Source organism: Pleurodeles waltl, chromosome 6, assembly GCF_031143425.1.
Source record: "Pleurodeles waltl isolate 20211129_DDA chromosome 6, aPleWal1.hap1.20221129, whole genome shotgun sequence".
Classification (NCBI taxonomy): Eukaryota; Metazoa; Chordata; class Amphibia; order Caudata; family Salamandridae; genus Pleurodeles; species Pleurodeles waltl.
In genome coordinates, this window is record NC_090445.1 from 1,444,134,221 (window position 1) to 1,444,278,399 (window position 144,179).

Genomic DNA, 144,179 nt, shown 5'->3' on the forward strand with positions numbered 1-144,179 from the left:
GGTCTGCACGTGTTTCTCTTTCAGTGGCAGTGATAGCCTGTCTCATTTGTTTCGGCCTCCGGCCATGTGATGGGCCTGTTCCATTGTCAGCACCCTCCCGGTTTCCATTTGGATGGCTTGAGAGGTAGTCCTGGCCTCAGAGCTTGCCATGGTCAGTATCTTCTCCAGAGTGTATATTTCTTTCAGCACCTTAACCAGTTTGCACAGCCACGTTGCAAAATTGTCAAGGGATTCATCAGCTTGCTGGCAGGCTGTGGTGAAGGTGTAACACCCAAAGTCCACGTTTTCATTGTGGGTCGAACTTGTCTGTGAAGCATTTTACTAGGCCTTTGTTTGTTGCAATGGACTCCAGTTGAAAAGTGATGAGCAGGTCTTCCACATCATCCCCAGCAAGGTTGAGGAATAAGTCCCTTGCCTGATTGTCCATGTGACCTTTTTAAGTTGCACTTAGATATCGTTCAAAACGCTGATACATTTTTTCCCCATCGAGCATCTCTCGTATGGGAGTCAGTGAGGTTGAATGGCAGCGGGCGCCAGCAGATTGTGTTGGGAACTGCGCATTCATTGTTAACCTCCGTCATTATCGCAGGTGCATAGGGTAGATAGGAGGTATGCCGCACGTGGCAGAGGCAGCTGGGCTTGACAGAGCATTCGGCAGCATATTGACAGTGTAATTCTGATTCCACTAGGTATTAAGTAGTTCCAAAGGCTGTAAGTCTGTAGTGCCCGACCCCAAAACGGCCTTCCTTACAAACTATGGGGTGTCTTGCCTGACTCCAATATGACCGCGTGTCTGACCCCCTGAAGGCCGCTGTGGCTTCCTGGCAGCCGACTGGACCGGAATGCATGACTTCAAGATGGCCACCCTGTGAGGTCACCCAGTCCCCAAGTCTTGCGCGATCTCACTGTGTGCTAAGATCCATGCAGGGAGAACAAACGCTGGGCACAACGGTGCCTACCGCAAGACTGCAGCACTGACAGGATCTTCATGCGGGGGCCCAAGCAGCAATGGCTCTGCAGGCACAGGAGGCAGCAGCAGTGAGTGTGCACCAGCCAGTGTGCCAGCAGCTGGGAGGGCTTCACTTCAAGAGGGCGGCGGCCGGGGCAGCAAGCAGGGGTGCGTTGTGGTTGGCGATGTCGTCCGATATCCCACCTTTGTCGCCAGTTGTAGTGTTGTCATGCCCCGCCTGAAGAAAGCACACGGAGACCAGGTAGTGGGGGCAACGTCCTTTATTCTCTTCCTCCTGCGTCTTTTTCTGGGTGCGCTTCCCGCCTCCCCACCTATATATACTGCCCCTTGCTGACCGAAAGTGGTGTCCAGTTCCTGGTCTGGTCAGCGGGTGGCAGATGTGTTGTCCTAGTGCCACGTTCCGACAACAGTTTTCGGCGCATTCTCAGCAGTTTAAGCATTTACCAGAACATTGTTAAAATACATCCTTATCCTGCATTCATACTTCTCACTCCACGTAAGCCTGGAATCCACTGTAACTACCCAAAGTGGTTTGCCTGTTGTCACTTACCCAGACAACGTCTGTTCTTCTAATCAATAAACATCATGAGATTTCATAGTTCTTAGAGTTTTAAATGCACTAATGCGGTCTGGTCCGAACAGCAAGTCAAGTGATTGGCGGTTGTCCACCCCAGTCCTGGAGAACCTTTTCCTATGTTTAGCACCTCGGGTCGTGTTGAGTTTATTCCAGCTCAAGCTCCGACTTCAGCTGAACCTAGACGTCCCCAGTTGAAACATTAAACTGTGGAAGAAATCCGTTCACACGTCCACAAGAAGTCTGAAGATCTTTATTGACAAAAAAGATAAATCAATCTGTGATTAACTGAAGCGAGTGACAGGAGGATCCCTTTAGCTCCCGGGGAGTACAATGTCAAAATATACAAATGCACAAGATAAATTTATAGATTTTCATACGCAAAGCTTCAATGGGGAGCAGGTGGTCGAAACTGAAAAAAGAGGGTGTTTGCTGGTACAGAGACAGAACGTAGGATAGTACACGTTTGACCTTCGAAATATTACAAAAAATGTAAACTTTTGGAGCCGAGCAAGCGACTTGAGATTTTATCTCTTACAATACCAGACTTGAGGGTGAGGCTACACACGTCAGAAACTGCGCAGTCTGATACCATGGTTAGCATTAGCAAGAAAATGGCGAAGGCAACTAGAATTGGGTTGAGGTAAATCATAAAAACGTTACACTCTCTTCCTCCAGTCTTTTCTATCCAGTCTCCAGGGGTTTTGTGAAAGCGACCTGTCAGTATGTTGACTTAGTTATTTTTTGTGGGTTGTGAGTTTTTGGTAGGTGAAACCAGAGAGTTGCACCAACATGGTCATTGACTGATCCTGGCTGTTTTGTCTTTTACCTCCAGATCCTGTGAGGAGCAATCTCACTGCAACTTGCTGCCACCTTTGCCGCCCTTTCCCTTTCCACAGCAGGACGCATGGGTGTTCTGTGGCTTCTTGTTTCACTCGCGTTCTTCCTTCCACCGCGTGACATTAACTGCACAGGCCTCACACACGCGGAATGCGTGCCAGATCTTTCCAGGAAACTGATCTTCGTGCTGAGACGTTATGAGAACCATAAACCGGCCGCGACACTAGCCGTCAGTGAAGCTTTTATACAGCGAGTGAGGGGTTCGGTGGGGTGCAGGGCGTAACATGCTGCCCCGGACATGCGTAGTACCTGTAAGCAAACATGTAATTGGTGGGCCTTCACTTATGTCATGATTTAATTATTGAAAACTCACTTTGTTGAGATAAGGGCCTGGGCGTCAATTCACCAAAATGCCAGGGGGAGCAGAAGTGACATCGCACACCATTTACTCTCTACTTAGGAACACACCCATATGCTTGTGCATATAGACAGTCACTCACATAAACAGACTCTCACCGGCAAGCAAGAATACAACATACATTTAAAAACATGTTTTACTTACCTGAGCTGCCAGATAGCGTCATATTCCAGCTAATTGTGTTCTATTTTTTATTACACTACTAGTGAATATTATTCACTATTTGTGCAATAAGAAATTGACAGTCAGTAAGTGGAGCACCAGCCAACATCCACTAGTAGGAGCTGCATCCGAGTTCCAGGCACTGATCTTGCCACCTCTGGGGCCAGAGGTCACAAATGTAGTGGGGAGTCGCAATGACGTCCTTGGTTAAGGGTGTGGCGTTAATTAACGTGTCATTCCATTACGCTTTTGAGTGAATAATGGCATGTTATTAAGATCATAGTCCTTAAGATTAAATTAATCATTAATAAATATGTGTCAGACAGTAATTAGATGAAATAGATGAACAGATAATATGCATGGGTGACTGAATAGGTGGGTGGATTTTAAATACACATGGAGGAGTCGATCGACGGATGGATAAAAGACGAAAATTGAGAAAATAGCAAAAGGAAATCCCAATACCATGCCACCCCTGAAACACACGCGCACAGTCTCTTCACCTTAAGGGTTTTGCCTCAACGTTCCTGTTAATTACTATATGGCATTCGACTATCACTTTTCTTAAAACTTCGGGGCATATTTATACTCCGTTTGCGCCGGAATTGCGTCGTTTTTTTTAAGCAATTTCGACGCAAAACTAACTCCATATTTATACTTTGGCGTTAGACGCGTCTAGCGCCAAAGTCCATGGAGTTTGCGTCATTTTTTTGCGTGGACACCTACTTTGCGTTAATTATATGCAAGATAGGCGTTCCCGTCTAAAAAATCGACTCCGAGGCATGTGCGTCGGATTTATACTCCCGGGCAAAAATCACGCCCGGGAGTGGGCGGGTCAAAAAAAATGACATACGGCCGCTTTTGCGCCGTTTTTTAGCGCCTGCAAAAGGCAGGCGTTAAGGGACCTGTGGGCTCTGAAGGAGCCCAGAGTTGCCCTCCCATGCCCCCAGGGACACCCCCTGTCACCCTTGCCCACCCCAGGAGGACACCCAAGGCTGGAGGGACCCATCCCAGGGACATTAAGGTAAGTTCAGGTAAGTATTTTTTTTTTATTTTTTGGTGGCATAGGGGGGCCTGATTTGTGCCCCCCTACATGCCACTATGCCCAATGACCATGCCCAGGGGACAGAAGTCCCCTGGGCATGGCCATTAGGCAAGGGGGCATGACTCCTGTCTTTGCTAAGACGGGAGTCATTTCTATGGGGGTTGGGAGTCGTAAAAAATGGCGCAAATCGGGTTGAGGCGAAAAAATTGCCTCAACCTGACTTGCCCCATTTCTTGACGCCCAAGCCCCATATCCCCCTACGCCGGCGCTGCCTGGTGTACGTCGTTTTTTTTAACGCACACCAGACGGTGCCGGCGGCTAACGCCGGCTAACGCCATTCAATAAATACGGCGCCCGCATGGCGCTTCAGAATGGCGTTAGCCGGCGCTAATTTTTTTGACGCAAAACTGCGTTGGCGCAGTTTTGCGTCAAAAAGTATAAATATGGGCCTTCTTCTTTTCTAGTACTGGTCTGCAGGTGCCTGTTGGCTGTGAGCGAGGCTAACACAGAAATAAAATGATGGATAGTTGTTTAGTTCCAGCCTGGCGGGTTAATGTGCAGGTGACTAAGAAAGGGGGCATTGGACACAGAATGAGGGCTTCGTCTGCCCAAGATTTATATCTGCAGATCCCTCCGGCCTGCATCTGCTGCCCATGAATCTCTCTTCTTAAACACGAGCCCAGTAGCCGTTGTGATGAGCGCTCACTTTCTGTTTCCAACAGGTAGTTTGTAAATAACCGTTAAAAGCAGAAAATCTGTTGTCTCATCAGAACGAGAGGCCGTGTTTTCCGTGAATTATTTATTGCGCAGATCAAATAAGTGCTTGTTTTTTTCGGCACACCTTGAAGTTGGTTCTTACTCGGGCTATGGGGCGGAGGTCGGTTCTCGGGGGCGAGCCTCGGGCACGCGCACGCCTGGTGCTCAGCCGTAGTAGGGGATCCCTCATTAATGCGCTGATCCGGAGAGGTCCATTAAAAGGGAGCGGCGCGCAGTCACCTTGGCCCCCGGAGCCCGCCGGGGCGACCAGGCGGCACGAATGGGAGTCGCTAATTACAAGAAACCATTTATGGCGACGAGGCTGAGGGTGGAGGAGCCTCGGCTGGGAGGGGCTGCGAGGGGTGGGGGCTCGGAGTTTTACAGGACAGGGGAAGGGGAAGACCCGAAGAAGTGATGGGGCCTATGGCGGGAAGTGAGGAGGGGAGCCCCAAAAAGTGATGCGTTTGCTGGGGGAGTGGGCGGGGAGTCGAGGGCAGCCCAAAAAGTCAATAAACTGGAGTTAGTACGTATGATGGCTGGAGGTGGGGGTGAAGAGGGGAAGACCCCAGTTAATCGTGAAGTTGCGGGGTGCGGTGAGTAGAAGGGGCTGCGGGGGGCCCTGAGAAGTGAGAGGCTGCAAGGAGCGAGTGATAGGGCTAGGAGTGGAGTGGTCTTTGAGGAAGGATCATGGAGGGGGCTGCAAGTTGTGCGAACAGGAGAGCTGAGCCTACATGTCGGGGGTGGGTGTCACGGAGGCGAAGGTGGATGGGCTACGGGTGGAGGAGGCGCAAACGAAGAGGGACTGCGGGTGTTACGAGAGTTGTGGGAGGACGATGGGGTGTTGACCCTGAAAAGTGGCGCGGAAGTGGGGTGTAGGGCCTGCTGTTGGGGCGTGTGTGGGGGCAAGAGAGACAGGACGAGGCAGCAGAAGATTTTGAGAAGAAAATTGAAGCTCCAGGCGGACTCGTAAAATATAGGGTGGGGGCTGGGGCTCGTCGTAGAGAGACGCCCAAGGACCTAAAGGACATTCGGCCAGGAAGTGGCGAGAGCCCGCCCACCGCGAGGCACCTCTTCCAACTGCAGGGCGCCTTAGAAATGAAAGACCCATACTTTCAATAAATATATAAACACGTGCTAGAGGAGAGGTCAGGCTAGGAGCCACCCCAAAGGATATTATGAACAGTAGGTGGACTATCCACCCCCATTCCACCCTCTCACCCCACCGCCCCTTTCCACCCGTAGCAAGGCAGAATTCGGGTGCCCACTGGCGCTCATGATGGGCACAGTAGATTTCAAGGAGTCACATTTCTTCTGGGCCACCCGGGAATGATACAAAGAACGAGTTCCGAACTCACTCGATGAATTCACCTGAAAGCAGATACATTGAAGATTGTACCCAGCAGGCGGCAGCGCGCGCAGACGCACTCTCTACTGGGGCATTCGGTGGCACTGCTTTTAATAAACAAATCCTTTTTGGGGAAAGTCTATACATAATAGATAACCTGTATTCTTTCCAATAATGCCATCTCCGGGTTCTGGAGACATTTACAAACACATACATTTAGAGACGCGCAGGTACGCACTCGCTCTGAAAAGAGGGTTTCTATTTGTAAAGTAATTAGCTAAATGTGTGCACTAAAAGCCCCTTCACACAGGCGAGTTATCTTTTAAATATACCAGAGACCTGATTTGGAGGAGAACTGTAGTGCATGAAACACAAGAAAAGTGCATTGTGGCTCACAGGCGCCCTTCTAAATGTCTTCTGGTTGACAGGCAGGCGCGAAGTTACCTGCGAAGTAAGGGAAGTGGGAAACAAGAGAGGGAATGGTAGAATGAAGATTGAAGGGAGGGAAAGAGAGAAGGGCTCAGGGAAGAATAAAAAGGGAAGCCATGAAAGAAGAGAGATGAGCAAAGGGGTGAAAAAATGAGAACAGAGCAAAAGGTAGGGTGATCCAATTTCGAGAAGCAAAAATTGTGCTAGACCAGACATAAAAGTAGGACTAAAGCCTTTAGTGTTACTTTCATATCTGGCCTGTCCCGTTTTATTGTAGTTTTATAAATGTGCATGCGTCTATGTGTGTTTGTGTGTGTATATAGATATAGATACACAGACACACACACGCGCGTGCGCGCTGTGGGAGGAACTCCGCTGTGAGCCCTCCTTCCTACTTTGTCTCCCCTCTTCTGGGGGGCATGCAGCCGAACTCTTCCTGGCCTGCCTGAAAGAAACAAATATTTATTTACATTACGTCTGACTTTGAAGGCAGGTGGAAACAAGAACATAGTTTAAATTCTGCTTTCTTCTAAATTGATCCGTAGAAGTGCACTCCCAATACTGGTGCTCCCTTAGAGGTCAGACCACCTCAAAAATCTTTTTAAACCAGAAGAAGCGGGTATCCAAAGTGGGCTATGTAACAGTTTTATTCACTGCACATATGGATACCAAGCCAACGAGTTTCAACTATTCTGTTTTGATAACGGGTGGTATTTGTTGTTACTTTTATACTCTTCCAGACCTTGGTTTTCTGCTGCATTCTGGTAAATGTAGTTGTACATTACATACAAACATTATGACATGAAATCAAATGATTGAGTTGACATAATGTCAGCCCTTTTGCATGTCATTTGCCATCAATTCTAACTCTAAGTGAGGTTAGCAAGACGTTCAACCAGTGAAATGTGTTTTCATGTTACAGTTTGTATATTGTTACAATAGGATAGCAATAATTAATTGTTGAGACGTATTTAGTCATTCAGCGTTCTAACTGAGGTTATCTCTCAATTCTCAGTGTAGTGTTGGGGCAAGACTGTCATGGTCATTTCCATGAGATGGCACTGTCGCTCTCAACGTTATTTCAAATGTACATGTAGTTCTTCATCATAGTTGAGGCCCTTAGGACTTTTTGTTCTGAGGCTTATGATATATTTGGATTCTTTCTGTAGAAGCATGCACACTCTGTCTCCTCCTCTGGGATCTGTATATTTGAAATAACTTTGAGAGGGACTGTGCTATCTCGTGGAAACTGATCATGACTGTAGTGAGAGTTGAGAGAACAATGTAAAAATTGTAACATGAAATCAAGTTTCACAAGTTAGATGTCTAACTTCACTTAGAGTTAGAATTGATGACAGATGATACGGAAAAGTGCTGATGTTATGCCAGCTCAGTCATATGATTTCATGTTGTAATGTTCGTATGTAATGTATAACTACATTAACCAGAATGCAGCAGCAAATCAAGGTCTGCAAGGGTATAAAAGTAAAAACAAGTGTAGGACCACCAGCTGTGATCAAGACTGAATAGCCCAAACGTGTTGGCTTGGGATCCGTGTGTGCAGTGAATAAAACTGTTACAGAACCCGCTCTGGAGTGCCCCTTCTTCTTAATTAAATTCTGCCTTGCAGGATGATTTGACATTTGTCCCAAAAACTTGGACATGTATTGAAAATTATAAAAAATGTTGTGAGACTGAGACAGTCTTCTGAAGAACCATGACTGTCCAGGCAAATTCAGACTTCTGTTCACCCTAGCTAAATGGGTAAATGGAGGAAAAACGGCAAAGGGATTATAACGAGGAACACAGACTAGACATGAAGAAAAGGAGAGATGTCTGGTGAAAATAGGGATGGGGCTGATGGGACAAAATGATCGAGTAGGAAGGAAAAAAGGTATAAAGGAATGACAGGACATTGGAGAGGAAATCCGAGCTACACATATACCACATGAATACAGACCAAGGACCATCCAAGCGCTGCTCTGATTTAGGGAAGAGTTGATACACATCTCTACATGACAATGCAGCAACAGTCCACTTCTGCTCTCAGAACACTGCTGCTACCTGTTCAATTAACTGTGTGACCCTCTACAGTCTTTTGGATATGTGCGTGCTATAGAAAATACCACTTGCATACATACACATATACAAAAGGAGAGGAAAATGGGCATGAGAAAAGAGAGAGAGAGTCAAGGTCAGTCAAGAAAACATGGACACGGGTGGAGAAAATGAAAAGAAGGCATGAGGAGTGGAGAGAGAGTCAGAGAGTAGGGTGAAGAATGGGAGGAGGGTAATAATCCCTGCTCTCTGATATATTGCAGTGAAAAAATTGTTGTCCAGACATTTTCACTTTTGATTTGTGTTTTTGGATCATTAGAGAAATAATTTAGCTTGGGTAGACATTGTTGATCCGGGTCTAATATATTTGAACAGCATTTTTTAAAATGGCGATGATGGAATGTTTCAGGAAGCATGAGACGTGTATACTTCATTTCGGTGTCAAAACAAAGGTTTTGGGGGTCACGTAGTCTTCCAGAGACAGAAAATAACTCCTCAGAGCAACGCTTCTGCTATTTTTCAAAATAGCAGTTACAATTGAGAAAGATCAAACAATAATGCTTTTAATCCTTTTATGTATACACCAAACAATGTTTATGATATGAATATGAAAAAATAATGTTTATCACTCCTGTTTTAGACACAGTTTCATAGTTCACTTTATTTATTTGTTTCGGCAATCGCTCGTGGTATATTTGCAGAATGTTGAACATTTGAGAACAGCATATCGACAGGGACATCTTTTTGTAGCACAGATTTTGCAAGTACATGTTGGTGTAAGTTCTGTGGGTAGAGGCTTTAGAAATCTTGTAGGTTTTAGCACCTCATCAATATCTTCTCAACCAAATTCACACATATCTTTCTCTACGTATGCATGATCCAAAACATTCAACACATCTTCTGATCAAGTAGAATGCTCTTTTAATGTGTCCTCTCACAGAATATGATGTCAGGTGAAGGACACTTAGCAGGACTTATCTTTTGAACTCACTGTATCAAAGATCGTCAAATGTGTGGCAGTCAGAATTAATGTTCCACACCCTCAAGGTATTTTTCTACATCTTTAAAGTCATGTTCTTCTTTTGTCTCAGCAAATCCTTTTAGAAACTTCACAGGTTCAGCAGTTAAAGCTCAAAATTTTGTTCCAATTTTGCACTTAGGCCCCAATTTATACTTTTTTTGCACCACATCACTGTAATTTTTTTACGCAAAAGCAATTGTATTTTGTGAGTTTGCTCCGCTTTTGCATAAAAAAACAATTGTATTTTGTAAGTTTGTGCCGCATTTGCATAAAAAAATGACGGTAATGTATCGCAAAAATGTATAAATCAGGGCCTTAGTGTCATCACCCGTAAGACTATGGGGGTCATTCTGACCCTGGCGGTCCAAGACCGCCAGGGCCGCGAATGACAGAAGCACCGCCAACAGGCTGGCGGTGCTTCCAAGCCCATTCTGACCGCGGCGGTAAAGCCGCGGTCAAAAAACCGGGACCAGCGGTTTCCCGCCGGTTTTCCCCCGGCTGGGCGAATCCGCCAGGGCAGCGCTGCAAGCAGCGCTGCCCTGGGGATTCTGACCCCCTTCCCGCCAGCCTGTTTCTGGCGGTTTTCACCGCCAGGAAGAGGCTGGCGGGAACGGGTGTCCTGGGGCCCCTGGGGGCCCCTGTACTGCCCATGCAACTGGCATGGGCAGTGCAGGGGCCCCCTAACAGGGCCCCATGAAGCTTTTCACTGTCTGCTTAGCAGACAGTGAAAAGCGCGACGGGTGCAACTGCACCCGTCGCACGCCCGCAACACCGCCGGCTCCATTCGGAGCCGGCTTCTGTGTTGCAGGCCTCCTTCCCGCTGGGCCGGCGGGCGCTAACATGGTTAGCGCCCGCCGGTCCAGCGGGAAGGTTGAAATGCCGGCAGCGGTCTTTTGACTGCATAGCGGCCAAATGGCGGTTCCCGCATGGCGGGTGGTGGAATGACCGCCTATGTGCCTTATTAAGAACACTGGGAATCTCTGAGTCAAGTTTCTTGTACAGAATATGAAACAGGATTAAGTGTCTTTTCTTGCCTGTTCCATAACGTAATCCATAACTCTGACAATCCTTGATTTATGAACATTACAACAAATCTAAGTAGCACAATAATAACACCTATGTCATTTGACAGTACAATGACTCAATTGGTACCATTTCGAACAGCCCACTCAACATGTGTCACAACACGAAGGGCATCTTTCTCTAATTTGCTGTTAAGTTCATTAACAATATGGCCAGTACCTTTTGAATATATCGCTGCAGGCACCAACTCCTCATTGACAACCATTCCAATTGCAATAATTGGAAATTCAATGTTCGCTAAAAGATCACCAATGTTATGGCGAGTTAACATTTCCAAGTTCATCTTGTTCGATGTTGATGACCTGAATTCATGAAGTTGCACAGGTATAGGTGATGGATTTTTGATGCAGGCAAGGTCAATTATTCTACTTGTAGACATTCATCGGATTCTCTCACACCTTTTCGAATTGAAATTCTTCAGGTGAAAGTTTTTTTCGAGCTCTTGTACAAGTTTGTGCTCCACTGGTTTGGTTGCAACATCTCAATGAAATAAAGCCTTTGTTGGAAGAAGATCATGCAACAGAATGTGCTTGATAAATTGAGCTCTTTCTTTTGCTACATACATCTCTATATGCTTGCAAAAGTTGTTTTTTGTAACCTGTTTTGTAGTGGCTGATTGGCCGAAATTCTTACTATGTCAATTAAAGGGTGGAAGTTTAGCTTCAGTGTTTTTGTCAAACAGGGTTTTCTCTTTCAATACAAATCTCTCCTGCTTCAGTTCTGTATATGGTTTCAATTCATGTTCCAGGACATCTAGTAGACATGTCTTTATATCATTATCCACATATGGTTTGGTCACAGATTTGTGTAGTTGCATAGGCTCAGTCATTTCAAAGAGGTTTCCGTGCTGCTGCATGAAATGAAGAAGGCTGTCAACAGGTTTATTAAAATGTTCCCCTCTCTTTCCCACAAGTTTGTGGTGAAGAAAAGTTTCATGATGGTCCATTAATTTTTAATTTGTCATCTTTCTGAAAACATTGCAAATCAAAAGAACTTCATCGTAAACTAGCTGCCACTGAGCAACATATTCACTTTTACGTGTCTGACCCAGGAATGGCTTGCGGGATGGAGAAGGGGCGGGGGGGGGTGTGCGGTACTTGGTGGGTTTTGAGGGGTGTGGGGGGAGTCAAAAAAATACATTTAACTTGAAAAAGGCGCATCTTTTTGTCCTGTGCCGCGCCTCGCTGCAACCATCCGCTCCTACACTGGACTCAGGGACAGGCTCCCAGCCTGCCCTGCGTCCAATCCTAAAACTGCTACTTCAATATCCTAACACTGTTGTTTATTATTGTTTTATAGTAAAAGTTGTGCAGCTGTTGCTGCTGGTGGTGGGGCGATGCTCCTCCGACCTAGTGGAGGAGCCGCCCTTGGTCTGACCAACAATTCCCTCGAAGCTTTTCTGTGATCTCTGGATAGTCTGTTCCTGTGTCATATTTGGAGCCACAGCATTGTCTTGCACCACATTATGTCTTTGGATGAATTTTCTGTAGAGGTATGGGTTTTCCACCTCTAGCTTTTTCACTCTTCCCAAATCCCAAGAGATATATCTCTGGTAGTTTACGCAATTGAATTCATGAAATACAGTAACCAGTGACTCCACAGTTTTCACGTGCAGCTCCCAATTACCTTCCCGATCAGAATGTACCAAGTATTACCCTAGAGCGTAAAATATTTTCCCAGTACTTGCAAAATTTTTATTTTTCTTCACAATCTTTGGCAAACGCTTTGCACTTGGTTTTCCGGTTTTCTGATTTTGAACTGAATGTATTGAACATTGCCTGGCTTTGCATTAAGTCTTTTGAAAAGTGCACTGTGTGCCTTGTTCACTTCTGAGATAAGATACACAAAACTTAATTTATCACTCTTGTTCCAGAAAGCATTCTAACACATTGTTTTTGTAGCGTCAGATATGATGAATATACCTTGTAACGAACATAATGAGTTCTGCTTAATAGTGACTCGACAGTTTTGCTTCCAAAGATTCCAGCCTCAATAAGTGCATTGTCTATGCCACATCCACTGAGATAACTTCCTTCACACCGCAACACAACTTTGGTCATGTGGAATTCACCCATCATTGGTTAAAGATCATCAAATTCTACTAGATTTATCATAAAATGTCAGCTACAATAAGGAAAACACCTTCATTGCAGAAAATTGTCAGGATAGGCTGGTCTTCAAGTTGAGCAAGCATATTGAGGAACTGACATTTCTTCATCCTTCAGTCTGCACCTGGTAAGCAATATGATAAACTTAGTTAAATCAGCTATGCGGACTGCAGCAACAGGTAGAAGAAGATCCATGTCCTCAGCCACTTTGAAACTTTCCAGTAGCTTGGGATGTGTTGATGGCTTGTAATGATTTTGCACATGTTGGCAAGGCAGTTTGGTTATAAGTTTGCATCTTTGTTTGTTTATGCCTACAGCTGACACAGCTTGTTTTCCAGTAGCTACTTCATTGGTACAGTCTTGAAAAAGTATCATGGCAGTATTGGGTATGGTGGATCTTCCAGACAGAGAAGAGCTGTCTTCAAAAATCAAAATTATCAAGAGAAGCACTTGTAAATCCTTTCTTGGTAAAGTGAATTGGAAGTGATATGCTGTGTGATTCACAAGATTTCACAGCTTAAACTGCTAACAAGTTCCTCCTCTGTACTATATAATTATAATTTCTTTATAAACAATCCTATTAATTGAAGTGATTAGCCCTCTACTTTTGCACACCATAGATTGTGTGGCCAGTCATCATGTGTAGCAGAGGTTTATTTTTGCTGTGTTGTAATTCATACTCCATGATTTGGAAAAGATTTACACAGAGCCTGTCAATTTATGGAATTGTCTTCCATTTCGTCGCTTATATCATCAAAGCCATCATTAATGTTGTTGGCTTCTTTAGGCCCAAATTTAAGGGGGCCCAGTGCCAATCCAATGACACATTAGTGTCATTTTATTACGCTAATGTGGCGTTAGATGGTCAAAAACGATGCGCAATATTTACAAAGTGGTGCAATGCATGCGTTGCGACACTTTGTAACCCTTTGCGCTACATTATGTCTATGCCTGGCATAGTGTATGCCATGGGGGCGCTCCCCTGTTAGGGAGGCCAAAAAAATGGCACAAAGAAATTCAAGAGATTTGCTTTGCATCATTTTTTTCTGCACTTTTAACAAACCCCCAAACTAGCGTAAAAAATTCTGACACTAGTTCCCTAATGTGGCCCACACATGGTGGCATTGGGGGGCACCAAGGGGTGCAAGAAAAGTGGTGTTGCACTAGGTGCAGCACCACTTTTCATACAAATGTCCCTTAGTTTGTAACAGTTTTGCTTTGCTGAAATTAAACAATGAGGAAAAAATGTTACGACAAAATCAGGCATTCTTGTTGACTCCCATGATTTGCAGAGCTGTGGGAAATCACAAAATCTTGTCATTAAGTCCAAAATCTAAATCTTTCAGAACCTTTCTTAAAATAATTACCAATAATTTTACTGCATCCTGTGATCTTATTTCGGCAGCAAGAACTTTAAGAGTCAAATCAGCTGAGAACTCTATAAGTAGCTCATTCTTTTTGTTAGACTGACAAAAAATAATTCTTTCATTGTACAGTCTCACCAGAAAAATCTTAATTTCATTATTATGTATTAATGCAGTTTCATCAATGTTTACCATTATTTCTCGGATCTCACCGAGTGTGAACCCATAGTCAGCACTCAAGAGTGGCTTTAAAACTTTATTTGCTTTTTCAAAGAGTGCAAACTTACCTGAGGCTGGGGGTTCTGTTGCTGCTGGAGCTCATTGTACGTTCATATTTTTTAATGTATGCACGCATACAGTTCGGGTGGGCATACAAATCCACTGAAAATACATTCACAATGCAATTTAGATCAGCTACTCGGCTGAAAACTTCTTGGAAGAAACTAGCTGCAGATAAAAACTTGTTTGCCATTTGAGACTCACATACTCTTTCTTTCATCAATCCCTTTGGCTCTTGTTCTGACTAAATCACAGATAACACATTGAAGAACCTCTGCTTTCTGATCAGTTTTGGGAGGTGGGTGAGGGGTAGCCATTGATCTTCTAATAGGATGGGCATTGGGTTTGGTTTTTGTCTCTTTCTCAGGAGACTCTGACTCTTGTTGTGATTCACTTGTTTTTTCTATTTTTTCCAGGCCTTTTTCCATTGTATATGACTTGTAACACTTGTTGTTACAATGATAAAATATTTTATCCTCTTCACCATCAGTTTCAATCTTTTCTCTCCAGCCACAGTTAATGTTAGCCTTTTTTTCAGATTAGTTTTGCATGTGATACATTTTCTGTGTTGAAGGAGTCCTTAGATTTTGTAGTTAGCAACACTGTCAGGAGGTAAAGATACTCTGCTACCACCTGCTTCGTGCATGTTTACAAATTTGAATCAACGCAAAACCTGAAACAAAAACAATATTAAAATAAATTACCAATTTGATGGCTAAAACACATCATTATAGAGCTGCCATTTTGGAAAATGGCAGAAGGTTTGTTCTGAGGAGTTATTTTCTGTCTTCATAAGACTGATTGACCCCCAAAACCTACGTTTTTACACCAAAATGAAGTATATAGGTCTTATGGCTCCTAAAATATCACATTCATCACTACAACACATCCTCCATTTTAAAAATGTCGTCCAGAACAAATTGGACCAGATTAGCAATGTCTACCCAAGCTCAATTACTTCTCTAATGATACAAAACATAAATCAAAAATAAAAACCTCTGGACAACTATTTTTCACAGAGGTATATCAATGGGAAGGACTATAAGGTGTGAAGGGTGGTGATGGAATGAAAAGTGCTGATATGAGAGGATAAAAGTGCGTAGGAAACAATTCTTGTTTTGCATTATTTTAGCTTTAGTGATAATATACATATTAGTATTTTACTAAAAATTAGCCTCCAGTGCTAATCAAAAATAGATTGTGAAAGGTCATGATCCACAGATGAAAGTTTTTTTTTTAAGTGCTAGAGCCTGCTTTTGGTCCCAACCTTGGTAGTTGCTTGTAGCAAAGACATTTTAATGCATGAGCTCTGGCCGTGGGCCCCAGCCTTTCAGAGGGGGCCTGATAGAATTAGCTCTGTTCTGCAGAGAGGCTTGTCCCATGACCTTGAAGACTTCTTAAACAGATTGTTTTGAATACTGTTTTCCTTTTATTTGTTTTTAATGTGGGTGATGTGTAAGAGTATGATACAAACATTTTGCACAGAAATATTGTGCTTTTGTTTCATGCAGCACCCATAAAAAATGTTTATTTTAAATCAAAATAGGACTACGCCTGGGTGAAGTTCAAGGAGTCCGACTCCACTGAATTCTGCAGAGTTGAAAAAAAGTCACTGGAATTCTGCAGAGGCAGAGTTCCATGACCTGCAGAGTCCTGAATGTTCCAGTCAGGCCCGACCCTGCTTAGCACTTCTAAGATCAGGTGCATTTAGGAGAGGGCCTTGGCAGTGAAAGCTGCCGTTTCAGGCTTCTTGTGCACCAGCCTGTTCCATATGCAGTGCACAAGGGACAGGCCGGTGCACAAGTGGCCAGAAACGACAGCTTTCATTCACTGCCCATGGCCCTGGCCAGAATGCAGGCCAGGGCCGTTTCACTCCTTGTTTATGCACCACTGTGCACAAACAACGATAAAAAAGATACGAGGACTTACCTGGGTCTTCCCGGAGGTCCTCCTCTCCTCGTTGCCCGATGACGACGAGTCTTGTGTGGCTGCCACCCTCTGGGCTGCTCCGGTGCACGCTGCAGCCCAGTTATGGGATACATAGGGCAAGAACAGACTGTCTGCGCTTGTGCAGTGCAGTCCATACTGGGCTGCAGCATGCACCAGGTGAGCTCCGGTGGACTTGCAGGGCTAGAAGAGTTTTTGGACTTATTCCATGCTCCAACCGGAGCGCGGTGTTTCAAAAACTCAGTTAGCTCTGCCAGCAGAGCAGGGCTCCCCACATGCCCCTAAATAGGACCTCGCATATGAGAAATGAGAGGAGGTCACAGTGAAAATTTGCACTACTATTAGTTGCTCTGCCATGGATATTTCTGATACTCAAGTGACTTGCTGGCCTTTGGTTCCTCTCCTTGAGAGGGAGCAGACGACTTCACTAGTAAAGATTATCTGTTGGGGTGGGGGAGAGGGTGGAGGAAGTTGCTAGCACTCAGGCTTCAAGTAATTTAACTGGTGCTCTACGGGCCAGCAGGATGGCCAAACACGGCTTCATCAGTGCTGGTTAGGTGATTCTAATGTATAGCAGTTCTCCAACTCTTTTCCATCTAAATGTGCCTGTTTGTCCTGGTCTTGGGAGCATGCCTGCTCTGCTCTTGGAGTTCTTGCCTGCTCTGGTCCCACGTACTGGGTACTCTGTTCCCGGCTCTGGGCTCCCTTCTTGCTGTGCTCCTGGAGCCCTGCCTGCTCTTCTCTGAGGGTGCCTGTTTGTCCTGGTCTTGGGAGCATGCCTGCTCTGCTCTTGGAGTTCTTGCCTGCTCTGGTCCCACGTCCTGGGTACTCTGTTCCCGGCTCTGGGGTCCCTTCTTGCTGTGCTCCTGGAGCCCTGCCTGCTCTTCTCTGAGGGTGCCTGTTTGTCCTGGTCTTCGGAGCATGCCTGCTCTGCTCTTGGAGTTCTTGCCTGCTCTGGTCCTAGGCCCTGAGTACTCTGTTCCAGGGTCTCGGGTCCCTTCTTGATCTGCTCCTGGAGCCTATGCCGCTTCTGAGGCCTTCCCTTTCGACTCCCCCGCCCCTTGTGCCCCCTAGCAGGCAGCGTCTGCCTGTGCTATGAGGAGAGATCTATGCCAGACCGGGGCAGACTGTGGCCCAGGGCAGGTCCTGGATGCGTGCACACAGAGCCATCAGACCGACTTTATTTTCAGTGGTGCATAAATTAATTACTCGCATTTAATAACTAAAATATCATTAGATTTCCCTTGTAATATCCTAGCGGCAGCCCGCCAGGGAAGCACTCAGAGGGGCCCGGGGCCATTACCGCCCGCGAGGCTATTAGCGCGCCAATTAGCTGCCATTACCTCGACTGCCTGCACTTGTGTTTAGATTCTGTCTTCACTTTATGTTCCCGAGCTTCGCCCTTCGCTCCGCGCGGGCAGGAATCTGTACCCTGCACCCCGACAACTCCCCTTCCCCCAATAATAACATAGAATAGCCCCTTCCTTCCCAGTTTCCCCCCTCTGCTTCTGGAGTCAATTTAAACCAAAATCTCCAGCATTCTCCGCGCACAATTTATAGAGTGAGAACTGCCCCCGCCCCCACTCCTCGACCCCACACGTGCACACACTCCACACCCCCAGGGCACAAAATCAAAGCCCCCCTCTCTTCTTCATGGGAAGACATGCTCTGGGCGGGACCGCCCTCCCGTGGCAGGGCCCCGGGCTTAGCCGGTGCCAGCTGCCAACCTGGGGGTGCTCCTCCTGTCAGGGAAGGGTCAGGACTCAGGAGGGGGGCGAGGTGCATCGAATAAGCGGGCAGGGGTGATTGAACTGCAGGAAACGGAGGCAGGGTTACATATCTGTAAGAGCAGCAGGTCTGGCCTGGCAGGGGCGTAGCTACTAGTGGTGCAGCAGGTGCAGTGACACCAGAGCCCTGAGGGACCCACTGAACACTAATTCCTGTATTTTACTACCCCAACAGCAGTCAAAGACGGCACTGTCCTTGCTTGCAGCAGGGCACGTGCATCCTTGCCACGCAGCTGGGACTGTGTAACTGCAGGAGGGGCAGGCAGGGTTGGGTGGACTAATAGAAGTGCACGATGGGCTAGAACGTATCTCCAAAAGGAGCAGGCATGCGCCAGACACGTGCATCAAGAGCAGGCGTAACTTGGGGGGAGGCACATTTATGATGTGCATGCAGAGGCTGGGGGCGAAAGGAGGAACAGGCGTGGGTTATAGGACAGCAAGAGGGCCAGGCAGAAGTGGACAAAGGGTGACGCGGGCAGGCACCTCCAAGAGAAGAAGGCGTGCACCAGAATCCTACATGATCAGGCAGACCTTGGGGCTAACATGGGTAGCAGGCAAGGCCTGAAGATCTGCGAGAAGAGGCCGGTGGGGGGTGAGGTAGACACTTGCAAGAGGCGCAGCAGGGATTGGCACCTGCATGAGTGACAGGCAGTGGTTTGGTGGCTCAGAGGAGGGTGACACAACTCGCCGGCAAGAGGAGCAGGCAGGGACTAGTATGTGGCTTGAAAACGAAGATGTAAGGGGCAAAGACCGTTGGAGAGCAGGCGGGAGTGTGACTGCTGGAGCAGTATAGACGGTGAAAAGGCATGTTAGGGCAGTGGCATGCATGGACGGAGTAAAACGCCCTGCATGGGCGTGCAGGGACGAAGAACAGGCAGGAAGGTATCTAAGGCTCCGCAGAAAGCGCAGAGGTGAAGCAGGGGCTCATAGAAGGAGTACACATGGGGCGAAGACATCCCGGAAGAGCAAGCAGCGCCCCGCAGGAGGACGGGGCCTGAATGAGGGTCAGAGAGGGACAACTGTCAGCCATGGGGAGCAGGCACCGTCTCCCGACCAGCAGAAGTACGAGGCACCGACTGCGGAGTTACAGAGGACAACACAGAGGAGGGGCCAAGGGGGCAGGTGAGGGCATCATGCGCCTGGCCCTGCAGGAGCAGCGGGTCTGCAAGAGGGGGACGCGTGACTAGGGGGGTCTCCGGAGCCAGGTGGCGAGGCCTGGGGACAGGTGACCTCAGCGTCATGTGATCACAGACTGGACATCTCACGGAGAAGCAGTGACGTAGCTAGGGTAGGGTCTAATGCAAGCAAGAGGTTTGATAGTCAGAAAAACCGTCTATATTTTGGGTATAGTGAGCCCATAAAAGTCCTGGGTCCCGGTGTCACTGTACCTGGCACACCATTGACAACTACGCGTTGGAAGGGCCTCATAAACAAGGCCCGGAGCCTGTAGCGGAGCGGGTAAAGCCAGTGGCACCTTCTGGGCTGTGAGGGGTCCTGGCACGACATACGTTAAATCACACTGGCACGGACACCTGCCCCTTCACCGTTGGAGACACAACTAAAGTTGACGGGTGATATTACCGTTCGGGCGGAGATCAGTCACACTCCCTGTTCTCATTATCATCATCAGCATTAAAATACTTTATTCGGTATTTTCCAACCATAAGAGTAAAGCGATAACAACATAAATATTGACACAACATAAAAATACGATGTAAAAAGTTCACAAAGTAAATCACATTGACAGCAACAGGACAAATCCACATCACCAAATAGTACGAGGCCAACAAATGCACATCTTATGTTATCTACAAGTCACATTCGTTTCCGTCGCATTATTTCATACTGGATTGCTTTCTGATTGATTTTCACCTGTTATGATGCAGTCAAAACCTTGAATACGTGATTGACGAATCACGTGTAGCTGCCTATGATTTGTAATCAATTCTCGATCAAAATGTATGGAAATTGGTGAATGTAAGGAAGGGATAAAGACACTTACATGTTTGCTACTCTAAGGTCTGTCTATTGCACTTGTTATAGTTTGGATTACAGTGAGAGTGTACTTCGGTATTATTAGTGAGTACAGAATTATACATTAAACTTTAGAAACTGGGCCGCTGAAAAATAACTGAAATGTGGTTTGACCAGAACCACAAAAATCCGAAGTGCAGGGGAAGCAGGAAAGATGCAAGAGGCCTGCAAGAGATGCAGGGTGGGCGAGCAGAAAGCAGGGTAGAGACTGGCGCCCCTCAGAAGCAGAGTGCAGATGAGATGGCGTGGGCCCGTGCGAGGACCAGGCATCCCTGCAAGGGTGGGATGCAGGACTGCAGGAGGCCGCGAAGGAAGTTCAGGTCTGTAGCATGGAGCGGCATGCACGGGGCTGGGCCCGCAGGAGGAGCAGGGAGATGTGTGGGCTAGGGGGTGCATCCAAACGCAAGAGAACTAGCAGTGACGCAGCTATGAATGGTACAGCAGGTGCAGCGGCACCAGGGCCCAGGAATCTAAGAAGCTCATAGTATTCAGGTTCTATTTCCTAACAACTACCCCAAGGGCCCATTTCTGGCCTGCACCGGGGCCCGTGGCACCCTAGCTGCGCCGGTGACGGGGAGCAGGTGGAGGGTAGGAAGACGCAGGAGGGGCAGCCTGAGGGAAGCCGAGAGAGGGTAAAAAACACTGGAGTTTTGCTGAGAAATGACGTTTCTCGTCAGGCGGAGCCTGAGTGGGGCCTGAAGACCTATCCAGGAGCAGAGAGGAGAGGGCCGCCAATAATCCGATTAAAACCAATTACAGCGAGATTATAAAGGCAAGTGCTGGGCAGTGGGGAGAAGAGAGCAGGGCCCGGGGAGAGGGAGGCTGAGAGCAGAGGGAGGGGAGACGGACAGCAGAGACAGAGCTGCGCTGAGAGCAGAGACAGGGCAGGCCGGGGGAAGGGACAGAGAGAGACAGAACAGGGACAGAAGGAAAGTGAGAGTGAACAACAACAAAGGGAGAGGGGAGCGGGTGAGGAGTGAGAGCAGAGATCGCGAGAGGGGGAGAGCAGAGAGCAGGTGCACAGAGAGACATAGAAACAGCGGGTCCAGGGACGCACATACCGTGAGACTGGGAGAATGGACAGAGGGGAGTGAAAATACGGGTCTGGGAGAGGCGGCCCGATAGGAAAGTTCACAGATAAGCCGGGAATGGTAGAGTGACAAAACAGAAGAGAAAAGGAAACAGAGCAGGAGCGAGGAGGAAAGAGATCAGAAGACAAGAGACGGGGCGAGGGGGCGTGGAGCCCGCACTCGACACACAGGACCATCGGAGCATTCCCCGCCCGAGGGCACCGGAGCAACCCAAGGTAGGCAGCCTGGCACCCGCGGGCAGCACGGGGCGTGGGGTGAGGGCGCAGGGGCACAGGGGGCTGGCACACTGGGGGCAGGATAGGCACGGAGACTGAAGCACAGGGAACAGAGGCGCACACGGGACAGGAGCCCAGGACAGCAGAGAGAGAGGCACGTGGCCCTGCGGACCAGGGGCAGGCGGACGTAGGCACAGGACACAGAGGCACCTGGCCGGGGGCACGAGGGACTGGCACTCTAGAGACAGGGGCACGGGACGGGCACAAAGGGGAACGGGGCAAGGGGGGAGGGGGGCGCAATAACACCGAGGAACGCAAGGGACTGAGGCGCAGGGGGCACGGAGACTTCTACCTGAGGGGGAAACGGCAGAAAGAGGCTACGAGTGAGAGGATATTAATAATAATAATAATAATAATAACTATAATAATAATAATAGTAACAATACTACTACCACTACTCATAATAAATATAACACCAATGATATAAAATCAAGCGCCTCTTCGGGGAGAGGTGACACCTTCTTCCCTGGAGGTATTGTCGGGGGGCAGCAGATGCTGATGGGGAAAGCCTCCGGCTGCTGTGGGCTGCGGCTCGGAGTCCCCGGGAGAAGCCGGGGTAGCGCTCACTGGGCGATGGATTTAGCGACGGGACAGGCTGAAGGTAAAGTTTGTGACTGTTACTTTTATTTCTGAAGCTTGCCCCTTGAAAGTAACCTTGAGCATAACAATTCTGCTACGACTGATCACCATTATGATTAGTAGCAGTAGTGTAGGAGTATCATTACCGGTGTTATTATCAATGATAATACTGTAATAATGACAATACTTCTACTATTACATCATCATAAACACTACGGCTGCGGCTCCCTGGGGCACGTGGCCTCATTTCCAGACTTTGAATTAGCGACCTTGATGCCAGGATGGCCGTGTTTTATTTCGATCACACTGTTTGCCCGCATTGTGTGATCCTGGTCAGGTTACTTCCTCGTGCCCCACTTACCGAATATGCCAAAAAAGGAAGCGCTTGGAAACGGCCAGGAGGCGCGTTTAAGGACATGGACTCAGTGGTGCGACCTGGTGCACAGGGAGTGACAACAACACAGGACACGAGACCTCGGACTTGAGGGGGCAATCTTTTTGGGACTGTGCCTCACTTTTCATTAACAAACTTTTTGTCCCGGATAAACAGAGACAATGACAACAGGGGAATAGGTGAAAGCAAAACAGTGAAAGGGGGTTAATGCTGATAAAAAGAACCCTGCAAGATTGAGGAGAAAAGACGGGGGGGGAGGGTGGTGTGAGTAAGTGGGGTGGGGGGGGGGGGTTAAATAAGGACTGGGGATTGTCGTCCCGCATTCAGGACTCCAGTCCCCCACCCCATCCTGCCCTCACAGCGCGTTCACCTCTCCTACAGGTGTAACATTTGATTTCCCGAAATCCACTAACTTTTCGCGCCCTTTAAGAACTGTTGCAAGAAGAGGCCGCTGCTACTTAATTAGTTTATCATTTAATGAACCAATCAATAGTTCCTGGTTCACAAATAGATGTAAAGGACACGCGAGCGTGCGTTTGGGACCAGGAGCAGAGTTCACAGTAAATCTGAGATCTGCCTTTCTTCTCACACGGGGCAAGTTATTCATCAGCAGCGAGAGTTCGCAGAGCTCGCGACCGTCCATAGATCGCCGACATAATCATGCGGCATCAAGCCTTCGTACAAGCCTCGCGCGGACCTTACACTTGGGATTTTTGGGGGGAGAGGGGGTGTTACATGCCGCCCGACCTTATATGGGAACGTTGTTCTGCACTGCAGCAGTAGCACTTCTATGTTTCCGTTTCTTTTATGACGGAAGCATCTCTGGCACGACGGATTTTATGCGGCATGACCAGTTGTTCTAGGACACGGAGAGTTATTTGGCTTGTACACATTTTCTTTGGCATGGAAAGGTCCACTATGGTGAGGCAGTTCTTAGAAGACGGACAGGTGATACAGGGGAGTTTCTGTGTTTCGAACCGTGCTTAAAGTGTGGTCCGATTTCAAATGTTTGGAGTAGTTTTGTATGCGGGACAGCTCATGGATGCGGAGTCTGTCCTTGAAAGGAAGGGGTTCTTAATATAGGCCGGACAGAGCTCTATATTGTAGAGATATATATTTATGTAATATTGACGGATTGTACGGACAGTTCGTACACTGTGGTGACAGTTCTTATGTGGTTGCTAAAATATGTTTATATGGCAAGCACAATTGATATGCGGTGAGACATTTCTTAAGGCATTACCAGTTGATACATGGAGGGAAGATTTCATATAAGGCTGAAAAAGTCCTTATACTGCCTAGATTTTTCTTAAGTACCATACCTGGCTTTAGAGTTCTTATGTGACATACAGAGGGAGTGTATGTATAGGCAGTGCTTATATGACATGGAGGATGCTTCAATGTATAAGACGTTCTAACTATATGGAGAATACAGGTATGTATTAGGAGTGGTTATGTGGCAAAGGGAATGCCTGCACGCAGAGGTAATTCTTATATGGCAAGAAAAGTGCTTGCATGTATAGAAAGTTATCGTAGGGGAAGAACAATGCTTATATTTGTAGGTAGTTCTCATGTGGCATGGATAATGCCGTATCTATGGGGAAGTGTTATATGGCAAGGAGACTGCTTGTGTGATTCAGTAGGGAGTTGTTATGCTGTACACTGAGGACGTGTATGGTATGAAGAAGTCTCATATGCGAGCGCTCTTGTGCGGCACCGACTCTTATAATGAGGGCAAACTGTGTTTACATGGCATGGATACTTGTGCGGTAAAGAAACTTTTTATATGGTGCAGACATGGCTGGCGGGGCGTTGCTATATAGCGGGAACAGCACTTATACATCTTGAGCAGTTCTTATAAAAGGCGAGCTCTGATCTAGCTGAGACAGTTCGTTTATGGCATGGCCTTTTCGTATATCACAAGAACTTTTCGTTTTTGGCAACACCACTGCGGAAATTATACGGAGAGTTCTTATAGGATATAAAGTGTCCTTGCATGGTACCGACAGTTCGTGTATGGTATGCCCAGTGTTCATATAATGTGAACAGTTCGCATGTGGCATGGTCAGTGTTTATGTAATGTGAATAATTCGTTTGAGGCATGGTCAGGTCTTCTCGGGTGTGAACTTTTTATATGCGGCACCGCCTCTTCTATATGCTACGGCAGTTCACATATCACAATTGAGTTCTTATATGATTTTGAAAGTTCGTACACGCGAGTAAGATGTCTCTGAAAGTTGAAACCTAAGCCCTGCAATGATCTCAAGCTCACCGGGTAGAACACCGACACCGTAGACTCAGGGGCCCATCCTTCTAGGGTCGGTAATACCATTACATTGGGAAATAGTAACTTTTTTATATTTTCAGTGTCACTACTTAAATGGTATGGACGGTTCACTTATGGCATGATCGTTTTTTATATGGCACGGTCAGGTCTTATATGGCCAGCGCGCACATGGCATTGCAAGCTCTTGTAGGCTACAGATACTTGGCAGATGGCACGGGCAGTTCTCGCCTGAGGGAGAGTTCCAATATTCTGGGTGGCCGGGGTGGGGCCGGTACTTCATACGCACTTGGGAGGCAGCTACGAGGTAGCGGGCCGTGTTTCGTGTACCGGAGGCGTCTCGTTTATTTCGATCCTTTGCAGACAACAGTTCTGATGTTATCTTCTCTCGCGCCGAGTGTCAGCGCCGAGGCCTTCCTTCAATTCTGAGCCTCGGGCTCAGGGCCTCGCCCTGCTGGAGGTCCGGCCGAGGTGACCACGGCCGGACCTTGGACAGCGCTGGACAGCCGCCTCCATCGTGGGTCCACAGTCTTCTCCTGCCTCGCGCAATCTCCGATCGGAGTCTACATGGTGCGTCTATTTTTCTTTACGAGGATTGTTTTACAGCGCCTTGTTTCTCCTATAGGTTACTTCAAAGCACTGGCAGCGGGAAAAGAAATACAAGTTATTTCTTGTGAGCACATTCCTTCCAAGCACTTGGCCTTTTTATACCCAGGCACTCTGGGCGTCTCCTCCTCCTGTTGTCAGCAGGTACATGTCCAGACGTCCCGGATTTCCCCGGACAGTCCTGGTTTTTAGAGCACTGTCCCGGTGTCCCAACACTTCTCTTAATTTTAAATAAATGTCGCGGTTTTTGGGACAAAGGCCAGATCATTAAATAAATGTCCTGGTTTTTGGGACAAAGGTCAGATCATCTAGGGAAGCATAAGTTAAAGGTATGCTCTCCTTTAAAAGACGCATACAGAGTATGACATAATTAAAGTAATTTATCTGTAACTGTCAGGCAACAAAGTCCCCTGTCTGCTACCAGCAGAGAGATGAGTGGGGAGCAGAGAGAGGTGGGTGTGGGTGGGTTGGGGGTGCAGGGTGGGAGGTCAAGCCATAGCTTATTTTAAATATGTAGTCTTGTAAATCTATGTATCTATCTCTCTCTCTCTATATATATATATATACATGTATATACACACACACACACACGTATGGGCATACATTCACAAAGCTACTCAAATAGCCAAGATATAAAAGTGAGAGTAAAGTCTTTAGGGCCATATTTATACTCTGGTTGCGCCGAATTTGCGTCGTTTTTTTCGACGCAAATTCGACGCTAAACTAACGCCAACTAACGCCATATTTATACTATGGCGTTAGAGGCGAATAGCGCCAAAGTTCCCGGAATGTGCGTAATTTTTTAGCGTGAACCCCTTCCTTGCGTTAATGATATGCAAGGGAGGCGTTCCCGTCTAAAAAATGACTCCCAGGCCTTTACGTGGTATTTATACTCCCGGGCAAAAGAGACGCCCGGGAGTGGGCGTGGCTAAAAACGGCGCATTTGCGCCGCTTTTTAACGCCTGGGTCAGGCATGGCGTTAAGGGACAAGTGGGCTCAAAATGAGCCCAGAGTGCCCTCCCCTGCCCCCAGGGACCCCCCCTGCCACCCTTGCCCACCCCAGGAGGACACCCAAGGACGGAGGGACCCACCCCAGGGACATTCAGGTAAGTATTTTTTTATTTTTTTTAAATAATTTTTTGTGGCATAGGGGGGCCTGATTTGTGCCCCCCTACATGCCACTATGCCCAATGACCATGCCCAGGGGACAGAAGTCCCCTGGGCATGGCCATTGGGCAAGGGGGCATGACTCCTATCTTTACAATGATAGGAGTCATGTTGATGGGGGATGGGCGTCGAAAATAAATGGCGCAAGTCGGGTTACGACGATTTTTTCGACGTAACCTGACTTGCCCCATTTTAAGACGCCCATGCGCCATTTTCCCCCTACGCCGGCGCTGCCTGGTGTACGTGGTTTTTCTCGCGCACACCAGGCAGCGCCGGTCTGCTTGCGCCGGCTAACGCCATTCAATAAATACGGCGCCCGCATGGCGCTTCAGAATGGCGTTAGCCGGCGCAAAACTTTTTGACGCTAAACTGCGTTAGCGCAGTTTAGCGTCAAAAAGTATAAATATGGGCCTTAGTTCTTTATGTATGTCTGGCCTCTCCTGGTTTTTGCTCCTCAAAATCTGGTCGCCCTAGACAGGGGCCTACTCTCACGTGTAGGGAGCAGATAGTATCGCTCCTCCCTGGTGCGCCCCTCATTGTGGTGCACAGGTGACAGTCACAGAGTCCGAACAAGGCACAGTATGTGTGCTGGGTGAAGTGCCGGTTTCACACACTGGTGCAGTGACTGGTTTGCAGCAAGAATGCGGGGTGGTGATTGGTGGTTGTGTTAGTGTGGGTTCGGGTCCAGGAGGGTGAGTGGTTGCCCCCGGGCCGGGCTCAGAGCTTCTCACACAAGTTCACAGTGAAAGGGGGGGGGGGCACCCGGGGTGATGTCTGTGATGTGTGTGCTTTAGGGAGTACCACCGACTGAGCACACACCTGCTACTCCAGGGATTTATCCGATACCCCTCAGTACCGCTTTGCCTCCAGCCCGTGCACGCCGTGGGGTTCCGTACTGCACGTGCACCTTAAAGCCCTACCTCTTGTGCGCGTGGCCACAGGGACCAGGTCCCCCTTGATAAGGGTACGTTAGTCTGTGTGAAATGTGCGACAAGACAGCCGTCTCATGGTCCAGACGCATCCCGCTGCCCTCTCCCCAGCCCCAGTGAGCAGTCATCTCCGCTTTCAATGCAAGTTTCTCTCCTTTCCCATCTCTGTGTCTAGGTATGTGTCCGTCTGTCTGTCTGGGTCTGTATTCTGTGTACTCGGCTCTGTCCGTCTCCGCGTCTCTCCACTCGCCCCTCTAGTTCTCTCTCTCCCTGTCTCTCTGTGAATTTCATTCACTCTGCTCACTTGAATATTTCTCTTACTGCACCCTGTCTGCCCCTGTCTGCCACTCTATCTGGCTGTCCCTCTGTTTGTTTTTAGTCTCTCTGTCTCAATCTGTCTCCTTGTCTTTGCATATGATTCTGAGTTTATGTCTCAGTCCTTCTAGCCGCCTGTCTCTCTGTCTTCCAGTCATGAACTGTGTTTCCATCTGTCTATTACTCAGTTCCTGCCTAGATCGGCCCTTTCCTCAATACGTTTGTAATTTTCTTTGTTTTAATCTCTGCCTCGTCTTGTATTTCATTTTATTCCAAGGTCTGTAAGCCCTTCAAACCCCTTTCCCTCGCCCATGAAGTCCTCGGGTGGAAAGGGTTCGATTTTTAGCTGTTGATTTTTTCCTCCTTGTCTGTCACCTCTGGTTGTAGTTCGTCCCCTGCCTGTCTCCCGCCTCTGGTCCCAGGCCGCAGCAAGAATGCCCCTGTAATGTACAGCTCTTACCCGTACCTGACTCCCCCTGGCCGGCCGAGCCTCGCACAGTTCAAATCTACCGCCCCCGCCCTCCTCTCGCATCCTCGAATGCGTATTTGCTACTCCCACTCCGTATGCATGGGGCCAAAGTACACGTTTCCTGCATTAAAAGACGTGTTAACAAGACATACTTTAAAGCGCCTATAAATATATACGAAGGCGTCGTGACGACGGTTCGCAAAGGTGGTGTTTGTCTGCGTCAGTCGGTCTTAACAGTCTGTTTGGTCGCCATAGTGTGTGCTGTAAATGCCCACCAGACACACACACGATGACTTAAAGGTAGAGTTTTGCTATTACAAATAACGCCACTTACCAAAATTAGAATTAGGTGCACTTTCTTCTATCGAAGGACAGCCATTTTGGATCAAGTATGCTCCCTTCTTCCTCAATTCTTCACCAGTGCTTAATTTGTAAACGAATAAAGGCCGGGGCCCAAATTTTGTCTCAGGACTGTCCAGCGACCTTCGGAATGCCAGGATTGGCAAATACGAAGTTGGTTTTGCTTGGATTCACCTCTGCGTTGTTATTCCACCAATGTGCCCGCTTACCTCACTCTTGCAGGTTCATTTTCCTCCTTGCTTCCTCAGTTTCGCAGTTTTTCTGTATTTCTCTTCGACCTTTCCTTTTCTCCTTCAGTTTCAAAGACTGCTGATTGACAATGAGTCCCATAGCCCAAAACAGAATGCCGGTGGGCCCGACCTGCAACCAACAGGTCAAATTGAGCAGTGCCTTTCAGTCAGTGATGCCATAATGTGGGCGCTTTTTAATTGTATTTTGGGTTTGGGGAGCTGTACTGTGGAAGTAGTGGACTGGTCATTCAGCCACCTGCTTGTTCCCCAGCTGAATGCAGGCTCCTGGCAGCTTTCAGAGCCGGCCTGGCCCACGCCTTCCTACCCCCGTTTAGTTGCTGCCGACCTCAGTGTGGGGCTGCCCTCAGCACCGTTGCCTGGCCGTTTTCAGTTTCTAGTTTAGCCCTCTGTTCTCTGTGTGCAAAGGAGGGGCAGAAGTAAGTGAAAAGAGGAAAGTAACAATCTTCTTCTAGTGCCATTCTGCACACTATCTTCACATTTTCAGTGTAGTGACCAGCTTTGCCCTCCTGCCTCCCCCTTCACTCTGCCAACCGTCTTCAACCAAACGCTGAGGAGCAGAATCACTTCTTTGCCAGGTAGAGAGAGGTGACTGAGCATTCCCTCCCTCCTCATTGCAGAACAAACCCCTTTCAATGAATTAATCTGTATCTTGGTGGTGATTATTAGGGGGATACAAACCCAGGCAAGCTACTCACGCCCAAGGGGCAGAGAAAAATCGCTGGTTGAGGTTCCGTTTGAGCCTGCACCCCAAAAAGAGACAATTTACCAAGAGCTACTGAGGTTAGTATGGTTTCCACTTATGTACATACCCGGATTTAAGACTTTGCACAATAAAAGTTATGTCACTAGAAGAGTCTATCGTGCACAATACCCCAGTACCATCTGCTGATGATGGATTAACCACTGTGTACTAAACTTTATTACACTGTGCTAGAGAGGGAATAGTAATATCATACAATACCCTATTACACTCTGCTAATGAGGTAATAACCATAGCTCACAATACCTTACCACACTCTCCTAGAGAAGGAGTAGCCATAACATACAATACCCTATTACACTCTGCTAGAGAGGGAATAGCCTTAACATAAATAACCTATTACGCTCACCTAGTGAATGATTAGCCGTAGCACTCAAAATTCTACCTCACTCGCCTAGAGAAGGAATAGCGTTATCATACAACACACTCCGCTAGTCAATGAATAGCCCTAGCACTTGATACCATTATACACTCTCCTAGAGAAAGAATAACCATAACATACAATAACCTATTACACTCACCTAGTGAATGATTAGCCGTAGCACTCAGTGCTCTACTAAACTCTCCTAGAGAAGGAATAGCCTTGGCATACATTACAATTCACTAGTGAATGAATAGCCGTAGCACTTAAGAGCATATTACGCTCTCCGAGAAAGGAAAAAGCAATAGCAAACAATGCTCTACTACATTCTGCTAGAGAGGGAATAGCCGTATCACACAATACTCTAACACAAACTCTTACTGGGGGAATAGCCAAAGAGTACAATATACAGTCACACTCTGCTAGTGAATGAATAGCTGGAGCACACAGTCGCATATTAGACTCTTCTGGAGAGGGAATAACAGTAGCATAAAATACCACAAAATACCACACTACACTCTCCTAGGGAGGGACTAGCCGTAAATATTGTCCTAGAGAGGGAACATCTGTAGCATACAATATCCTATTTCACTCTGCTAGTGTATTAATAGTCGTACCACACAATATCATACCACACTCTCCCAGCAAGGAAATAGCTTTAGCATACAAAACATCATTATGTGTGCTAGTGAGGAGATAGCTTTAGCATACAGTACCCTCATGTCTTTTGCTAGAAATGGAATACACTAGATGTACAATTCCCTGATGCACTCTTTGAGCAGTGTAACAATTGCTCAAAAAATTCACTCTGCTTGGGAGGTGGTAGGCACTGAGAACCCGTTACTGTAACAGGTTACAAAGCGGTAATCAACATTGTGCCACATAATTCGACCCAGTCACTATTTTTTTTTTTAAACTTCGATTTTAACTAATTTTGTCGCCCAGCTTTTCTTTTCATCAACAGAGAAAACAAGGTAAATAAGAAAAAAAGACGATTTTACACCTTATACCCGCCTCCAAAGTTTGCACACTTTCTTTAGTGCTTAATTCGCTTTGAAGACCAAAAGGAAAACTACATTTCCTTTGCTGTACAACCACTGCATTTTCATTTTTTATATTTAGGCTTAAAACCGGGGTTAAAATATAATTTAAATTGGCGAATTCTTACAAAATTTGTTATGCTAATATGTTGAGCTCAGCTGCTGATACATATTTCACATATTTGAGAGTCTTCAGTGCCCAACTGTACAGATAAAAGACAGGCAAACACATTTTACACTATTGTAACTATTAATCCGAGGTTCTTTTATGTCCTCACTGACTGGCTCTCCATAGTCCAGAATTATTAAATTAACAACCTGTATGCAGTTTAAAGCAACATTTAATATCGGGCTTCATTTGTGAATACTGTGCGATCTGTAAGAAGTTCTTCAAGAGTCCCGTGGTGGTTGTAAGTCATGGCGTGGCCTTTTATAAAAATCCTAAATAGACAAATGAGGTCTATCTGCCCCGTGATGCACACATGGTAAGATCTGTATATAGGAAAATGTCCATGTAAGATTCAGGCACTGAGAGGCAGTACTTGACTCCGAACCAATGTCTCTACTTGGGAGCTCAGGCACTCGTATAGAGGAGGCTGGCACGGGCAGTGTGGGGGGAGGGGGGCAAGAAAAACTTAGGGACAAATGGGAAATAACCAGCCTCACCGTGAACACAACCACTTAAATTAAAGGGGAGCGCGAAATGCAAGTGCTGTTTTTATTTTAACTTAATTTATTGCATTTGCCCTTGTTTTTTAATAGTGATGAATGGAAATAGTTGAAAACTTTTTTTTCGGTTACGACAGTGACCTTAAAAGTACATCAAGAAAAGTTACAAAGTACACAATATATGTACAAATAAGAAAAGAGTATACTCGCAAACATTCCAATAAAATGCAATTCACTAAATTTTTCAGAAAATGTTAAAAATAAAATACGATTGATACAAGTTTAAACAGCTTTAGCAAATAAGCACCACTAAAAAGGCATCTACCTTCTTCTCTTAATCGAACCTCTTAGAAGAGAGTATACAGTTAAATATGCAGCACCACATTTGCCTAATATTTTGGTGTAGATTTGCTAAAACAGTGCAGTGCAGTGCTGCAGCCAAAGTTGCTGTGCTGTCTTGCGCTAGAAGTCAAGAGCAGCGCAGAACCATATCTACTACGATACAGCACCGCTGCTCTCTTCCACAGCGCAGGCGCGCAAACAGTCGCCCAGTGGCACACACACACCTTAGCACAATTGTGCACAGGGGTGGGTGTGATGTCTACCTCACGTTTAGTATTAGGAGGGTGCACTTCCAGTGCAAAATACTATGCCTAGACAAACTTTTAAAATGTTCACATACTGGATGTGTGCTGTATAGTGCAGCACAAAAAATCAGGAGAAAAGAAAATATTTCTCCTACTTAGTGTCTGTCTAAAGGATTCATTATTTTTTGGTGCCATGTCCTGATTTACAGTTGTATTAGATAGGGTGTTGCTTTGAAAACCATAAGTGGTGTTATGGGAACACCCAGGGACCACCCACGGGATGCCCCTTGTCCTAAAATAGCGCAGAGCTTTATTGGCGTTACTTTGAGGGCTAGCTTCCAGCGCAATTAAAAAAAAAAAGGTTTGCATTGTATAGTAAATACTTCGTCAAAAATGTGCACATCTTTGCATGATTTTTCATGTCTTTGTGCTGCCTTTAATAAATCAGCCCCCATTCCTCCTTCTGAAAATATATAATGGGGGTGTTCTGCAGCACGGACTGCTCTTTCACTGACCCAGTATAAGAGGCATGAGATCTTCTTTCTTCGTTCCTGGCAACCTTTGACATACTTTGTTCAGGACATGAAGGAAGACTTGAACTGCCTAAAGTATATTCTCTGGTCTCAATTTAATGTTCTCCGAATTGTGGAAGCAGCAATGCATGGTATCAGAATAGAGCACGAGCCAGACCTACAGGCAATAAACAGCATGCGCCATATCCCAGCTATCATGCTTGCTCAGAGATCCCTCTATATGTGGCATGATGGGCACTAGCATAAAGCTTTTCAACTTAATGATTATTTGTGGCACTGTCCTGGGGGCAATTTTGCTTCCTCCTCTGTAGGACAGTTTATTGGCACCAGTGAGAGGGAACATTTCTGAATTGATCTGGCCATTTATTTTGTTGACATTATTATTTAATTCGGTCATTATTCACTATTTGTAATAGCACTCAATCAGAATTGGTATGATGTGGTAACTACATCAATAGCAATAATACATTTTAGGCCATAATTACAAGTAGTCTAGTCATCTTCCCGGTAACTTTGAATTCCAAGAGTTAATTATTCTGGGAGGTAGAAGTAAGCTCAGGGGGGCAAAGTTACAGTCATTTACAAGTTGGAACCTCGTGGTCCATTTAGAAATGATACTTTTCTGGGGGAAATCAGTAATTTTGGGTCCGATTTCTGTGTAATTCTTTATTTTTGTCTAGAGCTTCACTTGGAGAGTTTGACTGCCTGCTGCTGCCAAAATCTCCAGGTGAAACAAAACAGATTAACAATGTTCCTGTATATTTCATTATTTTGAGGGGATCAGTAGCTATTGTTACTAAGCCCATCAGATTTTTCTGGCACCCCTAGATGAGGGTCTTAGTGTAGAACTTACATTACACAGTAATAGTACCAACACCATGAACATACAGTTTTTTGTTAGAAATGATGAACTGCATTCTAGGACTTCAACTAAATATTGCAGTAAGATCACTGCTATATTTCAAGAGTGTTCCAGCAAGTAAGCATGGGTGAATGTGCGAACATAAACTGCACATAAATAATTTTCAACAACAGAGGGATTTCTTTACTAAGAATTTGCACGTGTGCTCTCTGGCGCAAAGAGAACCAAAGTGCCAAATTATTCATCATTGTAAAAGCCAGTGGGCACAACCCACAGTTGTACAGCGCGCAGCAAGCACCCCTTGGACTTCAAAACAGAGACTGTAATCTGATTTACATTTTATCTCTCTGCAGAAATTTCGACCAGTGACGAATTAATCAATTTGGAAAACAAAACACTTCCCACATGGTTTATGATTGTGCTCATTTAATATTCTAATTTAAGCAGCACATTTGAGTTCTAGAGCTGGCGAGTAGATTTAGGTAGTCTGGTGGACATTTTTTAGGTCGATATTTGGGTTAGGTAGACATTTTTGTATTCTACATCTAAAGGATTTATGCTTTTGCGAAATATGTTTTCTCAGTCTATATTTTCACATGCAGCTGTAAACAGAAATTGAACATTACTTTTGATGAACTCTTCAAAATGAAAAAAGAAGACATTATTTCATTTGTTATTTGAGGTAAAGTCTAATCACAGTGTAAGGATGATTCAGCAGAGAGAGCGCCAGACAGCTAATTGTCCACGTTTTCACAAACAACTGTGAGTGACAAGTGATTTCAATATGTTAAAAAGATGTAACTGACATTTCTGTAGTACAATTTGTTACAAGATTTCTGAAATATAGTGGTTATTGTATTCCTTGTTACAAACACAGGGCCTGATTTAGATATTGGCGGATGGGTTACTCCATCACAACAGTGACGGATATCCTGTCCACCAAAATCTAAATCCCATAGGACAGAATGGGATTTAGATTTCGGCGGATAGAATATCCATCACCATTGTGACAGAGTAACCCCTCCGCCAATATCTAAATGAGGCTCATACTGTTGGTTTCTCAATTTGGACAATGAATTGAATGACCTTTTTGATGATTACGCAAACATTTGTATTGCACATGCTAACATTTTTAAAAGCCTAGTCAGGCCTGCTGTTCCTTATGTACAAAAATACGTCACCACGTGCAGTGGCGGCCGGCAGCTTTAGGAGGAAGGGGGGTGGGCGGAAAGCACACACACACTCATTCTTGCACACACACACACATATGCATGCACATCCATTAACATTCAAACATGCACGCACGCATCAAACATTCATTTTAAAAGATCACACACACACTCATTCTTTCACACACACACGCATGCACATCCATTAACAACACTTATAACATTCAAACATGCACGCTCCCACCAAACATTCATTTTAAAAGATCACACCCACACACGTGCATGCATGCACGCACACACATCCATTAACAACACTCATAACATTCAAACATGCACGCACGCACCAAACATTCATTTTAAAAGAACACACACACACTTACCTTCAGCTTCGGAGGTCCCAGGAGGGTTGGGACTGCTGCCTTCCCTCATTGGCTGACCTCAGGTCAGCCAATAAGGCAAGGCAGCAGTCCCAGCCTTCTCACAGGGCTGCTGACCCCACCCAACTCTGTGACGAAGTGTCACTGATTGACGCTTGCCCTGAGCGCTTCAGCGCATAAACCTGAAGAGCCCAGGTCGAAGTCAATGGGTGACGCTTTCCTCGTCACCCAGGGGAGGGCCTCGAGGCACCTTTTCTGAGCCGAGGAGGTCACGCCCATAGAAGCTGTGACCTCCTCAGCCCAGCAAAGTTCAGCTCAGGCAGCCAGGAGTCTGCGCAAATCACACATGTCTCACTTCTCGCTGTCTGGGCTGAAAATGACGAGTGTCTGTCAGGCTGACCTTTGTTCAGCCTGACAGACACTCTTCATGAAGGTCAAAAGGTGGGGGGCGTGGCCCCCCCGCTCTAAAGGACGGGCCGCACCTGACCACGTGTTTGCCTTGTGCACCTTAAGTGCTTAAACACTTAACAAATTCAATAAGAGCCAATTGGGTATCAAAACATAAGGAGATTGAATCAGAATTTAGATCGATCATATGACATACTTCACAAACTGATTTATCAAACAGTATGTTTACATTATTATGAGCCCATGAGAGAAGCTTAGGGGGAAGGGTGAAAAGTATTAAGGAATGCTTTCAGGGACATTTCCACATCACTCTGGACAATGAAATGAGGTGTATCTATAGCTACATAGCATAATGAAGATCACCTGAAGGACGAGTATTTAAAATGAATGCAATCTGCTTTTTAGGAGTTGTGTAGTAGCAAAATTCAGAAAATGCACTTCTGTGTAGATTCCATGTGATTGTTTGCATTGTGCACTATACAGTCTACACTTTAAGATTAAGATTAGTAGTACTTGGAAGCAGGATTTATTTTGATCAAGGACAGGTTACTTGTTTGGTGTTATAAGTCCTTAAATGATGGTGCCCTGCTTTACTAATGTGTTGCGGATATAAAACAGTCCTGTCCCAGGGTTCACAGCGCGCTGTAAACAAAGGGCAGCCTACCATGCTCACTATGCCAGCACCACGAGCATGTGGTGCCCCGCCACAGTTGTGAGTAAACACGTTTCCACTCTAGTTGGGTCGGCTTGTCATAGGTTTTAGGTATTGATTGCACCTAGAAGTGTATTTAAAACAACTGAAACGAATAGCACATTCTCCAAGAATTGTTGGGTGAGTGCAAGTAATAATTGGAAGTAAGACTGAATATGACATTAATATTTTTAAAAAGGTGACCAAACTCTTTCTCACCTTGTAATGAAATCTCGCGTAAAGTTTTTCACTGAGATGAAAGAACAGTAATTCAAATGTTTGAAAACTTGGAGTTATGTGCAACTCTTCTTTTAAAATAATCTCTGTTAAGCCCTCGGACTCTTTGCCACAGCCCAGGTTGCCAGCTGCAGCACCCCTTACTCATCACTCGCCAAAGTTGACATGATGCACCCCTCGGAGAGGAGAGAATCCCATAGCTTATGTCCGCCCTGTAGCACAAGGTAATAGGCAGCTTGTATGGCACTCTGTAGTGTCAGAAAAGCCTGCCTCTACGCTCCCACAGCTGTTTCAGACAGAAGAGGGGAAGGACCAGGACAAGATATTCTTTGTGGTGGACCCTAACCCATCCAGCACTGTATTTTCAACCCATCTGGTGGTCTAGTGCGCTGAAGTGACTGCAAGGTGACACTTAGCACTCTACAGAACAGCAAAAATCAGTAAATGGATGGGCGTGGGAAACCCAACCGCTGCCACAGGCTGGGAAAGAGACAGCACGGACACCACTCTTCCTTCTGAGCCCTCCTCCTCCTTCACCCATTGCTTAATTTGTATGACAATGAATGTTGGGTGCAATATTTTTCTTAGAAGCCTGTGGCTGATGCTACGAAAATTGGGGATGTCGTATGCAAGGGCAGCATAGTTTTGATTCCACCTTACGCTGCTTTCATCTACCACCAGGCACACCATGCCACTTAATTCACTCTAGTAGGTTATTTTTAATCCCAACTTTCTTCCTTTGTCTGTTTTCTCCATCTTTCTCTTTCTCTTCCTTTTTCTGTTTCCCCTGTGTATGTTTTACTCTCTGGCTCTTGGTGAAAGCCTAATGTTGAAAAAACAATTGGCAGTTCCTAAAAATGAGTGCCGATGGGTTCCAACTGCAACCACCGGCTCAACTTAAGCACTGCTTTACTTTCCATCTGTGCCAGATAGTGTGATATCTCCTTTTGTTGTTCCAGTAAGCCATGATACCCTCTCTTGCCAGTAGACCTAGTCCACTTTTTTTCCCACTGGGTGCGACTTCCATCTTCTCAAATCACCTTCCAAATCTGTTGCCTTTCCCTGGTCTCCATATGTCCATTTCCTACCCACCCTACCTTCTCTCTCTCCCTCAGGGCTAAACGCTTTCCCTTTGCCACCCTTCCTTCTGCAGTTACTGCCCTGCACCCCCACATGTACTGGGCTGGTTTGTCGTCAGCTTTACTTTCATCTTTCAGGGCTCGGATAACACACACAGACTCTCAGTAGAACACTTTACAACACTGTACATACTTCCTGTGCACCACACATTTGCCACGTAGTTGGTATTATAGTGCTCGCCTAACTACACATCTCTAATAACACGCCACATGCACCACTTCTAGCAGTGTGCTTTATACCGGATATCCCACACAAAAAACAGCAAAGATAAAAAACAGCATTTTCCATGAGGACACACCATGCGTTATCATACAACAGATAGGCTGAACTTCTAATATTCATACAACAAATAGCAAATATGCAGTTTTTTTAGGATTAAGGCACCAAATAGTACTTGCTGCAGCAATTTTCTTACACATATATATATCCTGAGGCAGTGCATTTGTCCCTTCTTAGAAGATGGGTATGGGTTTCGTATAGCTCTTCGGTCTCAATCTTCAAACAGCAACATTTCCCCACAATTCATTGAAGTTGGCACAGCAACCTGACCTGGGAATACACCGGTCCACACTACTGACGCACATATTCACAAACCGAATCACACTTCAGTCTACAGTGGACATCTCTGAACTGTATGGAAAATGAACCCAATACTACCACAAGCAATGCAATGGGATACCCCTGGCACATTGTCCGCTATGCAAATACGCACAACATAATGTAACACACCATAATCTAACCGTCATACCGTAACATCATATAACTAAAGCGCCAGGTTTTCTGTTTTTACCTATTTTTATAGGTTTAATAGAGATGAAACAATGGGTTCCCTTTCTGCATTTATTGTTAAGAGTAGAAAAACAGAAAAAATGGGCTTCTGGCGGGAGAACTCTTCTTGCTGTCTTTCATTATTTATTTATACTCCAAATACTATATATATATATATGGATAAATAGCAATAAAATCCCCCAAAAATAAACATGGATAAAATATAGATGGAAATGTTAAAAAACATAAACACCATGTAACTGGGAGCCCTAAATATTACACAGAGATGGAATAAACACTGAATACCGTACACTATGTCACTGTGCTAGTGACCGAATGGCTGTCATATACAGTACCCTGATAGCTTGTGCTAGTAGCAGTATTGTCACAACGTGCTACACCCTGCAAGGTTCTAGTTACGTAACCGATGCAATGCACAATCCATTTTTAAGCACCGCTAGCTATGGAATACATACAGCTTACAGACCCCCTCGCCCCTGCACTCGAACAATGAAGGGATGTCTGACCTAAATACGTTTCCAAACTCAACTAGTGAAGCAATGTCCACCTTTACATTAAAATAATGCTGCATGCTGGAGACAGAAATGCTACTGGATGCAATTATCCTATACCTGCTGGTCGTAATGAAATGGCTGCTATGTACAGTAACAATATCTTGATACCTTCTTCTGCAATACTCTGGTACACTCTGATGAAACAGACGTTGTATAGTATATGTTAATGCATTCTGTTAATAGTAGTAACACAATACTCTAATACATGCCGCCAGCTGAGCAATAACTACATGTACAAGCCCCATAGACATTGTGCGAGTGAAGGACTATGGGGGTTATTCTAACTTTGGAGGAGGTGTTAATCCGTCCCAAAAGTGACGGAAAAGTGACGGATTTACCACCAGCCGTATTACGAGTCCATTATATCCTATGGAACTCGTAATACGGCTGGTGGTATATCCGTCACTTTACCGTCACTTTTGGGACGGATTAACACTCCTCCAAAGTTAGAATAACCCCCTATGTGCCTTGCACAATGCTTTTATACTGCTTGTGACAGAATCAGTGTACACAATTCTGATACACTCGATTGACGAAATGCCAGCTGGTTTTTAAAACCATCTTACTTCCCGGTAATAATGCAACAACTTTTGTATACAAGACCCTGATGCACTCTCAAAGTTATCAGACCTGACCTTCACTGGGCTTGAGCCATCCATTAAACTCTTAAGATGTAATTTTTCCCTAGTGGCATACATTTTGATTTGTCTCCAGGTATGACACTGAGACCGGTGTGCAGATGTTGAGATTGTACTTATAGATGCAAGGAGAAGGAACTTATTTCTAGGAGCTTAAATGCCACTGGTTGCAACGTTTTGTTTGAGGCCAGTGCATCCTCTCCTTACAGCTAGCTTTGTTCTGCAGTTGCCTACTAACATGTAATTACAGAACATGTCTCCATGTGTAGGGATCTGACCTGTCTCCAAGCCCGAGGTGTGAACGTATTGAGTGTTCGAGATTAGAGTGGTTCATAGAGTGGACACGGTTACGCAGTCCCATGATTGGACATGCATGGAGTGGCTCTTTCACGGTATGGGGTTACAGTGGTCCTGGGATATGCCTTGAGTAGGCTGAGCTTATGAGTTTACCTGTCTGGTCAGTCCGGGTTGGAGTGGTCGTCAGAGGAGACGGTATGGTGGTCCTTGAATTTGACACAACTCAGGAGGGGTATTAAAGGGACCTGGATGAAGTGGCCTTGTACTAAAATACAGCTGGCCTGGTCACGGCATAGTACATGGATTGGGTGCTCCCTGTGATGGGACCAAGCTCACGCAAGGGAATACTTTAGCTGACTAGGATCATCTCAAATGGACATAGCACAGATGGTCCTGAGATTCACATATTTGTAAATGAAATGACTTAGCCCTTGTACTCGCACCAATATGTATTGCTATGTCGTGGAAATCCCCTTCCGCCTGCATTGTTCTAATCCATTCTCTTCCCAGTGGGTGTGAGCCCCTATTCTCCTATCATTTCCAAACTCTGTTGGCTTTCCTTTTTCTTCGGTTGTCCTTTGTCAACCCACCTTACCAGTTCTAATCCATTGTCTTCCTACGAGTCACCAGGTTGAGCACTGCAGTCCACAGTTAGGTTTTAATAATTATTTTTACATGTATACATTATGGACTCTTACAGTATACTTAATGCTGGCAAAAGCTGCAGTTTGTATATTGACCTCCTGCATATATCCTGACACATTTATACCTTGTTTTCCAGCCACGGAGTCCGGACTCAGCATAACAGGACCCAGGACGGACAGCATGTTTTATTTCCACTGCCCCCCGCAATTGGAGGGTGAGTATGATGTGCACTGAAGTGAATGGAATCACATAACAAACGTGTGTTGTGTGGAGCAGAATGTGGGTGCAGAAAGCTGTCAGTCAGTGTGTCTTGTGGAGGATAATCAACACGTGGTTAGCTCTCCTCTTTGGACACACTGTCATAATTGCTCAGATCTGTGACATGGACAGCACCCAGTCCTACGGCCATTTCTGTAGGTGTCTGAGGCTCACTGCATTAGGGTTGCCAATGCACTTTCGAACAATTATAAGGTAGGCAAACTGTATAACAGTCTTTGAACCTTTACCACATTCTTTGCTGAAAGGCCTTCTATATATATATTTGACTGCAATAAGAACTTCTGAAGGCCCCCACTGCTAGCCCAAGGGTGATCGTGTAGGACACGCAAAATAGGGACAGGATTCTTTGAGCACACATAAGTAGTCATCTGTGCCTTTGTGCGAGTGTTTGCGAAATCACTGGCACTTTGACATCAAGAAGAATGATCCAGTTGCAGACCCTTTAAGACAGCAATAGTGAAAGTCCATCGAGGAAAGCTAAGAAAATGCAAGCGTGATGGGGCATCCAGGACAGAGGACAGGATCTCTTTCTTAGTGACATTAAGCCAGCGCCAGTTCTCGTGTGTACACTTCTGGATGATTACCAGACAATCAGTGGCTTTCTGCCTCTCACAAGGATCGTTAGAAACATTAATGCATATTTGTGTGTCATTGACATAAATATAGTGCTTAATTTGAACTGGTGGGCTCTTGTACTTGGCACAACATCTGAATGCCTACACTGGAGCTTATGACGCTCTGCTACAAGGTGCTGCAGTTAGTCTCATAAAGAGATGAGCACAGCAGCAGTTGTTTATTAATTCAATGCACATTAAAATGACTAATACCTGCTGGCCCAAAACATTCTTATTGCTTTGGGGGCTGGAATAGCCTGAATTGTCGCCTTTGCAGATGTGGGATTGTTAGTAGCTCTGTTGGTTCTGTCACCTGCAGCATTCACGGAGGCAATGGTTGGTGAAAGCTGCAGGGGCCTCCTGATGAGGGCCCTGGCACTTATTTTTATTTATTTATTTAGTTATTTTTTTACAAATTAGGCACTGCATAAATAAAAAAAAGGTGTATATGTTGAATCTAACAAAAATGTTTGCAGTGCCTCCATGTAGACACTAAAGAGGGTTGGGTTAGTGCAGAAAAGCGGGGTGCTACAGGTCTTGTTCATGGACGTGAGCAGCTGTCATATTACCTGGCCACGCAAGAGGTGAACAAGCTAAGTGTAATACCAACAATGCACAGTTAGCGGCAAGCCTGTTGAGGAGTATTGTAGGTTGTGGTGTCAAATGGTGCAACAAGGCCAAGGAGGGTTAGGACACATACCTGCCCTGGTCAAAGTCAGTCGGCAGATTTTCACAAATGTACATGATGAACAGGAGGCACAGTGGAGAGAATTGGTGAGCAAGCTACAACAGAGCATCTTGGAGGCTAGAATGTTCTCTTTCTTTGAAACTTGGTAATGCAGCCATGGGACCCCAGGAAGCCTCCTGTTCATCTGCCATAGGTTACCATAAATATGAATACTTCAGTGTCACCCATGAAATATGAATACTGCTGTGCGGTATTTAGAAGGTCTGGCATTATCTCCACATTCTGATTTCCACACCTCTGAATGGGGATTAATGCTGTAATACTGCCCGTTGTGTGGAAATTTGAACAGTTGTGTTTTCCACCTAAAATGTAAGCAAGTCACCACTGGCGAAATCTGTGCGTTGACGATCAGCTTGGTACAAAATAAGCGCTTCAGTTAGAATCCTGATTCAGTTGTGTAATCCTTATAGCCACAAATTGGAATGAACACAGGAGGGTCTCTTTATATTCTGGCTTGGTGCTCACTTTGACTTGTCAGGGATGCTTACGCAGCAAACAGCAAACAATCAGAGAAAGACACAGTCTGGAAAGCTGCAGTTTGGTTTGTGTTGCCAATGGGATCCGATTGATTTAAACGAGATGGCAATTAAAATTTCCCTGACACTTTTGAAGGGAATTTCAAAGCCAGATAAACCATAGACCTCAAGCACTTGCACTCTAGGACCGGCCATTTTCCGTGATAGAGTGCGTGATTTCAGTGATAACTCCCCGCACATTTTGATACTGGGGTTTGGTTGGAAAACGGACCAAAGCAAACATAACAGCACTTTAACTTTTTTCTGCACTTTCTTGAAAGTATACAAAAATGCAGGAATTGGTCCTCCTAGTGCGACGGTCATCACGAAGATGTTGTTTGCCTGGTTCTGTCAGGGTTTACCAACACTACGAGGAGTAGTCCGAACTTGGTCTGGGAAGCCCCCTCCTACCTGTCAGCTCTGCCCTATTATTGAAGCACGCTAAGAAAACCGTCCCTCCTCTGTATCCCCTGCCCTCCACCTTGCCATGTACCTGGAGTGTGCTCCTAAGTGCTTGGGCCAGGCTGTCAGAACCACTGGCCCTCGCTCCCCTCGCTTTCTTCTCCCGCCATTTGTCCGGGCTCTCAGAGCACCTTTCCTCGCTCCATGCCCCTCGTCACTCTCTTTCTCCTCTCCCCTTCCGCCGCGTGCCTGGCTTTGCAGGGAGAACCCCATTTCTCTCGCTATATTAGCTTTCCCTCCAGTTCTTGTCCAGCTCTGTTCTAGGCTACGTTGGCGGGACTCCCTTCCTTGACGCCTCCTTCCAGCACCTGTTACCCCGGTTCTCTTTTCTCGTCCCCCTTTCCCTCGTGCTGACAGAACTCCTCTCATCTCCGCTCCCCTCGCGCCCCTTTTCCAAGCTCCCGGTCTTTGCCGGGCCTAGGCTGACAGAGCTTCCCCTCCACTCTCTATGGCCCTCTTCTCACCTCCCTCCCTCCCCCGTGCCCTGCGCCCGGGGGCAGGCTCAGGCAGCCCCGGCCCCACCCGCACAGATGTTGGGTGTCATGCCTCTAATTGACACCGTGAAGCAGGCCCGGCCTGTGGCGCATCAATCTTTAATGCTGTTTTACAAACATCCTGGAAAACGATGAAAAGATGTTTTAAAAGCTTTACAGGAGCATCGATGGCAAATCCCACTTTCAGCATCAATAAGCCTCCCCCTCCCCCGGGCCTGCTGGGACTGCTCCAGATGGCGTGCCGGAGCTCAGGAGGACCCCTTCTGCCTCAAATGAACAGACAACAAACCGCGACCCACCAGGCCCGAACTGCATACGTTTCACCATCGTTGTTGGATGTTTCAAAAATAGAATTAAAAAAAAAGTGAGAATTCATTATCTCTTTGTAGTGCGCGTAAAATCAAACTGATACACGCCAAACTTGTGTACATAGCACAAGGATACATGTTTCAATATTGTGGCTGCTAACATTGTTGTCTTACTCAGAGTCATCTTTTTACGTTTCACAATTAAAATGCTAGCAAAGCTGTAATATTTTAAGAATAAGAAAAATCAAATCCAATACCTTGCATATAATTTTAACTAGATTTTACAAAGCAGGGGAGGTTCATATAGAATGTCTTTTTTTTAATACGACACACCGTAAAATTAGGTTCGTTTCATTGTGTACTTGTGTGTAGGTTAATTGTGAGGATCTTATTGGATCGTTAATTGTATGGTATTAAATTATAAGTCTGTGTTTGCGGGTTGGATAATTTCCATTAATGTGTACAAATGTAACTACAGCGCCGCCTTACACTAAAGGGCCAAGGGGGGAGCAGTTGATGAGCCCCAAGGTGTAGGAAAGGAGATTGGGGCCATCAGGAGGTATGGTAAGTGCTAGTTGCAGGAGTGTAGCTTCCATTGGTGTAGTAGGTGTAGTGGCACTGGGGCACAGAGGTTTGAGGGGCCCACTGAACCCTGCTTATTGCTGTATGCACATTTCAAGCAGCAGTCAGAGGGTCCCATTTCCTTCCTTGCCCTAGGGTGCACTTGGGCCCATAATACACTGGTCATGCCATGCCACTGGCTGGTAAGAAAGAGGCTGAAGCAGGCCCGGTTCCAGAAATTTATATCTGGATGGGCCAAGGTTGCGTTTGGGTGGGCCAATGTGTGCCCAACTTTCGACAGTTCTGGAGGTAGCCTACAACCTGGGCTCTGGTGCCACTGCACCTGCTGCAACATTGGCAGGTAAACCTCTGTCTCCTCTTCCCCAGCACCCACCTCCCCAGTGCAGCTTGCCTCAGACGTGAGCTAAGCTCGCCACTGGGCTGTTTTCTTTTTAGGGTCATGCCCAGAGCTTTGTCTCAGACAGTTGAAATATAGAGAAAATCATCTAAAGGCGGTATTTTTTTCCCTATCAGTACACAAGTAAAACAGCTATTCTTAAAAAATTGCACTATAAAATGTATTCTAGAGATTTCTTACCGACCCCCTGACTGATAATTAAAGTGAAACAAAAAATCACTTTTGTGGACATGGAGGGAGCACTTAACAGGTGCTTTCTCTGTGGCCTCTTTTTCTGTTACTGGGAGGGCCAAAGGTCATGTTTGGGTGGGCCTTGCCCACCTGCTAGAACAGGACCTGGGCTGAAGATGTCAGGAGGTGGGCTGAAAAATGAGAACTACAGGAAGGGCACAAGGCCAGAACAGGAGAAGGAGGACTGGCGATGGCGGAGGGAGCCAGGCTGCAGTGAGAAGTAAATCAAACAAGAGGGTAAACAGCTTTACATGCCACAGGGGAAGCAGAAGATGGGGCACTCAAAACTGAGAGTAGAAATGGTAAATTAAGCAAAAGATAGGCTATTGCGAGGTGCAGAGAGTCCTTTGAGAAACAGCATAGAAGAGAGGGCTGGAGATGCATGAATCCAACTAAATCTTTGCTAATTTCGACGTTACAGGCAAAGAACAATTATGTACATATCACACGTTTGGACAAAAGTTACAATCCAGCCGCCCTTTGAACTCCTGCATGAGCAACCTTAGCAGTAGTGAAGTAATAGTGAAATGGGCCATAATTTAAGAAAGGGAAATTAGGCTCCCATCTCTTGGTTTGATAATAAAACACCTATAAATGGGATGCAGTAGGCCCCACAGGCCCCTGGTGCCACTCCACCTGCTGCACTATTGACAGCAAAGCCCCTGACTTTAGGCATGGTTAGCTACACTATGCCTCATCGGTACAGTTGTTGCCCTCCATCCCAGCGAGCTCAGCAACATTATGGCCAAGTTATACCCACGCCACTTAGAGTTGCTCAAAATGGTGGGCAAAACGCTTAAATTAATCTCAACCCCTGCAAACTACTCTGATGGAAATATGTCCTCACCCTGCCCCTTGGAGGACTGCTGTGTCTGCACTGGTGGTATCGATCCCCTCTGAATGGGAACAACAAGTGGAGAGTAGCTGTAAGGAGATGAGACAGGAGGGACTTAGAGGAACAACATCATGGATGAGGGAGTGCATGAACAGGCCCTGACAGCACCTGAAGGAAGAACTGTAGAGCTGATGAGATAAATAGAGTGTATGATGGGAGAAGGAAACTGTCTGAGCTCACAATGACAAGAGCTGCCAAAGTTTAGGAAAAACTTCTCTGCGAATTTATCTAATCACCCTTCTGTTTTTCCCAGTTTTTTAATTATTTTATCTGAAACGCATGGAGCATCTGGATCCTGCATGTTGCAACCATATTCCAGGATTCAAAATAAAATAACCTGTGGTCATGGAGGGAACAGTAACTGATAGCAACATGTCAGTAAGTGTGTTGAGGATGTGTACATAGTCTCCACCATCGGCTTGCTCAGGTTCTAGATGTGCCTGAAGGAATCCAGGCTCAATAGATATATGGCAAGTCTAATTCGTTTTTGTTATGCAGGGAATGATGAGTAACATTTTTAAAACTCCTCATGTCAGTCTACATGAAGGCAGAGTTTGCGTTCTATGGCTTGTAATTTAGCAGGATGGCTTTTGTTAGTCAGAGGTCAGGTGCTGGATGGTAAGAAACCTTTAGCTTCTCCCTCTGGGAGAGCTCTACTTTCTATCTGATGTCAGTCTTCCAAGCCTGAAAACAGAACTGTAAGAAAGTGAACAAAAATCCTAGTTCTCCCTGGGTAACGTAATCAGTGGTCTCCTCAACCCTTTATTTCACTGTTGCGGGGTCTTTGTCATCCCTGCCTTCACCCCTTGTTACTGTTTCTCGGTCCTCCTCCTTCCCCCCTTGCTGTATTTCTCTATCTTGTTCTGTGCCAAAGTCTAATGATTAAAAATCAGAGTCGGGGTCACCAAAAAAGAGCGCTGGTAGGACTCGCTTGCAACCAATGGTTCAAATAAAGCACTGATTCAAGTAGTTAAAATTTGATATCCAGTGACATATGAGCCAACTCCCAAAACATTTTACATTCCAAAGAGTCAATTAATTTTACGAATTTGTGACCGTGGCAGCCAATAAAATATCTGGATTCGTCGGATCAGGACTTCCATACCTTTATGGTTGCAGACAGACTGAACAATCTACCAGGTGTTAAGATCTTAGTCAGATCAGTCGAATCTTACAGTATTATCAAATATCTCCTTTCCATTTACCCCCCCCGCACTGTCAACAAACTATCCCAAAAAGGCAGAAATAATCTTATTCGTCCCAAACAATTTAGTCTTTGCAGGGGACGTAGAACACATTTCTCCACATGGAAAAGTATGTTCAATTGTGCAGAAAACAGCAACATAAGCAAATGCAGGTGTCCCATAAAGCCAAGCCTGTGGGTTGCCTGCCAGCACACAATCTGCAGATGTAGGAATATTGGTAGGAACAATATTTTCCTCCCTTGATGTTCTCAGACATATTTCCTGTAGAATAGAGTAAATGCCAATTTGTTACTTTACATGGAGCGCTCACACCAAATTAACAGAACACATACATACATAAAGTAACAAGTACCTCCCTTGCCCTGTAAGAATTATGAAGACAAGTGCTAGGCATCTAGATATAAGATGCAGAAAGCCACGGAGGGGGCAAAAGAGCATTTGAGCTTGATGGCTTGGACCTCTCAATAAGAACGAATGAATTCCTCTTTCCAAGTCTCATTTGAGTTCTCTGAGCCATGATCCAAACCACGCGCCCCTTCCTCCCCTGATGCCCCTATGTTTTTTCCCTTCTAACTAGACTCTTACTTTTGCCATGACTTTACCTTTCCTCAATATTTCTTTTCCTGCAGATGCTTAACAGAAGTTTGGGTCTTTACTTTAGGTGGTGGGGGTCTACAGCCGTAATGTAAAACCCTACACATTTGCAGAAACCTTAAAGTGTATTTGAAGGCTTCATTCTGTACTGACTGGCTTGTAAGAGTGTGAATAATGTACACAGGAGATGGTGCTCTTAGAAGGAATGATAATGGTATAAGGACCTTCCCTCTATGGAGACAGCATGAGTGGTTCTGGATGCCAAGCCTCCTAAGAGTGGAGGGCTCCTGTCAACTCCTGAGGGGGTGCCTCACTAGTGTGGTTGCAGGCGGTGGGATGCAGTCATTGCTGACCACCAGGGAAGATCTGTGTTGTGCTGAGCAGAGGCCAGCATGACTGACAGTGCCTGCATGTGAATGCCTGAAGAAATAACATCCAGTTTTTAAGATGATTGTGATACATCTCAAAGTGGGTGGATCCACAGTTTTGGGCCTTTATCCTGTGCCCCAACAGTGGCAGGGTATAATTCTTTCTAAAGGATCTTATCCTGAAATGCCCTATCCAAGAGATGGGGTGGGAGCCTCAATTGCGGAAGGAGACTGTGCTTTACTGGCCTGAGGCAGCACCAAGCAGGCTTTTCTCCATGCAGGTTTTCTGGTTCAGAGCCATCTGTAGGATTGGGAGTATGGTTGGAGATGAGTATCTTTGCAAAAGAGCCTCTTATCTTGGCAGTGTGCACGGTACACATGGGGTATCACCACTGTACGGCTACTGCAGCAGATTAATGATTCCTCTAGATTGGCCACCTCAGACCATCACCACTGTAAGGCTACCACCTAGAGTGAATGAGAACGGTTTAGGAGGGACTCTGCTTCTTGGTCCTCCAGGTGGCCACCACCAACTCAGACATTGCACATGGCTGGAACTACGGGACACTTCCTAACAGGAAACAGAAACTCTTCTGAATCTCAATGGATCTTTGTGGCATATGTAAGAATTTTTCCTTGACATCAGTTCCCCTGTCTTTGTATTGCCACCTTCGCTTATCTGTTTGCTCACTAAAGAAGGCAAGACCCCCCCCCCACACCCTCAGATGTGACTGTGAATAGTGCTTGTTCCAAATGGTTGTGGGTATGTACGTGTAAATAAACCTTCTTGCACATGCTTTCGCAGCCCGCCCTGCACACCGAACCCTCCCTTGTGAGCACTTGTCTGTTGTGGTACGAAAGAGTCTTTGCTGAGTGATGCACAACACTAAGCATAACGGCAACAACAGTAAAATGGGTGGTAGGTATGGGGTAAAAGAATCTATACTTATTTTATGCCTGCTGATCGAAAAACCTGTGATGGCTTAATGCACCTGAAAGTTACCAACTGATAACTATTTTTTTGTTGTCTAAGTCCTTCCGACTCGCAAATTGCAACTCGCAAACTGGTATGCAGAAAGGTGTCTCAGACACCTTCTGCGACTCGCTATGGGGTCGCAAAGACCCACCTCATGAATATTTATGAGGTGGGTCACAGTTTGCGACCCCATAGTGAGTCTAGGCACTCACGGGTATGGTGGCCTGCTGGAGACAGCAGACCACCATGTCCGTGACTGCTTTTAAATAAAGAAGTTATTATTTTTTCTCTTTGCAGCCCATTTTCCTTTAAGGAAAATGAACTGCAAAAAGAAAAAATACCGAAACCTTTTTGTTTCGTTTTTTTCAGAGCAGGCAGTGGTCCATAGGACGACTGCCTGCTCTGAAAATATATTTTTGTGAGCATTCACAAAGGGGAAGGGGTCCCATGGGGACCCCTTCCCTTTTGCAAATGAGTTACCATCCACTTCAAGTGGGTGGTAACTGCGAGTTGGTTTGTGACCGCTTTCGCAGTCACAAAGCAACTCTACATCGTGATGCGGTCGCAAATAGGAAGGGAACACCCCTTCCTATTTGCGAGTCGGAATCACATTTTGCGAGTCGGTACCAACTCGCAAAATATGATTCTGCATCGCATTCAGCCTTTTGCGCCTCGCAAACTGCATTTTTAGCAGTTTGCGAGGCGCAAAAGGCTTCCTACACGTGGCCCTAAGTCACTCCCATTAAATAGTGTGAGCATGCCCTTGCTCATAGTGTGAAAAGGATTCAATCTGCACTTCACTGATGAAGCCCAACATGACTGAAATCGATCTTGGATGTTTCCTTTGAGGGAGGACATGGCCTAGTACAGTGGTTCCCAACACGTGGTCCGGGGACCCCTGGGGTCCGAGAACCCTCCTCAGGGGGTCCGGGAATGCTTAGAATATTAAATAACTTTAAAGGATTAGGGGCCATATGTACGAACACATTTTCCCATAGACACAGAATGGATAAAACCCCTTGCTACATCTGGCCCAAGGTCCCCAGCTTTCAGTAATGACTCAGTTGGGGGGGGGTTCCATGGATTCCAATAATGATTCAGTGGTGGTCTCCGGGTTCCAGTAATGATAAAGTGGGGGTCCACAGAAGTCAAAAGGTTGGGAACCACCTGCCAAGTAGTTTGCACTGGACTGTTCTTATTAGGGCAGGACCAAGATTTGTTTGCATATGATGGTTTATTCTGTGACACAGACAGGCTACAAATGATGATATAGATTGGGTCCAGTGCAATTTCAGATTCAAGAACCTCCAACAATCACTTTTTTGGTGACCATTAGATCGCAGAGGGCCAGGGAGGAAGCAACATGAGAAGATTGCTCCTTTTTTCTAACAATCACACATTCAAATCCTTTTCTCTATAAACAAAATCATCCATTAAATACATCTAAGCATTATCGAGTAAGTTGCATTGTGATTTACTATATGTTATTATGAATCTCTAATTGCTTCAGGAAAAATACGATGTGGGATAACAATTGGTATCAGTTTTAGTAATAACAAAAGCATCAGCAATTTTAATTATAACATAAATATGTTAATCACATGACATCAAAATCGCGGCTAGTAAACAAGACAGGCAATTGTTTATAGCACCAAAAGATAGGACGATAATACATTTTTATAAAGTTTCCGAATCAGTGTAAACCAAATCCTGTTAATAATATCATTTATAAAAATGTTCATGGAAAGATATGTTGTCAAAGACTCATTTGTCATCTTGCTATAAAAACGCTTGTGTATTGATGAAGTTGACATGATCCATGCGGTCAATGTGCACTTAGTACCAAGACATATAAAGGGCAAGAACATTTCGACACGTTTACTCTGTTTTTGTATTTAAAAATGCTAAGAAAATTCACAACAAGCGAACCATCACCAGCATGAGGGCTTCCAGCTAATAAGGGTGACCTACAGGGCAAGAATTAAGAGAGTTCCCATTTTTTCAATTAAAATGATATTATTGTGTTTTAAATTGCACATCGAAGGGCGAAAGCCGGCAGATAGTGTAAGACACCGGATAATTTATAAAGATACAGGAGAAAACAGAGAACCAGAAAAAACTGTATTACATCCCAGCCTGTGGCAGGATGACCCTTCTATTAATTAAAAGGAGCTCAGCCATAATATAAAGTAGATCCTAAACTTGGCCTCATAAAGGAGGGCATCGAGCGCACCAGTGACGAAGTAATTAGCATTTTTATGAGGCAGATCTAGAAACTGGCATTAATATTGAGGGTACCCCTAGCCTGGCACTGCTATGGAAGGAAAGGGAGTTGAAGTAAAAAAGACCCAGGGTTCACCACTAATATGAACAGGAGGCAACCCTTAGAATTACATGAAAAGTGGTTTCAATGCATAAGATAGCTGTTCCCTCTCCTTCTAATGATTTGTAGGGGTAGGCGGAATTACAAAATATTTTCCTCCAGTTATATGCATAATTGTCATGAAAATGGCACAATACGCATATGAAGTAAAATGTACTGGCCGGTATCTGAAGTGAAAATTGTTCGGGCGGAAAGGCATACCTGGAATGCAAGTCACTTAAGATATTTGCGAGTGACTGGTTCGAGCAGAAAATGTCTCTTGGTGATTTTATATTTCCCATAAAACACTTTCTACTCACACCAGTCTCCCTCAAGAGAAACTTATTTGAAAAAGGTACACAGAAAAAAGGAAATACACAAAACTCTACCCTATGACCTTGAATTCACGAAGGTACACTAGTATAGCACAAACTACTCCCCGGCCTTATGAGTTTTAATGGAAAGAATTGGCAGCCAGCATCCACCATCACTATGGAGAGCATCCAAACCTGATATCGTTGTGCACAACCAGAACATGGGATTAATATGGATAAAACCAGCATACAACTCTATTATGGAGAACCCAAAGCATCCAGCATTGTAACGAAGGATACAAAAGCACCTTGTGTTTGTATAACTGGGGCCACCCTTAAACTGAGGAAAGCTGGCATTAATGCGGAGAAGCCTCAACAGTGGATGTTAATGTAGAACTGAATAAGCACTGTGCATTTACATTGGAAGGAATTGGGACTAGAAGTTACAGGATTCGCTAATAATGTAGAGTGGACAAGGTATCAATGAGGATCCCAGTACTCTGCATTCATTTAGAAATACTAATTTGGAAATTTAGAATAATGGGTACAGCGGTTCATAAAGCTAATCCTTTATTAATAAAGAATAATAAAGATTGTCCTTTATGAGTCAAGGTTTTGCTACTCAATTCTGAATCCAAGATGGGCAAAACAAACTCAACCGACTGGTCCTTCCATGTTTAAATTGCTTCCATCCTTTGCCGTGCATTGAATAATGCAACATCATCTGGTACTACAATGTTGGATACCGAGGCCCGGTTTTATTATGTACACATTTAGGGCCATATTTATACTTTGTGACGCAAAACTGCGCTAACGCAGTTTAGCGCCAAAAAAATTAGCGCCGGCTAACGCCATTCTGAAGCGCCATGCGGGCGCCGTATTTATTGAATGGCGTTAGCCGACCGGCGCTGCCTGGTGTGCGTGAAAAAAAAACACGTACACCAGGCAGCGCCGGCGTAGGGAAAAATGGCGTTTGGCCGTCCAAAAATGGGGCAAGTCAGGCTGAGGCAAAAAAATCGTCTTAACCCGATTTGCGCCATTTTTTTACGACGCCCATCCCCCATTGCAATGACTCCTGTCTTAGCAAAGACAGGAGTCATGCCCCCTTGCCCAATGGCCATGCCCAGGGGACTTCTGTCCCCTGGGCATGGTCATTGGGCATAGTGGCATGTAGGGGGGCACAAATCAGGCCCCCCTATGCCAAAAAAATAATTAAAAAAAATACTTACCACAACTTACCTTTTCTTCCCTGGGGTGGGTCCCTCCATCCTTGGGTGTCCTCCTGGGGTGGGCAAGGGTGGCAGGAGGTGTCCCTGGGGGCTTGGGAGGGCACCTCTGGGCTCATTCTGAGCCCACAGGTCCCTTAACGCCTGCCCTGACCCAGGCGCTAAAATCCGGCGCAAATGCGGGTTTTTTAGTCCCGCCCACTCCCGGGCGTCATTTTTGCCCGAGAGTATAAATCCGACGCTATAGCATCGGAGTCATTTTTTAAGACGGGAACGCCTACCTTGCATATCATTAACGCAAGGAAGGTGTTCACGCAAAAAAATGACGCTAATTCCATGAACTTTGGCGCTAGACGCGTCTAACGCCAAAGTATAAATATGGAGTTAGTTTTGCGTCGAATTTGCGTCGAAAAAAACGACGCAAATTCGGCGCAAACGGAGTATAAATATGCCCCTTAATAAGTGTTAATAAGACTGGGATTCACTCCAGTAAGGGACGAGGAGAAAATCTGCTACTAAAATTAAGGAGACCACATGTTGACGTGAGGGAGACTCCTGAACCAAAAACCTGAACTAGGGTCCTCCACTCCCTCCCAGTGTGAGTGCTTTGCTCTGGTTGTTAGATAATTAGGCTGTGTCCTTGAACGTGCTACAGGGACAAACTCACTGCCTTAAACTTTTCTGTAAACATCCACCACACTCTTCCCAGCTCAACTCTTCACAGCGTGGCACTCTTTGCAGAGCGTAATAGGAGCAGTGTATTTGTTCACACCTGGCATTTATGTTGAGTCGTTAATATGAGTTTTTATTACACCTTAAATATTTGCCACTGAAATAGTGCATTGGCTATCTGCACTTTTTTTGAGATTTCCATGAAAAGATTCAAATGCACAACAACTCTATCAGCATTTTGACTCCTTAGTTAGTGCCAGGGAGACCTGTGGCTCGACGCTAACATGGTGCGGTTCTATCATTAATATGAAGAGGATCCGGCATCACCATTATTTTGAGGAAGCATGACATTGATAAGAAGAGAGGTTGGCATTTGATATCAATATGCAGAGTATCCTAAAGGCATGAGGTATGGTTTGGCGGACAAGGTACTCCACCACAAACTAACGTTCATCCTGCTCTTCTTAGATTCAGTTAGACCATCATCTGCCTGCCAGCAGGGCCCCACTGGGTCTATCAGTGGAACCCTTACACAGATAGCCCGATAGGCTTGGAGCCATCTGTGTGAGTACATCAGACTGCCTGCCCTATTTAAAGTGGAGCATCTGATGAACTTTTTTCTCTTTGTGACTGCCAGGAAAAGCCTGATGTCAGCGAATAAAAGATTAAGTGCCAGTGCCCAAAGTTTTGTTCAGAAGCTGATGGCCGGCACTGTGGATAGTCGGGGTGCCGAATTGCAAGCCTGCATCGTTTTGAGTGTACCTCATGACTTTTTGGCCCATCAGTCGGGACTCCCTATCTCTTTAGCTCACTCTTGCAGGTTATTTTTCATCCCCACTTTCTCTCTTTTAAATAGTTTTCCACATTCTTTCCCATTTTATGTTTTTTAATCTCTTGCTCGCAAGTTTGTTGAGTTAAAATAAGTACTGGCCTCCAAAAATGAGTGCGGGTGGGCCCCACCTGCAGTCAGTCGCTCAAATTATGCACTGAATAGAGGACCCACAGTGTAAAAAGGAAACTAGCACCCACACCCTGACAGGGAATTTTTCTTTTTTTTACAGAGCCAAACTTCCACTTCTTTGGGAGCATATATCTTTTTCAAAAACACAAGTTCTCTGTCTGATTGGAGTTTATTTTTTACAAAAAAACTAGTTTTTCTGAGCTGCTGGAAGAAACATGTTGGCCACTTAGCAACCATTCAGTACTTTCAGAGGAGCCCCACAACAATGGCTGAACTGAAGGGACGGAGCTCTCAACCAGGGTTGTGGTGATCTGGTGGGAGTTGGTCCATCAAGGCAGCGGAGGTTATTACTTCCACCACCCTGGCAGACAGTATGTCAATCACAATCTTTACATTAATTAACTGCATGAGATTGCTGTTTTCATGTCTTTATTTTCTGCCTGTGTTTCTGCATTTCCATTTATGTCTTAATCTCCCTGTCTTTTAGCTTCCTTTCACTCTCCCTTCCTCCAGTTATCACTGCTTTTCCCTTTTTATCCGTTTTTTTTTTTACCTCCTTAAATTCTTTTTCTCACTCTACATAGCTAGAACTGTTATCCATTTCTTCATCTCTTTGTCTCCTCAATTTTTTGCCACCCTCCCAACACTCTGACCCTCATTACGACTTTGATGGCCTTTTACAGAGACCGCCGAAGCCGCAGGCGCTAAAAGAGCGCCAGTACTGGTGGTCTTTCAACTGCCATATCACAAGTACTGAGGGATTTCCGCCACAATTTGGGCGGAAATCCACCAGTAGTCAGGCTGACGGTCGGAGGTGCAGGGGTGGTTCCACCACCGGCCCGCCCCGCCAAAATGTAATACGGCCTGGCGGTGTCCTGATGGCGGGGCACTGCCAGCAGTGGAAGCGCCCGCTCCCTGCCGGACGACCTCCTTGCCGAACAAGGTAAGTCGATCGTACGACAGGGGAAAGCAGTGGGATGGTGCGGAGTGTTGTATGTGCATGTGTGTATGCGTGTGTGTATGGGTGTTTGTATGCATGTTTGTAAGCATGTTTGAATGCGTGTGTGCATGCGTGTGTGTATGCATGTGTATGGGTATATGAATGCATGTATGATTGTTGAATTGAGTGCGTGTTAGAATGTCTGAGTGAATGCGTGTATGGATGCTTGCAAGTGAATGCGTGTATGGATGCTTGTAAATGAATGCATGTATGGATGCTTGTAAATGAATGCGTGTATGGGTGCTTGTAAGTGAATGCGTGTATGGATGCTTGTAAGTGAATGCATGTATGGATCCTTGTGAGTGAATGCGTGTATGTAAGTGTTGGTGAATGAGTGTATGCGGGGTGCAGGTGGGTGTCTGTGTGTGTATGTGGGTAGGGAGGGCTGTCCTGGTAGGGTGGCGCTTTACTGGTAGGGGGCGCTGTTCTGGTAGGGGGGTTCTGGTATGGGAGGGTGGGTGAGGAGGTATTGGACTTGCATGGGAGGGTGGGAGAGTCGTCTGCCGGTGACAGGAAAGAAATTTCCTGTCACCGGTAGCCTTTCCGCCAGGGTTTTTGTGGGGTTGCTACCGCCGCGGAAACCCTGGTGGAACGCTGATTTCTAATACCATTGGCAGTCTTCATTGGACCACCGGGCCGGAGTTGCTAATCTCTGGCCCTGCAGGTCCAACAGCCCTGACAGTACAGGCGGTGATGTGGCGGGTTGGCAGAGGCCAACCCGCCACACTCATAATGAGGCGGTCGTCACAGTCGGCCCGTCGGCGGGGAGAACGCCACTGTGGCCCTGGCGTCAGTAGACCACCAGGGTCATAATGAGAGCCTCTGTCTCTTTGTAGCTCGTTGCACATATCATCTCTGTTGCTGCTCTTGTTTCCACATATGCACACTGTGACTGGCCTGCCAGCTGCTCTTTTGGCAGTTTCAATGAGCACTATAGTGTTCTCTGTCCTGCTAATGATTTGTTTTGGGGGGTGGAGGTGGTGGTGGGGAGTGGGGGTGGAATTACAAAATATGTACCTCACATAATATGCATAACTTTCATGAAAATTATACAATATTACCCATATTAAGTGAAATGCACTTGGCCGGTATCTGGAGAGAAAATTGCATACCTGAATACAGAAGTCACATAAGATGCTTGGCGGCTACTTGCTTGAACAGAAAACGTCACATTGGTTTTATATTTTCAGTAGACCTTTTTCTACTCAAACCAGTCTCCCTTGAGAGAATCTTATTAGAAAAGTGTTAGTAAATAGTGAAATACACAAAACCCTATCTTATAACCTGTAATTCATGAGGTTACACTTGTATAGCACAAATGGTGAGCCCTCCGCATTCTCGACATTCAGCACAAGCTACACCCAGACCTTATGATCTTTCATCACTGCTCCTGCTTATGTGAACTTTATCTTTTTGATGATTTGGTCGGAGTAGGGTTTCAGGTAAAGGGTTGTGCTCAGTGTTAGAGTGAATATAACATAAGTAGCACAAGTGAACACAATTAAGAAAATCAAGGAAGGCCAAGCAATCAACCTAAAAAGATGTTTTGTATTAAACTTAGCTTGGAAATTGATTAAGGCCACTCGTATTAAACAGTTGACCATACACATTATTAAATTTGTATATTAATTATTATGTCAGAATCCAATTCACAAAATAAGAAACTCCTAAATACAAGAGGTAGATGCAATGTTGCCTCTGGCCTGTGCACAGCCCTTCACTCAAATCTGATCTATCGGACAGAAAGAGTAGAGGATACAGAAAGGAGTATGATATGTCCTTTGTAAAGCTTTCCTGTCTGAGCAGAAGGTCCACTCCCATACCAGATAATGTGGCAGCAAAGGGTCAGGATCCCACTTATTGATTTCTCACAGCAAGCTTCCCAACCAACGATGAGCCGTGATGGCTATTTTCCACACTGAGTACCCAGGTCCCCCACCACCATATATTTATGCTGTCAAGACAATGGAAAATATATTTAAGAGTTGGTCTATATCTATTATTCAGATGGCAACATGCCTGGTTGTATGATACCAACTAGGCTGCAAGCATCAAATCTAAACTGAGTTGCCAGACCACATTACAATTATACAGCAGTAGAGTGGAGTATAACCAAATACCTATTGTGCTTCCACCAACATCACACAGAATGTGTAATGGCATGCTACGATTAGAAAATGGCACTCTGATCTGCGACCACAGCCATAATGCTGTGGTGATATGAAAGCCACATCCATGTTGTTGTAGCATGTGGTTATTCTCCATGGATAGTCAATAAACAAAAGCTGTATCTCATTGATAACTATGGCCCCAGTATTTATGTAACCAGGTGGTCAGTTAACTTTCTCAATCATAAAAAGTAAAGAACATCATGGATAGATAGGGCATATGGATGCATTCACAAAAGGAACAGACTGTTATTCGAAATTGCTACTGTTCTGTCACTGTGGGTTGTTATTGGATGCTTCTATTGCTGATTGTCATTGGTTGTTTCATTATTATGAACCTGCAATCCTTGTAGCGTTCACTTGTGTCAGACATAAGGGGAGGGATTTGTTGCTTTGTCTCCTCAAATAAATGTGCAATGTTCTGTCATTGTTCTGGATTTTTTTGTGTTTAACCATAAGTACAGTGGCCAGGCGTTCTGGAATTGACCATAATGGTTCAACCTCCCTTACTCACCACTACTGTCACTAAAAATAACCCTCCCCTAAGAAAAATATTGGGCTTCGACCTCTTAGCACATGAACTACCTCTTAATATATCTGGATATGATTCCTCTAAACCCTAAATAACAATCCCTCAAACTAAGAAGACATCTGCCAAAGCTTTTACACTTTGGCCTAATACCTGATGACTCCTTTCTTTATTGTAATAGGTGCTCCTTCATGTCAGGACAAATTCTACGCAACCCCAGAAAATATCTCACGCAATTCAACAAGACATCGTTATAACACTGGGACAATCTTACCCATCACCAGGAAACATCTTTCTTTGTCCTTGGTGGAATCACTGTTGTATCAGGATTCTATTTACCCTAAACTAAAGATAAATCTTATCTTACTTTAGGAGACTGTCTTCAACCAGAGTAAACATCTCTGCCACTATAGCATTACCTTTTTCCTAACCCAAGGACCAATGGAAATATTTTCCACATTCACAAGTGATAGCTTCTTCTATCCTCAAAAATTACAGGAGAAATCTTTGCTATACACAGGAAACTATGACTTTGACATGACGCGACAACTTCCACAACATAGTAAGAGGCATATCCACAGGAGGCATTTTTGCGTGTATGGGACACCTGTTAGACAGGGTCTGAAAACAAATTCCACTATCCCAATGCTCTCCAACCCCAGAAAAAACTTAATCCAGTCCTAGGAAAATTCCTCCCCAACCTCTAGAAACACCAGAGACAATCCACTAGAGAAATGTTACTCAAACTTTAGAGACATCGTCCCAATCTGTAAAGAAAATCATTGAAAGGACCAGAAGGCTCCTAAGCCAACTGTAAGGAGGAATCTTCCACACCCTCAAGGAAATTACTTGCTAAATCTTAGACCATCTCTACCCTAGTCTTATGAAACACTTTACTCAACCACATCAGACACTTTCCATAAACGTCTTAGGCTGCCCCTCCACTAGTTCTTATAGATAGGACCTTAAATGCCAGCTAATCTGTTGTGAAAAACCATATCAAAGGAAAATAACTTCATACTCTGAGATGTGAGCAAACAACTACAGGTATTAATGGGATAAACACCGGCACAACTTTTTCAAAACTGCCTCAGGTTGTGTATGCCCATGCATATCACCTCATAATTCTCTCCAAGCCTCACCCCTGTTTCTTTTTTCCATAATGCTTTTTTGGTTTGTGCCTCTGTGTCTTATACACTGCAGCTCTCACACCACTTTTGTGCCTTGTAATGTTTTTCTACTTATGTGCGCCTTTCCCCTAATTTCACTGTTGGGTCCTTCTCTATTCATATGTCTCCTTTTCACTTGTCCTTACCAGGACTCTCCTTTTGACCTGTGCTAGGTTCCCCCACTGCGTCTTTGTGAATTGTGATCCACACATTATGTCTCTTGGATTTGCGGGTTTAGTGAACTTTGGCAGCTCTTCTACCTAGTCTTGGACCATCTGCCTCACTTTCAGTTTGTGTCTATTCTGGTGCCTCACAGCTTGTCTCTGTGTCTGTGTGTCTCACTACCCTCTCTTCTCTTATTCAGGCTCAGCTCCCTTCGGTAGTCACTCTACAGCAGATTTTGATGATGGGTTTTTGCGCAGGAAACAACGGAGGAACAGGACAACTTTCACCCTTCAGCAGGTGAGAACTCATGTTTTAACGGTGCGTAGATGCGGAGTTACGAATAGTAAATCTATGCTTACCTATATTTACTTTGAATATATATAGTGGTTATCCAGCTGTCAATATTGTTGCACAATGATATTTTGTAACTCAACATTGTAACATATATGTGGTGGGATCAGCCAATGAAAAGGGTAACTACCTTTCTAATGCTCATCCTTGAACAATTGAGATGCTCTGAAGACTGTTCAGATGGTTAAGACCATCTGTACGAATACATGTTTGTCTACTCGACAATCATGCATTATATGTAGACCCCCTCTCTGAACTTTACTATTTATGGCATGTTTATTATGAAGATGCTTTATAGGAAATACACAATTAAGGTTCCATTGTGTTTTAGGTCAGGCATTTGAGACAGTGCTATACATACGCAGAGGTGCCTTTGTTCAGAAGACTGCATACATTCATTTGTTAAATTGCCATTCATATTAAGCTTCTGGACACCACAGGATTACCACATGTGGTATTTGATCAGCCCACTTTACACACTGGCTTCTTTCCCTTTCAGTGGCTGCACAAAGCCTGTGCACAGTGTCCACAACTGCCAAACAATAGTTTTGTTTCCTTAATTGGCAAATTGTATTTATTGTTTTATATATATATATATTTTTTTTAAACTTTATTTTTGCATTTCTAAAGAACAGAACAGCCCCACAGCACGTGCCTGGACATGTCATAGACATATAGATACATTTTTGTATGCAATCCGTAATAAGCCAGATATTATAGACCATACAGAGACCTCGAAAGGAATTATAGAGTAGTCACCAGTATTTCAAAGGGTTCTTGCTCAGTGCAAGCAACCCCCTCTGGTCTAAGGGAGGGGGGTCAAATCCCCAGGTAGAGATCCCCTGTACCAGAGTTTTATTCTGTATCCTCATGTGCGTTAAAACTGTCCAACTTTGCACCCCATGCCAGCAGGTCTCCCTCCACCTTATCATCTGTTCGAGAGAGTCACAAGTGTTGTTCTTCCGCGACCCCACATTTTTTTGTTTATATTTTAATTATCGGATATTTATTTTGCTTGCTTTTCGTTGTCTCGTTGCTCAGTTAGATTGGGATTTAGTTTCCTTTTTATATAAGTCGCTGTTATAAAGTGATTAGGTGACACTGTAACATTGTAGCTGACGGTGATTTGAGTGCTTGGTTTTCGTATAGTTTATTCTTGTCTCTTTCATAAACAATAATAATGAAATATATGTGGCACAACTGAAAAGCTTGTTATTTATTCTAATCATTAAGATAACAGTCACATCACAGATTTTTTTATTTAAAATTTTTACTGCAAGCTTTTGATGACCCTGTTACTGTGACACCATATTTTCTTATTTCCCCTTTTCTTTTTGCGACATATGCTTGCAATAAAAATCAAACATTGCACCAGCTTGTCAAGGTCAGACCTATTGGCTTTGCCAGTGCTTGTTCATGTTATGTCTCATATTTAGTGACCTGTAACTTTGCCCTTTCTGCCCAATCAATGCAAACGTTCAGTGGCTTATACTTAATGCCACTTTGGGTGCATTTATGCGTGTATGTAAAAAGTGTAAAAAAATATCAGAGGTAGAGTGGTCACATAATTGTTTTCGGTTTGAATTAATGTTGGTGTTGTATGAAGACTAAACGAGTGAAAAGAAAATTTCTGATGCATTTAGTCTGCATAAGGTGGTGTGCAAGGTGGCAATTTGCATTTTGCCAGACCTTGGTAAGCCCTCTATAAATAACTATATCCAAGATTGCAGTTTTTGAAAAATTAGAGTATAATTTTTGTATGAAGAAAGTTAATTTTCACAGTTCTGCCTGTGAACATTTTACAAGTTATTTTTAGGAAGAATGGTTTTGTGGCCAGAGCCACAGACCAGTTGATAGTGTACACTGGACCAGTTTGGGTTCATGCTCCTTCGTGGATTCCTCCAAGCAAGGTCAAAGGGACGTTTCTTTAAGGATTTTAGGAAGCTGGAGCTAACGCAGAGGTGTACTTGGCCTGTGCCGTGTACCTCAGAGGTACAAATCTATAGGCCTACAGACCCACAGACCTTCTTCTGCTCCTCTTAAGAGATCTTTATACAACTGTCCTCTTAATGGTCTCAACCATAGATCTTCGCTCAGAGCCTGGTCGCTTATTTTCACTACTGATACCTCATCCAAGTTGTCCAAGTTGAATGGCCTGGATGTTGTCAGGCTGTTTAAACGAGAGTCGGGTAATTCTGTCTAGGTACACCTTGTCTTTGCAAGTAGGAGAATTTTGTGACTCAAATGCAGCTATATTGAGACTAAGAACATATTGGAAACTCTGCCAGTGGTTCCTGTACAGCCTATAGGAAAAGCTGCACAAGCAGCTTGTATATTGAAATTCTTCGCCCAGACAGACACCAAGTTCTGAGCCAGGACTGAGGAGAGTAAAGAAAAAGTGTTGATGTGCCCAAAGCCAAATGCACTAGCTGAGCCATATCATCTCCGCCCTCAAACCACACACAATGCAAGGACAACTACGATCTCTCAACACACTATCAGCACTCTTCTCAGCAAATAAACACCTGCCAAATACACATCCAGCTTCTGTGGAGTTCCTGAGACCCAAGTAGTCTTTTCATGCCAATGGGAGAAATACGGTCATATAGCCTTGAGATTTGGGATTGTCCTTGCAATTTCTTTGTTCATCTAAACACAAAATAGGTTGCCATCCTCCTAGGTGAAAACACGGGAGGGATCTCACAGGAAAAGTTAAGATCCAAACATGCAGTCCACAGGTTATATAGAGCTATTCTTATCAGGAAAGAATACAATGCGGTTATCACCTTGAGGCTGCCAGGTGGGTGGATTGACCACACACCCACTATGACATTTGTAGATGTACAGTATTATCCCCATCAACTGCACCTGCACTGTCCAATCCCATTGTGATATTCAATATAAAATCCACAGTCAATTGCACACTATACACCCTTAGTGACGCTCAAATAGGGGCATATTTATACTCCGTTTGCGGCGAATTAGCGTCGTTTTTTTCGACGCAAATTCGGCGCAAAACTAACGCCATATTTATACTTTGGCGCTAGACGCGTCTAGCGCCAAAGTATGAGTAAAGAGCGTCGTTTTTTAGCGTGAACGCCTTCCTTGCGTTAATGAGATGCAAGGTAGGCGTTCCCGTCCCAAAAAATGACTGCGACGCAAATGCGTCGTATTTATACTCCCGGGCAAAAATTACGCCCGGGAGTTGGCGGGGCAGAAAACCCCGCATTTGCGCCACTTTTTAACGCCTGGGTCAGGGCAGGCGTTAAGGGACCTGTGGGCTCAAAATGAGCCCACAGCTGCCCTCCCATGCCCCCAGGGACCCCCCCTGCCACCCTTGCCCACCCCAGGAGGACACCCAAGGATGGAGGGACCCACCCCAGGGACATTCAGGTAAGTTCAGGTAAGTATAAATATTTTTTTTTTTTATATTTTTTTGTGGCATAGGGGGGCCTGATTTGTGCCCCCCTACATGCCTCAATGCCCAATGACCATGCCCAGGGGACATAAGTCCCCTGGGCATGGCCATTGGGCAAGGGGGCATGACTCCTGTCTTTACTAAGACAGGAGTCATGTAAATGGCGTCTGGGCGTCGTTAAAAATGGCGCAAATCGGGTGGAGGCGATTTTTTGCGTCAACCTGACTTGCACCATTTTTAAGACGCCCTAGCGCCATTTTTCCCTACGCCGGCGCTGCCTGGTGTACGTGGTTTTTTTCCACGCACACCAGTCAGCGCCGGTCTGCTTGCGCCGGCTAACGCCATTCAATAAATACGGCGCCCGCATGGCGCTTCAGAATGGCGTTAGCCGGCGCAAAATTTTTTGCCGCTAAACTGCGTTAGCGCAGTTTAGCGTCAAAAAGTATAAATACGGGCCATAATTCCCATCCAACTATAGTCGTCACATGGCACAGTTATAAATTTGAGTATAAATGCATTGTACTGCACCATGAGTATTGACACACAGTGCCTATTCAACTTCACCCACTATACCCAGGACCACTAGAATTATGTGAGTCTGTGGTTGCGGCATTTTCCACATAATTAGGTACTTGGCAAACGTGCAACATAATCCTTCATATTTCACCTAATTTGCAGTCTTAATAAAATTAGTTTGTAGCTGAACTGAATCAAAATGTACGAAAAATTATGCCACACATGTTGTCGCTAACTGTCAGGCCCTTTACCAGGGAGGGTTGGACCACCTTTCAGTTGCTGATTTCTGTATTTGGACATCAAAACAGATACTAATGAAATGAAAACGTTGACATAAAGTGCTGCAGTGGCGCAGAGTAGATTAGAGTGTCATACAGTGGTGCATTACGCCACATAATTTGCCTTTTCTTGATACGAAATTTAATCAACCCTGACACATAATTTGGTCCTCTTCTGCCACATAATTGCAGAGGCTCTGACTATACCACTTGTGTACACTTAAAGACATAAATTCTCCATCCTGCTTTATCCCCTCTACACACACTGTTTGCCACAGGCATAAAATCCCAACCAACATTCAACAACTGAACAACACTATACATATGCAGAAGTGAACAAAATATAACCCATTTGGCTCAGCTACATTCACTGTTTCCCATCATAGCCTCTACAAACATAACGCCAAATCGAACACCATCCAATTTGCATTACGATACCCACAGATGTATCATAATGTATTCCACCCTGGCACTCTAACACCAACTCCAAACAAGCAGTGGCAAAGCCAATAGGTCTTGTCTATGCAAGAGCTATTCGCTTTGCCAAGGTGTTTTAGCCATGTTGAACACCAGCATGCTACTGTTCAGCATGGCTGAAAGTCAGTGTTGTAGAGAACAGTTGTGTGCAGTGTCATAGAGTGGAATGGCGAAGAGTGGAATAGAGTGTTGTAAACTGGAGTGGCAGTGTGTGTTTAGAGTGGCATTGTGCGGAGTTGCGTAGAGTGGCATTCACTGGAGTGGCATGGAATAGAGTGCACTGGTTTAGAGTGTTACAGAGTACAGTGACATAGAGTGAAGTGGCTCTGAATTCAGTGGCATACAATGCAGCATTGTACAGTGCTGTGGCATAGATTAGAGTGGTGCATAGTAGAGTGAAGTGGTGCAAAGTGGAGTGGCACAGAGTGGAGTGGCACAGAGTGGAGTGGCGTAGAGTGGCACAGAGTGGTACAGAGTGGAGTAGAGCTGAGCATTACAGAGGGCAGTGACGCAGAGTAGAGTCAAGCGGCATAGAGAACATAGTAGACATGAGCTGCATAGAGTGCAGTGGCGTAGAGTCGTGCAGTGTAGACTAGCATAGCGTGGTGCAGAGTAGAGTATAATGCCGTAGAGTGCAGTGGCATAGAGTGCAATGGCGTAAGGTGGAGTAGTGCAGAGTAGAGTATCATAGAGTTCAGTGGTGGAGAGTGCAGTGTTTCAGAATAGAGTGTAGAGTGCAGTGCAGTAGAGAGCTGTGGCATATAGCACAGTGATACATATAGAGTGCAGTGGCATAAAGTGTAGTGACAGAGTGCAGTTATATAGAGTGTATTGGAGTTGAGTGCAATGGTTAAGAGTACAGCAGCGTAGAAAGCATAGGCATAGAGTGCAGTGGCACAGAGTAGAGTACTGTTTGGTAGAGTGCAGTGGAGTAGAGTAGATTGTTTCAGAGTAGAGTGAGGTGGCATAGAGTGGAGTGGTGCAGGGCAGAGTGCAACTGTGTAGAGTGCCATAGAGTGTAATGGCATAGAGTAAATGAGGTAGAATGCAGTGGCATAGAGTGCAGTAGTGTAGAGTAGATTAGAGTGTCATACAGTGGAACGGTGCACTAGCATATAGTGTACTGGCATAGAGTGTAGTGACATAGAGTGCAATGTTGCAGAGTGGTGTAGAGTACATTGGTGAAGAGTGGTGTTGTGCAGAGTAGATTGGTGAGGCCTAGACTGGAGTGGTGTAGAGTGCAGTTGCAAAGGGTGCAGTGATGTAGAGTAGAGTGGCAAAGAGTGCATTGGCACAGAGTAGAGTGGTACAGGATAGAGTAGAGACACCTAGGCCCGTATTTATACTTTTTGACGCTAAACTGCGCTAACGCAGTTTAGCGTCAAAAAGTTTAGCGCCGGCTAACACCATTCTGAAGCGCCATGCGGGCGCCGTATTTATTGAATGGCGTTAGCCGGCGCTAGCAGACCGGCGCTGCCTGGTGTGCGTGGAAAAAAACCACGTACACCAGGCAGCGCCGGCGTAGGGAAAAATGGCGTTAGGGCGTCTTAAAATGGTGCAAGTCAGGTTGACGCCAAAAAATCGCCTCCACCCGATTTGCGCCATTTTTTACGACGCCCAGACGCCATTTACATGACTCCTGTCTTAGTAAAGACAGGAGTCATGCCCCCTTGCCCAATGGTCATGCCCAGGGGACTTATGTCCCCTGGGCATGGTCATTGGGCATTGTGGCATGTAGGGGGGCACAAATCAGGCCCCCCTATGCCAAAAAAAAAATAAAAAAAAAATATATATATACTTACCTGAACTTACCTGAATGTCCCTGGGATGGGTCCCTCCATCCTTGGGTGTCCTCCTGGGGTGGGCAAGGGTGGCAGGGGGGGTCCCTGGGGGCATGGGAGGGCAGCTGTGGGCTCATTTTGAGCCCACAGGTCCCTTAACGCCTGCCCTGACCCAGGCGTTAAAAAGAGGCGCAAATGCGGGGTTTTTTGCCCCGCCCACTCCCGGGCGTGATTTTTGCCCGGGAGTATAAATACGACGCATTTGTGTCGCAGTCATTTTTTTAGACGGGAACGCCTACCTTGCATCTCATTAACGCAAGGTAGGCGTTCACGTAAAAAAATGACGCTCTTTCCTCATACTTTGGCGCTAGACGCGTCTAACGCCAAAGTATAAATATGGCGTTAGTTTTGCGCCGAATTTGCGTCGAAAAAAACGACGCAAATTTGGCGCAAACGGAGTATAAATATGCCCCCTAGTGTGAAGTGGCTAGAGTACAGTGGCGTAGAGTGGAGTTGTGCAGAGTGCAGTGGCATGGAGTGGTGCAGAGTACAGTGCAGTGGTGTGAAATGGTGCATAATAGAGTGGAGTGGTGCAGAGTAGATTGGAGTGGAGTAGAGAAGGGTATACATGGTATAGTAGCGCGCTTTCATTTCAGACAACACATTTTCCATTTAAATGACTATTACATTTGCACAGACATACAGTTTTACTGATAAAACTACATGGTGCACAAATGAAAATGTGTGGAAATTGCATCACCTGGTGTACTGATTTTTTTAATCATAATAAAGTATCTGTATCCGACACACTTCAGAAGTAACAAAAAATGTTCTTCATTTGTGTTCCTAATTCGATATATTTGGAATACTTACAGTTCCTTTAAATGTTGTCGTGTGCTAGAAAAACTCTTTCTTACCCCCAGTAGCCAGCAAGATTGTCACATAAATCCCCCCACATTCAAGTCAGAGAAAGAAAAGTAAACAAGTGCCCTTGGAAGACAGAGCCGGGCATTTGACCTTGGTCTTTGAATGCACAGCAAATGTGACAAGATAAGAACAAGAATTAAAGGCCTGTTTACAGAAAGGGAGTTTGTGGAAGAATACAGTAAACATGATTTAGGCAACGGAGGGATGAACTGAACCTGGAGAGACTAAAGCAAATAAAGCCAGCAAATAGAAAGCCTGAAAATGTGATTACATTCCACAAACTTAATGGTAGTCAACAGGTGAAATGCATTCCTAGGTCAACTTTCTGAAAGTCCCTAAAATGTCTTTAGCAAAGCAGACAGCTGCAATGTCTGGTAGGCTGAGACCTAATAATATGGTTGATACTGCGAGCCCGCACGCACCACTACAGCCTCATTCTCTGATATCATGTCAACTGATGTTGGTGGTGGACAAATGTGAATACAATAACATAATATTATTGTGGCTTAGGGAGCATTAAAGTTGGTACTCCTGGGCTCAGATGCAAAGCGGCTATCACATCTCCGGGAGTCTTTCATCAACAAATAAAAGTCGGTCTTGGTGACTAACAAAAGACTGACCTAGCGCTTAGGTGCGCACAATAAATGAGTGTTCTGTAAGGCACCTAAGCTAGCTGTGGCTACCTTTGTGAGTAAGAATGTCTATCTGTCCTTACCCTTGTCTGTTTGCATTCATGTCCTTTTCCCTGTACCTGTCACTGCCTGCACGTGATTGTATATAGCTGCGGATGTGGTATCTGTACTTAAGTGTGTGTCCGCCCTTACGTCGGTCTGCTCTTATCTGTGTGTATCTGCTCTCGCGTCTGTGCCTTCATGTCTGTACCCCTGAAAGTATATATGCGTTTATCTGCACGACCAGTGTGTCAGTTCTTCTGTAAACTCAGTTTCTTTACGTTTGCTTTGCCCATGACCGACGGACGGTATTTAAAAAAAAAAAAAAACTGTACTAAATGAACTTTTCAGAGATAATCTACTTAATGGAAACTACTGGTGTGAAAGTGATGTAAAACTATCTCCCCACCTCTCCTTTACCCCTCTCGCCTCTCCGTCGTCTCAAGTTCCCCCTCCTCGGCGCTCCTCACGTCTCCGCCCCGCCTTTCACCCTTAGCAGTTTGCACTTTGTGCACGGATAGTTACCCCCTCCGCACCCCATCCCCTCCCGCTGTCTGCTGCACACTGCTCCCTGGGCTTGGCGGCTGCTGGTGGCTGTTGGTAATGCGAGCCCATGAATATTGGATGTTATTGATATATAAATATTGCTCTGTTCTGCCCACAGCTGGAGGCCCTGGAGGCGGTTTTCGCCCAGACTCACTACCCAGATGTCTTCACGCGAGAGGAGCTGGCGATGAAGATCAGCCTGACGGAGGCCCGCGTGCAGGTACCCCCGGGGCTCTGCACAGTGGAATGGGCTGTGGGGATGGGAGGGGGAGTGGTCCTGAGGTGGGGTGGAACGCACACACATAGTTGCTGAATACCGGTCCCATTCCTATATGCTATCCCCAAAAAGCTTTTCAAGCTGCTGTTATTCGTTGCCATCATCTCACAACAGTGAGGAAAAAAAGTTTATTTTCTGCTGTCATGTAACGCCAGTCAGTCCTGAAGTTGGAGTCTGTCTCCAGCAGCAAAATACAAGGCGATAGAAGGAATGGTTGAATTACTGTCAGGAGACAGAGAGTTGCTTAGGCCCGTAATCCCGACCATCATTTTTCGCCCACTAAGCCACTCTAGACAGAACCCTGCCATATGCAAATCAGTGTCGGCCCTGCTCAAATAGGAACAGCCTAGCTGGGACTATCAGGCCACCCCACCTCCTGGTAGGAATATAGGTATCCTTGCTGGGTTTCAGTCTGTTATGGGCTTGCCCATGAGGACTACTAGCTTTAGTCCTCTGCCACAATATGCAAACACCAAACTTACTCTTGCTTGTACCTGATAGAGCTTCTCTCCTTTAGGCCCCTGCTAATGGTCTCGTAAAATGGGCCCGTAGACCTTAATCTTATCTCAATTAGATTACAGCAACTCTTTGAACTCTGGTGCACCCCAGTTTCTTTGACAAAGGCTGTAGGTGGGACAAAATGCTGCGGTATGCACCATTATAGACTTTCTTACGTATAATTCCGATCATCCTTTGTGAAGACCTTGCACTGGTTATCTCCAGGGAAGAGATCTGTTTGCAGCAATATGTGGTGTTCGCAAAGCCCTGCATAAGGAACCACCTAGATTTATTAAACAAAATATTGCACCGCCTAAGTTCTGCAAACCTGTATAATGTATGTCTCCTTACGATCAGACTAACCAGACAAGGTGGCAGACTTCTTTCCTTCCTAGCAGCTAAACTCTATGACACCCTTCCCCTGAACATTAGAAGTACTGTAAATCACCAACTATTTAGAAAAGAATCAAAACCTGGCAATTTCAGCTAAAACCTTTACACCAGATCTGGTCTTTTCTTTCCTATATGGACCGACAGCACCAAGACACCTAAGGGTATAAGCTTGTTTCACAAATATGAATCCATTCATTTAATTCAGGTGCTGGGGTGACGTCCACAAGGAGAAATCAAGATTATGCATGATGCGTAGGTTGGGATGGAGGAACCAAATGTTCCTAGTTTACCATCAACGTAGAGGAGTGAGATAATAAGGCGCAAATATCGCTTACCTAATCCCACAGAGCATAGTTTAGTGATCACTATTCAGATTTCTCACTAAAGTTTGAATTATATGATGACTTACTCATAATATTTGATCACCCCCAGATTGGGCCCCTGGCAGTTGTGTGAGCTGTGTCTTGGGGTAGAGGCTGAAGGGGGCTACTCTTGAACTCAGGAAAGTAGGGGTACCTAGGAGAGCGATGATTAAGCAATATAGTTTAAATTAAAACCTTAGGTAACGTGGCACTTTTCAAGTAAAAGGCAGGCATTAAGAACTCAGGCTACATAAACTGACCAGAGAGTGAGAGATCATCCCACAATCCCTGACCACTTTAAAGTGTCTTAAGAGCAGTGGGCCCCAACAGGTGACCGGACAAGTGAGTATCCGAGTGAGTTGTGCAACAAAAACAGTATTATTAGGCAGGTAATAATGAAATTCTGTTTGCGTAACCTTCAGTCCCTTCGTCTGTTTTTTACATTGTCCAATCCATGCTCTATTTTTTCTTCCCCTGCTCTGATTTAATTGTGGTGCGCACACCTCCTGCTGCCTCCTTCCCGCAGCTTGCACCATTAGACCCTGCTCCCTTCCAGTCGCACTCACTCCTTCTGGCTCTGCTTTCTTAGTTATGCGCTTCCCATACAGTACCTGCCCTCGCCCCCCATTTCTGCTTGGTAGCAGCTTTGCTGCTAGCACACTGTCTCTTGTTTTCTCTCAGTGCTGCTCCTCCCAGCAGTCCAGGCTCTGCGTCCTCAGTGCCTGCTCTCCACTTAGGTCATGCTCACCACCCCTGTGTGATGCCTGCTCCCATGCTCGTATCCCTGCAAAATCCGTAGCCCAAAGGGTATAATGTAGGCCTGTCCCTCCAGCCCTTTGGTGTAGGAGCAGAGATGGGCAGAGGCGGAAAGGCCCCATACTCAGTCTACGCAGCCCGAGGCCATTTTATATGTGTGGTAGACAAGGCAAAGTACAATTCTAGGGATGCACTGCCACGTTTCCCCGTGAGGGGAGGGGGCGGTGGATCCTTTTGCATTGAGCTTCTGTGCTATCCCCACTCAGCCATGGGGCCCCTGCTGTTCCTTCCCCTCACCCTTCCGAATTCATCCTCATTCCTTGCAGTTCCTGCTTATTATCCCCGTAGTATCGCTCCCTTCTAAGTCATGCTCATCCTGTCCAAGTTGCCCTATTAGTTTCACAGTTGAAAATCTAGTGGATGCCAGTGCCAAGATGCCCCTGGGCATTCACAAGCTCTACAAACAATATCAATATCAACATGTCCTGATCTCACACGTCTTCCCTGGTCCATATCAGCCCTGGTTCAGCAGTCTGCACCGAACTTCCTCCCATACCTGCCCAGCACTGACAGTGCTTAACAGAGCCAGTGGTTTCAAGTGGTGGACACCTGCACTCCCTTTTTGGACTCGAGATTTATTTTTCATTATCAGACTTCAGTCTAGGACAAGATACCAAATGACAGAGAAGGGAGCTACAAAGAGGAAGAGAAAGATGGGAAATCTGGCAAAGGGAGGGGTGAAAATAATTTGAAAGCTTGAGTTAAAGGGACAGGAAGTGTAGGGTGGTTCAAAAAAGAGGCATGAGGTTGAATCAATACTAGGTAGCTTGGGTTTTCAGTAACCCTGCCACTCGGTTGTACTAGTGGCAGCTCCTGAGAAAAATATTGTGCCACTGCACTTTCTTTTTTTTGTATTTTACAAATTATGCACTTTACGACTGATGCCCTTTCTTCCCCTGCTCTTGGCTCAGTACAGCCACTGCCCTCCTTCCTCTGTCTGACTTGCCGCCTCATTCCTGCCCATCCCTGCAGGCTATGCACTCACCTCCACGTACTGCTCCCTAATAGCTCCTGCTTTCATCCCTGTGCCACTTGCTTCCTATCGTACTCTGCTTTGCCCTCTTCTTTACCCCCCTTTGGCTCCCCCCCAATGCTGAGTGCACTCCTGGCTGGAGGAGGCAGAGAGAGATACGATCTGTCACTTTCATGATGCACTTTAATAACATCAACATAATGTGGAATATTAGATTAGGTTGATTAATCGCTCATTCATAATTAACTAGTGATAATGTTCTACACTAATTTGTCCGCGTCTCTAAGGTCCTAAATTACATCAAAGCCAAGCATCAATTTCCAGCACTGGAGGAACAAACCTGAGCCCCCCTCCGCACCCCTCCCCACTCACCCATCCCCACCTCTTTCCACAACACACAAACACAGCAGATCAAAGCCTTGAGGGTTTAGGGCCTGGGAGATTTGGGAAATCTTACATCTAGTGTCTTGGGATCAGAACATCAGAGATTTGTCTGATTTAGTGGTTTGGGTATGATACAGTAAATGGTTTTCGGAAACAGTTTTAAGGTTTTGAGGATAAGGTATTTTTGGAGTTGGAAAATCACATATTTGGGTTTGTGAGAATCATAGATTAAGGTTTAGTGTTCCAGATGTTTTATGGTCTTGGACAAACAGCAATTTAGTAATTTAGGGATTAATGATGTAGGTGTTTCAGCATCATAGATTTGGGAGTATTAGGAAAGAGATTCAGAAATTTGGGAGTCAAAATGTTGAAGGCCATGAATGTGAAGGGATATAGAGCAGGCATTTAGAGGCATAGATGTGGTAATTCAGGGATTCTGTTATGAGAAGCAAACACTTGGAGGTTATGGAATCAAATATATAAAGTTAAAGGAATCAGATATTTAGAGGTCTGTGGATCAGAGATTAAAGTGTTTTCAGGTACATAAGCGTTTGAGAAGAGGTTTAGAGTATTGAGTGACACATAAGCATCTGGTGTATTGGAATTCATTTTTTGTGTTTTGGGCTATTGGAAATAATGATGTTTAGGCCAGAGATGTTGAGCTTCAGTGATCATATTTAGGGAGTTGTAAATATAAGAGTTTGGGTGTGGGTTTGGATGTAACGCTTGGTGGGGGGTAGAGATTTAAAATATTGGAATTAAAAACTCAGAGGGTTGTGAATTTAGATATCAGTAATTTGGAAGGTTTGTGCCTGCCTTTTAGAGGGTTTTGGATCTAGTTCAGGAGGAAATCAAACAAACTTTATGTAGGAACTCAGTAAAGGTTTATGTATGGAGATCAGAAATCGAGATTTGGAATGCATGAGGTAGAAAAGCACACCTTTTCTTTTCAGTACAACTTTATTTATATTATTTTGCTCTTTGAGGTGTGAAGGGCAACATTATTAAAATGTATACCAGTTCTTGCATGCAGAACCAAACTATCAATTGTTGATAAATAACACTTGAATGGAATATGCTAAATGTGTATATTTTTTGTAGGAAACCAGTTTGTTTTCATTAGCAAAAGAAATAATTTTGTATCAATGTGTATTAAAATTATAACCTTGGCATATTATCATTATGTACATTATGCCACATAATGTGGCTTAATTGCATAAAATGCCTTTTTCTGATGCATGATTTACCTCTATTTTGACACACAATGTAATTAATCCTGATGCATAATTTGATCCACTGTCGATGCATAATTTCCATGGCCTATGGTATCTGACAGTATGTTATACTATTAAACTTTATATAGAACCCTGTCTGCCATAAATATGGCTTCACAGTGCTGTTGGACTTCCGGGTTGCTTTCCAAATATTTTTAAGGATTCAAATCACGCTCTCAGCGATTGTTTGTGTTCTGGTGTTTCTCTAGGATACTGCTGTGTATTTTGGGTTGATGCCACTGGGCACTGGATTCTGGTGGTGATCTGTCTCAGGTTAGATAACTGGGTGGCAATGTCATATATTGAGCTCTGGGTAAATGCTTAAGCACACGTGGGGTCCATTGATAAGGCTTTTTGTTTGAAATGTGCGAATCTTGGGATGGATCCCCTTATTTAGCTTTTTGCGGTCTAAAAAGTGCATTGATGAGGGTGGTAGACAAAATTCCTTTGAGGTTTCACTCGAGGTAGGCATGTGTCCAGGTCCCTTTGACCTGATCCTCCTAAGCACACTTTCACAGGTTTGTTACGGACTATTAGAGAGTCATTCTGCTACACTTCCATTTCAAAAAGTTGTATGTTCTGGGAGTGGCACAGTGGCACCCTGGCACCCTGTTATTCAACATTCATATGAATTCATTAGTTTTTTTTCTCACGGAAGTGGGAGATGGTGTCTACGGAGGAATAATAACCATCTGTATGTAGAAATGTTACTTTTTTTTAATGGGCTGAGCACTTAAAAGTCAAAGCGCGGTATACACAGACACATTAAAAAAAGATGAACTGTCAAACATTTTAGGTAAGAAGTTGCAATGGCATTGTTTGCGCTAGAAGAAATACGGTGGTAAAAATGGGTCAAAACGTGTCATCGGTACAATGTAGTCTAGACAAACAACCCAGGACCACCTGGAGCAATGTATGTAATGCAGGCGTTAGTTGCTGGCGAGCAGATTTAAATGAAGAAAGTGGTCAATCTTGCAAATTCTACTCTGCGGTCTCTCTTTGTTTTTCTTTTTTCTGTACTTTGTGAAATCTTTTTCGTCATTTGTTTACACTTTATTTATTCATTTTATTTTATTTACTCTGTCTTTTGTTTCTTTGGTTGGCTTTAATGGCGCGGTCTGGTTTTGATTCTGCTTTCTGTGGAAAAGTCTGATCTGAGTTATGTTTTCAATTGCATGAGTGGTTAGGGCTGTGTTTTAGTACTTTGGTATGCATTATCCCATGGTATGATTGTCCTATGGTACCTTCTTTATTGGGTGGTGATTGTTTTTTAAATGTTTAGTAACTTCTCTTGCCCTCTCCTGTACAGTCTAGCTTGAGTTTTCTTTTCCATGTGACAGTCTGACTTTGTTGCATTTTCTTCAGTATATTACGTTGTGATTTGGGTTATGCTTCCTGTATTACACCTTGATTTGTTATGTGCTTCTTATGTTCAGTCTTATTGATGTTATATTTTTTGTGTACGTTTTACAGCACACTCCACTGTTGCTTTTCGTCTGTAAGGCACACTCTGCTGTGAAATGTGTTTTCTATGGTACTTTATGGACCGTATTGCATTTTCCATCCTTCTGTCTGATTTGGGTTGCATTTTCTATGGCTCGCCCTTAGTTTTGATTGTGCTTTCTATGGTGCTTTGTGGTGTGGACTGCGTTTTCTGTTGTCCACTCTTGTTTGCAATGTTTTCCTATGGATCTTTTTGACCTTCGGTTTGTTTTCTTGGGAAGTTCCATTTTCCAATGTTCCAGATTTTGAGGAATGTCACCAGGAAGCATCGGTTCTATTAGACCTAAGCATGTAATTTGTCCTTCCTAGTATATTACTCTTGCATACTCAGGGTGTTTTTGGACCTGCGGCACAGGACTGTGCAGGGATCTAATTGCAGGAAATAGAGACCCCCTTGCACATGGTCCCCTTCCACCTCGCCCCCCCCTTTCTTGCTCCCCTGGGCCATATTAGCAGCGCTTAAGCCCAGTGACTGAGGACAGATAATGAGATTCAGGGGCAGTAAATTGGGCCTATTGTAAACAAATTATTCTCCCCTAATCGGATCAGGCGATGTTGATTATTAAATCTCAACATGACTCACTGGTCATAGGCGGGCAAATTAAAGTCAGATTATTATTTGCCAAGGAAAATTCTCTTTTGGTGGAGGTGGCCTATTTTTGTCGCCTTTCGCTGCAAATTAAGATAAATGAGCCATTTGCAGGCTTTGAGGGGAAAATGCGAATGAATTCTGCCTGGAAGGTGCAAGGGTGAGATAGGACCTGTGACGGGGGGCTTTCCGATAACCCCCCCTCGAGACTCTATTGTTGCCTATTATCCCAGAACACAACTTAGGCATCAGAATGGAAGCGTATGTGTGAATGAAGGAGGGGGAGTGCTAAGATTAATGTGGCGGGATCCCCTCTCCTGCCAGTCCTAGCATAATGCAAGGCTCCAAGGACCAGCAGCGCCTCAGACAGTGGCCTGTATATGTAGAACATTTATTTACCATTTGTTATTGATTTTAACCAGAGCAATCATTATTCTACGACAAGCATTACAAGAGCGTCCACCACTTCTAGTCTGCGGGTATGCGCTGTCGCATGTTGGGCTGTGGCCTTGATTATTGGGAGTGACTTAGGGCTGTATTGCTGTATTTATTTATTGAGGTGTTTTGTAGAGCACCACCTCAGAGTACTAATTTGGCACATTAACAAGGGATTTTTACGAAATTCTAGATTTGTCTAACTTGCAAAAAACTAGTGTTCTTGAGGATATTTTTGGTGACACTGGCACCGTAACGGAGGCTTTTCCTCACATTTTTATTTTTTATTTTACTACGTTTAGGGAAGAAAGTAACATTTCACAGGGTGACAGTTTTGTTATTGTCAACCCCTATTGTAGACCTGCTATTGTTGAAATTTTGTTTCAATTATTTTTTTGTTAATTTGAATTGCTTGTAGAGCACTACGCAGTGAGTGTGCTTGTGTGTCCATGTGCGAGTGAATTGGTGTGTGTATGTTTATACCTGCTTCCCCACCGAATGTCATGAGGTACACCTTTTTGGGCCTGGGTTTTGACAGCTTAGCTTTCAACCGATCTATTGTTAACACTGTATATAAGGTGGGCTTGGGGTCCACCTCTTCCGGCCATTGGCTTGATACTTTGTCATTCACGTCTTGACTCAGCCCAGTGAAGTATCCATCTATCTCTGAATGCTTTTGGCTCCTTGGGTGCATACTTCCACCTCCACTTCTGTACTTGCACAGAACTACTGACTCCCTCGCTTGTGTCTCCCTTTAATGTTCTAACACTGCATGTGTTAGCACATTAAACCCAAACCTGTTGACTTTGCCAGTGCTTGTTGAGTCCTGAACTTTGCCCAAAAGTACTTCGCAAATTGCTGTTTATATTTCTGCTTGCCCATTACAGCCATGGATTTAATAGTCTCCACACTCAAATTGCTGAAGGTTAAAATTACATAGCTTGAATGTGGTGAACTTTATGAAATGGGGCCAATTGGCTTCTATAACATTCTCTTTTGCAAAGTGAGAGTTTGTATTATGGTGTGCTCATTAATAAGTTAGACACATCTCCTTCTTCAATAGTTACATTGTATGGTCGTTTTATTAGAAAATACTGAAGCAGTTTTACTGTGTTGTAGTGTGCACAAGCGGTGCACACCTGTGTAACCATAGCTGATAAATGGCTCCATACCATTAGGGTAATCTTTGCCAATTCAAGCTTCCTACCACACACGCTTTCGCACCAGCGTCCAAGAAGTCTTAGCATGCATAATGCCGTTACCAAATAAAAAGGAAAGGTGCAGTAGACACCCAGGACATGACTCAACCAGTAGATATGAGTAGCTGTGGAATCTAGGGGAATTTTCTACAAGCATTTAATTGACATAGGTTCTAAAAAAAAACTATAAAAAGTCAAAAGGATGTATATCTGTTAACAAACCTCACACAAGTTTTGTAATTCTGCACTATTATTTACCAAACCTAACAACATAAATAAAGTTTACCTTAGCTTAAGGCTTGAAAAGTGTTGTGATCGTTATTTCAAGCTTTAGAAACCGAAGGGATGTGTCACTACTCAATGGAAAGAGCAAGGTAGCCCTAGCTATATGGCCTCATAAGTAGGGTAACACAATGGCTCCTTGCCACCAGGACAGTAGTTTTCCAGTCCTGGGATGAACTTTTATAAGCCTTTGTTGTTATGTGTGTTAGGTTAACTATAGAGACCCAAGACTACAATTCCCAGAGTGCTCTGATTCGATAGATTAAATTTATGGGCAGGTAAGTGCTGTGTAAGGCATCCATTCACATTAGAGATTAAGATGGCTCTAACAAACGCACGCACACCCACACATACATACACACTATACACAAGCACACACTGCACACACTTACACACACTGCACGCACACACATACACACACTGCACGCACACACATGCACACTATATGCACAGACACAAACACACACACACTGCACACACTTACACACACTGCACGCACACACATACACACACTGCACGCACACACATGCACACTATATGCACACACACAAACACACACACATACTGCACATCCACGCCCATACACTCTCACTTTCTCTCTCTCTCTCTCTCTGTAACCTTTTGACCTTCCTTTTGTCTGTTCCTTAGTGAATGAAGAGCACAGGCCAGAAAGCCAATGAGGGCTTCATTTACAACATTTTTTTAGTACGTGCAGTGAACCAGCGCTTAGAAAATGGAAACCCTGTTTCGCAGAATTGGTTTCCGAGACAGAACGTACTTACTTAAGCGGAAAAGTGTGCTTAGCGCAGGAATGGAAAGACAAAAGCCAAGGAAACTTGGGAGAAGGATGAAGAGCGGGCCAGACAACCTGCAGAAAGTTGGTCTTTGGTGGGAGTCCCATACGTTTTGCAGGTAGTTTCCTGGCAGGAAGCACTGCGAAGCTCACACCAAATAGAAGTTGGTGTATGGTGAGAAAGGGGACTGGTTTTCCTCAAATTAATGCCCTTGGTTGATTATTCACAGAAAACAATATGCCTTGCACTTTATAGATGTTGAACCTCAAAATCTGCAGTCTGTCCGCTGATAGATGGATGGTCCCCCGAACAAATGAACCGGGGGAAGACTTAGACCTGGAAAACTGCAGAAGCCATTGAACTGCAGATGTATTCTTAAGAATTACCAAAACAAATCATATATATATATAACTCGCAGCGTAAAGTTACTTTCCAGCACAAGTTATAGTTTCTTCAGATAAGTACAACTATAAGCATAACTATAACTGCTGAATTTCTGCGTCCAACCCCGTATAACCAACCTATTCCACGTCGCGCACAGTATTTGGCTGTGTGCAGCGGGGTTAGCTGCAGAGCCTGCCCCCCTGCATTAGTTTTGATTCTAGCCCCGGGGAAGTGATGGTCCCCAGGGCTGCGAGGGTCGCGGGCCACTAGGTTATATAATATATATATTATATTATATAGCATAGTGGCTAATGCCGCAGTCCTGGGGACCATCACCACACCGGAGCTATAATCAAAATTAATGCGGAGGGGGGCATGCTCTGAAGCTAACCCCCGCCGCACACAAACAAAGACTCAGCGTGTCGTGGGATATTTTGATTATAGGCCCGGGGAGGTGATAGTCACCAGGGCTGCGAGGGGGGCGGGCCGCTAGGTTATCTAATATGTAATATATATATACATATATTAAATATTATATAACTTAGTGGCTAATGCCGCAGTCCTGGAGACCATCACCACGCTGGGGCTATGATCAAAATTATTGCGGGGGCAGGCTCTGCAGCTAACCCCCGCTGCACACAGCCAAAGACTGTGTGAGGCGTGGGATAGGTTGGTTAGAGAGGGTTGGATGAAGAAATTTGGCAGTTATAGTTATACTTATAGTTGTACTTATCTGAAGAAACTACAACTTGTGCTGGAAAGTAACTTTAGGCTGCGAGTTATAGGTCCTTAATATAAGTATAGCTATAACGGCTGAATTTCTATGGTTTTGTGTGGTAAAACGTGAGCCAAACTATAAAACGTCTATATCCTTTGGATTTTTCAATGAAAAAAAAAAATATATATATATACACACACTTACACCCATCTATGCCAGATCTTCCATAGGGAGAATGTTTTTTCTAATAGTATTTTTAATTTGGGGTTTTAAGAAATATAAACCCTATCCGCTTTTTTATCTCTGTATTTTTACTCTTTCAACAGTCCAAAATGTAGCTTCTTGAAGAAGACATAATCTCCTTTGGGATAAACTTCCAATTAAACAGCATTTATGATTTATTTTTGTGGTGTTTACATTTCTGAACCCTTATGTGCTCTTAGTGTCAGAAAACAACACATCAGGTCTGTATAAAGTTATTTTTCCTTTCACTGTAGGACACCAGTTGCTCCACATGGCCGCTACACTAGTTATGCTTCTCAATTGGCTTGTGGTGTACTTCTCATAACCAAATATCGGATCACATTTCCCTTTTCACTGAATGGCAGTCCACTACTAGGACCCAATGGTTCTAGTCCATCCTTTGTATTTGGAATAACTGGAACTAATATGCACAGATCCTCAAGTCTTAGTGACATCTCCTGGTGGGGGGGTACAAGAACTAATGTGGTACTAATGTACCGGGTACAATCAAGTCATCATATAAACCTGCTGCAGTGCTGCCAGTACCATAGGGATTATAAGGTACTGGAGTCATCAGGGTCACCATGTATAATCCCCACTGTGGCACCGCAAGGTTGCTCTACAGATGTTTAGGAAGTCCCTTGTTCTTCATGTTAAGCCTCCGGCTGTGGTATCAGTGCACGCTCTATACTCCTGTACTTAGGCCACCTGGATTATAATGTCCGACCTTTGTTGTGAAATGCACACTGGACCTATTGTCCATATTTATACTTTTTTAGTGCCCCATTTGCGTCATTTTTTGACGCAAAAGTGGCGCAAATTTACAAAATACAATTAGGCCCATATTTATACTTTTTTGGCACTGCATTTACGCCGCTTTTTGACGCAAAAACGGAGCAAACTTACGAAATACAATTGTATTTTGCAAGTTTGCGCCGCTTTTGCGTCAAAAAATGATGCAAATGCGGTGCTAAAAAAGCATAAATATGTACCTTAGATTTTGTAATTTTGCGCCAAAAAATGACGAAAATGTGGAGCTAAAAAAGTATAAACATGGGCCTAAGTGTTATAGTTGCATTTATGGAGCACTTACCACAGCTGAGAAGACACTGCCGATAAAGTAATAATAGCACCTACACACACAAACACACACATGCGCACACATACGTCACTTTATAGTCTCCTAAATTATCTAATTCTTAAAAAATATAACTATTCTTCAACTACTTAAGTCTCAAAAGATGCCAAATGCATCGCTCTGAGGTAACCCTAGACAGGAAAAACACGGCATTGATTGTTATATGTCTGTGAGAGACATATGTTTTGGCACCTCAGATAAACGTTTAAAGCAATAACATCTTTTGATTATAACATTACATTGAATTTTGTTACACAATTACTAAAGATTAACAGCAGGTATTTCCCCTTGAAACAACTTCTACGTAAAGGACTAGAAGGTTGGGGCGGGGGATGGGAAGTGACTAACTATGGGCATACTGAATATTTATTTCTTAATGTACTCTACATTGAGAGGAATATATATCTCTTGCTTATTGGTGACAAAGCCTTAAGCATACTGGGACCAGCACTCTGGAATTATCCAGATTGTCGCCTGACATCCCAAACGAACCACATTCCATTCTATAAGTCTCTGGAAATAATCATGTAAATAAATAATTGTAAAAACAAAACATACATAGAAGAGCATTGCTGAATCTTATTTTCTTAAGGCGGGTAGGAGAGTGAAGGATGGGAGGGGGGCTGATTCTGCAGAGCTTCTCTTTCAAGGAGCCCCTCACCCACTAATACCCTGGGGACAAGGCGTATCAGAGCCAAGTCCCCTTGCGCCCCGCCTCCAACCCTTCATTCAAATGTGATTAATGCCCTGGAAAGGAGGCTCCTAATCAGAGATGATGTTGTCAAACAATAACTAAATGGGCGAATAAACGACTCCATCAGGCACTTTCCTCAGAAGAAGGGATCTGTCAGCGCAAAGTCATTAAAATATGATAATGAAAAATTGCCCAATTAAAGGCCCTAACACTGACGACCTTCACTGAATTAGGGCTCAGAGGAGGGGGCGCAGGGGCTCAGATAGAGATGTCCTCAGCAGACAGTCTGTGCTCAGCACTCCACCACCACCTATATCTGAAAAACAGAGTTATATGTGATGAGCATTTTTGGCAATATAAGAGTTTTTAGACTATAACGTCAAACCAACAAAATGAAAACATTGTGCATCACCCACCGGCCAACCAAATCTCCACCGACCATGACACAACACGTTCCAATGCAAGATGGTGCGATAAACAAAAGCAGGTGTAAATTACAACTGGTAGAAGGTACAGCCTTGAGTGGGTGTAAGCCACACTGATTAAGCTATTCACTGAACGTTCTGACCCTGGAAGGTATATCTTTCCCCACAGGAGGAAACAGTTGAGAGTGAATTGTATTTACAAAAAAAACACTTGGGGGCATATTTATACTCCGTTTGCATCGGAATTGCGTCGTTTTTTTTTACGCAATTTCGACGCAAAACTAACTCCATATTTATACTTTGGTGTTAGACGCGTCTAGCGCCAAAGTCCATGGAGTTAGCGTCATTTTTTAGCGTGGACACCTACTTTGCGTTAATTATATGCAAGGTAGGCGTTCCCGTCTAAAAAATCGACTGCGAGGCATGTGCGTCGGATTTATACTCCCGGGCAAAATTCACGCCCGGGAGTGGGCGGGTCAAAAAAAATGACGTACGGCCGCTTTTGTGCCGTTTTTTAGCGCCTGCAGAAGGCAGGCGTTAAGGGACCTGTGGGCTCTGAAGGAGCCCAGAGGTGCCCTCCCATGCCCCCAGGGACACCCCCTGTCACCCTTGCCCACCCCAGGAGGACACCCAAGGCTGGAGGGACCCATCCCAGGGACATTAAGGTAAGTTCAGGTAAGTGTTTTAAAAAAAAAAAAATTGTGGCATAGGGGGGCCTGATTTGTGCCCCCCTACATGCCACTATGCCCAATGACCATGCCCAGGGGACAGAAGTCCCCTGGGTATGGCCATTGGGCAAGGGGGCATGACTCCTGTCTTTGCTAAGACAGGAGTCATTTCTATGGGGGTTGGGAGTGAAAAAAAATGGCGCAAATCGGGTTTAGGCGAAAAAATTGCCTCAACCTGACTTGCCCCATTTCTTGACGCCCAAGCCCCATATCCCCCTACGCCGGCGCTGCCTGGTGTATGTCGTTTTTTTTAACGCACATCAGACGGCGACGGCGGCTAACGCCGGCTAACGTCATTCAATAAATACGGAGCCCGCATGGCGCTTCAGAATGGCGTTAGCCGGCGCTAATTTTTTTGACGCAAAACTGCGTTAGCGCAGTTTTGCGTCAAAAAGTATAAATATGGGCCTTGCTATCCCAAGTATACATGCAAAATGTAACTTTTGTTATTCTATCATTAAATGTGCTTTTTGGTTCCTATTCTGAAATATTCGTTACCCGGCGGTACCCCCTCATACTCACTGTAAAACAGTCACGGTTTAAAAGTTCACTACATGATTCAATCAAATTTTCTTGTCCTGGTATTCCTTTTTTATATAAATATGCCACTAGGTAGTTATAGTTAGAACCATGTCCCATCGAAAAAGCATTTTTTGCCTTGCCTACATCTTTGGCATTGTTTGTCGAATCTTCACGAAATGTTCCAAAGAAAGTGTTGCGGTGATTCTTGTTGTGCAAGGAAAGTTTGGGGATGATCCGTCAAGCGGGTCACAGAAAAAGGAAAAATTGGGGGGGAGTGGGGTGAAAAAAGTTGTGTTTCCCATGTTAATTCCCATATGACCTTTAGGCACATCTACAGCCTAAACCACTGGACAGAATTGCACAAAACTTGGCAGAAAGCTAGCTGTCGCTATGCAGACTGTGCATTCGTTTATTTGGTGTACATCTCTTCAGTAGTTTTTCGAGAAATTTAGGTCAATCCAAATTTGTATATCTCTGGCCGCTATGACTTCGTTTCGTGATCTTTTTTTGCTGACCACAAATTGACTAGAAAGTTTCGGCCACCATTTTATTTCAAAGGACACAATCTCAAGGTGTGAAAATCCTAATTAAAGTGGCGTAATGGGTCAGGATGAAGATACCCGGTCCCCAGGGATGTGATATAGCTGTGTTTTAGGGGCAAATTATGGGGTTTCATTTTCACAGATTAATAGAAAAATATTCACAAATGTGAGAACATTTGAAAGAAAAACCACAAACACATTCATACACTAATTCATTCACTCATACATGCACTCATGCACCCATTCACACACCCACTCAGACACTCATGCACTCACTTAGACCTGCTCATAGACACACACACCCACTTTCAGACCCACTCCGACACTCACGCACCCACTCACAGATCCACTGAAAGATAGGCCCTGTGGTCAACCTGCTCTGCACCCGGCCAAAGGCTGTGTGAGGCATGGTGTTGGGTGGTTATAAGGGCTTGGCTGCAAGGCCTAGCTGCAAGACAGGCCTTGCAACCAACCCCTGTTGTGTGCGGCGTGGGTTGGAATAACGTATACTAAATAAAATTACTTTACAGTAAAAAAATATAGAAATTCACTGGAAAAAAACAAAGGTTACAGGGAGGTTATAGTTAGGTTCTGAATTTACTCGTACAAAACCATGGAAATTCAGCAGTTATAGTTAGAGTTCTTTTACTTAACTTTAACTAGTGCCCTAAGTTTCTATAACTCGCGCCTTCGCCATGCACTATTTTCTTATCAATAATTTTATAGCAAATGTTGCAGTGATAATATCAAAAATGCCATACAAGATCTCATCAGTGCTATAATATATGGAGTAATTAGGTGTGCATAGCAAAGGCGCGAGTTATACTTACCTTAGGGCGTGAGTTATAGTTACTTGAAATAACTCTAACTATAACTGCTGAATTTCTATTTTTTTGTACGACTAAATTCAGAACGTCCCTGTAACATTTGGCTTTTTTCAGTGAAAAAAAATAAAATTATATATATATATATATATATATATATATATATATATATATATATATATATATATATATATATTAACTGAAATCATCACAGGTTACAGGGATGTTATAGTTTGGAAATAGAATTTAAAAAATCATAGAAATTTACTTAAAATAACCAAAGGTTACAGGGACATTATAGTTAGGCTCACATTTAAAACGTACACAACCATAGAAATTCAGCTGCTATACCTGGAGTTATTTCAAGTAACTATAACTCGTGCCGTAAGGTAACTTTAACTCGCTCCCCCGCCATGCACAGTTTTCTACTCAATAGTTTTACTGCAAATATTGCACTGATATTATCATTGATGTTATCAAAGATGTCGAGTGTTGCAATATGTGGGGTAATTAACAGTGCATGATGAGGGTGTGAGTTATAGTCACCTTAGGGCATGAGTTATAGTTACTTGAAATAACTCTAACTTTAACAGCTGAATTTTGATGGTTTTGTATGTTTAAAATGTAAGTCTAACTATAAGGTCCCTGTAACTTTTGTTTTTTTTTAAGTGAGATCACCGTTCTATATGTACCTTAAATATCTGAAGTTGAAAAGAATTTAAAGCTGAGTAATGACAACTTACACACCTAGACTGGAACCCTCCACTTTCTGTGTGAGAGTCTTAGACCTTAACCACTAGGCCACAGGTGATTCTGTACTGTGCATTCCCCAGACATATCTATGACATTCAAACCAAAGGTTATTAATGGGAAAAAGACGCAAATGTTCCTTCACTAGCAACGTTTAACATTCATAACAAGGGTAAATGAACAGACACCCTGAATTGGGATACCACAAATTGAACCTGCAACCTTCTGCATGATAATCTAAGAGCTTTACCAGTAGGCTAGAAGACATTTTTTGTCTGCTATGCATCAAAACGTAGCTATAACACTTGTACCAAACAACATGCTAGCGTGACGCTTTCAAGTCATTTTATGGACAGAGCATTGCAATAGCAATCTCTCTCCCTCTCCGATCCCATTATGGGGTGGGGAAGAGAGAGAGCGAAAGAAAGTGACAGGACCACGGGGAGCCTCATGGCCCCCGTGATCCTAGTCGGCTTCCTGCCTCCTTTGGGAGCCAGCATTGCTCCCACACGCAGGGAGCTGTTGGAAATGCAGCTCCCTGAATGCAGAAGCAATATTTCCATCTCTTTCTCTGCCTCCATGACAGTGGACAGGGAAAGAGATGAAAACTGCGCTCGTAGCTAGTAGGAGCAGTTTTACCATGTAAGAGGTGATGGCTTTATGTAATAGGTGAATAGTGGGTTACAGGTGACTTGCTGCAAGTAATAGGTGAAGAGCTGTAGGTGATATGGGAAGGCCCACAGGTAGCATATGAATACTATAAAATATGATCCGCTATAGGTCACAGGTGAAGGGCTGTTAAATAACAGGTGAAGGGGAATAGTTTATAAGTAGAAGGCAGTTTACACTTGATGAATATACATAGCTGTTTCTGATGTCACTGCTCACATCTGCATCATTATAAAGCACTCTTCTATCCATCTGTGTCTGGTATGATATGTATAAAAACAAACCAAAAAAATAAATAAAGAAGTACAAACATCAAACCCAAGACCTTCAGGCCTGCAGCAATTGCATTAACCCATGGAGATGTGTGTCATTTGTTTCAGTTTCTTATAAGGCACCACATTACCTCATCAGAGGGCTTCAGAGCACATGCGACAATGATCACTTTTTCTATGACAGATTAGTATGTATAATTCCACCTTCAGTAACATGTTGAATTCAAACCAGTACAAAAATACAAGTACACTAAAATAAAAAAATGCTTCAAATCTACAGAAGGCAGCCATGCTGTTTGTTATGTTTTCAGTGATCTATTTATATACAGTGCAATTGTATTACGATCCCCAAAAACACACACAAGAATTAGAGATATAGCATGGAGTCTAGAGGTGGCTGCAGAAAAGTGACCAGGCATGGTTCTCATTTCAGGTGTGGTTCCAAAACCGAAGAGCTAAATGGAGGAAAACTGAGAGGGGTTCTTCAGATCAAGAAGGACCCAAAGAGCCCATGTCAGAGGGTACGCAGCCTGGAAGGAACCTCAGCTCCCCATCACCGGGGGACCAGAACAGAAACAAGAAGGAGACTCTGGAAATTCAGCAAAGGTGAAGGGGACATGTATCAATCAGGAAATCTAGTCAGTCATTGTGTAATATTGTCCACTTACTTAATGTGCAAAGTTAACTGGACTAGTGCTTGGTACATAAATGATAGATGTTTTTACTCAGGTATACTAGCCACGAAAGGCTTAGCTTGATTTATCAGGATTGAGGCCTGTGGTCTTCACGATACTAACTTAGTTCTGAAGCCGGCAGGCAACACACCAAGCTGTCATTCTAAGATCCCATTGTGTACGCGGACTCCTTCTGTCAGGATCTTCTGGCTGTAAACCTCTGGTTGGCGGTGTCCGTAATCATTATTTCCTTGCTCACAGCTAACAGTTTTCATTATTGTTTATGTTGCTTTCTAGCTTGAGCGTCTCTCTCTGTGGTCAGTTTTGGACGCAGGGTTGGAACCAGTGTTTCATATCTGTTACTATTGTGCTCTGAAATGGCGTATCACCGACATGTAAGAATTCAGCTGTTAGTGCACTCTGTCAGTGCCTTCTAAATCTTTGTTTTGGATTCTAGGCAGTGTTGCATAAATATGAGTGTTTGTCTTTGGCTGGTAGCGTACTCTGGACTTAGTAGGCTCTTTGGTGGACGTGTTTTTGATTGTTAATAATGAAATATGTGATGGCGTTGTCTCGTTCCTACTGTTGGTCTGTAGCCTGCAGCCTAACAATTAATAGGTATTAACATTTGGACTAGTGCAAAGTATTAGACAGACTCTTGCATAGTTGTAGCTCCCAGGTGTTGTGTTTTGCTCTTTGTTGGCAATGCCTCTTGTTTGCCAGTGATGCGGCTGGGCTGTGCTTGTGTTGTTACTCGATTGTTAGTGTTGCACCTTCGCCTGGCTATTTCCCTTGTTTATAATCCTTGTAACGTTCCCTTGATTTCTGAATTAGGTTCTGGACTGGCAGTGTCACTTTATCCCTAGTGTTGTGTTCTTCCTGGTTCTGTCTCTCAGTTATCAGTTCCCATCACTGGGCTGGTGATATCTCCTGCTAATTGGCACTGGGCGTTTGGATAGCTGCAGTTTACAGTTGTTGTGTGCTCTAAGAAGGTACTATTGCATTGTGTTCATGGTAGCTTCTGGGATGACATTATCCCCCGTGCTGTGTGCTGGTAGTGTGTCACAATTTTTAGTAGTGGTCTTAGGGCTATTTTCATCTCCTGACAATGGTTTTTAATTTTTGTAAGGCGGTGTCTTCTAGATAGTGGTTTTGGAATCTGGGGCCAGAAAGACTGGTTGTAAAATGCAGCACCAAATCGTGCACCACCTTTTTGTGACCGGACTGTAATTTTGCAGTGCAACCTACATACTAATAGATCACATCACAAAATCTCCAGCAGCAGAACGACCTACCTAATGAATATTAAAGAAGGAGGATGCAGGTGAGTCCCAGTCATTGCTATAAACACAGGTATGGTGACCTGCAAGGAACAGCAGACCACTGTCCCTGCATTTGTACTCCAAATGGGAATCCTTTTTTAAAGCATGTCTTTTTCCCTAAAGGACCCGGAGCCGCAAAAACTGTTTCCTGTGTGGAAATACATCAGTGGAACAGGCAATGTCCGATGGACCACAACCTGTCGCTTGAGGTTGCCCAACACAATTCCTAAAGTAGAAGCTGTCCAACAGACACTGTGGCTTTCGCTATATGAATGGGATACCACCTCACTGGAGGAGTCAGTAACTTATCAGTGGTTAGCAACTGCAGTCTCAAACCGCTGATCTATCTGTTTCTGACTCACAGTTAGGATAGAATGCTTCATTTTGTAATTTGGAAAGGCTGAACCGACTCACAAAGTGGGTTTTGTACATTGTAAAATACAATTTCATGATATCAAACCCTGTGATTTTGTGAAGTGCAAAGTTGTCGACCATAAAATGGTTTCATTCATCATATCCCTGGTCTCGAATAATCTATCTTTTATGTAGGACTTTGAACTGTTAGTGATTGCACATTGTGTGGATACTGCTGTCTCTTCTTGGCAGAGAGAGTCTCTTGCCTATCATTGCTAGGGTTAGGTGGGCCTGGTTGACACATTGAACTCAGTCCGACCTTGACACATTTTATTAATATTAGGTTTTGGTCTAGCAACATACCATAATTATTAGGATTGCTTTTTAGTGATAGACTTCTATTATTTGATTGTAGGCTGACAGTGTACAATATTTATTGTGCCTTTCGCTGGTCTGGACATGTCTTCTGGTTGTTAGCTTTGAGCTTTGGACTGGCAGTGTCTCCAGGTACATTTGTAGGTCTGAAATATAGTATTACACAATGGTTTTTACTTTTTTGAACTATGTCCTGGCAGTCTGGCAGATTGCTTGTTTTGGTATCTTGAGTGGCAGTGTCTCAATATTGTTAGTGCTGGTATTGTCCACTGGTTGTACTGCTGATATTGTCTGCTGATTGGTATTGTTTCATTGTAATAATGCAGTATAAGTTGGAATTTGTAGTATGTTTCCAGCCAGTCATGTGGACTGGCTGCTGTTTTCCATCCATGGATGTGAGATGTCAGAGGATTGATGGGTCCCAATGGTTGTGTCTTAATGTGGGTAAGAAGAAGAAGGCACTGTTTATTGATGTCCAGGCCCCACTTTGGGCTCCTACACTCTAGCCTCCAGTCCCTCCCTTGCTCATACCCTCAGAAATCTAGACTTTAACTTCGAGGTCGAGTTTCAACTCTGCCGAGATTACTGTCCCTCAGCATGATTCTTTCATCCGAAGCAACTCTGGAAAAACCCTGCCTCACTATGGTGTGAGGGCAAATGGCCTGTGTGAAAGCCACAGTGGGGTCTAAGACTATAGCAACACCACCTATGTCGACACCACAAAGTATATGTAGAAATGTTTGTGATTTATAATCTATTCTCGATGCATCAGCTAGACTGGTTCTGGAGGGTCTGTGTTTCGACCAGGCTATGCCCCTCACACGCTCCCTTTATGGGCTTCCAGTTGTGTTTATTGTTCATAGATCACCTTACAGTTTTGTCCCAAACTTTATATGACAGCATATTTAAGGTTCCACGGACCATGTGATTTAGTGATGCCAACCTCTTTTCCGTGCCCTGCTTTTGGAGGCAGAATGTGCCCCCATCTATTTTTCTGACTTGGCATTGACTGGATGGTTAGAAGGTAGGTCCTTTGCCTGACAAGACTGCTTTACATGTTGTTGGGTCTAATCTGAGGGGGCATGGTGGGTGAGAGAAGGATATGATGGAATGCTACTAAGAGCGATTGCCTGTGATTAGACTTATTGCAAGCATCCTCCCATCTCCTTTTGTGTGTTTCATACAAAATCATAGACTTTGTGTGGCTAGAAACTCTTTGTTGTTCACCTGAGCTTGCTGAGATACTGACCTGGTGCTACTGCAGGCCCGTCCGCTGGTTGCACTTGCTGTGGTGGTTTGCTGTCATGCCGCAGTTCTAATGGAGCTGAACAGCTTCTTTCTCACCTGAAACGCCACCGGCATTGCATTCTCGGCTCTTCACCCTCATCGCAGGGCTACCTGGGTAGCTAGCGCTATGCTTTTATGCAAACACCGTTCGTATATTTACAAGAGGAAGGTTGAATTACTAGGGTCAGTCTCTGGTTTGAGGTCCCTAATCTGTCGCCTGTGCATTTGAAATCATATGGCAATTTCTCCCATGCAGGCTGTGGCACGGCACCTGGGGAATCCAGACACTGAGGAAAGATACTGAAATAAATAAATATGAGGGTTAAGAGAGGCACAGCTGGCTGTGGTTGGATCACGTCCTGCACAGCCATAGGAAGCTGGCGGGTCCACTTCATTGTGGGGCAGATGCGGTTCACACAGCTGGCACTGGGGAGTGGTGTGTGCGCTTCGGGTAAGACAGCAGGCATTCTGTGAGATCTGTCTGAGCCCGCCTGGAATAAAGATGGGTACAGTAGGTCGGTCCTGCAGTGAAATAAGTAGGCAAGCCTACCATTGCCTCTGGGCTAGGAAACAAAATACACGACGGAGAAGGTACACACACTGCCAGGCTGCGAGGACGGCAGAGATCTTTCCCAAATGATGCTCAATGTTGCGCTCCAGCAGCGGACCCACATAGGAACAGCTGGTACTAAAGTGAACTGGATGCACGGCGGAGTGCACAAACGGAATCACACTGAGGGAAAACACAATTGCCTCTTACCCATTCACAGAAAAATCTGTCCTACTGCCACTTTCCAGTTCCCCATTCTTCACCAGCCTAGTCTCACACTGAGACTGTCAAGGAGGGTAATGATGGAGACCGATACATGGCCGCAGACACAGGACAGCAAAGAAAAGATCAGGGAGCGGGTGGAAGCGAACTCAACTGGTTTCTTCAGATATTCACAATGAACCCATGCAACTCTTTTGCAGTGCTGAGTGTACATCTCCACTTGAGATGTAGTCAAGGATGCATTTTGAAATATGCAAATGGTCTGTCGGGATAAAAACACACCGCCTTGGAATCGGCTCGCTACCTCTTGGGATGTGGGTTTGGAGATAACAATGGCATTTCAAGCTGCCAATTCTTCCACCAGTGATGTATCTACCCTGAAAAAACTACAGCAACATGTCTCATAGTCTGCGAAGACTGATTGTGCCTTTATCCAATCATTTTATCTCCGTAGTCAGAGCCTGCATTGGAAAACCAACACAGGGGCCGATCCACAACTTATTAGGCTTTTACAGTGTTTTGTGTACATCTGTCTAGGGCCATATCACAGGAACACCTTGGACTTAGTCCATCACCGAGGACGTATTGAGTGTTTTCATATTATCTATAATGGTTCTGCAAGTATAAACACAAGATGCTGACTGTGGACTTCAATTTTGCAGTTACCCCCTCATTCAGGAAACAAGCCATCATTTTCCATGCCACATGCAGAAGGGAGTCACCTCTAGACCTCCCTTCTCCAGAAAGGACCCCCCTCTGTTCACCCCACTCTATTCACCACCCACTCAGATACCTCTGGTGTCTGGCAACTCAAATGCTGGCCACATATGCAGACTATGCCTTTCCCACAGATGAGTCATGTCATGGAACCTAGCGCTCACCTGTGTCCAATGCCGGGGCTCTCTGCAGATCTTTCCAAGCTTACTCTGTTAATCTCTCTTCCCATAGTCCTTCCTAGACGTTCTACTTATTTTGGCTCAGATGTACGCCTGCTGTGTGAGCTGTTTTCCCATTTTTTTGCGATAGGCCCTTATTATGCATCCTTTAATGCTGCAGTGGATGGATAGATGGTTCAATGGATGGAAAGATTGATGAACAGGAGTTTTAATTGTTTGACGGAATCTCCAGAGTCGCCTATGATAATTGGTTGCCGAACACTACATTTTGAAGACCTGCGTTAGTGATTAAGATAGCTTACCCTTATTTTGACATGTATTCCGATGCACTATCTTTGCAGGGTGTTGAAATAGGTTATTTATCAATGCTTGCATTGAAGTTGAAATTATCAAATCCTTTTTTGGTGCAATACCTTGGAGCCGCCTCATCAACCACGTTGTCCTAATCCCAGGGTTACTTATATTGTCATTCTAAACTCAGCAGACATCCAAAAGAGTCCCTGGAAAATGTGGTTAGTGCATCGGTTGATCTGAGGGAGGGAGTGCACATCCTCAGAGGGCCACTATGCATGTCAGCCTTGCTACTGTGAAATGAGGGCACCGAAAAGGCAAGGGAATAATAATTTCTACCAAGATCTCCTGAAGACTATCCCCTAGATTGCTCATTTGATAGAGGAGACATGCCATACACACCATACGCCAATAGAGACAGAGGTAGGTGAATTTCCAGCACTATCCCCAGACCCACTGAGTAATCTATGAAGGGGCCCAAGTTCTCTATATCGGTCCAGAAAGCATAATTAGTCAAGGAAGTGGCCTCAGTACTCCCCAAGCAACATTCCTTTGGATTGTCCCATCCCCTTTCTTTGTGTTCTTTAATGCTTGGTGAAGGTGAGGATGTGTATTCCTAATTCTGTTGACTGCTGTTCTCTGTTCTGCTCTCTGAAGCTAGAACTCTTCTCCTTGAACTTTTCTATTTCTATCCTAGTTTGAGCCGAGCTGTGGGCCCCTCTGCGCCATTCTTCCCATCCTGCATACCTGGAAGTCTCCTCAACACAGCGACCTATGCTCAGGCCTTATCCCACGTAGCATCTCTGAAAGGTAAGAGCTTCTGATTGTTGGACTACGGAGAATTGAGAGAGAGAAGGAATGGGAGTATAAGAGAGGGGTAGAGATGCACAGATGGGACAGAACTAGAAGCGATGCTGTGAAAAGGCAGCCTTGGAAAAGTAAAACATATTGAGGGAAAGCACTTATGGGTGAATGGAGAGTAACAAGAAGTGAGTGTTAAGGGAATGACCTACAGTATTATTAATACATATATATATATATATTTTTGGTTTGCTAATCACTGCAGCATCATTTGATGAATCTTCATGAAACTTTAAAAAAAAAGTTCACCAAAATCAACTCCTACCTGGGATGATCCGTCATGTGGGGTCAGTGAAAAAGGGTGGGCCCAAAACGTATTTTCCCCATGCAGTTCTCCGTAGGAAAACTAGACATGGCTTTAGCCAAAACGGCTGAACAGAATTGCACCAGATTTGTCAGAAAGCTAGATCTTGGTCAAGAAACCTTGCATTTTGTGATTTCATGTGAATCTGTTCAGTAGTTTCTTAAAAAATTAAGTTTCAAAACATATATATATACCTAGCTTCAGAAGATCTGCGGATCCATCAGATCAAAAGATAAGATTGGATTGACGGTCACCACATCAACAATGATCTGGTGGCAGCCATTTTGTAGACTTGGGGACTTAGTATCTTGTCCTAGAAAAGAATCCAAAAACACATAGGGGCCAGGGTAGAGATACCCTGCCCTCATAGGCCTGGTGATCGTGGGGAAATGTATATATTTTTTACCGACACTGCAGACCCATGGCGCAGATCCCCTGGGACCAGAGTTTTTTTTTGGGGGTGGGGGGGTGAAATCCGTGTCACAGATATAAAAAATGGAGGGCTCTTGCCCTTTTACAAAACTCCTCCAAGGATGGACTAGGGTGTGCTGCACTTAGTTCTTTTGGGATGGAGCGCATCCAGGCCCCCTCTGAAGGCCCTGGTGACCCCTTCCCCCTAGTGCTGGTATAATTAATAATTATTAATGGACAGGGTGGCGTGGAGGCCCCTGGATTGAATTTTTGTTTTAGGGAATGGGTGTGTAAACCTCCTCCACAAACCTCTTTAAGGCCCTTGGGAACCCATCCACCAGGACCTGATATTGGTGTGGTGTCCCAGAACCCCACCACCCTAGGAAACTGGTGTTCCCTAGCCCGGAGAGTGCAGGCAGTGAATAAAAACATTATTCTCTGTCTGCACTCTCCCAGGCAGGGAACACAACTTTGCTCCTGCCCAAGCGGGAACAGAGAAAAATTCTTGCCTCCACCCAGGCAAGAGCAACGTTAAAGGGCTGGTTCCCACCAGCACCGCAGTTGGAGATGGTTAGGGACCAGGCAAGGGCTGTGGGTACCTTGGGGCTCTCCCATGGCCCCCAACGATTTAGGAACTCATGGGTGCCCCGGATTAATACCCCTGTCAAGGCCCTGGCAACAACCTGGTCTCAGAATCAATGAAGGTAGTATTAAGGACAGACGCAAAAGAGGGTTCCAAGAAACAGACTTTCTCAGGCTTCCAACCCTTTCTTCTCTAGCTCCTAGTAACAAATCCGAGGTTGTTAAGGTGCTGAAGGTGGGAATAGAGGTCAATAGTATGTCATGCCACTTTCACTACCAGTGAATTTTTGGAGAATATACATTCGAGGACATTGCAACAGGCCTTATCCTCGGCCTGCTAGGCACAGCACATCTGTGTCAAGTAAGTACCTTGGGCAGGAGTATTGGGTACATATATGTGTGAAGTGCACAAGCAGGGAATTTGAGGTGTGTGGTTGCATAGTTAACCATAACTAGTCAAATTCAGTATTTGTTATGGTCTAAATTTGTATGGTGACGTTGCTTTGACTGAGGTTTTTCAGGGAATATATACTTCATTTGACTGTAGGTTCTACAATAGTGTTGCACTGGAATTATGCGAGGCCCATTAATTCATTATTTTCATAATTCATAGAAATTAAATTATCTATTTGTATATCACTAATGGTAATCCTGCTGTTTAGTAAAATGTACAATAAACAACTGTTGACATCAGGACTGCTTTCAATGCATATTTTCTTGTTTTAAAACATGTAATATAAGCAAATAAATAGCCAGCCCGGGCGGTATTAACCAAACCCTTGGCCTCATGGTTTATTATTTCACCAGACCCCCTTACTGGCAGCAGAGGCCAATATTACACACTTACATGTTTATGCCTCTTTATTGATGGGCACATAAATATGATAATGAAACAATGTATGTTGCAAAGATGGCTCAGCGACTTAAACACTCCACATTGACATGGAGTGTTATCTCAACTGACCGTGTGGAATACTGGCAAGGATATCTAGGTCTTTCATCTTTCTGAGATCAGTCATTTGGAGACAAGTAGATTAGATCAGTATTACCTCCCATTTCTTACAGTGCTTAGAAATGGCTTCGTTTTTTAAATCTATGACCAAGGTTCTCCAAGTATCGAACAGCTTCTGAAATGCAAATGTGTTCACTCATGTTAAGTGACAACAATTTCATATTTAAACACGTTTTTAAGCCCACTCCCACCACTCTTTTAACATGAAGCTTCATTACAGAAAACAACAAAGCACATTTTTTTCAAAACCGTTTGCATCAAACTTCTATAAACTTGCCATGCACATATAACACATTTAGATCATGTGTATATTAAAATAAAAATATTGAATTAGCCTGTGTGAATATGCAATTAAAAAGGCTAAGGGCTTTTCTGCAATGTTGATTTGCTCAGCAAGAGCGCAGTTTTATTTAGCAATTGCAAATGCAAGTCCAGCATGTTCGGTTAATGTCAGACCAACAGGAAATGTGCATGGCATACCAAAATTGGTACGAACTTCACTTCATTAACTGTATACAATGCGTAGAACTGAGCTCAACTAAATATATACTCACTGTAATGCATGTACTTTAGGGAGATTAAATGTAGATTCATTCTACCAATGCACTGGTATTCCTCAAAAGTATACTTAAACGTGTGAATGTACACCCACATCGGAGAATAACTTATCTGTTATGTGCAAAGTGCATTTGCATGTGTTTTAGCATTTGCTACCTTTAGGAGCGCAGGGCAAATTGCATTGCACATGCCCTGGTGTTCGCACAAGTAGGTACAACAGGAATATATATGATGGGAATTGTGTGCGCAAGAGTGAAGGTGGATTAATATGGGCAACACTGGTACGCAAAACCTTTGTTCACATTATTGGCCACTACTTACTACTCCGGTCGTAATCAGGTGTAACAACACACTGGATACCCAGAGCTAAAGTTACTTGCACTGGGCTTTCTTGGCACCCACTTTTATCTCCCGTACATCAATGCATGTTTCACAGTATCTCCACAGCATCACATGCACAAGATTCAACTGAACATGTACGCATGAACAAAAACAGTGAACAGATCAGAAGTGAACAGATCGTCAAAGAAGACATTAGTTCTGAAAAAATACATTATTGCACACACGAAGTTTTAACTAGACAAATATGGAGAGAAAGCATATTGAGGCTGGACATGCCTGTAAAGCACATTAGAGAACTATGCTTACCTAGTTATTGTTATTCACTTAATACTTAGTTTTGAATGGGATTTAGGATTGCAGAGGATAAAAAGAACAATACTTTAAAATAGAAAAAAAGATTCTCAAAAGTATTGAAGTAACATGTCGAGTGTGTCTGAAAAAACACATCCTGCCGCTTCATAAAAACCTTCACCCTTCCTAAATACTCACCAGTGAACTAGAACACATTTTCAGCATGGGTTATCCCACATGAACTAAGAATTTGTACAGCCCTATTATGTGTTCTTTCAGGAAAAAACATCAGCCTATTTATTTCAGCACATGAGGCTCTTTCTTTTTTAGGGGCGACGCAAAGTGCTCCGTCCCGCTTCTAATCTCTCTTTAGGGGGATTTTAACCACGCCCATGTTACGTCAGTCACTTTCATTGGTTCGTGGGCTTGCCTTTTAAAATCCGCTTCTGTATAGTTGCAGTCTGCTCTGGTAACTTTACTTGTACTGAAAGCTTTGTTTTTATATGCATACATAATCTGTATATTATATAGAGCTTGATATCACAGATTTTGTCGTTTTCAGCATCGTTAATAGCAAGGGGTCCTAGATTCAACTCAGCGGTGCTCATTAATTATAGGAATATCAGAAGGATGAAAGCGGAAATACCCCTGTTGGGAATCATCTCCTTATCCTGCCTGTTAGACGTTGCTGCCTGCGGAGGACACTACACCAGCACATAGCACCACACACATACTTATGCATTTTTCATCTGTATTTAGTAGAATGAATAGAATATAATTTTGTTAACCCACTGTCTGGAGGTAAGTCTTTAGTTTATGCTTCATTTAGTTTTCATATACGACACATTTTAAGAATTGGCTCACAGCATTAAGAAAAACAAATAAACCCTCACTAGGAATTACATTACAATTTAATATACTTTTTATTTACATTTTCTTGGAAAGTCTGAATCCTTCTCGTACAGATTGTTTATCATATCAATGCCTCTTAATTAGCTAGATGTAGGTGCTTGCCTTCTTTTCTGTTAATTTTGGGTGCAGGAAGACAATCTGCCATTTTGTGTGGAAGGAGGAGGACTTTGATACCAGCAGCTTTTGCTTCTGCCCTGCTGGGTTCGCACTAGTCCCAGGAAGAAGCAACTAGTGCAACGCATTGCTGGTTATCATATCAACTACGATGGCCAGGGAGGAATTGTGATTTAGCAGCTATGCCGCCAACTTTGGAACCTGAAAACAAGAGTTCGAATCCCAGCATTAATTCATTCATTTATTCTTTACTGGATTTATAAAGCGCATGGCTACCCGAAACCGGGCTTCCCAGTGCTGAAGAATACCCAAAAGCTACCGACTTTTACTTAGTTTTTGGAAATAGGTATGTTTTTAATTTCTTGCGAAAGCATAGACAATTCTTTTCGCTTCTCAGGCTCACCTGGAGAGAAACAAAACTTTCTTGAAAATCTTGTAATTCTGGGACATCACTTAATGTACCTGTTCTTAAAAAGGTAACTACTCGAAATGTGATTATAAAATGTAAAAGGGTAAACGCCAGTTTGATGGACATATCTTCATAACATCTCACGACACTCGTTCCCCCACTATGTACAGGACTCTGTTGTTCCCAAGGCTAAGTTTGTGCTATGTAAATACCAAAAAATATACACGTAAAGTGAACAGGCCAAGAAAGCAGGGATGATTGTGCGTTTGAAACAGCAAAAAAAAAAGACGATTGTCAAGGCGTGAATTGTCTGTAGGCAGGTCTGTGACTTTCTTGAGTGAGCTGGCACTGCTGGGCCCAGCTCCGGTGTTGCCTCTGAGAGAAGGAGGACAGATCAGGCTTAAGATGGTAGAAGGAGCTTAGGCCCATATTTATACTTTTTGACGCTAAACTGCGCTAACGCAGTTTAGCGTCAAAAATTTTTGCGCCGTCTAACGCCATTCTGAAGCGCCATGCGGGCGCCGTATTTATGGAATGGCGTTAGCCGGCGCAAGCAGACCGGCGCTGCCTGGTTTGCGTGGAAAAAAACCACGTACACCAGACAGCGCCGGCGTAGGGGGAAAATGGCGTATGGGCGTCTTAAAATGGGGCAAGTCAGGTTACGTCGAAAAAATCGTCGTAACCCGACTTGCGCCATTTTTTTTCGACGCCCATCCCCCATCAACATGACTCCTATCATTGTAAAGATAGGAGTCATGCCCCCTTGCCCAATGGCCATGCCCAGGGGACTTATGTCCCCTGGGCATGGTCATTGGGCATAGTGGCATGTAGGGGGGCACAAATCAGGCCCCCCTATGCCACAAAAAATAAAAAAAAAAATACTTACCTGAACTTACCTTAATGTCCATGGGATGGGTCCCTCCGTCCTTGGGTGTCCTCCTGGGGTGGGCAAGGGTGGCAGGGGGGGTCCCTGGGGGCAGGGGAGGGCACTCTGGGCTCATTTTGAGCCCACTTGTCCCTTAACGCCATCCCTGACCCAGGCGTTAAAAAGCGGCGCAAATGCGCCGTTTTTGGCCACGCCCACTCCCGGGCGTCATTTTTGCCCGGGAGTATAAATTCCACGTAAAGGCCTGGGAGTCATTTTTTAAGACGGGAACGCCTCCCTTGCATATCATTAACGCAAGGAAGGGGTTCACGCTAAAAAATGACGCTCACTCCGGCACTTTGGCGCCCGAAGCGTCTAACGCCATAGTATAAATATGGCGTTAGTTGGCGTTAGTTTAGCGTCGAATTTGCGTCGAAAAAAACGACGCAAATTCGGCGCAACCAGAGTATAAATACGGGCCTTAGTGACATAAGGAAGTGGGTGCAGGCAGGGGTGTGCAACACTGTATTCCTGCAAAACTCCCATTAACTGTCTCCCTTTTTTTACCAATGTGTCAAATGTGCCAGTGCATACTTTTTATGAGTCAGCTCCAATCTCTGCACTCAATTTGAGTGAAACTATAAATGTTCAAGTAATGCATGTTCGCCTGCAATAGTTTTTTGAATATGCGTGCCCAGTGTTAAACCTTGGCATCTATGATTACCTGTTTCTTCTGCTTGTTTAAAACTAATAAAACAGATTTGATCCATAAATGACGGTTTGTTGCCGAATAATGGAAATTGAGACTGATGGTACCAGTACTGTCCCATTACACCTCCACAAGCCGCAGTTCTACAATTAATGTATTAAGTGCTGCTACTGTCACATTGAAAGTACAAGGTGCCCCATCCGAGGCATACTGGTACTGATCAACAACACAGCAGAACCGCTGAAAAGTGTTGATGCTAAAGGTATACATTGCTAGCAGGAAGGCCCGTAAATTCAGTACTTGCTTCTGTGATAATCTGTGATGTGGAGACCATGGGTGCAAAACCTGGCAAGGCCATGCCAGGCTTCCAGTCTTCTGAGGACAGTAAACGGAGGACTATTAAATTGAGTGTAGTGACATATGTTATTTACAGCGCTTATAAAATGTACAACCTGCAAATGAAAAATAAGTTACAAAAGGAGGCAGAGCCCTGGGAAGTTCCTTTGGTACTGTGTGTGAAACATAAGAAGTATGCTGAGAAAATATATTATTTTTACAGCATAGTACTCCTGCTGAGAAGTGTCTTCAACATCCAGTTAAAAGCATAGGAACACCCAGGGAAGTATTATTACTGCCCCGCACAGCAGTACTAGTGCGCCTTAACATTTTTTTGGGGAACAGAAGGTGAGTGCTAGGACATGCAGGAATTATCTTGGAGCTTCTTTGCTGTAAAGTCCCTGTCTCTTTCTGTTTCTGCCCCTGTGGAGTTCTCTGTATGTGTGATCTTTTCCTGCTAATGTGGATGTGAGACACCCGACTTCCTAGAAGCATAGATTGATAGACCTTGAGGTCTGCGGGCTGATGATGGCACCTAGAGGCTCGCACTAGGACGAGGTGGGTGTTTTCAGCAGTGCGAAGCCTTTGTATGAGTGTTTGTGGCATATGTCCAAGAACCTACTGCTGGATTCTCGGCCTTTTCATAAGACTTTAAAGACATCATAGTGTTTTATCAGGCACTTCTAGCAGATGCTTTATTTGCTTCTTCGACCTGCCTGTGTTATACAATCACCGCATTTTAGTTCAGGACATCTTTAATGCTTCAGACTGTGCGCAGTTGATCTCACTCTGGTCTACTCTCGCCATTTCAGGGACCCGAGGGCTGGACATAGTCCATTCACATTAAACAAGCAGAAGGCAACATAGCAGCTGAGTGCATGTCACTCACCTTCCTTTCTGGCCAAAGAGGTTCCATCAAGATGGCCCCTAACAGTCCTGTGCGGGATGATTTGGTATTTAAGCTTGTTATTCCTCTTCCAGTTCAATTGACCAGTGCAGCACTGGGGACTAGAACAGACATTGACGAAGGTTGCCATTCCACTTGGTATCAGTTCCCTCCAACCAAGAGGGACTGAGTTGGTTGCATAACCTCTGGTAGTTGGCAGTGCCCCCCAGAATACAAAGTAAATCGTGCTCACTTCAACTAATTATGAAAATCTGTAATATTATGCACAGAAAACACAATCAGAATTAACCATACAATAACTGTTACCAAACAATTATTAACTTATTTCTGCACTGATATAACTTAGCATGTCAGGGGAGACTTGTTTCATACCCACGACCCCATAACAAAGAGGAAGAGTTCTCTGAAAAAGGCCAGGCTTCCCAGAATGGACACCCCCATTGGAAACGAGCAGCAGCAAGCCCAGAGCACACTGTGGAAATCTGCATTACAGTGGCCCAAGGATCTTGGTCTACAGAACTGACGTTAAGGTGACTGTAACCTCTGTACTTATTTACAGATATAGCCTTAGGCCATTAGGCCCACTCTGTTGCATAGGTAATTTCTCTCAGGGTACTAAACGCACAGGAAGGGTAACCCATCTTTTGTGTGTAGTTTTTAGGTGGTGTGCAGGGTAGAGGAGGTCTGTGCTAGGCCAGATGCATAGGCACCTGTGGATGGTAAGTGTTTCTCTTCAGAGCACCTAAAGGATTGGCTTTCAGGCTTCTATTCATCATATGAATCTGAACGGGGATTGTTTCTTGAATGAATGAGACAGCTTCGCGAGGACCGCCAGCTAGATCCAGAGACCATGAAAGCACAGACAATTGTTGTGAAACTATGTGGAGTGATACATCCTCTTAAACACATTCACTGACACCATGTGGGCATGCAAAAATAGGATGTTGACTATGACTTTGCAAAACAGTTAGGGGCATATTTATACTCTGTTTGCGCCGGAATTGCGTTGTTTTTTTTTACGCAAAGCTAACTCCATATTTATACTTTGGCGTTAGACCCGTCTAGCGCCAAAGATCTTGGAGTTTGCGTCATTTTTTAGCGTGGACACCTACCTTGCGTTAATGATATGCAAGGTAGGCGTTCACGTCTAAAAAATGACTCCAAGGCATGTGCGCCTTATTTAAACTCCCGTGCAAAAATGACGCACGGGAGTGGGCAGGTCAAAAAAAATGACGTCCAGCCGCTTTTGCGTCATTTTGTAACGCCTGGTCAGGGCAGGCATTAAGGGACCTGTGGGCTCGGAAGGAGTCCAGAGGTGCCCTCCCATGCCCCCAGGGACACCCCCTGCCACCCTTGCCCACCCCAGGAGGACACCCAAGGATGGAGGGACCCATCCCAGGGAACTTAAGGTAAGTATATATATATTTTTTTTTTGTGGCATACGGGGGCCTGATTTGTGCCCCCTACATGCCACTATGCCCAATGACCATGCCCAGGGGACATAAGTCCTCTGGGCATGGCCATTGGGCAAGGGGGCATGACTCCTGTCTTTGCTAAGACAGGAGTCATGTCAATGGAGGGTGGGAGTAAAAAAAAATGGCGCAAATCGGGTTGAGGCAGATTTTTTGCCTCAGACCGACTTGCCCCATTTTTTGACGCCCAAGCTCCATTTTCCCCTACGCCGGCGCTGCCTGGTGTGGGTCATTTTTTTTGACGCACACCAGTCAGCTCCGCCGGCTAACGTCATTCCATAAATAAGGCGCCCGCATGGCGCTTTGGAATGGCGTTAGCCGGCGTTAAAAGTTTTGACGCACAACTGCGTTGTCGCAGTTGTGCGTCAAAAAGTATAAATATGGCCCTAAGCTTTTGCGTTTGCCTTTGGCACAGCCAGTCACTTAACTTCCACACACTTTACAATCCGTGTGTAAGGGCAAAAATGTATTCTCCTGTGCAGCCTATGAGTCAACTGGAATCTACTCTAGAGACACTGAACCCATAGTCAGATGACAGCCGGGGGTCCTTAAATGTGATGTTGAGGAAGGAGAGGGGACGGTAGGCAAGGTGGAACCGTTACAGAAATGTGTTGATCAGGAAGTTGGCTGGTGCGGATTTGCTTAAAATGCAGGGTCTTGAGCTCTTTTTTGAATCAGAGTTTAATTGATTAAGTTCCCACTCACATGTGAAACACACCCCGGTCCGTACACAGTCACTTTCTGGCTCATGAGCATAGATGTGACCTTCCCACAGTGACCCATCTTTCGTTTTGGATGTGCTTACCGTTTGTCTGAGGACAAATCCTACTGTTTTGTCTTACTTGGTGGTCACTTGTGCTTCCTTTTGAATCTTATCCATGACCACTGAAAAATAACCTCAAACTTCTGTCATTGAGTGCTATGTTAGTGGGTTTTGAACCATGCAGGTTAGTCTAGGAGGCCTAATTGGAGGCAGGACTATAATGGACTTTTGAGAGATATGTCCTGTTCTAAGCGATGGCCAGTCGCACATTAAAGTGCAATCTTTGACTTTCCTGGTTATGTGCTTGCTTTCATCGCACCAGGGACACTTGTTTGGTGTGCATGCTGCCATTGCACCGGTGACACTTGTGGTGAGTGCACACCAGTGGTGTGTGTACCTTTTTGCTGTGCATGCTGTCATTGCACCGGTGACGCTTGTACTGTGTGCGCCTGTTTGATGTACGTGTTTGGACACTGTAGTGTCCTGAGACTATGGGGCATATTTATACTCTGTTTGCGCCGGAATTGCGTCGTTTTTTTTTACGCAAATCCGACGCAAAGCTAACTCCATATTTATACTTTGGCGTTAGACCCGTCTAGCGCCAAAGATCTTGGAGTTTGCGTCATTTTTTAGCGTGGACACCTACCTTGCGTTAATGATATGCAAGGTAGGTGTTCACGTCTAAAAAATGACTCCAAGGCATGTGCGCCTTATTTAAACTCCCGTGCAAAAATGACGCACGGGAGTGGGCGGGTAAAAAAAAATGACGTCCAGACGCTTTTGCGTCTTTTTGTAACGCCTGGTCAGGGCAGGCGTTAAGGGACCTGTGGGCTCGGAAGGAGCCCAGAGGTGCCCTCCCATGCCCCCAGGGACACCCCCTGCCACCCTTGCCCACCCCAGGAGGACACCCAAGGATGGAGGGACCCATCCCAGGGAACTTAAGGTAAGTTCAGGTAAGTATATATATATTTTTTTTTTGTGGCATAGGGGGGCCTGATTTGTGCCCCCCTACATGCCACTATGCCCAATGACCATGCCCAGGGGACATAAGTCCCCTGGGCATGGCCATTGGGCAAGGGGGCATGACTCCTGTCTTTGCTAAGACAGGAGTTATGTCAATGGAGGGTGGGAGTAAAAAAAAATGGCGCAAATCGGGTTGAGGCAGATTTTTTGCCTCAGACCGACTTGCCCCATTTTTGGACGCCCAAGCTCCATTTTCCCCTACGCCGGCATTGCCTGGTGTGGGTCATTTTTTTTGACGCACACCAGTCAGCTCCGCCGGCTAACGTCATTCCATAAATAAGGCACCCGCATGGCGCTTTGGAATGGCGTTAGCCGGCGTTAAAATTTTTGACGCACAACTGCGTTGGCGCAGTTGTGCGTCAAAAAGTATAAATATGGCCCTATGTGCGCTAGCACCCTTGCGGTTCTAGACGGACTCAACAGATGAATTGCGTAACTTGCTGGGAGGTGTTAAGGTGTAGTTATTAACCATTATTAGAGTGCAGTGTGTGACTGTGTGCTGAGGAATGAAGACATCTGTTACAGAGCTCCGTGTGTGGTGTGGTCGTTCCCGTACTCCAGGGCTGGGGAGGACCCTACAGGCACCAGCGGTATATACGTGTTTAAGGACTCCTGGGATCTGGAAGCCTTAAGCACACCAATGCAGGGAATGCTATGAGCATCCGGTGTCAAACAAGAAATGGGCACCTCATGCTAGTGAGGAAGACTCTGTCAGAGAGCGGGATTTCGAGTATATATTTTAACAATTAAAATATACTTCTGTCAGGGGAGAGGCAGGAAGTGGGTCTATTTGTGCTGCCAGGCTCTGAAGTGGATCAATGAAAGCACAGAGGAGATCTCAGCCTGTATTTATTACATTAAGTATTTAGAGCGAAGCCGACTCTCTGAACGGTGATGTCATCACCAAGGAGCCTTCCAGACACTCAGCATAAAAGGCTTGGGGGGGGGCAGTAAATGTTTGTTTAGTGCACTGGGGGCTACCTGCACTTAATGCGCAGAAGTGCTGAACTCTGTCTGATGTAAATAAGCATTAGAGCTTTTTATTACCCACTGTTGGAGAATGTTGAGAGTGGTCTGTAAACATAGTTGGGGTTGGTGGACAGGGGCTCTGGGATTTGTTAACAATGTCACTGATTGCCAGTTTTCGGGTACCATATTTGTGGGGGGAACAATGAGGAAAGCACGGGGAAGATATTATAAGTGGGCACAGGCCGGAGGGAATTCTCATAGATGAACCAATAGAAAATGCAGAAACAAGCTCACGCTGTGGAAAATGGAGAAGATCGTTTTCTGTCAGGTCACAGATGAAATCCAGTGGAATACTTGTGGCTATACTGAGGAACTAAGATTGCCAGATATCTCCATATCTGCATGATTTTACGTCTTAGAACAAATTAGTGAATGCATTCTGGGAGTTGAAGTCTTCCTATGTTCATTTGACCCATTTTATTAACGAGTCTGACAACAATGATTTATAAGAAGAAAACTTGGCACAGAAAACCTGAGGTGCTGCTTACATGGAGTGATATGGCAGTGCAATAACACCAGCCGTCACCCGGTTACTCAGTGGCAGACCTGAAATCAGACTGAAGTGTATAGGGGGAAATTACAGAAGGAACGTTTGCAAAGTGCATGATTACTAGATGTGGTACCAGGACTTTGCATTTATGTAAGTTATTAGGATTGTATCATACTCAATTAATAGTCAGATGTGCAGCTTCCTGAGGAATGTCCAAAGCATCTCGTTGTTTCAGACTGCCATTGTCAAAATTATTTGTTGAAATGACTCCTCGACCTTCAGCACTTTTTGTGCAATTGTTGTCAGGCATTACATTTGAGGCTGATATCAACTGTAATGCACGTGGTTGGTTACAGGATGAAGGGTGACCCCAACTCTGATCCAGAGGTATTTAGCCCTGATGTGAGCCAAGATATTCAAAGATCGATTGTCAGCTGATGCAATGCTGCAAACACAGGGCCATATTTATACTTTTTGACGCAAAACTGCGCTAACGCAGTTTTGCGTTAAAAAAATTAGCGCCGGCTAACGCCATTCTGAAGCGCCATGCGGGCGCCGTATTTATTCAATGACGTTAGCCGGCGTTAGCCGCCGGCGCCGCCTGGTGTGCGTGAAAAAAAATGACGTACACCAGGCAGCGCCTGCGTAGGGGAATATGGAGCTTGGGCGCCAAAAAATGGGGCAAGTCAGGCTGAGGCAAATTTTTCGCCTCAACCCGATTTGCGCCATTTTTTTCTACTCCCAACCCCCATTGAAATGACTCCTGTCTTAGCAAAGACAGGAGTCATGCCCCCTTGCCAATGGCCATGCCCAGGGGACTTCTGTCCCCTGGGCATGGTCATTGGGCATAGTGGCATGTAGGAGGGCACAAATCAGGCCCCCCTATGCCACAAAAAAAAAAAATATATATATTACTTACCTGAACTTACCTTATGTTCCCTGGGATGGGTCCCTCCATCCTTAGGCGTCCTCCTGGGGTGGGCAAGGGTGACAGGGGGTGTCCCTGGGGGCATGGGAGGGCACCTCTGGGCTCCTTCCGAGCCCACAGGTCCCTTAACGCCTGCCCTGACCAGGCGCTAAAAAACGACGCAAAAGCGGCTGGACGTCATTTTTTTTGAACCGCCCTCTCCCGGGCGTCATTTTTGCCCGGGAGTGTAAATACGGCGCACATGCCTCGGAGTCATTTTTTAGAAGGGAACGCCTACCTTGCATATCATTAACGCAAAGTAGGTGTCCACGCTAAAAAATGACGCAAACTCCATGGACTTTGGCGCTAGACGCGTCTAACGCCAAAGTATAAATATGGAGTTAGTTTTGCGTCAGAATTGCGTAAAAAAAAACGACACAATTCCGGCGCAAACAGAGTATAAATATGGCCCACAGTGTTTTCCGTTGACTGAATTCCATAGCATGTCTGTGGATAGGAGCACTCACTCCAGGTTGCCTTACCTGTGAAGTCACCAGCCAAAGTTTCCACCAGATGGGAAATATGGTTTCTCTTGGCAAGCTTCGACCTGATGGTTTCAGGTGTGGTTAGTGTGCTTGGGAGCAAGAATCCTTTGCTTGTTCAGAGGCTTGGTTCCGCTGAAGACCAATCCTTCTTGTGATCTGAGGATCTGGACATGCTAGATGTGGGAACCTACGATTGTCCTCAGAAAAAAATGGTTGTCCATCGCTAATTGGCACTGAGCATGATAGGTTCTGAATAGGCAAGCCAGGAAGGTATGTGCAGGGGAAAATGTTTGCTAGTATCTCTGCTACAAAGAGATACATTTCAAAAGCAGGGGCTCATTTAGAGTTTGGAAGGAACTGAGAAGCCTCCAATTTCTGCAAGTAACTCTAAATATTGAGTGGATTCCTCTGGCAGAATTTTCTCCATTGTAACGTCCCAGTGGTAGAGGGAATTCAACCAGTATATTCTACTCCGTATTTAGGATTTGTTCCAGACACTGGAGGATTTTCAGTTCCCTTTAAACTCTGGAGAAGGCCCTGATAGTTGATTTTTCGTCCTGTTTTCATGGATTGGATGATATTTCATAGCCCACGGGCGCACACACACGCGAAAAGTCTACAAATGAATACTTGAGACCACGCCAGTTTTGTTTTGGAGAAACGTACGTTGCAAGTTTATTAGATAAAGCAATGGGTTAACTTAGAAGCGAGCCAGGACAGCCAGTGACAATATGGACTAAGCTGGCTGGCCACCTGTTTAGCCAGTGAGGACCAGGAATACACATCTGGTGCCTAAACTTTGGGGGTTGACCTCATATCTAGATCCCATAGTCCAGAAAAAGAACTCACACCTAGAGGTGGAATGTTACCAGGCAAGCCCCTAGTTGCTCAGGCATACAACTGTCTGTGGGAATAACAGGGCGCTGCCGCTTTCATACTGGGGCCCGACTGTAAGGACTCTCGAGGTATTAGCATGAAGCCCACTTTGGCTCTATCTTGTGGTTGTTTTTTGCAACAAAGTCCTTTTGGATCACCCTGTAATTTCATTAAGCCTCAGGGGTGGCAACCGCTGGTGCGGAGGTGCTCCCCATTACTGCTTAAGTGACATGCATTTATTTCTTGCTGCATTTGCCAAGCACCTCATTGCACAATCACCATTCAGCAGCAGATACCCCAGATTTATTGTGTTGTACAAGCTCAGCAGTTCTCCATTTTTTGGGTGGCAAATTCAGCTTGCCATGCCCCCCAGATGACCGGTGACCCACTGGGCGCTCATATTCCCATAAAGGGAGTACTTTCAGTTTGCCATATTTATACATACCAAAACTCCAAGGGCTGTATTTATAGGCCCCTAGCGTCAAAGGAGCATCACTTTTTGTGACACTCCTGTGGCGCTGAACACAGCACCGTATTTACAAGGTGGCGTTAAGCCACTTTTTGTGGCTTAATGCCACCTTGTAAATACTGCCCCTTCCCACTCACCACTGTGCGTGGAAGGGGCGCGCAATGGGTGTTGCTGTGGGCGTGTCACAGCAACACCCATTGCATTTTGACGCTACCTCAGATTTATGAACTTTCGTAAATCTGAGGCAGTGCCAAAGCCTAACGCCACCCCTAGGGGTGGCGTTAGCAGGGCAGAACGAGGAGGAATACTTTTATTCCTCCTCGTTTTTTGCTTTTACTATGCATGCTGCATTCTGCCGCATGCATAGAAAAAGCAAAATGCCAGAAATTATCGTTTATGTGCGGGAAGGTACCCCTTCTTGCACATAAACAATCATTTGAAAATCAAGCTTTGGCACTTCCGTTTGTGCTGCATTGTGCAGCACACACAGAAGTGCCTAAGCGCTATTAGTGATTGTTTATGTGCAGGAAGGGACACCTTCCCGCACATAAACAATCACACCCCTCAACACAGACATCCTTGCACGATGGTGCAAGGAATCTTGCGTTGGCGCTGGCAGCTAAATTTAGCGCCAGAGTTGGGGGAAACGCAGGGGTGTGCCGTATTGCCTTAAATACGGCGCATCCCTCCATTTCTAAAGTGACGCAGTGTGGCGATGCCAATTTTGGCTCAGCACAGCGCTGAGCCACTTTTCTTTAAATCTGGCCCTAAATGGGAAATCAAAACCGAATAAACCAAGAGGACGACCCCTGGAGAGGTGCTGTATATAAAGGCAAAACCCCTGCCCCAGGAGTTACTTCACTGAAGGGGTTTGGCCTTCCTCTCTAAATGTAGATGTGACCCCTCCCCCTTTCGCAGCCCGACCATCCTATGACAGGGATAAAGTTGATGGAAGGGTGTTCAGTCTCTCATGGGAATACTGCACTAAACTGCTTTCTGCCCACATTGTCACCCTGCGTGCAACGCAGGCAGCCACAGATCAGCTGTTTGAGCAAGACTGCCAATCATATCCAGAATATTATGGCAGTTTAGGTTAATGGAGATATTGAGGATTTTTTAGCAGTCACATCCATTGTTGGTTGTCAACTTATCTTTAAGGGATACCGCTACAAATAGTTAGGATTTTTTAATTCGATTTAGAAAGGTATTTTTAACTACATTAATGTTTGACATCAATACTATTCAAACTTGGACCCGTTCTGTGTTTCATACAAAATTTATTTAGATCAGAAAAGTTATCGGTTTTAGATATAACAATCCTAAACAGTTATATGATTTTAGGCCTCCTGTACCATGCTTTATTGGAGACGCAAACAGCCCAGTTCTCAGAATTGGGCCATTTGCTGCCCAATAAAGCTTTTCTAAATGTAGAAAAGCCAAATTGCGATTCGGTAACCTGTTACTGAATCGTAATTTGAGTTTGTGAATTGGTATTTGGAAGAGGTGTGTTTAGGGCATCCCTTCCAAGTGGCAGTTCACAGTTGTGTGTGTTAATGTTTTGCAACTGAATTCTAGTTGCAAAACTTGAATATTTTACCAACACCTCAAAGGAGGTGGTAATCCATGTGCAAATGAGATGGGATCCTGAAGGGACCTCTTCCCCTTTGAGAGTGTAAAAAAACACATTTTTAAGAGGACACAGTGGTCGAAGGGACCACTGCCTACTCTTAAAAAAATGAAACTTAAAAGTTTAATTTTCTGTTTTTTGTTTTAGTAAAAAGCAATCATAGGCATGGTGGTCTGCTGACCCCAGCAGGCCACCATCCCTGTGATTGCTGTGATTCCTAGTGGTCATAAATTGCAACCAACCTCATTAATATTCATGTGGCAGGTCAATTGGGGACCTTACTGGGAATCGTTAATTTAAAAATAAGTCTTTAGTACATTAGGAATTTTGATTTCCAAATTGCAATTCATAAAGACTCGCAATTTGAGATTCTCAATTCCAAATGTTTGAACATTTGGCCTTTAGTCTGTTAGGAAATTCTTTAATTTTGGATTAGTATTTATGAAGTTGTCAGATGTTGCTAAAATAATAACCCTGCTGGTCTAGTTAGGCATTAGGTGTGCAGTGAGTGTTAGGAGTTAACAATGTCATTGGGGTCAGATGTAACACATGTAGTTAGTGTTATGCATTATCTGTTTGATTGCTGTTGCTTTACTCATGTGGGTGACATCTTGCAGTCTTGCAGCTGGTATTTTGCCACAAGCATACAAGTTCTACCAAGCTTTAGTCATGCAGTTGGGCCCATATTTATACTTTTTGATGCAAACCAGTGCCGGCGCTGGTTTGCGTCAAAGATTTTACCATTCCATGCAAGCGCCTTATTTAAGGAATGACGTTAGCCGGCGCTGCGGACTGGTCAGAGTAAAAATAAATGACTCAAACCAGGCAGCGCCGCCTTAGGGGAAAATGGGGGTTGTGCGTCAAAAAATGGTGCAAGTCAGGTTTGAGGCAAAAATCATGCCTCAAACCGGACTTGCGCCATATTTTGACGCACAACCCCCTTTGAAATGACTCCTGTCTTAGCAAAGACAGGAGTCATGCCCCCTTGCCCAATGGCTGTACCCAGGGGACTTCTGTCCCCTGGGCATGGTCATTGGGCACAGTGGCATGTAGGGGGCCCAAATTAGGCCCCCCTATGCCACTTTAAAAAATGTTTAAAAAATACTTACCTCACCTTACCTATACTTACCTGGGATTGGTCCCCCCATCCAGGGGTGTCCTCCAGGGGTGGGCGAGGGTGGCAGGGGGTGTCCCTGGGGGCAGGAAAGGGCACCTCTGGACTCCTTCCATGGTCAGGGACCAAGGAAGTGAGCCACAGGCCCCTCAATGCCTGCCCTCACCCAGGCGTTAAAAAACGGCGCACATCAGGCTGTGCGCCATTTTTTAAGGCCCGCCCCCTCCTGTGTGTCAAAATGACGCTGGAGTATAAATAAGTCGCACAGGCCTTAAAGTCATTTTTTGGGCGGGAACGCCTACCTTGCATGCCATTAACGCAAGGCAGTTTCCCGCATCCCAAAAATGAGGAATTTTTACGTCCGCGGGTGTCAAAGTTTAAATATGGGGCAAGGTTTGCGCCGAATGTGCGTCACAATTTTTGACGCACATTTGGCGCAAACAGAGTATAAATATGCCCCTTGGTGTCTAGACCTGGTTGCGGTGTTGGTGTCAGGCATTAGCTATTCACTTCCAGTCGTTAGACCTGCGTTTTTTTAAAGCTGGTGTCAGGCATTTTATGTGTCGTTCATGTAGGGCATTACCGTGCTGTTGATAGCAAGCATTTACCTAGAGAACAAGTTTCAGGAAATCACTCTATGGGTGAATTAGGCATGCCACTTTCTTAGATTGTAATAAATGCCCTTCTGTTATTGGGCATTAACTGCGTGGGTGGTGTTAGGCCCTCTCAGGCCCATATTTATACTTTTTTAGCGCCCCATTTGCATCATTTTTTTATGCAAAAGCGGCGCAAACTTACAAAATATAAATGTCTTTTGTAATGCGCCACTTTTGCGTCAAAAAATGACGCAAATGCGGTGCTAAAAAAGAATATGGGCCTCAATGCGGTTGATATGCGGTATAACCCATTCAATTGGTGCCAGATGTTACTGTCACAGTTTGAGTCAAACAATTAATGTGAAGTTAGTGTCAGGAATCATCTTTCTATATCGCGAGAGGCCTTAACAGTGACAGCTTTACCCATACAGTTGGTGTCAGGCATTAGTTAGGTAACTGGTGCCAGGCATTAAATGTGTGATTGATGGGAGTGATTAACAGTGTAGATTATCTAAACTGTTAATCACTGCCATCAAAGCTCCTAATAAAAAGTATTATCTATGACACGGGTGTAAGTCAATATCGTGCAGCTTGTTTCTGGCATTTGTTTTTTTACTATCAAGCGTTAAACGTGTTGTTGGTGTCATGCATTGGTCATGCACTGGTTTTAGGAATTACTCATGTAGCAGATGGTCAGTGTTAGCAGATCTGTTATTGCGATGCATTTGGCAAGTGGTTTGGTACCAAACATGTGAGCACAGTTGGTGTTATTCATACTGTTTTCACAGGTATTACTGTGCAGTTTGTGTCTCGCATCTATTGTGTAGCTGGTATCAGATGATACCGAATATGTTTGTGTGAAAGCTATTCCCTTCAGGTTTTATCAGGGGTGAGCTGTGTGGATCTTGGCAGACTTTAAGGGGCAGATTTACCTTGATTCTACACCAGGGTTGCTCCACTGTCGTGGTGCAATCGCAACTTAAACTAATTTTTGGTGTTTACTAAGCCACGCAAAGCCACTTTGCAGTGTTTAGTAAATACAAAGATACCATGCGTTGAGAAGGCGATCCGTAAGTGGAGCATGGCCATTCCCATGTATCCACCCATTCATTTTGGTGCATCCCCAGATTTACAAAGACTTGGAAACCTGGGAATGCGTCAGAAGGCTATGCCTTTCCAAGTGAGGTGCAACAAAGAAAAATATCTTTATTTCTCTTTGTTATTTCCTCTTTCCATGTGTGCTGCATACTGCTGCACACGTAGAAAGGAATACACTTCTAAGGATTGTTTTTGTGCAGGAAGGTATCACAAAAAAACCTTGAATTTTACACATGCACGCTTGCCTCATGGTGCAAGAGTGCCTGCAATGGTGCTAAGCAGACTCAAGTGCACAGGAAGAGAGCTGGAGAGTGCCATATCCTGGTATATAGTGTGCTTTTCAGCTCTCTCCCATTCAGCATAGCATCTTCCCTTTCTCCATTGCATTGTGTGAATCTTCATGTAAATCTGCCCCTAACTGTGCAGTTATTGGTAGACACTTAGCCGCATTATCAGAGCTGGTGCCAGGCATTAGCTGTGTGTTTTAATTTAAAAATTGATCGTTCAGTTAGTGTCAGATTTTACTCATGCAATTGTTGTCAGGCATTATCCATTTAGATGGGCTTAGCGAGCAGATGTGCAGTTAGTGTCAGGCTTTGTTTTGCAGATGGTACCAGGCAATTTCAATGTTGCTGGTGCCCGGCATTGGACAAAAAACTGGTGCCATAAATATGCTGTACTATTTGTGTCAGTCACTGGCAGGGTGGTCTGCTTCAAGTATTAGCTGTGAGGTTGGTCATTAGTTATACGGTAGGTGTCAGGTGTTAGCCATGCAGTTGGTGTCAGGCATTAGCAGTACTGTCAGCATCAGGCTTTAGCCATGTAGTCAGTGCTGATTAATGGTGAAGTTGGTGTCAGGCATTAGCTGTGTAGTTATCAGCCTTGCAGTTGGTGTCAGTCATCGACTATGCAGTTGGGGTCAGCCATCTCTTGCGCAGTTGGTGTCAGTCATTGGCTGTACAGTTGATGTCAGATGTTGACTACGCAGTTGATCTCACTCATCAACCGTGCAGTTGATGTCAGTCTTTAATTGTGCAGTTGTCAAGCATTATCCATGCAGTCAGTTTCAGGCATTGGTGTGCAGATGGTGTCAGTCATTTGCTGTGCATTTGGTAACTTTCATTAGCCGTGAGGTAGGTGTCAGGGATTAGCCGTGCCCTTGGTGTCAGGCAATGGGTGCACTGTCAGCCTCATGCTTTATCCATATCGCCAGTGCCTAGCATTAGTCATGCAGTCTTCACCAATCACTAATCGCGAAGCTGCTGTCAGGCATTAGCTGTGTAGTCAAGGTCAGGCGGTAGCTGTGAAGTTTGTGTCACTCATCAGACTTGATGCAGTTGGTTTCAAGCATTATCCATGCAGTCCTTTCAGGCATTAGCGTGCATGGTGTCAGTCATTAACTGTGCATTTGGTATGTTCTATTAGCCATGCGGTAGGTGTCAGTGATTAGCTGTCCATTTGGTATCTTTTATTAGCCATGCAGTAGGTGTTAGTGGTTTGCTGTACAGATGGTGTCAGCCATTAGCTGTACAGTCAGCCTCAGGCTTTATCCATATAGTCGGTGCCGAGCAGTCATGCAGTCTGTGGCAATCACTAATCCTGAAGCTGGTGTCTGGCATAATCTATGTAGTCAGTGTCAGGCGATAGCTGTGAAGTTTGTATCAGTCATGATTCAGTTGAGGTCAGTCATTCACCTTGCAGTTGGTGCCAGGCATTAGCCATGCAATCGTTTTCAGGCATTAGCGGGCAGATGGTGTCGGTCATCAGTCATGCAGTTGGTGACAGACTTCAGTCGTGCAGTTGCTGTGAGATATTCACATGCAGTCGGTGTCAGGCATCAGTCGTGCAGTTGGTGACAGACTTTAGTCGTGCAGTTGCTGTGAGATATTCACATGCAGTCGGTGTCAGGCATCAGTCGTGCAGTTGGTGACAGACTTCAGTCGTGCAGTTGCTGTGAGATATTCACATGCAGTCGGTGTCAGGCATCAGTCGTGCAGTTGGTGAAAGACTTCAGTCGTGCAGTTGCTGTGAGATATTCACATACAGTCGGTGTCAGGCATTAGGCGTGTGGTTCTGCTGGCTGAATTATTCAGCAGTGCCAGGCTCTGGGCAGCTGAACTGTGATTTCAGTGAGGAGAGCGAGGGCGTAATAACTGATCTAATTATTAAGCCAAGAGCTCAATTTGGTCCTGGAGACTGATAAATATTTGATTTCCTTTCATCCATCGAGTGAAGATTACTTTTAAAGGATTAAATGTATCCCATTGATTGGAGGAACTTTGAGCACTTAAGTGTTTCCCTGCTCTAAAATTAGCCATGTGCAGACTGCAGCCCGCCTCTGTAATTCATACTGGGAATTTGGCTAATAGACACAAAAACAGTACACCACACTCAAGCCTCAGAGACCCACACAGACTAGACGCGTAGACACAATCGCACAAACAAGCGAGTCTATAAACACACTCAGATAACACACTGATACAAACCCACAAACTCACTCTGACAACACAGCACAAGATCACAGATAAAAACAAAGAACCCCACGTAACCCTGCCCAGACATTAGGACATACACACACATACATGTCCAATACACAGCACACACACAAACCCAACACACAAAATTAAGATTCTTATTTCTGTACTACTTTGACATCGTAGCTTGAAGGGGTCATCCATAGATTTTCTAAAAAAAAATCTATGTAATTCATGGTGAACTTCAAATCACAAGTGCAGTTGCATATTTTGTGGTTGATGTGCGTCCTGAATACATTCATACTACTTAGTTCATTTACATACTTTAATACCTACTAAAAAACTATTGCCTCGCAGTCAATTTTTCGATAAATTCTGAAATTGGTATTTTAGCATACAACCCATATTGTACTCTGGTCGCAAGCCTAATTGTGCAAAGATAGATGCTACGTTTCTAAGTGTCGCTTACCATTTCAGATTATCTAAAGCCAGCTCTTTTTAATTATTGCTCTTAATGAAGAGAGAGCTGTATTGCTGATTTTGTGTCCCCATCCTAAAATGACTCCACAAGCTATAAACGTGTCAATTCCAACTGAACTATAGAAGCTGAGATACTTTGGCAAATGGTTTGAAGAGTTACTTATAGGCTGATCCAAGGGCTGCAGAGAGAGAAGTCCCTATTGGATGTTGGATCTGAAGATTGAATTCATATTATGGGTGAATATTCCTCCAAGGTACTAGTAGGAGAACACCGCCTTTAACAGGGTCTGATTGAGATAATAAATAGGGCCAGGCACTAAAGTAAAAGTGTCCCCTATTAGTGAAGCAGATAGATAAAGAAGTGGTAATATCAGAAAAATCAAAAGTATAAAACGGCCCACCTGGCCATAAAACCGACCCACAGCTGCAAGAAAGCAACCCACAATCTGATGTGTGAGCTGCCTGATTGCACTATAGGCCAGTCCGACCCTGCTCTCTAACGTTTCAATGCACACATCATTTATACCTAAAAGTGTCTTCATTGCTCCCATGAAGCGCATAAGGAGCTTCTTCTGCTTGTAATACCCGATCTGTACCGGAAGAGGGATCCCTCGGCTCGTGAGCAGCCTGGGCTTGCTCTCACTCAAACCGAGCTAGAGCATCTCAGTGAGGAATTTCTTCTTCAGGTGATATTACTGGAGGACTAGGCTAGTTGTACTCCTAATTAGTGCAGGAGTGTGTGCAGAGAACGTTTTTTTTTTCTCGAATCGGATAGTGGGCGCGAGGGAAGCAGATAATCTGCAGAGGTTTTAGAAGAGGAAAGTTGGAGATTTAAAAAAAACACAATCTGGAGAAAGTTTTTCTCTCATTAACTTCCATTGAAGGCGATATAGTTTCCGACGGCAGACAGCCAAACTACATCCATCTTTTGTTGCATAAAAATCGTGAGTCTTCCTCCAAAATCGGGTCTATTGGCAAGTATTCTCTTACTGTCCCGAACGTGGTGCGAGTCGTATGTTTGTAAGTGTCTGTGGAGGTTTTTGTAGAGCACACAAACATCTTTGCAGCCGCGGGAAGGCGCTTTTAGGGAGGGAAGGAGTGGATTTGGGACTGTAAGGGCGGCCGACCTTTCCAATTGTGTCAAGTTCTGTGGAAAACTTCAGAACTTCGTGAGGGTTTTCAGAGTTGGTTGTTTTTTCACTCTGCATGAAAATCACATCTTTTTAATAGATTATGTTGCATAAGGCCTTACTCTACACTGAAAACATTTTTTCGTTTAAATTCTAATTTGCACAAAACAGGGTTCTTTTAATATGCAGCGGCACTGTGCGTAGAAAAGCTCCGCAAAACGTAAAAGTGGAGAAATATTTCGCCAACGTTTAATGTAGTGCATAGAACAGCTTTGCAGAAGGTAAATTTGAATAGGAAGGTTATGCAAAAGGTTTGCAGTTTCCTTTGTTTGGATACATCGAAGATTATCTTCATATAGCCCTGTTCAGGAATAGCCCGTAATTAACCCAGGGACTTTCTCCTCCTCTGCATTCATATTACAGAGGAGAGAATAATGATTAATTATATTTAAGGGTCCCTGTTTCCTGGTTTTACTGTTTTTGCAGATAAATACAGTCCGATAATAGCGTTTCCTGGCTGTATTTAGTTTTAAAAGCAGAAAAATACAGAAAACAGAGCTTCTTTGATTGACTCTCCATGCTGTCATTCATGAATTCAATTTCAATAGGTGTGCAGCTTGACAGCATGGGGAGTTAAAAACAAGGGCAACATTCCCTTAAACAAGTGCACAGCTCAGCATACGTTTGTGCTATTATGCTACTATTTTCATGTGGGGGTACGTTTTTATTATATTTGGCTGTGTAAAATGCTAAAACTCAACAGGCAGCAAAGTAGGAGTACACGTTTATTTGTTAAATACATTTGATAATATACGAGTTACAACATAATTAATTCATTCAACGCAAATACCAACAAGATGGGCAAAAAATAAATATAGATAACCGCAGTCAGAAATGTTAAAAGAGTTAAAGTCAGAAATGTTAAAAGAGTTAAATACCCTAACACCTGGAACCCTAATTATATAACAATAACATGTAGGAATTTAAAGTATTGTGCAGATTCCCATGTTTTTCCCTGGAATTCTACCCAAAGACTTTGTCTTGTTGCAGTAGGTGAAATCTCATTTTGGGAAAACCTCACAGCTGGTGTTCCTGCTAAACGTTTAATTCTTTTAGGGACGGTAACTGCAGTTACCTAGATTAAGAGCAAGCGAAGGCTGAGCAAAGATGCGAGTGAGGGAAATTGAAAGCAGTGAACATAAATTGTAATGTATCTTGTGACAGTTGTTGCTGCAGATTTCTAAAGTTTTCATACAGATTTACCCTTTTTCCGATAAAGAATTTTAAGAAACACTACTCTAGATTTTGTAATTTATAAGAAGATTACCACTGCCTCTACTTCTGATGCAACAGGTGAAGCAAAGAAAGCGGTAAGAGGCCACTCCTTCCCCTGAGCATAATTATCATAGAGGCAGTGGGAGCCACTGTTATCAATGAACGTGATGAGTCTCCCTCGAATACAAAGGCCTACACACTTCACCTTTCAAGGATGTTTTATTCACATATGATGTCTCCAACTATGCTTTGTGTGCATATTTCACTCCGAAAGTTAATTCTAAAAAAAAAACATTCTCTATCTTATTTATTGTTTACCCTTCACATTTCTTTACTCTGTGTATCCTTCATCGCATATCCCAACACTTTTTGGTACCTACGCACCATCTTCAGGGGAACTGATATCGAGCAAACTTTGACCCGCCAACAGCGCTAACACAACTAGCACACACCCGTATGTTACAGATTACAAAAAGCCCCTCCCCCATATACACAGTAGCATGCTCGCGCACACAGACACACTCACACAAGTACAGTACAGCTCAATTTCCATCAACACCATGACTAGTCCGTCTTTTCTTAAACTGTGGGCGAGGGGCAGGCTACTGGCCTTAAAGATGTATAAGTAATCCCTAAAGTCCTTAGGCCATACCGCTCCTAACATGATCCACACTCATTGACTAAGACATTGGTATTAATCGTAGAGACAACCACAACCGACAACATATCATCACAGAACAATTCATACTCCAGTATGTGATAGAAGCGTTTGGATAGAGTGGAAAGGCAGCTCAGCGATTAAACAGAGCTAAGGGGCTATATTAATGGCAGATTTTTGCGTTATGTGAGTGCCCATAACATAGCACAGCATGGCATAACATAACGTAACGTATACACCTGTATCTTATTGTGAAAAAGAGTTTTTGATTAGCTTTTAACACTGTTTTTTGGTCTTTTCTACAATCACTTCCTTGTTGACAGGGTTTGTCTTTTTTATGGATAGACCTTTTGTATGTAGCCATATTTCACAATAAAGAAGAAATATTTTCCCACATACTGTAGGTTTGTTTAATCTCGAAAGATGTCCGAATATAGCTCTGTTTGCTGAGCACTCACCTTTTTTTGGAATCATGTGGAATTATGTGTACCCCCATTTCTCCAACCCGGAAACCCCATGTAGCAAATCATTTTACACAGCAATTTGGTGCACACCTTCGACCGGCTTCATTCTTTGTATTGCTGTTAGGAGAGTCGTAAACCTTGTACTCCCTTTTCTTGAAGGCCATTCCTAATGTGTCCTTTCTTTTTTCCTTCCAGGGAGCTCCATCTGTTCATGTTGTGTCCCGGACCCCATGGGGCTCTCCTTCCTCCCCACATATGGGTGCCAGAGTAACCGCACAGCCAGCGTGGCAGCACTGCGCATGAAAGCACGGGAACACTCTGAAGCGGTACTCCAGTCGGCCAATCTTATGCCTTCCAGCAGCACCAGCCCCAACCATCCACCAAATGCTGGGCCCGAGATCTGCCAGGACACACCCTCCCAGGGCAAGGAGCCAGCACAGGCGGGCAAGAACTTATGAAGATTTTCAGCTGCAGCATTTGCAATATGCTCCTCTCCCCTAAACACAAAAGTGGGGTACAACAACGCAGCGCCAGGCAGTGCCCTGCAGGATTTCTGCGCACGTCCCACAGAAGTCCTCACAGAAGCCCAGACGGGGGTAAACATTGGTGGATATTGCCCTACAGTGACACATGACTCCTTCAAGTTTCTCCTTCCAGCTCGTGTATTTATGTTATTTATTCTTCAAACAATGCTGTGTGATATTGATGTGATTTTATTTTTGAACAATACCAAAATATATCTTCTCTCAAATGATGTCCTTCTTGCCTGCATCTGCTCCAACGTCATTGAGAAGAGGTTGTGGGCTTTTGGTTTGAATGCTGTTGGCCTGTGGTCTTTAGTCTTTAGAGGTTGCGAAGAGCACACTTGAGTGGCATTTTCGGTATTTCTAGCACAACTGATTTTGGAGGAAGACAGTAATAGTAGATCACCAGTGTTCAGTGATCGGTGCAATACAGAAATGGAATGCTGCCCATTGGTTGGTAATGTTTTGCCAAGTAGCAGGTAAATACTAAAGTCACTAAGCTAGGGCTCCACGTTAGCAAAAATACTGACGTGAGGTATGCCAGCAGGCTTGCCTGTTGAAACACAGTAGTTAGGCTCAGGGCAACAGGGATTATGCATCTATAGTGGACCAAATTATGTGTCGCTTTTAACCAAAATGATACTACAGAAAAAGGCAAATTATGTGGAATAATGCACCACATTCTTTGAAGGCATTATTTCTATATCTTGTCATTCTAACACATTACCACCGACGGGACAAAAGTATGACTTCATTAGTAACAGTTTAACATATCAATGCGGCAATCAGCAACTAAAATGTGATCAGGTAACTTATGCGCAGACTCTGCCACTGCAAGGTACCATGTGACACTTTTTATTTAACTTTGTTCCTTTTAAGCTAAAAACAACTTTTGATACTGAAATCTCATAATACAGCAGATGGTGAATTATGTGGTAAATTCAGTAAATCTAAAATTATGCAGAAAATAACACAGCCTCGGAATTGCATAATTCTAATGATCCCAATGTTTAATCTTTGCTCTATCGTTGGTTTTATTCCCCTTGCATTTCTCAGATCTCTTTCCATGATGATATTGACGTCCTGAAAATGTCTTAGATGGCAGATCTAAACAGATTCAGTTTTCAGGATATCCAATATGAATAGTCATGCGATAGAGTTGAGCTCCCTGCCAAGTTTACAAACAACTCAGGCTTCCTCATCTCATACAAAACAGAAACTATGGCTGATGGATGGCCTTCCTACTCTCTAGCTGGTAATACTCCCTGAGACAAGTTTGTTTTCAATGGTGAGAGGCAGTCATGGTGAAAAAGACAATACTATACCACTCAATAAGCGAATAAATAAACCAGGCAATTTAATTCAATTAAAACATTATTTAAAATAAAACATAAACCTTCATAATAGAAAGCAAAGGAGGACTTAATTCCCTCTAGAAATTACTGAATGAAACATGCAGGTGAACTGTAGATAAAAGGATAAGGCTTTGGGTGAATATATGTGCAAATGGTAAATCTTGAAAGGGGACTAGGCAACCACAATTGTCAGGCTGGCATGATCACTACGTAGGGGAGATCAATGGAAGGTGTGCACCAGTGGGGACTCCTTTGTCCACAATTACCCCCTGGAACACTCAGGTGCATAGAGGAATCTTGATTGGAAGTGGCTGCTTTCTGGCTTAGAGTGTGGGCTACTTTCCTGCCAGCTCAGGAGACAGAGGCCTTTATTGGCATTTGAATTCTCATTTAGTGAGTGACATTTGCATGGTATTCACCATAACCAGAAGGTGGCTCCGTCTGCAGCCATAAATCAGAAGGTAGCCCCCTCAGTGGCCGATAGAACTACTCTGAACTCTCCACTCCGCACTCACATCACACCACACCTGAAGATGCTCCACTGGCTCAACCATTCCAAGCGAACACAATTCAAACTCCACACCCACCCTTTTAAGGCACTAAACAGCAATGGCCCAGCATAAATCAACATTTCCATCTGCTTTCACAAGCTTTCCAGGCACCTCCACCTGTCTGGGCTCCTTCTTGTTCACATCCCATGCATACGAAAAACCATATCCGGTGTGAAATGACCTGCTTGAATTCTGCAAGAGGCTGCAAGCCTGGCTTTTTGAGTAGTACCTCCAGGTCCTAGGTTTGCCTACACACAATCCTGCTTAGAGCCAGGATACTCTCCCGGGCGACAGCATTCTCTGCAAGTCTGCACAACATAACCTAACTCTGCCACACTGGTGGGTGGGAGAAGCATTACGTTTCTGCCAGCAGAGCATTATGTAGCTACACTGTCAGAAACCCCTAGTCAGCGCTGCCCAGCCACCAGAGAACATTGATTTTTCAGCTCCAAAATGCCTGTCCTTTATATTGTGCGCCATCTGACAATTGATTTTTCCTGTTCACGCCTGCCTTGCAATTCATAAATGACGTGCACAGGACAAAAGCTACATATCGTCAGTGCACAGGGAGAAAACTCTTTGCGCATCAGGGGCAATGATTTTTGTTTTGCAGATGGAAACACCCTTTCTGGAGTTTGGGTATGAAAAGCAAAGAAAATGTTTAGTGAGCCTCGATGACATAGTGACCTGCCCAGTAAATATTTTTGCCACGAGTGCTCCTGTTGTATCAGGTAGAGTGCTTTCAGTGAAAATTATTCGCTGATGGGGAACTCTAAATTTGGCTATGGACTTCCAAACTTTACAGTGTCCCTTTTGTTTCTGAGTGGACATTTTTTGCACAACTCATAGGTAATGTGTATTTTTTTTATTTTTTTTATAATTTGTGAAACTTGCATTTTGCCGTGTTATTGAAGTACACTTCCTTGGAGCATGAAATGCTTGTTAGCTGTTCTTTACAAGATCTTTCTTTACTGGGCTTCTTCAGAAACTTGACATCTTTGGTCCTAAGAACTGCTTGTAGGCCTTGGAGCCCACTGGAGACTGCGCAGGGGAAGGTTATGCACACTGTCAGCAGAGAGCTTGCCTCATACTTTTCCTGCTAGCACAAGACAAGGCTTTCTTCTCTCTAAAAGCGACTGGGTTCTGTAAGGCTACAGAAAGCAAAGAGCGGGGAGAGGAATGATTCGAAATGTTACAAATATACTTTGCATGGATCCTGCCACAAGGCAGAGGGGGGTATTACAGTCTAGAGTTCTCCCCTCATACGGTAACAGTTCATGTAGGCACACGGTAGGCATGGTCCTAATTCGGTACTTCATAACTGTCTTTCGAAAATAATAGGAGCTCAGACCAAAATTATTTCTAACAGATAAACCCCTTTCTATGCTTCCTTGTTTAAGAACTAAGCCAGCCCTGGGCGCAGGGTAAAATAAATATACAATTGTTTATAAATGGGGTAGTAACAGCATCCCTAGAACTGCAAAGAAAAACAGACTCCCAAGGCAGAGGAATTCATGAGCCATTTGGGAAGGATGAGGAATCTCACAAACAACCAAACACGGTCTCTTTATAGCCACAAGTCTTAGCAGAGATTGTATAAAGGATACTGAATGGACACTGGGGTGTCCATTCTGGGCTGCAACGCCGGAGCGTTGCATTTTATGATGCTCCGGTGGAACAGGCCTTTCAATCATATCTATGGGACGACGACCACCCTGCATGGCTTTGCATGGCCTCAGAAATATGGAGTAAGGCAAGGCAGTGCAAAGCGCTGTGTTGCCTTACTCTACGTCAAGGAGTCGTTCTGTGGGCGTTGCGGTGGGTTTTCCCACTCAACACCCATGTTCTTTGACATATTCTAAGGTTTAGAAGAATCTGTAAACCTGGGAATGCGCCAAAAATCTCCACCTCCCTAGGAGAAGTGTAACGAGGAGAAATAACTTCATTTGTCCTTGTTTTTCCTCTTTCTACGTGTGCTGCAGGATGCAGCACACGTAGAAAAAGGAAAACGCCTCCATTGATTGTTTTTGTGCTGGAAGGTGTCCTTGTACAACGATCATGACACCACACAGATGGCGCTAGGCACCAATTTGTGTGCCGGCGCAAGCAGAAAGGACAGGAATGCGCCATATGTCAATTATATGGCTCATTCCTGCCCTTTCCTTTTGACGCAGGCAGGCATCAAGAAGCCTTGTGGTGGTGCCCTGCACCAAAAAGTTGTAAATGAGGCCCCCTGTCTGTATATTAAAGTCACATAGCTAATACCGCTCCCTAAGGACACACACTCCCAGAGGAAGGAGAAAAGAAACTAGTTCGAGCATACACCCCTGGAAAACAGTGTTACTAACCGTATTACCTAAACAAATATGAATAACTGTAAGTTGGGCTGACACCACTGTTAGACCAGTATGTTTTCTAATGTTGGGCACAGGAAAAGCAAAAGTCAATGCCATTCTTGCTCCGTGCTAGAGTGAATAAGCACCACATTGATGAAGGAACACACATTACTGACCAGCCCAAGAAATAGTAAAATCAGTGAACTTTTTAAGAGGTAGATGGATTAAATACAGCTGTGTGTGGATCGCTTGTAAATTAACATATGTATGAATTAATGAACAGAAATAGCTGCCTAAAAGGTTTCTTAGTAAAGAAAAAAGGCGTAACGAAGAACAATTGTGGTAGTTAGCTCCCTACAAGTGTACTTGCTTAGATTGGGGATGTAACACTCTGGTCAGAGGAAAGTTTATTTGAAGACCTGGACCACTGTTGAATGAGATCTTAGAAGATAAGAGGGTTTGCTCTTAAAGGTCCATTATGCCGATGGCCTTTCAAGTAGGGGTCCAATGCATACGCAGTTTAACTTGAAGATCGGATTGAGGAATGTGCCCAGTTAGGCAGGATTGTTTGTAGCTGCTGGGCCACTACGTTAAGTAGAAGACAACTTATGTTTTCGGTTGTTGACGTTTAGTGGTGAAATGGTGTACACAGAGCCTGGACTTTTCGGGTGAAACTTTTGTAATGTCATGTCAACGCGGCAAGTGACCTATTGATTAAAGTTGATGTATGAAAAGGATTTGGTATCACACATGCTTACAACTTGGTGAATAAAAGGTGGTATCAGGAGCACAGGAAACAGTTGAGTTTACTGCTCATGACACTGTTGTTGTTATTGTAAAATTCACCCAAATGGTTGGAGTAGAACAATACAAATGGGTGGACTTTCAGGATCACTGCTTTTTCTTATGGTCTCCAAAACATCTGGGCTGTTAGGGTGCAGTTCTCACAGGGCCATAGCATTATGAACTTTTAGCCATGTTTGCAAGCAATGTCACTGGATAGTAGTGGAGTATGATGAGCTTTACATTGCAATCCGTGTCATAGTTGGTGGCAGGTTTAGTGCTTTGGTGACGGTTGCCCATGAATAATTCATTCACATTGTTCATATGGTCGTTTACTAACTTAAGTTAGTAAATTCTTTGCACTTGAGCTATTTGCCCCTGGTTGTATTTACAGTTTTTCAAAGATTCAGCTCAGAGTGCTCAGTACTGAGTAGTGGTGGAGACACTCATTAGTGTTTTGCTCGAAGGACGATTTAGGTTTGAAGCTGCTAAATGTCTGTTTTGTATTTGAATAGGTTGTTAGAGGCACACTGAGAGTTACACTGAAACACAAATTCCTGTAGCTCAATAAATGGGTCTGTGTTTAGATATATTCAGCGTAGTTATATTCCAGTCATGTTCGTCGCTGAGCGCGGGCAAGCTGAGATCTGGTAATGAAGCCATTCAAAGGCTGCCAGGCTGGGGATTTTGATAGTTGCCCTGGATGTGGCACTTTCAATCTGAAGTTGGTTAATGTTCGCCTATTAAGGTTGTTGGAGGAGATGCTCTTGCATGTTCGAACGGGTCAGTGTTGGTATATTTTATTGAGTGCTGCAAGAGAGATTCCCCTGTGCTTCCTTATAGTCAAAGAAGGCGTGTGTACGTTACCCCTATCTTGCTTGTTATTGAATCCGGGTATGTGGATGGATACAGGGAGGATGATCCTTCTCAGTTCAGTAGGGACAGTGGGCATGGTGATGGTTGCTGGATAGATGACTCTGCCCCGTTAATCAGTGATTGTTGACATAGTGTTGTGCATTATATTTCAGGCAACTCAATCTCTACCATTTCATAATACTCAGGACATTTTGATATTTGAAAAGGTTATGTCCCTGTCCTGTTAGTGTCAGTGACACTACGGCCCATATTTATACTTTTTAAAATTGTATTTTGTAAGTTTGCACCGCTTTTGCGTCAAAAAATGTCGCAAATGTGGCGCTAAAAAAGTATAAATATGGGCCTAAGTATGCCAAACACCCAACAAGAGATATCTCCCCCCATTGTAGTCGGCATGTGTGGTAAGTTGAGACACTCAGGGGAGATGTCACTGTCCCATTGTTCTGTGCATGCAGACCTGTCAGTACTGTAACAGGGATAAAGCTTTTTCTTTGACTGGTGTGGGTGGACATGTCAATGGTTGTAGAGAAATTGCCCCTGAGTGTGGGCATGCTGAGAATTTGCACAGGAAGTGCCTCCTGTATTAGAGTGAGGTAATGCATGAATCTTGGTTGTAGTTAGAAATTTCATGTATTTCTTGACAAGGTCGAGTGTGGTATGGAAAGAGCTGCAGACTTTGGAACTAGGAAACGGAGGCCCAGATTTATGATGGCCTGTCGCCATTCCAACGCCACATTAGCATCATTTTTTTTACGTTAATGTGACGTTGGAAGGGCAAAAACGCTGTGCCATATTAACAAAGTGGCGCAATGCTTGCATTGCACCACTTTGTAACCCCTTGCGCCACACTATGCCTGTGCCAGGCATAATGTATGCAAGGGGGACATTCCGGCGCTAGGGGGGCGCAAAAATCGATGAGATTCCTTTGCACCATTTTTATTGGCACTTTATAACAACTGCTAGGTGCAGGTGCTAAAAAGAGGCTCCCATTGTGTTCAATGGGCCTCTGGGTGATTTGCAGGATTAGCGTCATATTTTTTTACTCTAATCCTGCAAAGCGATGGACTAGCGTAAAAAATTATGATGCTAGTCCCTCTGACTACCGCCATGGTGCGCCGTATTTTAACTGCGCGTACACATAGTGGCGTTAGGGGGCGCTGATGGGCACAAGAAAAGTGGCCCTGCACCTATAAATCTGCCCTCAGGTTTGAGGTTTGGTGTCAGTTTAACATCCTGTGATGCTGAGCAAATCACTTAATTTCAAGGTACCTAAAAAATGAATGTGTCCTCGTGTAATGTAACTGTCCTCGTGTAATGTAACTGGTGCTCAGGGAAAAGTGCTCCAATACCTTTGGGGTTAGTTTGCTCAATATAAAACTGCAAGCAAAAAAAATAGATACTCGGACGGTATCTCACATTAAAATTGAATATGAAGGCATAACTCTTGTACAAAAGTCATGCATGTTTCTTGTAGGAGATTCGTTCGAACACAAACTGCCCTTCGGATGCAGATTTACTGATCCCACAAGACTTTTTTTGGTCAAACCAATTTCCACGTGGGCCAAACATTGTGTGAAATACCACCACCACCATATAATGACAAAAAAAATCGTGGAATTTGCATAATGACAAATATGTAAATTTTGCAAGATTTAAATCCATGTTATAATGTTTTACACAAAGCAAACCAAACATTAACTTTCCTGACAAAACCATCTACCAAGGAACTTGGGGCCACTTGTTTGCTCATTTAGACTTTCACACAAATATTAGTGGCGTTTCCATGTAGTGCTCAAGGAGGCACCCATTAGCATTGTCTGTAAAGTTACTGTTCAGCATGAACAAGTTTAATTCCACTTCTACATCGTTCAGTAGACATTTTTCGATATATAAAACAACACAAGCTTAAAATACAGACTTTGATACTAAACGCAGTTTATACATTGAAGAAATAAAAGATATTAGCAGAGAATGCAAAACATTCATGAACATTTTCAAAACATTTAAAATAGACCTCTAATCAGCCGTTTTTACAGGCGACCACAATGGCTACCTTACCTGATTTTAGTTCCAGTAAAAACATCTGGAGCTGATGTATCAGTACATCAACTGTTCCATAAATAAGGATTTCAGATAATTTGCCCACAATGACTTCTGCGTAGGACGAAGGAGCATGACCTACGCATAAAATAATTACAAATTGATAAAACTGCAGTCCTAGTGTGTCGGTTGAGCTCTACCCCATCGTCAGTAGTATAGTGGCCATGGTGCAAGTTAGGGTCAAATACATTCAGTAGATACTGTTCTTCCCCCGGAGCATCCTTAGCTCTGTCAAAGGGAATCAAGGTTCTTGAATGTATCTATACCGAATGACACCTCAAACGCCTTCTGCCTTAGTTTCTTCTTCGGTATTGGTATAATTGCCTTTAAATCTAAACAAATTGCGAAACAAAAGTGCAGTGAGTTTCCTACATTATTTGCGTTTCCTCAGTCTCTTGGTGGCAGAGAAACCACACAGGTCTCATTTTTTCTCATCATTGAAAATGATTCTGTGAGCGTTACTGGGTGCAAAAAGAATGTGAACCATCATACCTGTTTACATCAAAATGGTTTAAAGACGTTTACCGTGAAAACAAGCATTGGCAAAGGCAATAATCCAGACGTTGCTTGCCTGCCTTTGAGCTTTGTCAGTGCTTGTTTTGTCACAGTTTGGGCAAAAAAGCGAAATAGCCCTAGCCAATATATAAAAACTGGCTGCAAGAAAACTATTTTTGTCTGAATTTATATATATATATATATATATATATATATATATATATATATATATATATATATATATATATACCAAAATGTTTTTGGCTGATAACAGACCTACAAATAAGAGCATCCTCAGGAGGATGTGAGCATTCTTCTCCACCAATAAGAGCTTGCAGACTCTGAGACACAAAAAAGGCATTTGAGAGGGTACCACAGGGATCGAGCAGCACATTGTCTCCATCCACCATAGCTGCAAAAAATGTTTGAAAATCTGCAGTTTTTTTAAATTTCTGCAGGGAAAAAAAAACAAAATCTGCTGGACTGACAGTGAAAAATCACATGCTTTTTACTGTAATACCCAAATTAATTAAAGTATAATAATTGGGGAAGAATCTTCAAACCGCACTCATTCTATTTATTTTAAATATTATGAATTTATAAAATAAGATTATGGAAATATGAAACGTCTCTATCCATTGAAGCACATCTCTTTTCATGTAAAGATTATGAGTCTTGGCATTAAGGTTTATGCCACCTCACACTTCACCTTCTCTTACATTTTCAATCGAGGGCAAAAAGAAGCCCCTGCGGACCTCGTGGTGCAGGGGGCCCCCAACCCACCAAAGGGACCCGACCCTTCAAGGGGGGAGCTGTTAGGAAATGGCCCTCTCTGAAGGGTCACCCCAGACATTTTGCCTTCTTCCTCCTCTTTTTCTGACCTTGCTTTAGGACTCTGGGCGCTTTACCACTGCTAACCAGTGCTAAAGTGCATGTGATCTCTCTTTAAAAGATGGCAACATTGGCTCATACCCACTTGGCATATTTCATTTACCTATAAGTCCCTAGTAAACTGCACTAGATGTGCCTAGGGACTGTAAATGAAATGCTACTAGTGGGCCTGCAGCACGGATTGTGCCACCCACATACGTAGCCCCCTAACCCTGTCTCAGGTCTGCCATTGCTTGACCTGGGTGTGCAGTTACACTGCCACTACGACTTGGCATTTAAAACGTCTTGCCAAGACTTAAATTCTCAATAACCATTAAAGACCACACCCTGACACCGGCCAGATTATTTATGCAATGTCCTTCATAAATCCACCCCTAGTCACAGGGTCCTAACGGCTGTTGTTCAAGGCACTACAGAGCATACCAGTGGCACAACACCATGATTTAGTAACTACCCCTGTTCAATTCCTGAATTTATGATATGCATCAAAATACACATCTATAACTACACTTGTTGATTGGGATGGAAAAGGGCCATCAGGTTCTATTTTGACCTTTGTGACTTGATTGTGGTCTTTATTCCTTTCTCAATCACAGAAGAAAGGGAAAAGGGACCAGGCCCCAAACATCCAGGAAAAGCAATAGTTGCTAAGACAATACTTAATTATCCACTCAAATAGGTCACAGCCTGGCTGCGATCAACATTGGTGAAGCTTTTCAAGCTGGCATTCAGCTTAGGTCAATTCCTCAGCATGTTTTCCATGGCTTATCACCCCAATATTAAAAAACACGATGTTCTCCTCGATGCCTGTAATGATAATAATGTTCGGGTCATCAGCAGCCTACTGAACAAAACAATCCTGACATACACAAATGAGAAGATTTATATGGGAATCAATTAGGCTATGTCACCATTCATAAGGCAACCACCCATATATATATACATACACCCACTGATAAATATGCTTTGTTCAATCATATCAGTATGTTATGCAGATGATCTACCAACTTCCAAAACAATTTAACACAACATATCACACAGGACTTTCCTTAAAGCTTCCAAAATATCATACAAGGTGAAAGTCATGGGGAAATAGACACGGAAGGCTGCAGTTAGGAAATACACAAAACAAGGTCAGTCGTTTCAGGCAACAGCAAATATTAAGCCATGGAGGTTACCTCTGTCACTCTCTGTTCAATTTAAATATGAATGATCTAAAAAGTCACCTGAGTCACTGAGACACCAAGGCCCTGATTTATACTTTTTGGTGCAAAACTGCACTAACGCAGTTTTGCACCAAAATGTTTAGCACTGGCTTGCACCATTTCTGTGCACCAGCCGGGCACCATATTTATGGAATGGTGCAAGCCGATGCAAAGGGTAGGCTAGTGCCAAAAAAAAAATGACGTTAGTCGGGTGTGGCTGGCGGTCTGGAAGAAGGGGGTTTTGCACCAAAAAATGACGTCAATAGTAATTTTCTGATGCAAAACCATCCATACCACAAGACTCTTGTCTTAGAAAAGAGAGGAGTCATGACCACCACCCCGAAGGCCAGCACAGGGGACCAGGGTCCCCTGGGCATGGCCATTGCACCCTGTGCCATGTGTAGGGGCCCATTTCAGGGCCTCCTATGGCACTTTAAAAAATTAAATAAAATACTTACCTGTACTTACCTGGGATGGGCCCCCCATCCTCTGCTGTCCCTCTGGTGTGGGTGGGGGTGTCCCTGGGGCCTAGGGAGGGCACCTGTGGGCTTATTCCATGGTGTTCCACCATGGAAATAGGCCCACAGTTCCCATAACGCCTGGCATGACCCAGGCGTTAAAAAATGGGGCAAAGGAAGCTTTGCACCATTTTTGACCCCTCCTCCCTCCTGCGCACCATTTTTGCACGGGAGTATAAATATAGCATTAAGGCCATAGAGTCATTTTTGCACGGGAACGCCTACCTTGCATATCATTAAGGCAAGGTAGGTTTCCACGTCCAAAAAATGACTTTAACTCCATAAATGTGGCACTAGACGGGTCTAGCGCCAAAGTATAAATATGGAGTTAGTTTTGCACCGAATTAGAGAAAAAAAATGACATTAATTTGGTGCAAACAGAGTATAAATATGCCCCCATATTTCCTAGTACCTAAGATGGCAATGTATCAGAAATTGAGATCCAAATCTCTCAAGAGACTTTCAAAAGCACACAACCCGTATCAACCATCAAAAGAAGCTGACTAGAGATGTCCACGATACCCAAACAAAGGCACAAAGCAAAATAAAATGCCTAAAATTACTAGATTTGAAAAACTCAAAGCACAGGTAACAAATGACCAAGTACATGGACAGGGATAACGGGCAGGGCATTGAAAGAGAGCATCGCAGACAGACCTAAAAATAAAGGGGCCGTGACTGGCCAATAATGTGATCTGGACATTAAATATTAGATACATTTCCCTAAACACTGTCCCACAAATTGGGAGAAAGACAGATGTTGCAGAAAAATATGTGAGGTGCTTGTTGGCGTCTGAGATCATCAGTATCTCAAAAAGGAACATATAAAACATAGAACTGTAGATGGGTACCTGTCAAAGACGGGGTTCTTTTCTTCCCTAGTGCCCTGGAGACTTAAAATAAATAGAGAGAGTAAAGCTCGAGTTTTCTATGATGTTTAAATCTGAGGTACAAACAAAAAATGATATTGACATCTATGTATCTTTAATCTTACCTTTTTTTATAGGCCCGAGAATCCTCTTCCCCTTCTCAGATCGCAGAGCGGGGCTAGAGGTGACAAGGGGCAGCACTGCAAGGCCTCAACAACTTTAACCTCCCTTCAAAGTGATCATTGGTGGCATCAGCATATCTCTTCCTCCCTTGGGCTGTGCATGCGCAGAGGAGTCAGCCGATTGCTAGTGCAGGGTCCCTGCTCTTGGTTAATTAGACTTCAGCTTTGAAATCTTTAACAAATACGTGGACGTCAGTCTAAAATTGTTTGCATCAGACCAATTCTGGATCTTTCTCTCATGGGGATCTCAGATCTCCCAGCCCTGCCCGAGGGTAGCATGAAAGAGAAGCAGCCTTCCACTGGATTATGGCTGAGCCTCTGGAAGATGAACGTTCCCTCCAACCAGCGCCCATCAGCTCACGTGCAGGGTCACTATGTAAGGAAGCACACGAGTCTGAATATATTCTTAGTGTTTTTAATGTGTGGTACCCTCATACGTTTGTTGTCTTTACCAGATAACCTGAACCCATAACCTACTCCTTTTTTCAGGGGCAGAAGCTTACTCCCATAATATTTGATTTTTCCTCAACAACGACATCAATTCTATTGTATAGAAAGCCTCACGACCTGGCTCTTTCCTTCACCCCATCCTCACTAGCTTTCAGTGTAGGGCGTGGTGATTTCCCCAGAATGCACACCATTCAAGGTTAGGGTCATTGTATACACCTGGAGATAACTTCTCTCAAAGATATCCACATTCCTTTGTGTAGGCATCCTCGGACCTACATTATATCTTAATGCTGATCTTGTAGCCAGCCCTCTAATACTACATCACCTATGATCTTGAGATGTTTTGTGCCACAAGGCATTTGTCCATTGGTGTGCATCCTTGGCATCACCTGTTTGAGCTGGCATTACTTTTCTGGATACAATTATTGGATGAGCCCTCTGCACCCCGGTTATGGCTGTCTTTTACTACACAACTGGGGATGCAGTGCAATTTTCCTTGCATGCATTAGGGCCCATGGCAATCTTACTGTACCATTAAGCTCCCTACCCGCTCTAATTGTCAGTACTGTTGCTAATTTGCCTATGTGCCCGGAGTGAAAGTGCTTTTATTGCCCTGTTAACACTAACTTCTATCTTAATGACTGAGAGGAATGCTGGCACCAGGCTCCAGAGTTAATAGGCAGGTTCCTTGAAGAAGGAGTCACAGCTGTACATCTGCAATTAATTTAGGTTGCCTCAACCCTTTATTGGTCATTTGAGTGACTTGGAGCTGTAGGTCACTGTCTGTTTTTACGAACAGTACAATCACCAACCCAGCCCTGCAATGACAGCAGCGTTATTTTTCAAGGGGGCCATGACTGCATTGTGAAAACACTCAAACAAAAGGCAACTGGTAATAAGTTATTCTGTAGCTGCTGCACTCTCCACATAATTATGGATGTACATACTTGCCACATAATCCACCATCTACTGCACACTTTGCAGATTTCAACAAACTATGTGGGCCTTATTTACAAGCCCTTTGCACCACTGCTTCATCATTTTTTTATTTGACGCAGCTGTGGCGCTAGCAATGCACTATTCTGCTCCATATTTAAAAACTCAGGGGCATATTTATACTCCGTTTGTGCCGAATTAGCGTCGTTTTTTTCGACGCAAATTCGTCGCAAAACTAACGCCATATTTATACTTTGGCGCTTGACGCGTCTAGCGCCAAAGTATGAGTAAAGAGCGTCATTTTTTAGAGTGAACGCCTTCCTTGCGTTAATGAGATGCAAGGTAGGCGTTCCCGTCCAAAAAAATGACTGCGACGCAAATGCGTCGTATTTATACTCCCGGGCAAAAATCACGCCCGGGAGTTGGCGGGGCAGAAAACCCCGCATTTGCGCCACTTTTTAACGCCTGGGTCAGGGCAGGCGTTAAGGGACCTGTGGGCTCAAAATGAGCCCACAGCGGCCCTCCCATGCCCCCAGGGACCCCCCCTGCCACCCTTGCCCACCCCAGGAGGACACCCAAGGATGGAGGGACCCACCCCAGGGACATTCAGGTAAGTTCAGGTAAGTATAAATTTCTTTTGTTTTTATATTTTTTTTTTGGCATAGGGGGGCCTGATTTGTGCCCCCCTACATGCCACAATGCCCAATGACCATGCCTAGGGGACATAAGTCCCCTGGGCATGGCCATTGGGCAAGGGGGCATGACTCCTGTCTTTACTAAGACAGGAGTCATGTAAATGGCGTCTGGGCGTCGTTAAAAATGGCGCAAATCGGGTGGAGGCGATTTTTTGCGTCAACCTGACTTGCACCATTTTTAAGACGCCCTAGCGCCATTTTTCCCAACGCCGGCGCTGCCTGGTGTACGTGGTTTTTTTCCACGCACACCAGGCAGCGCCGGTCTGCTTGCGCCGGCTAACGCCATTCAATAAATACGGCGCCCGCATGGTGCTTCAGAATGACGTTAGCCGGCGCAAAAGTTTTTGACGCTAAACTGCGTTAGCGCAGTTTAGCGTCAAAAAGTATAAATACGGGCCTCAAGCACTGGGAGAGATAGTCACCCAATTATAGATGGGAGGGGCTATGACCCAGTAGACTCTGGGAAGCTTCATTGGGTCCTTGTTTCTTCTGTTATGGGGAAGATGAATTCATCTGAATTGACTACCCAAAGCACCCCAGATCAGAGATTTGGTCCCTTCAACAAATGGGGTGTTAAAATCCCCTCTGACAGAAACCGGCTTCTCTTGGAGGGCTTGAGAGGTCTTAGCATCAATGATGAATGCCAGCATCCACTCTAAGCCCAAACATTGTCTGCCTGAATCAAGAGAACTTTTCGGAGATTAAGGGTTGCCTCTCACTGAGTGCCCAAAGGGTCTACTGTTCCTTTCTTGGAATGTGGCAGAGCTTCGTTCAAAACTGCATAACCATGGGTGGTGAGATGTATTGAGGCTTTCCATATTATTTGCTGCCAAGAGACCTGGGTGTATAATTGTCCATCCATTAATGGGTTTCGGTCCTTTTGTTCTCCAGCCGTTTCCTCATCGGCTGTTATGGGGAAGGGGAGACTTTTAATTCTTATTGCCACTGTGGTACGGAACCTTATGGTTAAGGAGATGTTTCTGAACCATTACTATCAACTTTTGATTTTATATTACCTCAATGTGTTTAACATTATTCTTGTCAATTGTTACTATAATTGTTATGCATCTCAACCTGTGGAGATCGTTGAGGATCTGGAGCTTATCCTTGCAGAGTCAATGGATAAGAAGCCTAATAGTGCCTCTCTCTCATGGATGGGAGATTTTAATATCACCAATGTTGTTTTAGTGGGAACTGTGTATGCGGAATCACTAATGGGAAGGGCGACTCAGTTGGCCATTTTTTGCATTTGGCATATGGTGAAGCTCTAACTAGAGTGTTTTGGTTAATATCTTGTCATTTGCTTCTGCCGTAAGGGCCAGTAATTCTTTGCATACCCCAACAGTTGTAGGGAGGGGAAAAAGAAGTGCAATAGATCACGTTTTATTGTCTGAGGAACTGGTTCCACTTTTGGGAAATTATGAGGTCCTCCACTCTCCGAGGAGTGACATTATTCTGTGACTATTACTTTAATTACCACCTATGCAATTCTCTCTATTCCTACGAAACTTCCATTTGTAACATTTTCTTCCAACAAATAGGGTATGAAGGAAATGGCACCAGGTGGATGCCGAAAAAATCCATTTTGAAGTGGTCAGTTATAAACATGATGAGATTAACATTTGTCTTAGTGATGATCTTGATTCAGGCAGTATTTGTTTCAACTTCACTAAGATTTGTAAATCTATTTTGGACTTGTTAACGAGGGAAAAACCCAGGATGGAGCGTCCAGTTCATGTCTGGTCCTATTCTGAGTGTGCACTCTTAAAGGTTTAAAACGTGTTATTAACACTATCCCTCCACATCCACTTGCGGTGAGAATATCTAGAAGAAACTAGAAAACAGCCAATGGTAAAAGAAAAGCAGAAATTAGGGCTAATGTTTGGGACAAACTGAAATGTGCTGCTTCCTGAGGTATAATAGGGCCTTTTGGGAAATTGTAAATAGTTTTTTTTTATGGAAAAATCCCCCTCAGGGATAGATTGTCCTATAATGGAGCAGGAATGGGTGACCCACTTTCTCAAAGTATTTAATCAAGAATCACCTGCTATTACACCAGAGCTTCAAGTAGCTCCTGTTGCCCATATTCTGCACTAGCAGACTTTAGTAAATCTATTTCAGTAGGTGAAGTCCGCTTAGGTATCATGCATTCCACCAAAGGAAAGGCTCCTGGCCCTTACGAGGCCCGAGGTGAATTTTTCAATTACAATTTGGATCTCTAAGCCCCTCTGATTACCAATGTTTTTAGGGACTTAATAGTTTGGGGGCACCAGTGTCGTGGTTGCAGTCAGTCACAGTCCCTATACACAAAAAAGAGAGATAGGTTTCATAGGTTCATGCAGGGACTGAAGCTTAAGGTCAATAACAGTAAATCCCTCATTTTGACTTGCGGACCAAAGAATACTCGCTCCAAGAAATTCTGCATTGGTGACATCCTTATTGACAAGACTATGCACTTTATTTATTTGGGTATCTTCTTTAGTGCTAACTTGGGATGGAATTGATCCATTTTACAGAGGGCCCAATTGATGGAGGCGGGGCGGGAAACACTTTTTAGATTTGCAAGGAAGCTGGGTCGAAAGCCTCCAAAAGAATTGATGTCATTATATAAAAGCAAATTCCTCTCTGTGGGCAAATACGGAGCTGGTGTATGGGTGCACAGATCAGCACTCTGCCTCCAGGTAATACAGAACAGGTTTTTAACTAGGCTTTTAGGCCTTCCAAAATCCACGTCAAGTTTAATTTTGCATCATGAAGTGGGGTTAGGATTCTTAGATGACGTGGTGAATTTGGCGCCTATTTTATTGTGGATTCAAATTTGGTCCTTCTTGGAGGTGAGTTTTACTCGTAGAATCCTGGAGGATTGTCTTAAATTAAGTGATCCTTCAGTTAGCGCTTCTATAAAGTATGTAAAAAGTACTAATCAGGATTTACACCTAAGTAGCCTCTTTGAGACCCCAGATATGACCAGCTTGTAAACTAAGGCACAGATTAAGGAAATGTATTTTGCCCACAGGGAGAAGCTCAGACTTGCGAAAGCTCTTGACAAGGTCTCGGTCCTACGTTACATTCCGCTGTTCAAATGTAATGGTATGGGACCGTATTTAATATGGATTTAAGGCACAAAGCATAGATTTTACTTGATGAGACTCAGAGCCAACTCGATTAATTTTTTAGGGGCTTTCTTAGTGACAGTGTCTTGGTTTCCTTCACTACCCTGTTGTCCATGTGACGGAGCCTCAAAGCAGTCAACTAGGCATTTTATGTTGTTTTGCACTCCTTATTTTAGAACACTGTTTATATGCCCTACTTTTAGTGGGAAACATATTTTAACACATTGTGAGGGTTTCATGATTTTACAATGATTAGAGTTACTGAAAAGCTGCTTTGTAGTTCTCAATTTTATAACTCAGGCCTTGAAACGCAGGAGAAAATATGCTCTATGACCTAGAACGGGAATCTATTAATTCAACGATGTATTAATAATTTTATGGTTTTAACATACTGCTGTGCTGTTTTATGTTCTCATCTTGTGCTTTAATGGTCACAATTCAGACTGAATAAAGATTTATTTTTGGCTGCAGTTTGTAAAGCCCTGCATCGAATTATACCTGCACCACGTATAATGTATGCAGGGTACGCGTTCTCACTGGAAAAACCACGAAGAACTGACGCAGTGAAATTTACAACATTCACTGCAATCATTCTGTGACTTCACTGCGTCAAAATGTTATCACCTGCTAAGAGCGGTATAAAATTGACGCAGGGCTTTTTCCAATGGGAGACTCCTTGCATTGCTGGAGTTGCGTCAGTTCAAGGATGCTACTCCAGCAATGAGTCAGTTTAGCGCCAACAGAGGCATCAGAATTTCTGATGCATCTATTGAAACATGCATCATAGAGTTCTGTATTGTAAATACAGCACACCCATGGCGTTGTTAGGGGATGTGCAGGAAGCGCACGCAATCTGATGCATCAATAGCGATGCGTCAGATTCTTGTAAATGAGGCCTTGTGTTTCTAAAGTTCAATTAGTTACTCTTCAGTAGCTGACTACTGAATCCAGCTGCTAAGGTGATACTATGAGTGAAACGTTTACTCAGACAATATTTATGCGTTTTCACTGAAAAAGTGGTTGAATACAAGTGAAATAATTGTGCTGCAGGATGTGCAAAGGTTATGAAGATTTTACTTTTTTGTCTCAAAATGTATTCAACAACGCTGCCACATAATTTAGTCCTCCATTGACGCATAATTCAAGTGGCTCTGCATACATTCCACCAAAGTCAGTCATTGTGTAAATATATATATACTGCCAATAACAGTATAACTCTATAGAGGAGAAACCTCTGAACAAACACCTTTACACTGAAGTACACATCCTTAGAGAGCATACAACTTTATCAAGTAATATTACACATAAATATCCCTCTTCTGAGAAAATATCCTTGAAGCACCCTTAACCTCCTATGAAGCATCCGTTTCTGAAACACACATCCCTCTTTTGGAGCGCACACGCCTTCTCTGATGCTCAAACTGTCACCTCTAGGGCAAACATCCACCCTCTAAAATAACCATGATCCTCTTCCTAAGTACATCAAACCTATCAGAAGAACATATCCGGTGCATGGGGTACACATCCCCTTTGTGCAACACCCATCACATCCATTCTGTAGAACAAAGAAAAATCCCCTGTAGTAGACATCCTTTCCTTGAAGCACACCTCTCTACTGAAGCACACATCTCCCCTTTCCACATTCCTCGTGTGATGCCGCACCCCTCTTCTGAATCCTCCATCTCTCTTCTGGAGCACATGTCCCTCCTCTCAATCACACCCTCTTTCTCGTAAATACAAGTCTACTATTGAACACGTATCCAATCCAATCTCTAGAGCAGTATTCCCTCTCCGAGGCACACATCCCTCCTCAGGAGTTCACACACACACCTCCTTTAAAACACGCACTTCTTCTCCTCTAGAATATTCACCCCTCTCTGGAGCTCACATGCCTCCTCCGGAGACCACACACCTCCTTTGAAACATGCATATCTCCTTTCGAGCACACAAGCCTCCTCTGAAGCACACACCTCTCTCTGGAGTACACATGCCTCCACTCTCCCTTTCTCTAAAAGACATATCCCTCATCTGGAGCACACATCTCTCTTCTGGAACATCCCCCCTCCTTGGATCACACACCTCCTTTGTAACACGCATCTCTTCTATGGAGCAAACGTGCTTCCTCTGGAGCACCCCCACCTCCACTCACCCCTGCTTTAAAGAGCATATTCTCCTTCTGGAACACACATCTCTCCTCTGGAGCACACATGCCTCCGGCATCTCTTCTGAAGCACACCCCCTCCTATAGCTAATGTTATATTTTCTTTTCCATCCGTCACTGGGAGATGAGTCAGCAAAAGTATAAAATAACACCCTGCTTCTCCAGTTCCACTCTTCTCACATCGTCCCCTCCTCACAGCATTACTTATTTTTGCCTCGCTTTCCAAAGCTCTTTTTGGGCTGGATTTTAAAAATCCGGACGATTTGGGCGCCTGCTCTCGTTATTGCGCCGTCCGCGGCGCGCGCGGACCAGTCCCGCAACGCTCCCATCTAATTGTTTGATTAAACTCGTATTTCCTGCAGAAAGCAGCACAGATAAGTGAACTGTTGAGCAAATTAAGAATACTTAACAGCCCTGCATCTGAAAAGTAGTTACGCTGATTAAATTTGGTGTCCTTGAGGAGCTCCAGGAAATTACTTTTGATCGTCAATAACACGATTAAGTAAACTACACGCGCATTAGCATGAATAATTGATAAGGAATTATGTATTGCCACGAAGTACAGGTTCAATAATTCATGGCGACCCACTCAAGTGACTGTACAGAATGGGCAGCGATGGAGGGGTGAGCAATTAAGAGATGCTGGAACCCCCACCGCGCCCCCTTCTCGCACAGAGCAAAGGAGACCCCAGAGCGCAATGTTGGCTCGAATTGTCAAAATCAAGGAACATGTTCAGCACAAACAAAACATCCTGTACGAGCTGCTCATTAATGTTTGTTGGTTCATGCTCTGGGCCTGTAGGGGCGCGTGAGCAGCGCGTGACGCACAGCACGCAGGTACAGCGTCATACAACGTAAAGTTTAAAGACTGCGAGGTGGGGGCAGACAAGAAAGGGCGGCTCGCGACAACACACCCCAACAAAACAAAAAAACACACTTGATGAAAAACAATAGATGACGCTAAACATTGACGAACATGGACATCAGTGAAAACATAGGGCAATAGATCAGATATAATGAGTGATTACAATCGACAAAAGATGACATCAAAGGTGGACAATGAAGGGCGATACGTGACAAAAGATACATCAGCCAACCAACGACGTTTGGCAGTAGGTTGCAATAAAAGACATAAATGATGACAGAAGCAGTTCATCGCATATTACAGTAGACACTATTAGATGGAAGCAGATAACAGTTGGAGACAAATATCAATATATAACAATTGCAGATGATCAGTGACAATAGAACAGAGACACTTGTGAAATGAAATGGATGCAGAATGACAATAGAACATATTAAACTATGGGAGATGAAGATGCAGGGCAATAGATGGTAATAGACGGCAATAAACATTTAGAAAGTGAAGAGAGGGATTTTCACAAATTTTGTAAACCACTGGCAACGCTTTTATGTAGCATTCAAACCAGTTTGTTGCCAACTGCGTCACTCTAGACACAATACTCACCATGCATCTCATGGGAAAAGATGACAAAATACAACATAGAACAATAGATGAACATAGTTAATCATATATTGATAAAGACAAGATAGAATGATAGATGACAACAATACTAAGATAATACATGAAATAGACAACAGACGAAATTGACAACTGATGAAAGATAACAGCAGATCACGAAGGGAGCTCGAAACCAATGCATAGTGATCGATGGAGCTAGATGACAACTGGTAGAATCAACTCCTAAAAGGTGATACATTGCTATAAGACAACTACAAATGATGACAGACAAAAATAAATAATAGATAACGTACGATACAAAATGCAACAAAAGAGCCACTCAGAAATGAACAGCAGTAGAGGATAACAACATTGCAATCACCTATAGCTGAAGTTAATAAATAAGTAAACAAACAAGAAAAAACAACAGCCTCAAAAGAGAGGTAGCACAAAAATGAAATGGGATTCTTGGCTCACAAGACTCACAAACTCAAGAAGACAGGTAAAAGTAGAGCTAGGTCTTCAAGGAGAACTCCTTCTGCGAACGTTAAAGACATTCCTAGCTTCTCTGCCTCAAGGGTTCCCTCTTTTTCTTTCAGTACATGACACTGAATCATTCCTAACGCTCTATATGATTTACAGCGCTCCATTACTACCTAGTAGCTAAGTTGCACTATATAAATTCTGAAATCTACATATATGCATACACCCACCCACCCACACATACACAAAAGACTGTCACTTATAAATGGTATTTAATCTGGTCATACATAGGTGAGATAACGCAGAGTGGGAGAGATGTAAATCTCGCAAGCGAATGGTGATAGGTAGAGAAGTGAGTGATTTTTAGGTTGCGCAATAGGTGTGCTTCAAGGTGGTGAGGTATGACCACTACACTGTGAGTGGAAGTACGTGAGGGGAGGAGAATGAGGGGTGAGGATGGATAGTGCTTACAATATAGTGGGTGATGAGGAAGGCCGTGCTACAGTTAGAGCTCAAGTGGCCCTCTCTGTGAAGTCAAGTGTAGCATTAAAAACTAAGTTTAGCGTAGTGGCGAGTGGAAGTAGGATACACTATGAGGAGCAGGTACCAGGTGTGCCAGTCACGGGGGAGATGTATGGAGCTCATGGCCTGTTAGGGAGTGGTTCGTGGAACTGACTTCTGTTTCAGCTGTAGTCTGACACATGGTAGTGATAGGGGAAGGCGAGTGCAGTGTTGGAGGTAATACTAGATGTAGTAAGGAAGGCAAAGGTGAGTCAGTCGCAGAATATGGAGCCAGGTAATGTGGATCAGTACAGAGGTAATGCAGGATGCGAAAGTGGGAGGAGTCTGCAAGTTAAAAATAGCTCCACATTGAGTTAGTTCACAGTGTTGCCCTTGTAGGTTGACATGATTCAGTATGATGGCAGCACAGGGTTTGGTTGTGTCCCAGGTGCTTAGTGTGGAGTGTCCCATTTGTAGGCGAAGGTGTGCGCATTTCTCAATATATTGGAAATTATTCCAGTGCATACTTTCACATATTTGTTTGCTGCAGAGGGCTGGTTGAAACAGAAAATGTCTCACAGGAGACTGGTTCGAGCAGAAAATAATTAGTTTGAAACATTTTAAGGTTAAGCCTACAAAACAGTGCAGGGCTGTCATGTGGGAAAAAACCTATGTTGTCAGTTTACCAGCTCTTACCGTTGGGTTAAAGCTTGCCTGTTGCTTATTATTGGCTAGAATTATTGTCACTCTGATTTGTTTGCTTCTTACTTGATGGCTTGCCTTGTCCATCTTGTGTCTGCTCCTCCCTTGGAGCATGGTCTTTTTACTTGTGCCCTTCCATCACTCACTTTTAGGAAACTACTTTTTTCTTTTTACTTAAGCACTCCACAAGAGTGCGTGTGTTTTCAGCTGTCTCCCTCATGTGCTTCTCTCCTCCTTCCCACTCCATGTTACTGTCTCATCCATGTGCCTTCTCTCTCCAAGCTCCTCTTTTTTTTTTTTTTTTGCATAATCATTCCCTAAGGGCATGTGTTTTCCAGCTGTATCAGTTGAGTGATTTCTCCTCTTTTACGTTCTGTCTTACTCTCTTTCAAACAAGTGCTTCTCACCCACCCCTGCAATGCTTTGTCCTATCCATGTGTTTCTCTCCCCCACCCAATGCACTGTGTTTCTTTCTCTCTTGCTCATCATGGGCTCTTCTAGCTGTGCTTCATCCCCCTTTCTGTGCTGCTTTTCACATTGGTCCCTCTAGTTGTTCCTCTGTTACCTTTGAACCCTGCTCCCAACACCTGCAGTGCTTCTTCTTTTAGGGTCGAGCCTGCAAGTGCATTTTCTAGCTCATGTGTCTCACTTGCGAGACTTTATTGTGTTCAGTACAGGGCTTGGAGTCTACCTGTCACTCACCATTTGTTGGTTTGCATGACACTTTTCTTTACAGCCTTGTAATTCGTCAAGACACACCTGTTATAATTTCTGTTTCACCGTGTGGAGCAGGGATCGAGCACAAATTGATACAACTGAATTAGTGCCCGTCCGCTACTTCCGACATGATCAATGTACTATTTGTTGTTTTTAATTTAGAGTGCCCCACAAACAGAAGGCTTGTGACTGGCAAAAACATGCCCAGCATCCCCAAAATTGCAAAGTTTTATTTTTTAAAGATAACTCTATTTTTATTTTGCCAAGTCGTCTTTTCTTGCTTTCCTCTCATGTTTTCTTTTGTTTTTGCTCGTGGGTGCTGTTGTCAAAAGATGACAGTTCATTTGCTCAAAATATGCGAGACCTATTGCATTGTAAATGCTTGTTAATTAGAGCAGTCACACTAAAAAAACCTTTTTTTTTAAATTTACTCGTGTCTGCCATCTTCAACCGGTAAATACAAATCATAAGAAATGCTGCATAAGTAATTTTCTAACAGCCGCATGTATTCTGACACATGCAAGAGCCATTAGAGTGATGCGACCACCATTGCACCTTTTTTGTATTTTGATGGGGCTGCACACTGTCCCAACGCTGTACAGCCCTGCAAAAAGTA

At 44.3% G+C, this 144,179-nt stretch overlaps 1 protein-coding gene across 2 annotated transcripts; it reads left to right on the forward strand.

Moving 5' to 3' along the window:
• Nucleotides 1-5,328: 5,328 nt before the first annotated feature.
• Nucleotides 5,329-120,428, forward strand: DRGX (dorsal root ganglia homeobox). 2 transcript variants are annotated; one of them, XM_069242509.1, is made up of 7 exons: nt 5,329-5,358; nt 40,834-40,911; nt 60,131-60,228; nt 69,015-69,116; nt 87,018-87,190; nt 93,253-93,365; nt 119,854-120,428. In XM_069242509.1, the coding sequence occupies exons 2-7, from the start codon at nt 40,878-40,880 to the stop codon at nt 120,114-120,116; spliced, it is 783 nt and encodes a 260-aa protein (XP_069098610.1). In that variant the 5' UTR covers nt 5,329-5,358; nt 40,834-40,877; the 3' UTR covers nt 120,117-120,428. The 2 variants fall into 2 exon arrangements, with proteins under 2 accessions (XP_069098610.1, XP_069098609.1); XM_069242508.1 differs by lacking the exon at nt 5,329-5,358 and adding an exon at nt 21,033-21,526.
• The last annotated feature ends 23,751 nt before the right edge of the window (nt 120,429-144,179 follow it).

Excerpts from the sequence above, each read along its gene's own strand:
- DRGX (XM_069242509.1), top strand. The coding sequence starts at position 40,878 with ATGTTTTATTTCCACTGCCCCCCGCAATTGGAGG. Across the intron at positions 40,912-60,130 it reads CTGCCCCCCGCAATTGGAGG|GCTCAGCTCCCTTCGGTAGT; the intron begins GTGAGTATGATG and ends TCTCTTATTCAG. Across the intron at positions 93,366-119,853 it reads CCACGTAGCATCTCTGAAAG|GGAGCTCCATCTGTTCATGT; the intron begins GTAAGAGCTTCT and ends TTTTCCTTCCAG.